The sequence below is a fragment of the Phyllobates terribilis genome, unplaced genomic scaffold, assembly GCF_046119375.1.
Source record: "Phyllobates terribilis strain yellow unplaced genomic scaffold, ASM4611937v1 Scaffold_11__3_contigs__length_659146591, whole genome shotgun sequence".
Classification (NCBI taxonomy): domain Eukaryota; kingdom Metazoa; phylum Chordata; class Amphibia; order Anura; family Dendrobatidae; genus Phyllobates; species Phyllobates terribilis.
In genome coordinates, this window is record NW_027362771.1 from 586243808 (window position 1) to 586365703 (window position 121896).

General features: G+C 47.3%; 4 protein-coding genes across 5 annotated transcripts; 3 read left to right on the forward strand and 1 right to left on the reverse strand.

Annotated features, from left to right (window-relative positions):
- Positions 1-29813: 29813 nt before the first annotated feature.
- On the forward strand, positions 29814-56334 carry LOC141167033 (surfeit locus protein 4-like). Its single transcript, XM_073654340.1, has 6 exons — positions 29814-29964; positions 52407-52593; positions 52670-52746; positions 54104-54147; positions 54397-54583; positions 55614-56334. Exons 1-6 carry the CDS (start codon positions 29917-29919, stop codon positions 55878-55880), a joined length of 810 nt encoding a protein of 269 aa, XP_073510441.1. The 5' UTR covers positions 29814-29916; the 3' UTR covers positions 55881-56334.
- Positions 56335-60175: 3841 nt separating this feature from the next.
- Positions 60176-64374, forward strand: YJU2B (YJU2 splicing factor homolog B). The gene is made up of 9 exons (XM_073650965.1): positions 60176-60363; positions 61037-61090; positions 61636-61718; positions 62014-62069; positions 62253-62313; positions 62644-62786; positions 62948-63120; positions 63323-63461; positions 63817-64374. Exons 1-9 carry the CDS (start codon positions 60361-60363, stop codon positions 64182-64184), a joined length of 1080 nt encoding a protein of 359 aa, XP_073507066.1. The 5' UTR covers positions 60176-60360; the 3' UTR covers positions 64185-64374.
- An 886-nt stretch (positions 64375-65260) lies between these two features.
- Positions 65261-74139, forward strand: GTF2F1 (general transcription factor IIF subunit 1). The gene is made up of 14 exons (XM_073654333.1): positions 65261-65335; positions 66744-66780; positions 66858-66919; positions 67600-67672; positions 68450-68643; positions 68719-68889; positions 69027-69229; positions 71979-72123; positions 72200-72258; positions 72499-72609; positions 72801-72874; positions 72969-73110; positions 73193-73316; positions 73713-74139. The coding sequence occupies exons 2-14, from the start codon at positions 66769-66771 to the stop codon at positions 73915-73917; spliced, it is 1575 nt and encodes a 524-aa protein (XP_073510434.1). The 5' UTR covers positions 65261-65335; positions 66744-66768; the 3' UTR covers positions 73918-74139.
- Positions 74140-87657: 13518 nt separating this feature from the next.
- ALKBH7 (alkB homolog 7) lies at positions 87658-121512 on the reverse strand. 2 transcript variants are annotated; one of them, XM_073654335.1, is made up of 5 exons: positions 121178-121512; positions 120335-120508; positions 120124-120248; positions 117710-117824; positions 87658-88656 (listed from the first exon to the last, which is right to left on the reverse strand). In XM_073654335.1, the coding sequence occupies exons 1-5, from the start codon at positions 121469-121471 to the stop codon at positions 88474-88476; spliced, it is 891 nt and encodes a 296-aa protein (XP_073510436.1). In that variant the 5' UTR covers positions 121472-121512; the 3' UTR covers positions 87658-88473. The 2 variants fall into 2 exon arrangements, with proteins under 2 accessions (XP_073510436.1, XP_073510437.1); XM_073654336.1 differs by lacking the exon at positions 87658-88656 and having other exon boundaries at positions 117294-117824.
- Positions 121513-121896: the final 384 nt, after the last annotated feature.

The window sequence follows — 121896 nt, forward strand, 5'->3', positions numbered from 1 at the left end:
CGTCGTCAGGGTAGCGGGTGATATCCGAGTCATTCCAGTACTGCTTGAAGAGCACGTACGGGATGGTGGTGACCTGTGACCCGGTGTCCAGTAGGGCACTCATAGGAATGCCATCCAGTACCACGGGTAAGACTGGACGTCCTCCCACATATTTGTCGCGCCAGTTCGATGGGCCTGGTGATCTTTTTCCTGGGGGTTGGCCCTCTACCCCAGGTTGTGCCAGTTTAAAGGACAGTACCTTGCCATATGTCCGGGTTGATTGCAGCGGCGGCAGATGGGTCGTCCGTCCTCGTTGTATCGGTCGCTGGGTCTTCCTCTGGCCGGTGGGGTCCTCCTTGGTCGACGCCACGGGATGTCCTCCGGTCCGGATGCCAGCTGGATCTTCCCTGGAGTGGAAACCTGTAAAGACTTCACAGTTCGGGTTAGCGCAGCAACGCTTTTAGCTAGCTCTTGGACCTGATGGTGCAGGTCTGGAGCCGGGTCATTGTTCAAAGCCTGCGCACCAGCTCCCACAGGCCCTGCCGACAAGGGCGCCGCCTCCTGGTGGTAAGTGGTAGTGGGGCGTCTGGGGGTCACAACGCCACCTGGTGCCGGTTCTCAAAGCACCCGGATGGCTCTGTCCTTGAACTGTGCAAATCCCAGATGAGGGTCCTGTAAGGCCATTGCCCGCAACTGGGTTCGGTGGGCATTGCAATATAAACCCTCTATAAATTGTTCAGTCAACAGCCTGTCCTCGTCTCCCACGCCGTCAGGGTCGGTCTGCTTAATGGCTCTCAGGGCCTCTTGTAGGTTCAGGGCATAGTCCCTTATACTCTCATGTGCCCGCTGTTTGCACCCGTAGAATCTAAGCTTGATCTCGGCTGAGGTGCGGGTATCAAAGGTGTCCCTCAGCCGGGTTAGTATCCCTGCGACAGTCCTCCCCCCAGGTGGCCAGGACTTTACCTCCCTTTGGGCTACCCCGGTTAATTGGGCCACCAGGATGCTCACTTTTTGCTCCTCTGTGAGGGAGTACACCTGGAAGAGGCTATCCAGCTTTTCTCTAAAGTCATGCAGGGTATGTGACTCCCCTGAGTACTGGGGTAGCCAGGCTGCCCCCGGGATATAGGGCATGGTGAAAGGCATGACCGCAACAGCGGTGGCGCTGGCGGGGGTTGAAGCGGTGAAGCTCTCCTCCGTATCCGACATCCTTCTCCCCCCTAGTGGACCGTGGCCTACCTTGCGATGATCCTCTTCCGTAGGCCGCGGCTCCGCAGTGGATCGTCAGGGTTGAGGACCTTCCGTCGCGCTCCTGTGACGTCGGCGTCTGCTGGGCTCCTTCCAGGACCTTACGCAACGTCCGGACGTGAGGCGGGGCTTCAGTTCTCGCGCGCTTTCGGAGTCCACGCCCCTCTTCTTCCCGCGCGGCGTCATCAAGATGGCGTCCAATGGCGGGAAAACTCCACGTATGGCGGGAAGAAGGCCGAAGATGGCGCCGGATGGCGGGAAAACTCCACCGATGGCGGGAAGGAAGCGGAAGATGGCGCCGGATGGCGGGAATCTTCACCACAGGTAAGTTTGAACAGTCTTTTTCAGGCACGCAGTACCCGGTGGTTGCGGGCACGAAATCCTGCCGACTACGCCAAAAGTTGACGCGCCCCTGGGCCTGTGTCGCGCTGCGTTGCGCACGCGGGAGCTTACCCGGAGCCGGATCTCTTGAGGGTTGTAGTCTCGTGGCGGTGATCCGGTCCGTGCCCAGGGAGTCAGACTAAGTGGCGCTGTATTAGCGGTAGATGTTGGACGACTACGCCACCCGTTGAGTACAGCTAAGGAGCTGCTGCTGCAGGGCAGACCGCTGAGGCCGGTGGTAGGATTGTGCAGCGTGATAGTATAACCCCCAACGGGAGGGGTATGACCTCAGGGCAGCCGACGTGGATGATGGGGGTAGCAGGAACCACTCGGAGACGGTACGGTGTAGTTCAGGGTCTTTACTGGTGACAAAGATAGACCCTCCCGGAGTACTGGCTAGCGATTTCGGGCCTGGTCAGTCCTTGAGCAGATGGGATCTCCCCTGGCCAGGCGGAGTTGTAGGCCTCCCAAACTAACGATACTCTTCCGGCTACCTTGCTAGAGGCGGGTATAAGTCGCCCACGTCCCTGAGTGTACCGTGTGGTGCTCACCCGTATGGCCGGTGACTCGGGGCCTTCTAGTAGCTTCCGCTCCACGACGGCGGTGCTGGTCCCACGCGTGTGACCGTGCCTTCGGGTTTCTGGGCCAGAGGACCTGCAATCCCCTGCCGGTCGGTTTCTGCTGCTGGATAGGAGTTAGTCCCCACAGCCTCGGACTCCGGGTCCGGTGATAACTTCTCAGTCAGGGCGAGCTCTGCAGCTGCCAGCCCCTGACTCCTTGTAGCACTGCTCCCACAGAGCTCCTGATGTTCTTTTCCTATATCTGCTTCTCTGTCTCTACTTCTTCTCTACTCACTAACCCTGCCTCAGCCCTAGGTTTATATAGGGGAAGTTCTTCACCTCCCAGGACTGGGCAGGAGGTGTGGCATGCATAGGATTCCTGACCAAGAGACCTCCCACCTGCTCTCAGACGTAATATCTCTATCACTGTGGCAACCAGACCCCTGGGGTGTCACACATGCCGTCCTCTCTTTTTAGACATATAATGCAATGACGGCTGATGGAGCAGGGGAAAGCTTCTTTTCTGTAGAAGGAGCTGATGGACTGGTCTTCGGGTCACCGGCTGCTCCATCAGCCGTCATTATATATCTAACAAGAGACGACTATTTAATAAAGAGAGGGCGCTGTGACTGACAAAAATAACAAGAATACACTATGTAAGGGGCAGCACTGTACATAACAGCAGAGGAAGCTATATAATAAGAGACAGCATCAGTGGGTGCGGAAAGTATTCAGACCCCTTTACATTTTTCACTCTTTGTTTCATTGCAGCCATTTGGTAAATTCTAAAAAGTTCATTTTTTTTTCATTAAAGTCCACTCTGCACCCCATCTTGACTGGAAAAAAACAGAAATGTAGAAATTTTTGCAAATTTATTAAAAAAGAAAAACTGAAATATCACATGGTCATAAGTATTCAGACCCTTTGCTCAGACACTCATATTTAAGTCACATGCTGTCCATTTCCTTGTGATCCTCCTTGAGATGGTTCTACTCCTTCATTGGAGTCCAGCTGTGTTTAAATAAACTGATAGGCCTTGATTTGGAAAGGCACACACCTGTCTATATAAGACCCCACAGCTCACAGTGCATGTCAGACCAAATGAGAATCATGAGCTCAAAGGAACTGCCCAAGGAGCTCAGAGACAGAATTGTGGCAAGGCACAGATCTGGCCAAGTTTACAAAAGAATTTCTGCATTACTCAAGGTTCCTAAGAGCACAGTGATCTCCATAATGCTTAAATGGAAGAAGTTTGGGACCACCAGAAGTGTTCCTAGACCTGGCTGTCCAGCCACACTGAGCAATCGTGGGAGAAGAGCCTTGGTGAGAGAGGTAAAAAAGAATCATAGAATGGTAGAGTTGGAGGGGACCTCCGGGGTCATCTGGTCCAACCCCCTGCTCAAAGCAGGATTCACTAAATCATCTCAGACAGATGTCTGTCCAGCCTCTGTTTGAAGACGTCCATTGAAGGAGAACTCACCACCTCTCGTGGCAGCCTGTTCCACTCATTGATCGCCCTCACTGTCAAAAAGTTTTTTCTAATATCCAATCTGTGTCTCCTCCCATTCAGTTTCATCCCATTGCTTCTAGTCTTTCCTTGTGCAAATGAGAATAAAGATGATCCTTCTACAATGTGACAGCCCTTGAGATATTTGTAGACAGCTATTAAGTCTCCTCTCAGTCTTCTTTTTTGCAAGCTAAACATTCCCAAATCCTGTAACCGTTCCTCATAGGACATGGTTTGCAGACCGGTCACCATTCTGGTCGCTCTTCTCTGAACTTGCTCCAGTTTGTCGAAGTCTTTTTTAAAATGTGGTGCCCAAAACTGGACACAGTATTCCAGATGAGGTCTGACCAAAGAGGAGTAAAGACCGATAATGACTTCACGTGATCTAGACTGTATGCTCCGTTAATACATCCCAGTATTGTATTTGGCTTTTTTGCTGCTGCATCACACTGTTGACTTATGTTCAGTCTATGATCTATTAGTATACCTAAGTCTCTTTCACATGTACTGTTGCTTAGCTCTATTCCTCCCATTTTGTATATGCTTTTTTCATTTTTATTGCCCAGATGTAGTACTTTGCATTTTCCCTGTTAAAAACCATTCTGTTGGTTACAGCCCACTGCCCAGTTTATTTAGGTCTTTTTGAAGCCTCGCTCTCTCTTCTCTAGTGTTAGCTATCCCTCCTAGCTTTGTGTCATCAGCAAATTTAATCAGTTTACCCTTAATTGCTTCATCTAAATCATTGATAAAGATGTTGAACAATACAGGTCCCAGGACAGAGCCCTGTGGTACCCCACTTGATACATTCATCCAACTGGATGTGAAGCCATTTACGACCACTCTTTGAGTCCGATCACTAAGCCAGTTATGAATCCACCTAACAGTTGCCTTGTCCATTCCATACTTGGTAATTTTTTCAATAAGGATGGTGTGAGATACTTTGTCAAATGCTTTGCTGAAGTCAAGATATACTATATCTACAGCATTTCCCTGATCCACCCAGTCAGTGATTCTTTCATAGAAGGAAATTAAGTTAGTCTGACATGACTTGTTAGTTACAAACCCATGCTGACTCTGGTTAATCACTTCATTCTTATCCATGTACTTACATACATGTTGTTTAATAATTTGTTCAAAGATCTTTCCTGGTATAGAAGTCAGACTCACCGGCCTATAGTTCCCTGGGTCCACCTTCTTCCCCTTTTTGAAGATAGGAACAACATTTGCTCTTCTCCAGTCTTCTGGGACTTCTCCTGTTCTCCAAGAATTTTCAAAGATTATGGAGAGTGGTTCTAAAATTTCTTCTACGATCTCCTTCAGTACTCTGTGGTGTAATTCATCTGGACCTGGAGACTTGAACTCATTTATGTTAGCTAAATATTCCCTCACAATCTCTCTGTTTACAGATAACTTGGATTTTTCTATTCCTTTAATAGGACAGTGAAGATCAGTTGATGTTACATTTTCTTTCTGAGAGAAAACAGATGCAAAATAAGAATTAAAAAGTTCGGCCTTCTCAACATCCTTTTTTACCATTTCACCATTTTCATCCTGTAAAAATCCTATAGCATCTTTGACTTTTCTTTTACTTTTGACCTACCCCCAAAATCCTTTTTTATTGCTTTTGACATCTCTTGCAAGCCTTAATTCATTGTCAGCTTTAGCTAACCTGATACGTGCCCTGCAGGTTCTGCAGACTGCATTATAATCTTCTTTAGATATGCCTCCCTCTTTCCATTTGATAAACATTTCTTTCTTTCTTTTTAGCATGTGTTTAAGTTCTGTGTTCATCCATCCTGGTTTCCTTAAATGCTTCCCATTCTTCCTACTTTTTGGGATTGTTAATGATTGTGCTTTGAGAATCTCATTTTTAAAAATTTCCCATCCTTCCTGGACATTTTTGTCCTTAAGGACATCCAGCCATTTGATCCCTCCTATTCTCTTTCTGAGTCGCTTAAAATCTGCCTTTCTGAAATCTAACCTTGAAGTTTGAGTATTCACATGTCTTCCTCCTCTAGTTATCCAAAATTCTATAATAGCATGATCGCTGCCTCCTAGAGTCCCAGCCACTTTTACCTCCTCAACCATTTCCTCCCTGTTTATAAGGATTAGATCCAAAGTAGCAGATCCCCTTGTTTTCTCCCCTACCTTTTGGAAGATAAAATTGTCAGCAAGAGAGGATAAGAATTTGCTTGACCTGTTAGTTTTACTTGAGAGAGATTCCCAACAAATGTCTTGATAGTTGAAATCTCCCATGACCACTACGTCATATTTTTTGGAGAACTTGGTCATTTGATACATAAAGAGTTCATCCATATCTTCAGCTTGCCCAGGTGGCCTGTAGTAAATGCCTACAATGGTGTCCTTTCCGTTGTTCTCTCCTTGTATTCTTACCCAAACAGTTTCCACAGAACTCCCAGTCTCTGAAGCTTCAATCTCTGTGCAGATATACGCTTTTCTAACATACAATGCAACACCTCCTCCTCGTTTATCAAGTCTGTTTCTTGCAAATAAGTTGTATCCTTTTAGCCTTTTATTCCAATCATGTGTATCGTCCCACCAAGTCTCAGTGATTCCAATGATATCATATTCCTTTTCCTGCGTTAGTAGTTCCAATTCTCCTTGTTTGTTGCCCATGCTTTGTGCATTTGTATAAAAACATTTTAGTTTGTGATTGGTTTCTCTTCTTCCCATATTTTTATTATTTAGATATTTTTGTCTTTGTTCTTCCTTTCCACTTCCAGTAGCAGAGATCTCAATAGTATTTGTCAGCTGTATGGCTTTTTCTGGCCTTTTGCTTCCCTTCCCACATTGTTCTAGTTTAAAGCTCTTCTGATGAGTGTAGCAAGGCGACTTCCAAATACATGTTTTCCAGTCTTCGTAAGGTGCACCCCATCTCTAGCAAGTAGTCCATCGTATAGGTAATTCATTCCGTGATCCAGAAATCCAAATCCTTGTTGACGGCACCATCGACGTAGCCAGTTGTTCACCTGTAGAATCTTATTCCACCTCATTGTTCCATGGCCATCCACTGGGAGGATGGATGAGAAGACCACCTGCGCTCCCAATTCTTTCACTTTCTAAGTCTTCAAAGTCACTGCAGATGGTTTCCAGGTCCTTTCTTGCGGTGTCATTTGTCCCCACATGTATTAGCAGGAATGGGTAGTGATTAGTGTTGAGCGAGCATGCTCGACACTGCTCGGTACTCGCCCGAGCATCACGCTACTCGGGATGTTCGGCGAGCACCGAGCATTTCCGGGTTACTCGGGCGGGAGCTCGGGTCTCCGCCCTGCATGTTTGGCGCTCTTTACAGAGCCAATGAACATGCAGGGATTGCCAGCCAGTCACTGTAATGCCGCAGCCATGTTTGTGGGCATTACAGTGATTGGCTGGCCGCACAGCGTCACCTCGAGTATTTAAAACCGGGCGCCGCCATCTTGGACACAGTCGCTCCGGATCAGACAGTGTAGGGACAGCGCTGCTGATTTAGGGAGAGATATATCCTGCAAAATAGTTAGTGTAGGGTCTGTAAAGGCTGCCAGATCAAACAAACAGTCCTTCTCAGGACTAATATCCATCCCAGGTATATCAGGCAGGCAGGCTGTATAGGAGACGCAGTGGTTATACCAGCAAACGCTGCATTACAGTCCTGTGTGCTGCTCCTGTTGCTGAAATTGCTGGACTTAGCTCCAGGTCCCGGGGGCCAGGAAAAATCCTTTTTTTTAATCTAAATCCTCTTTTTTTTTTCCTCCTTCACAATGTACAAATACCCATCTTATTAACCTTTTGGTGCCCCCCCCCCAAAAAAAAAAGTGTGCCTCTGATTTTTCCGACACAAATATATCTGTTGAAAATAGTCTGGTGTAGGCCAGAGAAATAGAAGTGTGGTTTTGCAGTTCTATGGGCCATTTGTATCTAAAAAAAACAGTTTGAGTGTGTCGCTCACTGTTCAGCCGCAAATATATATATATATTTTAAAAAGCCTGGTATACACCAGTAAATTATTATTGTGGTTTTGATGTTCCACGGTAAAACATCTCTATTATCCTGTTTTTGGCATTTTTTGCTGTATAAAAATAATAATAGTGTCTCCCTGATTTTTCAGACACAAATATATCTGTTGAAAATAGTCTGGTGTAGGCCAGAGAAATAGAAGTGTGGTTTTGCAGTTCTATGGGCCATTTGTATCTAAAAAAAACAGTTTGAGTGTGTCGCTCACTGTTCAGCCGCAAATATATATATATTTTAAAAAGCCTGGTATACACCAGTAAATTATTATTGTGGTTTTGATGTTCCACGGTAAAACATCTCTATTATCCTGTTTTTGGCATTTTTTGCTGTATAAAAATAATAATAGTGTCTCCCTGATTTTTCAGACACAAATATATCTGTTGAAAATAGTCTGGTGTAGGCCAGAGAGACAGAAGTGTGCTTTTGCTGTTCCACGGTAAAAAATCTCTATTATCCTGATTTTTGCATTTTTTGCTGTAAAAAAAAAATAAAAAATAGTGTCTCCCTGATTTTTCAGACACAAATATATCTGTTGAAAATAGTCTGGTGTAGGCCAGAGAGACAGAAGTGTGCTTTTGCTGTTCCACGGTAAAAAATCTCTATTATCCTGCTTTTTGCATTTTTTGCTGTAAAAAAAAAAAAAAAATAGTGTCTCCCTGATTTTTCAGACACAAATATATCTGTTGAAAATAGTCTGGTGTAGGCCCGAGAAATACAAGTGTGGTTTTGCAGTTCCACGGTACAAACCTCTGTATTATCAACTTTTGGGCCATTTGTATCTAAAAAAAAACAGTTTGAGTGTGTCGCTCACTGTTCAGCCGCAAATATATATATATTTTAAAAAGCCTGGTATACACCAGTAAATTATAACTGTGGTTTTGCTGTTCCACGGTAAAAAATCTCTATTATTCAGGTTTTGGTAGTTTTTTCCGTAAAGAAAAACAGTAGTGTCTCCTGACTGTTGTGACACAAAAATATATCTGTTGAAAATAGTCTTGTGTAGGCCCGACATCCCAGTGTGGTTTCGCAGTTCCATGGGTCAAATCGCTGTACTATCCAGTTTTGGGCCTTTGGTATCTAAAAAAAAAGCAGTTTGAGTGTGTCGCTCACTGTTCAGCCGCAAATATCTCTATTTAAAAAAGTGTGGTATACCCCAGTAAACAATAACTGTGGTTTTCCTCTTCCACGGTTCTAATCTACTCTTTATTACCCTTTTTCCATTGATAGTGCAAGTGTAAGCTATTTTACTTCATTTACAATGGGCAAGGCGCGTGGCAAGGGACGTGGAAGTGGACGTTCTGGTGATGGTGCGTGTAGAGGACGGGGCCGTGGCCAAGGTGAAAATGTGCCACAACCAACAGCCACATCTTCTCGCTCCCACTTCTTGACCGAATTACAAGGGAAGCACAGAACAACACCAGTATTGAGAACTGATCAGTGTGAACAGGTTATTAATTGGATAGCACACAATACTTCCAGTTACCTGGGCACCACCACCTCCGGTCTGTCTTCCACACGGTCAACTCTTAGTAGCCGTGAGTCTCGACCGCATACTCCTCCTCACCCTGATGCTCCTTCCTCCCACCATGCCGAGTGTCGTCAGACAGCAAGTGATCCCACACTTGGACACTCTGAAGAGCTGTTCACTGGTCCATTTCCATATTTGGGCCCCTCGCCTGATACGCTTGAAGTGGTGGAAGAGGAGATCCCATGTTGCGATGCCCAAATATTTGAACAGCCACGGCCACAGGAAGTCGACGTTGGCAATCTGTCACAAGAGGTGGACGATGACGAGACACAATTGCCAGGAAGTGAGGAGGAGGATCGTGGTGCGCAAGTGGAAGAGGAGGAGGTGGAGGATGATCTAGTAACTGACCCAACGTGGAAGGAGGACATGCAGAGTGAGGCCAGCAGCACACAGGGGGAGGGAGGCAGAGTACCCCAACAGGCAGGAAGAAGCAGTGTGGTGGCCGCAGACAGAAGGCAGGCAACCGTTCCCCGTAACACCAACACGAGGGACGTTGCCAGTACAAGCGGTAGGTCTTCCAGAGTCTGGAATTTTTTTAAAGACTCTGCTGATAACCCCGAAAAGGCCATATGTTCCACCTGCCATGCCAGCATCAGCAGGGGTGACAAAACTACCAGCCTGACCACCACCAGCATGATCAGGCACATGGCAGCAAAGCACCCGACTTTGTGGGGCGAAACCCAGGGTCCACGACCAGTGTCAGCGGGTGCCACCACTGCTTCTTCCACTGTTGTGCGTGCAATAGAACCCCCTGTTGTGTGTGCAAGGCAATCCCCTGTCCATACTGCATGTAAAGATGCCCCCTCCTCTCAGTCTTCACTTGTTATGGCAGTTTCTCAAGAAACAGCATCAAAGTCCACGTCCACGTCCCACCGCAGCGTTCAATTGTCCATATCCCAGACCTTTGAACGAAAGCGGAAATTCGCAGCTAACGCCCCACAGGCCACAGTCCTAAATTCGCACATTTCACGACTGCTTGCATTGGAAATGCTGCCTTTTAGGCTGGTGGAGACGGAATCCTTCCGCAATCTTATGGCGGTGGCCGTCCCTCGGTACTCGGTCCCGAGCCGACACTATTTTGCCCGGTGTGCCATCCCCGCACTACACGTGTCCCAAAGCATCTGCCGTGCCCTCAACAACGCAGTTACTGGGAGAGTCCACCTGACAACGGACACGTGGACAAGTGCTTGTGGCCAGGGACGGTACATCTCTCTGACGGCACACTGGGTAAGCATAGTGGAAGCCGGGACCCAGTCGGACCTTGGGACGGAACACATCCTCCCCACACCGAGGATTGCGGGCCCTATGTCAGTCAGAGTTGCCCCCACAGTGTACAGCTCCTGCGCATCCTCCTCCTCCTCATGTTCAGCCTCCATCTCAGATATCACCACATCAGTTACAAGCTGGAAGCATTGCAGTACTGCCTCCGTCAAGCGGCAACAGGCTGTGCTGAAACTCATAAGCTTAGGTGATAAACCTCACACTGCTTGTGAGTTGTGGACAGCTGTGAAAGAGCAGGCAGATCTGTGGCTGAGACCGCTGAACCTACATCCCGGCATGGTCGTGTGTGACAATGGCCGTAACCTGGTGGCGGCTCTGAGGCGAGGTGAGATCACACACGTACCATGCCTGGCTCATGTGCTTAACCTCGTGGTTCAGCGGTTTCTTAAATCGTACCCCGAGTTGCCAGATCTGCTCGTGAAAGTACGCTGCCTGTCAGCTCATTTTCGCAAGTTGGCTACAGCTTCCGCCGCCCTTGCTGTGTTGCAGCAGCGTTTGCAGCTTCCGGCACACCGACTGGTGTGTGATGTCCCCACACGTTGGAACTCTACCCTCCACATGTTGCAAAGGATTTGTGAGCAGAAGAGAGCAGTTGTGGAGTACCAGCTGCAACAAGGCTGTCGATATTCAGGTCAGACTCCACACATAAGACCTCAGGAGTGGACCTGGATGTCTGACATATGTACCATCCTGACAAACTTTGAGGAGGCCACCAAGATGGTGAGTGGCGATGACGCCATCATTAGTGTCAGCATCCCACTTGTCTGTCTTTTGCAACGCTCTCTGCAGAGAATTAAAGAGGAGGCATTGCAGCCAGAGTATGATGAGATGGATCAAGAAGCCGTAGCGGGCGATTACACACAGCCCAGCCTCATCTCATCCCAACGTGCATTGGGGGACAATGAGGGAGAGGAGGAGGAGGAGGAGGAAGAACAGGAGCTGCTATCATGCGTTGTAGACGGTAGTACCTGTACAAGTGTGATACCGTCGGTTCAGCGTGGGTGGCCTGAGGACAGGGGGGAGGAGGAAGAGGAGGAGGAGGAGGAGAGCATGGTCAGTCGTCATCTTGGTGAGGACACAGAAATCTTGCCCGTTACCAGTCTGGCACGCATGGCTGACTTTATGTTACGCTGCCTTAACCGTGACCCTCGCGTTGTCAAAATGTTGGGTGACAGTCATTACTGGTTGGTGACACTTGTAGACCCCCGCTACAAGGAGAACTTTCACTCTCTTATTCCTGAGGTGGAGAGGTCTACAAAAATGGGGCAATACCAGAAGGCCCTTGCTGCAGAACTCTTAAAAAAATTCCCATCTGAACACGCTAGCGGCAGAGGTCACAGTTCGTTGCCCAACCAAGGCGTACAGGCGAGAGAGGCAGGGGAACACTGTCAACGTTCTGGGACAGTTTTCTGACACCTGCCCAGCTTACAGGCCCTGAGGCGCGGGGTACTCTCACAAGGAGTGGAAAGTTTCAAAAGATGGTGAGGGAGTACCTTGCCGATCGTACCAGCGTCCTCCGTGATTCCTCTGTGCCTTTTAATTAATGGGTATCCAAGCTGGACACTTGGAATGAACTCGCTCTGTACGCCTTGGAGGTCCTGGCCTGCCCTGCCGCTAGCGTGTTATCGGAGCGTGTTTTTAGTGCCGCTGGGGGAATTATAACTGATAAGCGCACTCGCCTGTCAACTGACAAGCTGACCCTTATCAAAATGAACAAGGGCTGGATTGGGCCAGACTTCTCATCACCACCAAATGACAGCAGAGTAACAAAGTCAAATCCACTGTGTTATTTCGGGAGGTGTATTCACATGCACCGCTTCACACCCACACATGGGTATACGCTTCCTCGTTTCGGCTGTTTAATCTTCTTCTCCTTATCCTCAGCCTCCACCACCACTATACCACCAGGGTGCCAGCATTGCAAGTTCCTCCATCCTAATTTTTGGCAGCTTTTGCTGGGAAAGCATAAGCAAATACCATGGGACACCCACTCCCCAATAATGGGACTTATGTTTGTAATATGCTGTACTGCATGGCTCTTGTAAGGGGCATTGCAAGTTGCTCGGTCCTAATTTTTGGCAGCTTTTGCTTGCAAGGCATAAGCAAATACTATGGGAGACCCACTCCCCAATAATGGGACTTATGTTTGTAATATGCTGTACTGCATGGCTCTTGTAAGGGGCATTGCAAGTTGCTCCGTCTTAATTTTTGGCAGCTTTTGCTTGCAAGGCATAAGCAAATACTATGGGACACCCACTCCCCAATAATGGGACTTATGTTTGTAATATGCTGTACTGCATGGCTCTTGTAAGGGGCATTGCAAGTTGCTCCGTCCTAATTTTTGGCAGCTTTTGCTTGCAAGGCATAAGCAAATACTATGGGACACCCACTCCCCAATAATGGGACTTATGTTTGTAATATGCTGTACTGCATGTGACGCTCCCCCTGGGCCGTGTGTACACGTGTGTGGGATACCCGGTGCCGGGTCTCTGGGGTCTGTAGTCTCCGTGGCGGTGACCCGGTCCCGTGGCTCAGGCAGGTCAAACCAGTGGCAGTCTTTCTTAGGTTTTGAGGTTAATTGTCCGACTGCGCCACCCGTGGATTGCGGTCAGGGAGTACCACCGCTGCGAGGCAGACCGCTGAGGCTGGTGTTGTGTGCGCAGCATAGAATGGGATAACTCCCCTCGGGAGGAGTATAGCCTCAGGGCAGTGAGTGGGGATGATGGGGGTGATGGTGCACGAGCGCAGCAGGAATGACTCAGAGTCTTTGCAGTGCAGTTCAGGGTCTTTACTGATGATTATAAGGTAGACCCTCCCGGGAGTACTGGCTAGCATAAGAGGCCTGGTCAGTCTGTGAGCAAGCAGGAGTTCCCCTGGCCAGGTGGAGTTGTAGGCCTCCCCGTCTGTCTGCACTCTTCCTGGCTACCTTGCTGTAAGCGGGTAGAAGTAGCCCACGTCCCTGAGTGTACCGTGTAGTGCTCACCCGTATGGCTGGTGACTTGGGGCCTTCTGTTAGCCTCCGCTCCACGACGGCGGTGCTGGACCCTTGCTTGTGACTGAGCCTCCGGGCTTCTATGGCCAGAAGACCTGAAATCCCCTGCCGGCTGGTTTCTGCTGCTGGATATATAAGTCCTCACAGCTTCGGACTCCTGTGTCCGGTTCCTATTGTCTTCTGCCAGGGCGAGCTCTGCTCAGCTTCCAGCCCCTGGTCTTTAGCTCCTAGCTCCTACAGAGCTCCTTGCTGTTACTTTCCCTTGCTCTCACTCTGACTCTGACTGTTCTCTGACTCACTCAACCCCGCCCCAGATCCAGTTTATAAGGGCAGAATTCTCCCCTCCCAGGACTGGGGCAGGAGGATGTTGCATGTTTAAGGGATCCTGACCAGGAAACCTCCCACTTGCTCTCCGACGTAATATCTCTATTACTGTGGTGACCAGACCCCTGGGGTGCCACACATGGCTCTTGTAAGGGGCATTGCAGTTCCTCATAATTTTTGGAAAGCCTTCCATTCACTGCTTAGGCCAACAGTGCACGGGAGACCCAGTTGCTATAAATCGAAAAAAAGGTTTAGTTAACGCCCTCTGACCTCCATGTCATTTCCAAGGGGCATTGGAGTGGCTCGAAATTTTTGGTAGGCATTGCACTCACTGTATGCCCTATAACTGTGTAGCCAAACCGCTCCTTTTGTTACAGAAACATATCCTACAAGACATATCTGGTTGACTGGCCTGATATTGATGTGAATGGTCCCTGTTCCTCCTGCTCTTTCTCCTTTGCCACCACCTCATCCATCATTTATCACCTGAAGCTTTGTTTTAACGGGAGTCATAGAACTGGGATAGTAGCAGGAAAACATCCAGCAATCCTCGGAGGAGGTAGGATATGCGCCAAAACGCTGACCTCCTCAGGCCTAGCCGCTACTACATACATGCGCTTGCATTCCAAGAAAACAAAGCAGATGCTAACTTCTATCATCATCATCATGCTCCTCACCTAGGCACTCTCAACTCCCCTGATGGAGAAGCCAGGGCCCACCGGAGGAGTCTGGTTCTCTGGTGGGCTCGTCCAATGCTGCCCTAAAGCAGGCCAGGCTAAGAAAAGTGTGGGGGAAGGTGACAGGAGAAATCAGGGCGGCTGGGGACCGAGTATGGACACCTGGCCGCCACCTGGCGGCTGGGGACCGAGCGTGGACACCCGGCCGCCGGGCGGCTGGGGACAGAGTATGGATACCTCGCTGCCAAAGCGGCCATGAGGTAGTGGCCAGCTTCGGCCTCCTCCAAACTAAAAGGCCCCATTTCAAGTGAAAGCTATCAGTATGGTATTGCAGCCAGCGGGTGGGTGGGTGGTTGGCTGCATATTTTCGCTTGCATTGCAAGGAATGGGGGAGGTACAATTGAACACTGCCCTGGGACAAGGACTTGCACGGGGATAGTTGCAAGTCTGCATCTTCTGATGCGGCAAGGATCACTTCTGATGGGCACACTTTTAGACAGTGACCTGGGGGTCAGAGATGCTTCCAGGGGTCTTCCCCATGCTGATCCCTTGTCTTTTCAGCACTGTATGCATGTGTCACACAGCACATGGCCAGATAAGGTTGTAAAATGTTAAAATGACATTTCCCGGTGAACGCATTTGTCACGGTTGAAAGCAATACAAAAGTGCAAAAACGCATGAAAAATGCTACTTGTGAACATAGCCAAAGGTGTGGAGGAGTATTTTTGTTTTTGGTTATTTATTTTACCTTATACACAAGTTTTTACCCTGGAAAGGAAATTCCTTAACATATTTCACAGGAAAACCGTTTCAGTTTCAATTTTGAACGTTTTATTGTGAGCCCGCAAAAGTGGCTTAATACCTCTGACCACGTTGTTGACGACCTGGGGGTCAGAAATGCTTCCTAGGGCGATGCCCATGCTGTCCCCATGTCTTTTGAGCACTGTCACTATCGTTTTGGGCACTTTTTAGGCTTTCTACAGACTGCCGGGGGTGCAGCCGCAAAAATGCTCGGGTCTCTCATAGACTAACATTGGGCTTGTTGCTCGGGTCAAGCACCCGAGTATCACGGTAAGCTCGGCCCGAGTTTCGAGCACCCGAGCATTTTAGTGATCGCTCAACACTAGTAGTGATCTGTAGGTCTGAAGAGTCTTGATAACCTGTCAGACACATCTTTAATTTTTGCACCTGGAAGACAGCACATTTCTCTTGAGGTTATGTCTGGTCTGCAGATAGCGGCCTCTGTTCCTTTCAACAGGGAATCCCCCATGACCACCACTCTCCGTTTTTTCTTCACAACATTCTTCTTTCTCCATCCAGGAGGATTCTGAGGGCTTACAAGGTTCTTCATTGTGGGCAAAGTCTTATCTTGCTGTATTTCTTCGTGGTTCTCCTGCGTGAGAGCCTGGTACTGGTTCCTGAGCAGTATGGGTGCTGACTGCCTCTCGATCCTCCTGCTTCTGTGGGTCACATGCTTCCATTCCTCTGTTTCGTCAGGTGCAGTTTGAATTTCTTCTCTTTCTGTATCATGAAGAGATAATTCTGCTCTGTCTAAGAACTCTTCACCTTCCTTAATGATTTTCAAGGTAGTTAACTTCTCTTCTAGATTTTGCAACTTTTCCTCCAACAGGGACACAAGCTTGCATTTCTGGCATGTGAAGTTTGGCTTTTCCACTGGCAAGTCTGTGAACATGTAGCAGGATATGCAGGATATGCAGCTCACCAAATGGCTCCTGGACTCTTCCATGTTCTTATTGTTGATATGTTATGAAAACAGTGAAAAACGCTCCAAAATTCGCACGCCTATCGGCGCGCAGTTCACCCGTGTCCTCCTTTCAGCTCCAACGGCCAAAATCTTTGCATATTCTTCACTTATCCCAAAATGCAGTGAGAATATCCAAATTGTCTCCTCAGGACTCCTCCCATGGCTCACCGATGTCCTCCTTTCAGCTCCAACGGCCAAAATCCAGTGTTCTTTGAGCTCGCGGAGACTCTTCACTTATCCCAAAATGCAGTGAGAATATGTAAATTGTCTCCTCAGGACTCCTCCCCTGGTTCAGAACCCCAAGATCACTGTGGCTGAGCTCCAGAGATGCAGTAGGGAGATGGGAAAAAGTTCCACAAAGTCAACTATCACTGCAGCCCTCCACCAGTCGGGCCTTTATGGCAGAGTGGCCCGACGGAAGCCTCTCCTCAGTGCAAGACATATGAAAGCCCGCATAGAGTTTGCTCAAAAACACATGAAGGACTCCCAGACTATGAGAAATAAGAGTTTCTGGTCTGATGAGATGAAGATAGAACTTTTTGGTGATAATTCTAAGCAGTATGTTTGGAGAAAACCAGGCACTGCTCATCACCTGCCCAATACAATCCCAACAGTGAAACATGGTGGTGGCAGCATCATGCTATGGGGGTGTTTTTCAGCTGCAGGGACAGGACGACTGGTTGCAATTTAAGAAAACATGAATGCAGCCAATTTCAGAGATATCCTGGATGAAAACCTCTTCCAGAGTGCTCTGGACCTCAGACTTGGCCGAAGGTTCACCTTCCAACAAGACAATGACCCTAAGCACACAGCTAAAATAACAAAGTAGTGGCTTCAGAACAACTCTGTGACCATTCTTGACTGACCCAGACAGAGCCCTGACCTAAACCCAATTGAGCATCTCTGGAGAGACCTGAAAATGACTGTCCACCAACGTTCACCATCCAACCTGACGGAACTGGAGAGGATCTGCAAGGAAGAATGGCAGAGGATCCCCAAATCCAGGTGTGAAAAATTTGTTTCATCATTCCCAAGAAGACTCATGGCTGTACTAGCTCAAAAGGGGGCTTCTACTCAATACTGACCAAAGGGTCTGAATGCTTATGACCATGTGATATTTCAGTTTTTCTTTTTAATAAATTTGCAAAAATTTCTACTTTTCTGTTTTTTTCAGTCAAGATGGGGTGCAGAGTGTACTTTAATGAGAAAAAAAATGAACTTTTTAGAATTAACCAAATGGCTGCAAAGAAATAAAGAGTGAAAAATTTAAAGGGGCCTGAATATTTTCCTTACCCACTGTATAACTAGAGAGGATGGTATACAATAAAGGACGGTGTTGTACATAATAAAAGAGGAAACTATGTAATTAAGGATGGCGCTATACATAATAAGTGAGTACACTATATACTAAGGGACTGTGCTATACATAATAAGGCTACATTCCTGCATCTGTGTGCTTTTACAGATGCATTGAGCATGTCCTATTCTGATCCTCAAAATTGGATCAGAACTGGACATTCTCTGACCCACACGGATCTCATTCTCAGATCTGTGATTTTCATGGATGTGTGAATGGATCTATAAAACTCTACAAGTCCTTGTGCTGTCCAATAAAAAAATGTGGCATCACATACAGTACAGACCAAAAGTTTGGACACACCTTCTCATTTAAAGATTTTTCTGTATTTTCATGACTATGAAAATTGTACATTCACACTGAAGGCATCAAAACTATGAATTAACACATGTGGAATTATATACTTAACAAAAAAGTGTGAAACAACTGAAAATATGTCTTATATTCTAGGTTCTTCAAAGTAGCCACCTTTTGCTTTGATGACTGCTTTGCACACTCTTGGCATTCTCTTCATGAGCTTCAAGAGGTAGTCACCGGAAATGGTCTTCCAACAATCTTGAAGGAGTTCCCAGAGATGCTTAGCACTTGTTGGCCCTTTTGCCTTCACTCTGCGGTCCAGCTCACCCCAACCATCTCGATTGGGTTCAGGTCTGGTGACTGTGGAGGCCAGGTCATCTGGCGTAGCACCCCATCACTCTCCCTCTTGGTCAAATAGCCCTTACACAGCCTGGAGGTGTGTTTGGGGTCATTGTCCTGTTGAAAAATAAATGATTGTCCAACTAAAAGCAAACCGGATGGAATAGCATGCCGCTGCAAGATGCTGTGGTAGCCATGCTGGTTCAGTATGCCTTCAATTTTGAATAAATCCCCAGCAGTGTCACCAGCAAAGCCCCCCCACACCATCACACCTCCTCCTCCATGCTTCACGGTGGGAACCAGGCATGTAGAGTCCATCCGTTCACCTTTTCTGCGTCGCACTAAGACACGGTGGTTGGAACCAAAGATCTCAAATTTGGACTCATCAGACCAAAGCACAGATTTCCACTGGTCTAATGTCCATTCCTTGTGTTCTTTAGCCCAAACAAGTCTCTTCTGCTTGTTGCCTGTCCTTTGCAGTGGTTTCCTAGCAGCTATTTACCATGAAGGCCTGCTGCACAAAGTCTCCTCTTAACAGTTGTTGTAGAGATGTGTCTGCTGCTAGAACTCTGTGTGGCATTGACCTGGTCTCTAATCTGAGCTGCTGTTAACCTGCGATTTCTGAGGCTGGTGACTTGGATAAACTTATCCTCAGAAGCAGAGGTGACTCTTGGTCTTCCTTTCCTGGGGCGGTCTTCATGTGAGCCAGTTTCTTTGTAGCGCTTGATGGTTTTTGCAACTTCACTTGGGGACACTTTCAAAGTTTGCCCAATTTTTCAGACTGACTGACCTTCATTTCTTAAAGTAATGATGGCCACTCGTTTTTCTTTACTTAGCTGCTTTTTTCTTGCCATAATACAAATTCTAGCAGTCTATTCAGTAGGACTATCAACTGTGTATCCACCAGACTTCTGCACAACACAACTGATGGTCCCAACCCCATTTATAAGGCAAGAAATCCCACTTATTAAACCTGACAGGGGACACCTGTGAAGTGAAAACCATTTCCAGTAACTACCTCTTGAAGCTCATCAAGAGAATGCCAAGAGTGTGCAAAGCAGTCATCAAAGCAAAAGGTGGCTACTTTGATGAACCTAGAATATAAGACATATTTTCAGTTGTTTCACACTTTTTTGTTAACTATATAATTCCACATGTGTTAATTCATAGTTTTGATGCCTTCAGTGTGAATGTACAATTTTCATAGTCATGAAAATACAGAAAATCTTTAAATGAGAAGGTGTGTCCAAACTTTTGGTCTGTACTGTAGATATATCACACGAATATGAGAATGTGGCCTAAGGGATTTTACAGATAAAATTATCACTCCAAGTCATGCAGTGAAGACACAGAATAATATTTGCATCCAGGCACTTACCGCTGTCATCTGATTAGAGTCGTTTTCTGCTGTTTCTTCTTCCTCTGGTCAGACCTTCATGTCGACATCTCCCAGCCACGACTTGTCCATCTTCTCACGATGATCACCCCAGCCCTAAAAATAACATGGTCACATATATTGTATATATACACATGTGTTTCCCCCTACACTGCGCCCCTGAATACAGATATGTACCCCCACCATTAAAGAAGTTGTCCGGTACTTTTTTTAAATTGCCCAATGTGTGCATAAGTATATTTGTAAATACCTTGTCTTGCAGATAATGCCTGGGAACGGCGCTATCGGTGGCCGCTCACAGGCATCACGTGTCCCCGCGCTGATGTCATGACAATGAGGCGTGACTCAGCGCTGGGGTCCCCGTGGTGGCTGCTGGGTTGTGGGCGGGGTTATTCCACTGCGTCACACCCAGCATCCACCGCGCGCTTTCCCAATGAATGGGGAGAGGGAGAGCACGCGGTGGATGCCGGGTGTGACGCAGGGGAATAACCCCGCCCACAACCCAGCAGTCACTGGAACGCAGAAGAGGGACCCTCGATTGCAGCCTGGACTTGTTGTGACGTCAGCAATTGTCCGCACAGGCTGCAGCTGAGGGTCACGTGATGCCTGTGAGTGGCCAGTGATAGTGCCACTCACAGGCATTATCTGCAACACAGGGGATACTTATGCCCACATGCTGAATACATTGGGCAACTTAAAAAAAAGTACCAGACAACCCCTTTAATATACTATTAGCCTTGCACCAATCAAAATATAATGTGACAAGCAGCACTGTGCCCCCCATTAACTATAATCTCAGCCGCCCAATAATATAAATTATTCAGTCTTTATGACTCTCCCCAATTAACTGTAACGCTATGTGCTCATGGAAAATATACAAGGTTTTACAGTACAAGCAAAGTGAATGAGATCCCTGAAGTCTCATGCACACATTGCTTATTTCTTCCTTGAAGATTTGCAGCAGATTAAAATCTGCATAATGTAAATTCTTGCAGTGTATTTCACCCATACTAATGAGTGGGGGAAAATACGCAACAAAAGCATGTCAAAAACGTGGCAAAAAAATTATTTTACACAGCGTTCTTCCTGCCAACTGTTATGGATCCGGGTGGTGGAACCTCTGTGCTGTAGTGCAAAGGGGGACCAGAGGGGCGTAACTAGGTATCAACTCGGACCGACCAAGGTCGTACGGCGGCTCAATCGACTCCTGACCAGGGAAGGACCAAGCAGAGGGACCAGGTGCTACTCTGGGACCGACCTTGTATGAGAGCAGGTGACTCCCACAGGTCAGAAGGCAGGTACTGACCGGTACAGGAGATGAGCACAGCAGGCAGGCAAACGGGTGATCCGGGTAGACGGACTGGCAGACACGGCAGGTAACAAGCAGGAGCCTCCAGGTAGGCTGACAGGTCGGCACGGCAGGTGACAAGCAGGAGCCTCCAGGTAGGCTGGCTAGTAGGCAGCGCAGGTAACAGGCAGGTGCTTCCAGGTAAGCAGGCGGGTAGGGCCCCTAGACAGACTGGCGGACTGGACTGTAGACAGACTGTCGGGCTGGAGAGCAGAGAAGCTGGCGGACAGAACTGGTAGTCAGGCTGGCAGGCTGGACTGGTAGTCAGGCTGGCGGACAGGACTGGTAGTCAGGCTGGCAAGCTGGACTGGTAGTCAGGCTGGCAGGCTGGACAGGTAGTCAGGCTGGCAGGCTGGACTGGTAGTCAGGCTGGCGGACTGGACTGGTAGTCAGGCTGGCGGACTGGACAGGTAGTCAGGCTGGCGGACAGGACTGGTAGTCAGGCTGGCGGACAGGACTGGTAGTCAGGCGGGCGGACTGGACCTGAGGGCTGAAGCAGAGTTACACACAAAGCTACAACCTTGCACGGGCACCACCATTTTGGAGGAGGTGCCTTTTATAGGAGAGGTCCTCCGGCCATTGGCCGGGGACTCCTTAGGACGGCGCACGCGGCCCCTTTAAGAGCGAGGGAGCAGCAGCAACAGAGGCAGGAGTGCCGGAGGACGCCGGGCAGGGAGTGCGGCGGTAAGTGGGACGGCATCTCTGCCTGTCAGGGGGCAGAGACGCCGATACTACACCAACACATTAGGACATGCAGCAGAATTTTCTCCTACAAATCCTGAATGTGTGCACACAGCCTTAGTCCCTGTCCTGTGGTCTCCCACCCATTTATTATAAGTCCTTGATGGCATCATAATGAATTTGGGGGTTGGAGAAGACATTATCAGGTACTGAGCATCCTCCGCCACCTCCTAATTCATTACAATTCCCTGATAGCATCTTCTCCCACCTTTCAATTTATTATAAAGTGTCCTATGCACCTTACCCCCATCATTGCTCTCCCCCCATTTTTGTTCTCCCACACCGCACCTCAGTGTCCTCTCCTCCGCCCTCATCATTTTTCTCCCCACCACCTTCATCATTGTCCATCTCCCACCCCCATCATGGCTCTCCCACACCACCCCCATCATTGTTCTCCCCCACCACACCTCAGTGTCCTCTCCATCCCATCATTGCTCTCCCCCATCACCCTCACCATTTGTTCTCCCACACCACAACTTGTTGTCCTCTCCCCCACCTCCATCATTGCTCTCCTCCGCCACTCCCATCATTGCTCTCCTCCACCACCCCATCATTGTTCTCCTACACCTGCCTCATCATTGCTCTCCCACACCACCCCATCATTGTTCTCCTCCACCACCCCCATCATTGCTCTCCCACAGCACCCTCATCATTGCTCTCTCCCACCCCCATCATTGCTCTCTCCCACCACCCTCATCATTGCTCTCCCTCACCACTCCCATCATTGTTCTCCTACACCACCCTCATCACTGCTCTCCCACACCACCCTCATTGTTGCTCTCTCCCACCACCCTCATCATTGCTCTCCCACCCTCATTATCGCTCTCCCACACCATCCTCATCATTGCTCTCTCCCACACCCCTCTCATCATTGCTCTCCCACCACCCTCATCATTGCTGTCCCACACCACCCTCATAATTGCTCTCCCCCACCCTCGTCACTGCTCTCCCACACCCCCTCATCATTGCTCTCCCCCACCCTCATCATTGCTCTCTCCAACCCTCATCATTGCTCTCTCCCACACCACCCTCATCATTGCTCTCCCACCCTCATCATTGCTCTCTCCCACATCACCCTCATCATTGCTCTCCCACACCACCCTCATCATTGCTCTCCCCCACACTCATCATTGCTCTCCCACACCCCCCCTCATCATTGCTCTCCCCACCATCATTGCTCTCTCCCACCACCCCCATCATTGCTCTCTCCCACCCTCATCATTGCTCTCTCCCACCACCCCCATCACCCTCATCATTGCTCTCCCACACCACCCTCATCATTGCTCTCCTCCACCCTCATCTTTACTCTTTTACACCACCCCCATCATTGCTCTCTTACACCTGCCTCATGATTGGTCTTCCCCTATTATTGCTCTCTCCGACCACACCTCAGTGTCCTCTCCCCAGCGTATTGGATAAAAAAAATTAAAAAACCACTTACCTCTTTGCCCGTTCCCCTGCAGCATTGTTCTCACAAGTAACTTTCTCTCTGATACAGGCGCGCGCTTCATGATGATGTCATCAAGTTGCGCGTTTCTGTGTCAGACAGAAAGAGCCGGGCGAGCAGGAAGCAGAGGACGGATCCCTGCAGCTCCGCTGACATTTCCTCCTATAGGTAGCGGAGCTGCAGGGATCACTCCCTGCCCGTCGTGTATAATGAGGGCAAACTGGCCATGGGCCCCCTAGAGCCTGGGGGTCCAAGAATCTGGCCAGATTGCCCTCAGTATTAGCCACTCTGCAAGGAGCCCCCTGGACCTCCGGGCCCCGGTGCAGTTGCACCGGCGGTATGTCCGCCTCTGACAAAATACCAGGGGAACTGAATCTCTCCAAAACTGAACTTCTTGTGTTTCTCCCCTCTACTTAACCTACATATCCCCGATATTGCAATTGCCTTGGATGGTTCAACCATAACTCCCCAGCGGCATGCTTGCTGTCTTGGGGTCATATTTGACAAAGAACTTTCCTTTACTCCCTATATCCGATCACTCACCCGCTCTTGTCACCTGCACCTTAAAAACATCAACAGAATCTGACCTTTACTCAACTTTGAAACTGAATAAACTCTTACTGTCGCTCTAATTCATTCTTGTCTGGGCTACTGCAACTCTCTACTAATCGGTCTCTATCTTACCAAACTTTCTCCTCTCCAATAAGTCCTGAATACAGCAGCCAAGGTCATATTTCCAGCTGCCACGCCGATGACTCTACCCTGTGCCAGTCATTGCACTGGTTACCCATTAACTGCAGAATACAATACAAACTCATCTCTCTCACACACAAAGCTCTCCACAGTTCTGCACCGACCTACATCTCCTTCTCATCTCTGTCTATCACCCTACCCATACTGATCTAAGACTAGAGAGATCCGAAAACAAAAAAGTTAACCCTAAACACAAAAATTATAAATTTATAATAAATCCTTTATTGGTACGTATAGTCATTAAAAACATGCATAAAAATGAATGGGGTGAGGTAAGATAAAACCTTACACTATTATATGTTTAATAAATACAGTGTCCGTCTGATTAATTCAGAACAATGACGAAAAAAGATGTTAAATAATATTTATATAATACACCATCAAAAATAATAATCCGTTTTCAGATCTCTTTTGATGATTTTGTGACCCTTTAATTTTGATGTGGCCGCATTGGTCTAATGCTCTAAGACTCCATAATCCGACCTCCGTCTCTAAAACTTCTCTCATGCTGCGCCAGTGTTCTAGAATGCACTACCCTGGATGATCAGACTAATACCTTAATACTTAACCCCCACTTTTTTATGTTTGCTCTAAAAACATATCTCTTTAATAATTTAACCTGTAAGGCTGTGTGCCCACTATGCGTTTTCCAAGCGTTTATGCTGCCGAATTTTCGCAGCATAAACGCTTGGGAAACGCTTGGTAATCCGCCCCCCATGGTCCCCAATGACAAGCCGCAATGTCAATGCCCATGCTGCGGATTTTTCCGCAGCGTTTATGCTGCGCTCAAAAATCCGCAGCACGTCCATTAATTTTGCGGACACGCAGCGTAATCGCCGCCATTGACTTGCACTCTATGTGCGGATGGTACCCAAGTCTGGAGGAGAGAAGACTCTCATCCAGACCTGGGTACCATAGAAACTGTAAAAAAAAGAATTTAAAATTAAAAAGAAAGATTATACTCGCCTTCCGATGTCCTCCCGGTATTTTCTCCCCTACGTCTGGTTGGCTGTATGGGTCGCGTTGTTGTGAAGGACCTGCCATGACGTCACTGAGTCATGTGACCCATCACATGGCTCAATGACGTCACCGCAGGTCCTTCACACCACCGCGAGCATTGCAAGACACCGGAGGGAGCGGAGATAACACCGGGAGGACAACGGAAGGTGAGTATAAACTTTATTTTTTTATTTTTTACCATTCTTATTCTTTTTTTTTAACTAACTTGGTCACACTACTATAAATCCAGGCCGGTTGCATGGATTTATATAATTTGAACAAGTTGTTAAGCACTTTTCCAAGTGATGCTAAAATCGCTTGGAAAGCGCTTGTCAACCCGCATGCGGAAATGCAGGCAAAAACGCTTGACAAACGCTTCTACCTGGCAGGAAAAACGCATGTAAAAACCGCATGCGTTTTTCCTGGCAGGGAGAAGAGTAAAAAATATGCAGCATTTCTGCATCGTGGGCACATAGCCTTACTGCCATTTTTGTCCTCCCATGAAGCTTACTTAGCTTCATAGGCGACCTTGATTTTTACTATATGCTGCAATACTGTAGTATATTATAAGCAATCAAACTGAATGGCAACACAAATCAAACATTTTTTTTCTGTTACAAATTGTGGAATTTTTTTCTCATCACTTAAAAAATTCTGTACAAGTTTGCCATCGCCGTAATTTTACTGACCTGGAGAATAATTTTTCCATGTAATTTTTACCAGAAGGTGAATACTGTAAAGAAAAAAAAAAACAATGGAAGAATTGCATTTTTTTCCATCATTTCATCTCACTTGGAATTTTGTTTGCGGTTGTTCTATACATTATATGGTAAAATGAATGGTGTCATTCAAAACTAGAACTCTTCCCCTAGAAAACAAGCCCTCATATGTAGGGGGGCATAGCTTACAGGATTCTATAGGAATGTGTTTTTAGGCTGCACTATATTCTTACCTTGTGAGCACCGCCCAATTGTGTTTTCGATGTGTTTTTTTTTTGCTATGCTGTTTTTCTGCATGGTACATGTACATTTTCTGTTTGTTTTGATGTTTGTTTTACTACAGTTTTTGTGTGAGTTTTTGCCTTGGAAAATGTCAGGGTTTCACAGAGACGACACTTTGGAGATCACTCAATATTCCACCGCTAACACCAATTTGTTAGAGACGTCAGGGACTCGTGCACACACGACCCCGATTACTCACTACGTAGGTACTGGCAAGCGCCCAGTGAGCGTATGGCGTACACACCTCCGGATCCCAATGCATGGAATATGTGTATATGCCCTGTACGGTCACTGCCAGCTTCACGGTAACCCACTTATTATTATTCGCTGCCACCACCGACTGAGTTTGAAATATAATACAGGCCTGGTCGGGCGCCTGCGTTCTAGTAGCGTATATGGCTTTGGGGGAGGGAATGATTACAGGACAAAAGAAACAGGACTATTAAATTTTATATTTAATCCAAAAGTGGGGCAGTGTATGGAAAAATATACAAGGATTTTGCAAAGAGGACATTTACAGTACAGAATATACAGTTACACAAAATAAACAGGATTAAAGAAGACTTACTATAAAGATCGCTGAGACGATTCAGTATAGATGGAGGGGAGGCACTCCAATTGGACCGTTATCGAACGTGACCCCTTGCTATATGAAATATATACTCCCGGCAATGAGTACTGATCCATCCTCAGTGGGGTCTTTTATGCCGAAGGGGGAGGCCGACCCACACACCCCCTGTACTGACATCATGCGGGCTGTGCTCCAGTCTTCACATTTTTATTAAAATCACTAACTTCTGGGATAACTTATCGCTCGTTGATCACAGAAGCTTGTAAACTATGCCATAATTTCCATTATGAATTTGCCTTTCTTTAGAGACCACACATGAAATAGTTGCGGTCTGCTATTTTGTTACTTTTGCATTACTGCTCCCCGGAAGGGCTCACAGCTACGGAAAAATAAGTATATTGTTCCTTGGCTGACCCTGCCACTAAAAATATAGGTCCCATTATTATCGGACGTATGGGACTTGAGATATTTTATATTCCGTATCGGCGCTGGCCCGGCGGCACATTGCAGCTGGGAATTGTTCTGGTTATTGTGAGTGTGTTTGAAGCCTAAACGAGCTTTCCTCCTCACCCAGGTGTAAATTATCACAGGCTTGTGTCAGTGGAAACTACCCTTGCATTTTAATTGGGTTGGTAGCACCCTTTGTGCTAGCATTTGCTTATAAGGCACTTCTCATGTGTGTCTTAATTTGCATACAGACAGATGGTGGATTGTCAGCTCTTCTCATCTGACCAATACTATAAGGAGGGGGACGAAGAGGGGTTTCAGGGGGAGAAAGAATATTTTCAATATTTCTATGACAGAAAACCTCCAAAAACACAGAATATTACTACATCCAAAATAAAAAAAATGCATTGAAAGCCACATTGAGAAAAACTAATCAAAGTCAGACCATAACCACTTGTATATAGAAAAGGTTTTTAGGTATGGATTTTTCAGTCAGAAAAATGTATGCAAAAAAAAAAAACTTCAGAAAAAACGCTCCCAATTTGACAAAGTTCTGTTCACACATACAAAAACGCCTCAAAATTTGATGATGCTTCTTTTCCAATGTGGAAAAAAACTGCAGCATGTGCACTATGGCTACGTTTTTTCATTTTTCTCAAAATGAATCGTATTAAAAGCGCATTTAAAGGGATTTTTGATGTGGACATTGGAGTAGAATTTGTTTCAAAATCCACATTAAAAAATCTCTTTTAATATACCCTGAAGCTAATTTTTCATGGTGCGTATATGCTGTTTTTCTGTTTTGAATTTGTGGGTGGAAAAATGCCTCATATCATAGTTCCACCATCATTTACAGTGATTCTGACTAACTCATATAAAGTTTCTCTGTTCTAGGGGGATTTTCCTGACATTTTATTAGTTCCAGGAAAAACCCATGATCTGTAAACAGCTGACAACACAGCAAAGGGATCTCATAGGTGAATGTTATCAGTCAGGAGAAGGGTACAAGAATTTCTAAGACATTAGCTATACCATGGATACTGTGAAGACGTCAACAAGAAGTGGCTTAAATTTGACACAATAGTAACATTACCTAGAACTGGACGTCCCTCAAAAATCAATGAAAAGACAAGAAGAAAATTGGCCTGGGAGGCTGCAAGAGGCCGCCAGCAACATTAAATGAGCTGCAGTAATTTCTGGCCAGTAATGGTTGTGTCCTGCATATGACAAAAAGCTCCTATATTCTTCATATGTCCGGCCTGTGGGAGAGGGTGGCAAGGTGGAAGACTTTCCTTACAAAGGAAAACATTCAAGCTGGCTATGCTTGTCAAAACCTACATCAAGTCTCACAAAAGCATGTGGCTAAAATGTGTTATGGTCTAACGAGGCCAGGGTTGTTTGTATTTGCCATAATTCGAAAAGGTGCAAAGCCGACACTGGGCATCACCAAAAGATCACCATTCCCACAGTGAGGCATGGTAGAGGCAGCGTTGTGCTTTGGGGCTGTTTTTTGGCAGCTGGAACTGAGGCTTTAGTCAAGGTGGAGGGAATTCTGAATAGTCCCAAATATCAGTCAATTCTGCAGCAAAACCTGAATATGAAGACGAATTTCACCTTTCAGAACATCAACCCTAAGCGACCACCAAATTAACAAATGAACAACTTTACCTGAAGATCAGAGTTTTGGACTGGCCGAGCCCAGACCTGGACCCCAAGGACAATCTGTGGTGACCTGACGAGGGCGCTGCACACAGGAGATGCTTCCGCAGTCTGAAAAGGAGCTGCAACAAGGAGGAGCGGGCAGTTCTAGATGTGCCACGCTGAGAGACCCCGACCCCAAAACACTGAACGCTGCCAGAGATTCACAGGGGACTGCAACTAAGTATTAATATAGGGAGTGTATATTTTTGCAACCACATTATTTTACTTCTTTATTTTTCTTATTTCACCTGAAAAGATTTCAGTTTATTTTTCAATGGATTTGTACAGATTATGAGCAACATTAAAGGTGGGAAACGTGCAATGGAAAAAAAACTGCAAGTCACCTAAAACAGCTAATTAGTGCAGAAATGGTTCTGAAAGTCTGCAGCAACAAAACCGCAGCAGTTAAGCACAGTGTGAACTCAGCATAAAGTTGTCTTTTTTATATGGATATAAAGCTGATCCGCTCCAAAATCCACATTAATAACTGAAAAAAAAAACATTCTGAATTGTTTTTCTGATGAGGTTTTTAAACTGAAAGCCTCAGAGACCGACCACTGGTTTATGATGGGATTTACCATGATTCACCACCTCCATAAAGCTCAGTGTGAACAGCCCCCGAGGCGCCGTCACTGTTTTTTTTTTTTTGCAATGTTATTTTCTGACTTGTAATGAACCACCATGAATTTCACAACTTTTTAAACCATTTTTTATGCCTTTCTTCACTTTTTATGCATTTTTCTTTTCTATAGAGAAGCCTATGGGAAAAAAGAAAAAATAATGTCACAACGTCCCCCATTGTGCGAAATCAGAGCACCCCTATAAACAGGGATGGTATCAGCTGCCAAAGGGAGTGGGGGAAGGTAAGTGACAACTGGCACCACCACATAGCTGGCTCACATGAGTGGTTGTCAGGGTCAGCACCTCCCTCACCCCAGACTGGCGTTACAGCAGCACTGTGCGCGCCCTCATGTCAGCACTCGGCTGCTGTCTGCGCTACCCCAGGCTGTCTGTCCACGTTGACAGTAAGGGCACGTAGCCCTTACTTAATATGGCCGTCGCCCGATTTCCACTCATATTGCACAACATAGTGCTGCTGTGAGCTGGGGCGCTGCTATTGGTCAAAAATGAAACGTGATTCCATATGTCGCCAATTATTGACCAATAGCGAGTGGAGAAGTGACGCGCTACTGCGGGACGACGCCCTCTACAACCAGTGCCCGGGCTGACTGCTGGACGGACGGGCTCACTGACTGGCGGTAGGAGGAGATGGCGCCCTCGGATGTGATGGGAGCCGCGGAGGAGCTGGCAGAGCAGGTAACAGCGCCCCGCAATGACCCCCGTTCCGTCACCTCCGGGAAACTGCTGTATAATTACCCTGCAGTCACAAGATCCTCCTTATAAGTGGCATGGTACAGTCCATGTCTTCCTACCCTGCAGCATCTGTTGGTATGTTCCGCTTGGCATATGTGATGCTTGGAATGTACCATGTGATGGGGAGAGTAATTCATTAATTGGACAAGTCATTAACGCTTAATCATCCTGCTGGTCAATGACCCCTGTGAGGGAAATGACCGCCAGTTACAGGCAGTGATGCTGATGCATCGCTCTGCAGCAGTAATAAGCAACCTGTGGCTTCCTGAGGGAAAGTTACGGGACACTATGGGACTTGTAATCCTACATGGGCCATACACAAGGACAATACCAGTCACTCCGCCATTGTGACACATGTAGCATCCATTCACCATATTGTGGTGGCCAAGTCTGCCATGTAGGAGCTGAACCGCCATCATCTGCCATTCTTAAAGGGGTCCTCTCAGCTTCGACACCCCTTTAATTGTAATTCTCGCTGCCAATCAGTGGATCACTTGTGTTCGCCATCAAGGTGCTCGGAGGGTTAAAAGGGGTTTCCAAGTTTTGGGAAAAAAAAACTGTCCATCAGAGTCCCCATCTGCAAAGCTGCAGCCAATCGGTGAGTGCAGCTGCCCTGAGCAATTTGTGCTGGGTCTACCCGGGCAGAGCTGCTGGGCTGCAGCACTGTCACATGATAACGTCAGCACTGCAGACAGTGACAGACAGCAGTGGCAGAGACTCAGTGATGGACCTGGGGAGGGGGAGTAAAGAGCAGGGTTAAAAAAAGAACACAGGGAGAGGAGTTTTCCGAAACTGGAAAACCCCCTTAAAGAGGCCATTAGACCGTGTTCACACTAGTAAATGCGTTGGGTTGAGTTTTTTTCTGCAGCCGTCCGTAATATAATAGTCATCTACTTGAATTACGGCTTCTTTTTCTCCGCTTTTTTCTGTATTTTTGGTGACGATTTGAAGCTGCCTTTTTTATTTTTATTTCAGAAACGCTGGAATTCCTCCACACGTGAAAGCATCTATGGATTTTCTTGCGTCCTTTTTCAGTCCCCTAAAGGAAAAAAAAAAAAACGCTGTCCGGGTTGCAATAATATAATCTGATGTTATTTACCCTCCTGGATTCCAGTGCCCTCACTACATATTGCACATCACTGCAGCTAATCGCTCAGCTTAGCGGCTCATGCTGTTTACATGAGCAGAGCGGCTGCAGCGGTGATGTGCGCTGTAGTCATGGTATCACCACTGCAGCCTGTCAGCAAAGGAGGAGGGAGAATAACAGGTGATTTATAATATTCAAAACCAGACTGATACAGTCAGAAAATGGATAACACCTCTATACACAGTAGATAACACAGGATCCACCATTCACAATAGGTGATATCACAGCTCACCTCCTCCCCCTCCTGTATAATGACTGATGACACCTCTATATACAGTAGATAACAGGATCCACCATTGACAATGGGTGATATCACAGCTCACCTCCTCCTCCTGTACAGTGACCTTTGCACACGCTCATTAGCCACTTCATTGCACATGATAGGCTTCTGATCCGACTATTGCTGCTAATGTGCGTGTATTATGTACTGAAAGAACAGGAAGTAAGGGTATAAAAAAGCCCCAGAGACTGATGTGAAAATTACAAGATTTCTGAGTTGTTTTTTTAATAAAAATTGTGATATGGAAAATACATAGATAAAAGCTTTTAAATATAAGTTCAACACAAAAAAAATCAGGATTTAAAATAACAGATCATTTTCTGATAACACGTTCCCTTTCAGGAGTTAAAAATACATAAAAAAAACTGTGGATGGGTGAGGTCAGTGATGACGGACGCAATTAGTTTCTCCTGATATATGGATCATGTAGCTGCTGACGAGGGGTGAAATGTGCACCATCCCTTTTATCATATCAGCAAATGGCGCCCACTGTAAATGGGTTCTGTGGAAATGTACCTTTAATGGTATAGAGGGAAGACCCTAGTCTGGACCCCAATTTATCAGCCAGAGGAGGACCTGGCTCGTCCATAAAGACAAACTGTAATGTGTAAGTTCTCCTACGTGGGTGCTGTAGAAAAATTAAACCTCTGGTTCTTCTGTAGCTCCCTCATTTGTTACTTGCCGACCTTCTGTGGTTCTGAAGCGATCACATGTAACGAGACGTGGCAGCCACGGAAGTGTCAAGGGATGGGGAATATACTGATTTTTATGGACGTTCCTGCGATTCCACTTGTGTGAACATTCCCGAAGGGTAAATGCACACAATGCAGATTTGATGCCGGTTTTCTTTACAGTAAATCTCACGTATCACATTTGTATTTTGTCACAGATTTCACCTTTTGCTTTGCAGGTATTATACTCCAGAGCTGCACTCACTATTCTCCTGGTGCAGTCACTGTGTACATACATTACATTACTGATCCTGAGTTACCTCCTGTATTATACTCCAGAGCTGTACTCACTATTCTGATGATGCAGTCACTGTGTACATACATTACATTACTGATCCTGAGTTACATCCTGTATTATACTCCAGAGCTGCACTCACTATTCTGCTGATGCAGTCACTGTGTACATACATTACATTACTGATCCTGAGTTACCTCCTGTCTTATACTCCAGAGCTGCACTCACTATTCTGCTGGTGCAGTCACTGTGTACATACATTACATTACTGATCCTGAGTTACCTCCTGTATTACACTCCAGAGCTGCACTCACTATTCTGCTGGTGCAGTCACTGTGTACATACATTACATTACTGATCCTGAGTTACATCCTGTATTATACTCCAGAGCTGCACTCACTATTCTGCTGGTGCAGTCACTGTGTACATACATTACATTACTGATCCTGAGTTACATCCTGTATTATACTGCAGAGCTGCACTCACTATTCTGCTGGTGCAGTCACTGTGTACATACATTACATTACTGATCCTGAGTTACATCCTGTGTTATGCTCCAGAGCTGCACTCACTATTCTGCTGGTGCAGTCACTGTGTACATACATTACATTACTGATCCTGTACTGATCCTGAGTTATATCCTGTATTATACTCCAGAGCTGCACTCACTATTCTGCTGGTGCAGTCACTGTGTACATACATTACATTACTGATCCTGTACTGATCCTGAGTTATATCCTGTATTATACTCCAGAGCTGCACTCACTATTCTGCTGGTGCAGTCACTGTGTACATACATTACATTACTGATCCTGAGTTACATCCTGTATTATACTCCAGAGCTGCACTCACTATTCTGCTGGTGCAGTCACTGTGTACATACATTACATTACTGATCCTGAGTTACATCCTGTATTATACTCCAGAGCTGCACTCACTATTCTGCTGGTGCAGTCACTGTGTACATACATTACATTACTGATCCTGAGTTACATCCTGTATTATACTCCAGAGCTGCACTCACTATTCTGCTGGTGCAGTCACTGTGTACATACATTACATTACTGATCCTGAGTTACATCCTGTGTTATGCTCCAGAGCTGCACTCACTATTCTGCTGGTGCAGTCACTGTGTACATACATTACATTACTGATCCTGTACTGATCCTGAGTTATATCCTGTATTATACTCCAGAGCTGCACTCACTATTCTGCTGGTGCAGTCACTGTGTACATACATTACATTACTGATCCTGTACTGATCCTGAGTTATATCCTGTATTATACTCCAGAGCTGCACTCACTATTCTGCTGGTACAGTCACTGTGTACATACATTACATTACTGATCCTGAGTTACATCCTGTATTATACTCCAGAGCTGCACTCACTATTCTGCTGGTGCAGTCACTGTGTACATACATTACATTACTGATCCTGAGTTACATCCTGTATTATACTCCAGAGCTGCACTCACTATTCTGCTGCTGCAGTCACTGTGTACATACATTACATTACTGATCCTGAGTTACCTCCTGTATTATACTCCAGAGCTGCGCTCACTATTCTGCTGGTGCAGTCACTGTGTACATACATTACATTACTGATCCTGAGTTACATCCTGTATTATACTCCAGAGCTGCACTCACTATTCTGCTGCTGCAGTCACTGTGTACATACATTACTGATCCTGAGTTACATCCTGTATTATACTGCAGAGCTGCACTCACTATTCTGCTGGTGCAGTCACTGTGTACATACATTACATTACTGATCCTGAGTTACATCCTGTGTTATGCTCCAGAGCTGCACTCACTATTCTGCTGGTGCAGTCACTGTGTACATACATTACATTACTGATCCTGTACTGATCCTGAGTTATATCCTGTATTATACTCCAGAGCTGCACTCACTATTCTGCTGGTGCAGTCACTGTGTACATACATTACATTACTGATCCTGTACTGATCCTGAGTTATATCCTGTATTATTCTCCAGAGCTGCACTCACTATTCTGCTGGTGCAGTCACTGTGTACATACATTACATTACTGATCCTGAGTTACCTCCTGTATTACACTCCAGAGCTGCACTCACTATTCTGCTGGTGCAGTCACTGTGTACATACATTACATTACTGATCCTGAGTTACATCCTGTATTACACTCCAGAGCTGCACTCACTATTCTGCTGGTGCAGTCACTGTGTACATACATTACATTACTGATCCTGAGTTACATCCTGTATTATACTCCAGAGCTGCACTCACTATTCTGCTGGTGCAGTCACTGTGTACATACATTACATTACTGATCCTGAGTTACATCCTGTATTATACTGCAGAGCTGCACTCACTATTCTGCTGGTGCAGTCACTGTGTACATACATTACATTACTGATCCTGAGTTACATCCTGTGTTATGCTCCAGAGCTGCACTCACTATTCTGCTGGTGCAGTCACTGTGTACATACATTACATTACTGATCCTGTACTGATCCTGAGTTATATCCTGTATTATACTCCAGAGCTGCACTCACTATTCTGCTGGTGCAGTCACTGTGTACATACATTACATTACTGATCCTGTACTGATCCTGAGTTATATCCTGTATTATACTCCAGAGCTGCACTCACTATTCTGCTGGTGCAGTCACTGTGTACATACATTACATTACTGATCCTGAGTTACATCCTGTATTATACTCCAGAGCTGCACTCACTATTCTGCTGGTGCAGTCACTGTGTACATACATTACATTACTGATCCTGAGTTACATCCTGTAGATCTTTTTATTTTAAAAATGAAAAACATAACAATAATAATAACAGAAACATAAAATGAATAACCATAAAATAAACAATGTAATGAACTGGTCCAGCCGCTCCCTCTCCCCTCACACACATATTATACATATATACACAATAATAACTACCTACACCATGACATCTGGTCCGGTTACCAAACAAATAATAATATAATAAGTAAAATAAACAATAGCCGACAAAATTATATACAAACTAATATATAAAAAAAATAAATACTAACTATACAAATATATACAAGACTAAACTAAACCCCCCACACTCAAGCCCACCAGTCCCTCCCCGGCACTGACCTGAGAGCTGGTCCTGCGCCTCATGCCTCAGTCCAACGTCCATAGGCCAGATCAGGCAGTGCCAGTTTTTCACCCAAATAATCAGTGTCCCTCAAGATGAACCCACCTCCCCCCTTTTCCCACCACCCAACCAAACACCTACACCCAAATTCATATATACAATATATACAGAAACAAACAATAGAATAACACACAATACAATAACCACAACTGACAAAGCCCAAGTTCGGTGCCTGCAGCCCTACATCACTGTCTACTGATCAAAGCAAAAATCTATGGTGTCAGCAGCAGCCCACCACCAGGAGAGGAGATGACCAGACTAGGGCACACTAAAAGAAAAGCCCCTCCAGAGGAGAGCGGCCCTTCGTGTACCCAGTCTCTCATACTCCAGAGAACGCACCTTCACCAGGTCACCGAGTATGGTCCTAAACACATCGTCCACTGGGAGGATTTTCCGTTGCGTCGATACTAAGCACCGTGCGTTCCACGTGTGATACCTAACCACTGCGCTAACTAGAAATGAGGTGCAGCGGTCCTGACCACCCAGGTCTCCTAATGCTCCATAGGCCCATTCCGCATAAGACAGACGGGCCAGCCAATGGAGGCGCCCACCCTGTTGTACACCTCTGTGTTAAAGAGACAACGAAGCAGGAAGTGGTCCATGCTTTCAAGCATGGTACCACAATGCTCCCGAGGACAGTTCCTGTCCTCAGAGCTCCTACACTTCAGATTGTCCCTCACACACAGTTTCCCATGGAAGCAGCGCCAAGCCAAGTCCCAAACCTTCGAGGGGATCCTGATAGAATTCAAAAGATGCAGACCCACCCCAAGATCCCGACTTGGGCAATCCCTGAGTGCCAGAGGCCTCTGAAAATGGGTCAACAGAACCCTTTAGTCAAGGAGCTTCCTCGGCAGAGTCCTGACCTCCCACATTCCCAGACGTCACCGGCGAATTACCTTCAGAACCAGGGTAGCGTAAGCCAGGAGATGTCCATGCGGTGTGCGTAGATCCTTCACTTGCCCTCCTGTCTCCCATTCCTGGAAGAAAGGCTGAAACCATCCCCTACAGGAGAATACCCACGGAGGAGCCCTCTCTTTCCAGAGGTTTGCAATATTCATCTTAATGAAGGTATTCACAAGGAATACCACAGGGTTGACCATACCCAACCCTCCTAGTCTCCTCTTACGGTAAGTAACCTCCCTCTTGACCAGGTTCAGTCTATTCCCCCATAACACTTGGAAGAACAAACTGTAGACCCGAGTCCAGAGAGGCTCCGGCAAGATGCACACACTGCCCAGATAGATCAGCAAAGGGAGCGGGTAAGTTTTGATCAGGTTTATCCTTTCCCTTAGGGTCAAAGACCAACCCTTCCATTGGTTCACCTTTGAGTGGCGATCTCTAGCCTGCTGTCCCGGTTTTGTTTGGGGTAATCCCCCTGGCCAAATTCGATGCCGAGAACTTTTGCAGAGACTTTGGGTCCTGGAAGGGTGTCCGGGAGATCAAAACCAGGATCTCCTCCTCCCAGCCAGAGACTCTCACACTTATCCCGGTTGATCTTAGACCCGGATGCCTCAGAGTAGCGATTTACCTCTGACATCAGCCATTCTGCCTCCCCATCAGAGAAAACAAAAACGGGGACGTCATCGGCATACGCCACCACTCTGAGTGGCTTCCGGTGCTGCCCGGTCCATCCCGATCCCAGCCAACGGTCCACGCTCCACCCTCCTAAGAAGTGGGTCAATCGCAAACACGTACAGCAGCTGGCTCAAGGGACAACCCTGGCGAACACCGCATACAACCTCAAAAGAGCTGCCAATCCAACCGTTCACAAGCGGGAAACTCTCTGCCCCAGCGTACAAGGTCTTAAGCCAATCAACAAACTCCCCCGGCAGGCCATACCTCAAAAGGACAGACCAGAGGTACTCGTTTAACCCAAACAAACGTTTTTGCTTGGTCCAATGACAGCATGTACCCCTTCCATTGGCCAGCCCTACCCTGCTCCACCGCCTCTCGGACACAGAGTACAGCACTAATTGTACTGCGGCCTGGAACAGAGCAATGCTGGGCTCCCGAAAGGAGTCGGGGCACAAATTTCACCAGCCGATTAAACAGCACCTTTGCCAAAACCTTCCTGTCTGCATTGAGAAGCGCTATGGGACGCCAATTCTCAATGCAAGATGGGTCCTTACCCTTTGACAAGATGATCAGGGCAGACCTCCTCATTGACTTTGGCAGAGTGCCTGAGGAAAGACACTCATTGAATACCTCAGTCAAGAGGGGAACCAAGGCGTCCTTAAAGGTCTTATAGAATTCAGATGTTAAGCCATCTGGACCGGGAGATTTCTTTAGGGCAAGCCCTTCAATCGCCAACTTAACTTCCTCTTCCCTGATCATCTCTGTCAAAACGCCAAGAGAGGGGTCTACCCGAGACGGCTGCAGCCAGAAAAGCCGACATCTCATCCCAATCCAGATCCCTCTTCCCCAAGAGGTGCGAGTAGAAGGATCTGACGACCTCCAGGATCCCTGATCTGGATCTTTTCAGAGATTCCACAGTGTCAACCAGTCCTGTAACAACTTTACTATTCACTGACATCTTGCAGTTTCTGTAAGGGTCGGGCGAGCGGTGCTTCCCATAATCCCTCTCAAAAACCAAAGATGCGCGTCTATCATACTGACACCTCATTAGCAAAGATTTTACTCTGGAGATCTCCTCGCGGCTACCTCTAGTTGAGACAAGATGCTCGAGTTTCCTCCTCAGGCCCTGATACAGGCGATACCTGTCCAGGCTCCTGAGGCTCGAGAGTTGGCGGAAGAATCTCGCCACCCTTTTCTTGAACATCTCCCACCACTCTGACTTACTACTACAAAGATCCAGTAAGGGTACCTGGCTCTGAAGAAAATCCTCAAAGGACTGTCTTATCTCCTCTTCTTCCAAGAGAGACGAATTGAGCCTCCAAAAGCCTCTTCCCATCCGGGGGGTCTCTGTAACATTCAGGGAAAACAAAATCAAACAGTGATCGGAGAACTCCACCTCAACAACAGATACTGCTGAAGAGACGGCTTCCTCCTTTAAATAAAACCTGTCTATCCTGGACCTACAGTTACCTCTATGATAGGTGAACCCCTGGTGGCCTGGGGTGTGCCGGATGTGGACATCCACCAGGCGAGCCTCACTCGCTATACTATTAAGGGCGACGCTATCATAAGTCAGCTTGTCTCTGGAACCGTCTCTATCCCGGGGCCTCGTGACAGTGTTAAAGTCCCCTCCAAAGACGACCTGCCGACTTGTAAAAAAGGTAGGGCTTGATCCTCATAAAGAGACACTTCCGGTCCCACTTAGATTGGGAACCATAGATGTTAATGAGCCGAAGCTCCTGTCCCTTCATGAGGACATCTAATATCAGGCACCTCCCCATTTCTAACTCAATAACCCGTCTGTATTCTATCAGTGCGGTAAAAAGGACCGCCACTCCGCTATACGGCTCGGCCGCAAGACACCAATAGGAGGGCCCGAGTCTCCACTCCCTCTTAGTGATAAACACCTCTGCCATATTTGGCAGCCTGGTCTCTTGCAAAAAGAAGTCAGCTTCAACCCGGCTGAGAAAATCAAAGGCCGCAAATCTAGCCATATTTGACTTAATGCTGGCAACATTAATGGACGCCAGCGTCAACGGAGTGGGTACCGCCATCATTGGTGATTGAGTTAGATGGCTTTCTTCTTCCCACTCCCCTTATCCTCTGCCTCAGACGAGGAATCCTTCCCCCTCTTTAACGATACAGAGGTGTCCATTCCCACATTTTTCCTTCTTTTTTTCATCCTCGTCTCCAAACTCTGGTCCAGTCCCTCCACCCAAGGACCTTGCATCCCCAGGAGAAGTAGACTCCGTGCCCCCTGTAAGCTCCGCCGAAGCCAGAACCCCACCCTCAGCCTCCTCTTCAGAGGAAGAGATGTTATCAAGGGCTTGGAGCCGGTTAGAAAGACCAATTAGAGGGGAGTCAGTTTTACCTTCCTTAGGTACCTTGGTCAGAGCAGGAGAAGATGTTTTATCTCCCTTCTTTTTGGTGCCAAGCTTACTCTTGTCCTCTAGCCACCGCTTATTATCCTCATCCATACTTTCATAATGGGAGGATTCTGAGGCAGAGGCGTTTTCCTCCCTGTGGATCCTCCTGACCTCCTCATCCAACTCATCATCCCTCGGGGCCTCAGCAGCAACACTGGCATCCAGGACAGGGGATGTCCCGGTAGTCTGGGGCTCGCCCCGCTCCCTCTCCTGTCTGCGCTTGTCTAGATGCCTCAGCTGGGCAGGCGTCTTTTTATTGCTTTTCTTCCCTGGCCCCTCAGCTCTCCCACCCCTGCTAGTCCCTTCCCCGCAGCAGAATCGGCCTCACAGCTTTCTCCCACCGGAGTCTCGACTGCATTAGCGAAGGAGCGAGGACAACGGCTGAATGGGTGACCTAACTCACCACACAGGTGGCACCTAATCTCCACACAAGAGGCAGCAAGATGGCCGACACCCCACCACAACGCACATTTCTGCACAGTGCAGTTTGCACTGAAGTGTGTGGGGTCGCCGCACCTGTGACAGAGCTTTGGTTGTCCCTGGTAGAAGACCAGGATATGATCCCTACCCAGGAAGGCAGATGGAATGTGGGCAACCGTACCACCTGAACGCTTAAGTTTTACCATAAACGTCCAGGCCCCTGACCAGATACCAAACTCGTTGCGGTTTTTCTTTGGCATCTCCACCACCTCTCCATACCGACCAAGCCACATCATGATGTCATAACAAGAAAGTGACTCGTTATGAGTTATCACGGTCACTTTTTTGATCCTGGTTTTGGCGAGACACTGCCTGAACAGCAAAGTCTCGCCAGCCGGGCTCATTTTTTGCCAGCTCATAATTCGTCCAGAAGAGCTCAAGCCCCTCCGACCGAACAAAGCTGACATCAAACTCAGGCGTGGAATAGGGATGTATCAAGGCGTAGATGTCAATCGCCTTGAAGCCCATCCTCAGCAGGAGCTCCACAACTTTAGACCTTGGAGGACATGCATCATAGCCCCTCCACCGAAGACGGACCACATTCCTACGCACACTGCCTGGTCCGGCTGTTGGGAGGGACCACACTGTATCCCCCTCTTTTTGCTCTCGGAAGGCCCCGAGGCCATGCCTCTCTATCCAGAAGAATAGATCAACCTCTCGGCCCTCTACCATTAGTGATCTCTCCCCCTTCTGTAGAGCCTCCAGAAGGCGCCGTTGCAACATGCCATCCCCAACGCCCGGAGAGGAGGAGGATGCCCTATTTGCCCCGGAGGTGACACTGGCATAACTCTGGACTGGTGTTGCCACCACCGGAGGGGCAACCGGACCAGTGACTATATCAGCCCCAACAGCATCACCATTACCCACCTCCATCTCGCCCTCCACCAAACCAGCAACCACACCACTAGACAATGAATTGGCCTCATTCACACCCACCACCACATTCATTCCTGCTGGACCAGTAACAATGGTGGATGACATTTTGACCTTAGCATCATCAGGCACAAGGGGCTCAGTCACCTCCATAGAACTGGAGGCGACCTCACCCCTGGTCTTGTGCGTGCCCTCCACATCATCAGTCATTAATTTCTGCTGTTTTGCATTTGTAGCAATGCACCGCTGATCTTTAGCATCAGGATCTTCCTGAAAGCAGCGCCAACACAAAATAACACTTTCATGGGAGGACTGGAACGCTCAGCCCCAGCAGCCCCCTCACACTGCCGCCGCTCCTCAACTAAGTGATCAGCGGCAACAGCATTCAGAGGCGCCGAGGCTACCGGAGCTGCCCCCGATACCGGGTTGCTCCCACTGAGAAGCACACCACAGCATCGTGGCCTGACCGAACGCCCGCCGCCGTGCTGCCCTCACTGTCCAGCCTCTCGGCTGATGTAGCTCCTGCTGCGTCCCCGCTACTACGGAGCTCTGCGCCTCACTACCACGCTGTGTAATCTCCCCGCGCCTTTGCACCGGATCCACAGCAGAACCCGGGCTGGGCTGGGCAACGGAGCTTATACAGCGAGCTGAGCCTGCCGCCGACTCAGGGGGTACAGGGAGGGGGGCATAGACATAGCTTACCGCTTCCTGCAGCTTTGGCGTGGTCTTCTTAGCCTTTTTGTGGCCCCCAGGTGCCTCTTCTGGTAGATCGACATCAAGATGAAAGTTTTGGAGGCACACTGGGGACTCCAGGAGCTTTATCTCGGCCATTAGCGCCCCTCCCTGGCCGCTGCTGTCACTGTCCTCCCCAGAGGCGGCAGAACTGCGACCGGATGTCATTGTTGCCTGTCCTGCAGAGAGCTCGCTGCACATGGCCTGCGGGTGACTTTGCAGGCTGCCAGGTGGGGCTTCCTGCTGGTCATCATCACTCTCATCATCCACCTGGCTCTCAGGCTGCAGCCCCATCTGCCTTTGCTCTCTGTTATCAGCCATTTCTCTGAAGCGGTCTTCATTTATCATTTTTTCCTTAAACGGACAACTCTGCTCTACGATGACAGCTTTCCTAAGTTCAAGCACATTAATCTCACTGGTCAGCCTCTTTACCTCCGCCTGGAGTTTAGCCTTCCTCGATTTGGAGGCACCTGCAGCTTTTGAGCTTGTGCAGCGCAGCTCCTCCCGAAGTCTCCTGACCAGCTTACTTGCATCTTCATACTCACGGAGGTGGATCATGACCCGGGAGGCATAGGTGGACTCAGAATCGCCCAACCTTCCTCAGTGAGGTCGGCCTCACCTCCGCGAGCACTCGGCTTTCCTCCGGAAGGAGCGCCATCATGCACGCAGTCAGGCTTACCCTCCATGCTGGAAGCCTTGTGGCTTCTAGGAGTCTCCACAGTCCCGGGGGGAGTAGGAACCACATTGCTGCGACTCCTGGTGGAGCATCTCACCCCCGAGTCCTCCGATGTACAGGCCGGTTGCTGGTTTCTCCTGCCCCCCCGCCGGCCTGGTTCGGGAAGCAGAAGCCTGGGACTTGGCTCCATCGCTCATCCCAGGAAACCCGCTCCCTCCCTGGGTAAGAGAGAGAGCAGGTCCCCAGGTGTTGGTTTCTCAGAGAGATCAGGAGCTCACAGCAGGATCTGCAGCCACCACACCCGTAATCAGCACACTGACCAGCAGCTGATCCAGAGCTGCACACACTATTCTGCTGGTGCAGTCACTGTGTACATACATTACAGTACTGATCCTGAGTTATATCCTGTATTATACTCCAGAGCTGCACTCACTATTCTGCTGGTGCAGTCACTGTGTACATACATTACATTACTGATCCTATACTGATCCTGAGTTATATCCTGTATTATACTGCAGAGCTGCACTCACTATTCTGCTGGTGGAGTCACTGTGTACATACATTACTGATCCTGAGTTATATCCTGTATTATACTCCAGAGCTGCACTCACTATTCTGCTGGTGCAGTCACTGTGTACATACATTACATTACTGATCCTGAGTTATATCCTGTATTATACTCCAGAGCTGCGCTCACTATTCTGCTGGTGCAGTCACTGTGTACATACATTACATTGCTGATCCTGTACTGATCCTGAGTTACATCCTGTATTATACTCCAGAGCTGCACTCACTATTCTGCTGGTGCAGTCACTGTGTACATACATTACATTGCTGATCCTGTACTGATCCTGAGTTACATCCTGTATTATACTGTAGAGCTGCACTCACTATTCTGCTGGTGCAGTCACTGTGTACATACATTACATTACTGATCCTGAGTTATATCCTGTATTATACTCCAGAGCTGCACTCACTATTCTTCTGGTGCAGTCACTGTGTACATACATTACATTACTGATCCTGAGTTACATCCTGTATTATACTGCAGAGCTGCACTCACTATTCTTCTGGTGCAGTCACTGTGTACATAGATTACATTACTGATCCTGAGTTACATCCTGTATTATACTCCAGAGCTGCACTCACTATTCTGCTGGTGTAGTCACTGTGTATATACATTACATTACTGATCCTGAGTTACATCCTGTATTATACCCTAGAGCTGCACTCCCTATTCTGCTGGTGCAGTCACTGTGTACATACATTACATTACTGATCCTGTACTGATCCTGAGTTACATCCTGTATTATACTCCAGAGCTGCACTCCCTATTCTGCTGGTGGAGACACTGTGTACATACATTACATTACTGATCCTGAGTTACATCCTGTAGATCTTTTATTATAAAAATGAAAAACATAACAATAATAATAACAGAAACATAACAAAATTAATAACCAGAAAATAAACAATGTAATGAACTGGTCCAGCCGCTCCCTCTCCCCTCACACACATATTATACATATATACACAATAATAACTACCTACACCATGACATCTGGTCCGGTTACCAAACAAATAATAACAATATTATAAACAATAACCGACAAATTATATACATACTAATATATACATTCTTTATTTATTTAAAAAAATAAAAATAAATAAATAAAATAAATACTAACTATACAAATATATACAAGACAAAACAAAACCCCCCACACTCAAGCCCACCAGTCCCTCCCCGGCACTGACCTGAGAGCTGCTCCTGCGCCTCATGCCTCAGTCCATGTCCAACGTCCATAGGCCAGATCAGGCAGTGCCAGTTTTTCACCCAAATAACCAGTGTCCCACAAGATGAACCCACCTCCCCCCTTTTCCCTCCACCCAACCTAACACCTACACCCAATCCCATATATACAATATATACAGAAACAAACAATACAATAACCACAACTGACAAAGCCCAAGTTCGGCGCCTGCAGCCCTACATCATTGTCTACTGATCAATAAAACAAAAATCTATGGTGTCAGCAGCAGCCCACCACCAGGAGAGGAGATGACCAGACTAGGGCACACTAAAAGAAAAGCCCCTCCAGAGGAGAGCGGCCCTCCGTGTACCCAGTCTCTCATACTCCAGAGAACGCACCTTCACCAGGTCACCGAGTATGGTCCTAAACACATCGTCCACTGGGAGGATTTTCCGCTGCGTCGATACTAAGCACCGTGCGTTCCACGTGTGATACCTAACCACTGCGCTAACTAGAAATAAGGTGCAGCGGTCCCGACCACCCAGGTCCCCGAATGCTCCATAGGCCCATTCCGCATAAGAGAGACCGGCCAGCCGGGGCCAGCCAGTGGAGGCGCCCACCCTGTTGTACACCTCTGTGTTAAAGGGACAACGAAGCAGGAAGTGGTCCATGCTTTCAAGCATGGTACCACAATGCTCCCGAGGACAGTTCCTGTCCTCAGAGCTCCTACACTTCAGATTGTCCCTCACACAGTTTCCCATGGAAGCAGCGCCAAGCCAAGTCCCAAACCTTCGAGGGGATCCTGACAGAATTCAAAAGATGCAGACCCACCCCAAGATCCCGACTTGGGCAATCCCTGAGCGCCAGAGGCCTCTGAAAATGGGTCAACAGAACCCTTTTGTCAAGGAGCTTCCTTGGCAGAGTCCTGACCTCCCACATTCCCAGACCCCACCGGCGAATTACCTTCAGAACCACGGTAGCGTAAGCCGGGAGATGTCCATGCGGTGTGCGGAGATCCTTCACTTGCCCTCCTGTCTCCCATTCCTGGAAGAAAGGCTGAAACCATCCCTTACAGGAGAATACCCACGGAGGAGCCCTCTCTTTCCAGAGGTTTGCAATATTGATCTTAATGAAGGTATTCACAAGGAATACCACAGGGTTGACCATACCCAACCCTCCTAGTCTCCTCGTACGGTAAGTAACCTCCCTCTTGACCAGGTTCAGTCTATTCCCCCATAACAGTTGAAAGAACAAACTATAGACCCGAGTCCAGAGAGGCTCTGGCAAGATGCACACACTGCCCAGATAGATCAGCAAAGGGAGCAGGTAAGTTTTGATCAGGTTTACCCTTTCCCTTAGGGTCAAAGACCAACCCTTCCATTGGTTCACCTTCTGAGTGGCGATCTCTAGCCTGCTGTCCCAATTTTGTTTGGGGTAATCCCCCTGGCCAAATTCGATGCCAAGAACTTTTGCAGAGACTTTGGGTTCTGGAAGGGTGTCCGGGAGATCAAAACCAGGATCTCCTCCTCCCAGCCAGAGACTCTCACACTTATCCCGGTTGATCTTAGACCCGGATGCCTCCGAGTAGCGATTTACCTCTGACATCAGCCATTCTGCCTCCCCATCAGAGGAAACAAAAACGGTGACGTCATCGGCATACGCCACCACTCTCAGAGTGGCTTCCGATGCTGCCCGGTCCATCCCGATCCCAGCCAACGGTCCACGCTCCACCCTCCTAAGAAGTGGGTCAATCGCAAACACGTACAGTAGCGGGCTCAAGGGAGAACCCTGGCGAACACCACACCCAACCTCAAAAGAGCTGTCAATCCAACCGTTCACAAGCGGGAAACTCTCTGCCCCAGCGTACAAGGTCTTAAGCCAATCAACAAACCCCCCCGGCAGGCCATACCTCAGAAGGACAGACCAGAGGTACTCATGATTAACCCGATCAAACGCTTTTGCCTGGTCCAATGACAGCATGTACCCCTTCCAGTGGCCAGCCCACCCCTGCTCCACCGCCTCTCGGACACAGAGTACAGCACTAATTGTACTGCGGCCCGGAACAGAGCAATGCTGGGCCCCCGAAAGGAGCTGGGGTGCAAATTTCACCAGCCGATTAAACAGCACCTTTGCCAAAACCTTCCTGTCTGCATTGAGAAGCGCTATGGGACGCCAATTCTCAATGCAAGATGGGTCCTTACCCTTTGACAAGATGATCAGGGCAGATCTCCTCATTGACTTTGGCAGAGTGCCCGAGGAAAGACACTCATTGAATACCTCAGTCAAGAGGGGAACCAAGGCGTCCTTAAAGGTCTTATAGAATTCAGATGTTAAGCCATCCGGACCGGGAGATTTCTTCAGGGCAAGCCCTTCAATCGCCAACTTAACTTCCTCTTCCCTGATCATCTCTGTCAAAACGCCAAGAGAGGGGTCTACCCCTGGTTCGGGGACGGCTTCAGCCAGAAAAGCCGATATCTCATCCCAATCCAGATCCCTCTTCCCCAAGAGGTGCGAGTAGAAGGATCTGACGACCTCCAGGATCCCTGATCTGGATCTTTTCAGGGACCCCGCAGTGTCAACCAGTCCTGTAACAACTTTACTATTCACTGACATCTTGCAGTTTCTATAAGGGTCGGGCGAGCGGTACTTCCCGTAATCCCTCTCAAAAACCAAAGATGCGTGTCTATCATACTGACACCTCATTAGCAAAGATTTCACTCTGGAGATCTCCTCGCGGCTACCTCCAGTTGAGACAAGATGCTCGAGTTTCCTCCTCAGGCCCTGATACAGGCGGTACCTGTCCAGGCTCCTGAGGCTCGAGAGCTGGCGGAAGAATCTCGCCACGCTTTTCTTAAACATCTCCCACCACTCTGACTTACTACTACAAAGATCCAGTAAGGGTACCTGGCTCTGAAGAAAATCCTCAAAGGACTGTCTTATCTCCGCTTCTTCCAAGAGAGACGAATTGAGCCTCCAAAAGCCTCTTCCCATCCGGGGGGTCTCTGTAACATTCAGGGAAAACAAAATCAAACAGTGATCGGAGAACTCCACCTCAACAACAGATACTGCTGAAGAGACTGCTTCCTCCTTTAAATAAAACCTGTCTATCCTGGACCTACAGTTACCTCTATGATAGGTGAACCCCTCGTGGCCTGCGGTGTGCCGGATGTGGACATCCACCAGGCGAGCCTCACTAGCTATACTATTAAGGGCGACGCTATCATAAGTCAGCTTGTCTCTCTAACCTCCTCTATCCCGGGGCCTCGTGACAGTGTTGAAGTCCCCTCCAAAGACGACCTGCCGACTCGTAAAAAGGTAGGGCTTGATCCTCATAAAGAGACACTTCCGGTCCCATTTAGATTGGGGACCATAGATATTAATGAGCCGAAGCTCTTGTCCCTTCATGAGGACATCTAATATCAGGCACCTCCCCATTTCTAACTCAATAACCCGTCGGCATTCCACCGGTGCGGTAAAAAGGACCGCCACTCCGCTATACGGCTCGGCCGCAAGAGACCAATAGGAGGGCCCGAGTCTCCACTCCCTCTTAGCTATAAACACCTCTGCCATATTTGGCAGCCTGGTCTCTTGCAAAAAGAAAATGTCAGCTTCAACCCGGCTGAGAAAATCAAAGGCCGCAAATCTAGCCATGTTTGACTTAATGCTGGCGACATTAATGGACGCCAACGTCAACGGAGTGGGTACCGCCATCATTGGTGATTGAGTTAGATGGCTTTCTTCTTCCCACTCCCCTTATCCTCTGCCTCAGAGGAGGAATCCTTCTCCCTCTTTAATGACACAGAGGTGTCCATTCCCACATTTTTCCTTCTTTTTTCGTCCTCGTCTCCGGACTCTGGGCCAGTCCCTCCCCCCAAGGACCTTGCATCCCCAGGAGAAGGAGACTCGGCGCCCCCTGTAAGCTCCGCTGAAGCCGGAACCTCACCCTCAGCCTCCTCCTCAGAGGAAGAGATGATATCAAGGGCTTGGAACCGGTTAGAAAGACCAACTAGAGGGGAGTCGGTTTTACCTTCCTTAGGTACCTTGGTCAGAGCGGGAGAAGATGTTTTATCTCCCTTCTTTCTCTTCTTTTTGGTGCCGAGCTTACGCTTGTGCTCTAGCCACCGCTTATTATCCTCATCCATACTTTCATAATGGGAGGATTCTGAAGCAGAGGCAGTTTCCTCCCTGTGGATCCTCCTGACCTCCTCATCCTACTCATCATCCCTCGGGCTGTGGATCCTCCAGACCTCCTCATCCTACTCATCATCCCTCGGGGCCTCAGCAGCAACACTGGCATCCAGGACAGGGGCTGCCCCGGTAGTCTGGGGCTCGCCCCGCTCCCTCTCCTGTCTGCGCTTGTCTAGACGCCTCAGCTGGGCAGGCGTCTTTTTATTGCTTTTCTTCCCTGGCCCCTCAGCTCCCCCACCCCTGCTAGTCCCCTCTCCAGCAGAATCGGCCTCACGGCTTACTCCCACCGGGGTCTCGACTGCATTAGTAAAGGAGCGAGGACAACGGCTGAATGGGTGGCCTAACTCACCACACAGGTGGCACCTAATCTCCACACAAGAGGCGGCAAGATGGCCGACACCCCCACACAACGCGCATTTCTGCACGGTGCAGTTTGTACTGAAGTGTGTGGGGTCGCCGCACCTGTGACAGAGCTTCGGTTGCCCCTGGTAGAAGACCAGGATACGATCCCTACCCAGGAAGGCAGACGATGGAATGTGGGCAACCGTACCACCTGAACGCTTAAGTTTTACCATAAACGTCCAGGCCCCTGACCAGATACCAAACTGGTCGAGGTTTTTCTTTGGCATCTCCACCACCTCTCCATACCGACCAAGCCACGTCATGATGTCATAGCAAGAAAGCGACTCGTTACGAGTCATCACGGTCACTTTCTTGATCTGGTTTTGGCGAGACACTGCCTGAACGGCAAAGTCTCGCCAGCCGGGCTCATTTTTTGCCAACTCATAATTCGCCCAGAAGAGCTCAAGCCCCTCCGGCCAAACAAAGCTGACATCAAACTCAGGCGTGGAATAGGGATGTATCAAGGCGTAGATGTCAATCGCCTTGAAGCCCATCCTCAGCAGGAGCTCCACAACTTTAGACCTTGGCGGACATGCATCACTGCCCCTCCACCGAAGACTGACCACATTCCTATGCACACTGCCTGGCCCGGCTGTTGGGAGGGACCACACTGTATCTCCCCCTTTTTGCTCTCGGAAGGCCCCGAGGCCATGCCTCTCTATCCAGAAGGATAGATCAACCTCTCGACCCTCTACCATTAGTGATCTCTCCCCCTTCTTTAGAGCCTCCAGAAGGCGCCGTTGCAACATGCCGTCCCCAAAGCCCGGAGACGAGGAGGATGCCCTATTTGCCCCGGAGGTGACACTGGCATAACTCTGGACAGGTGTTGCCACCCCCGGGGGGGCAACCGGACTAGTGACCACATCAGCCCCAACAGTATCACCATTACTCACCTCCATCTCACCCTCCACCAAACCAGCAACCACACCACTAGACAATGAATTATCCTCATTTACCTCCACCACCACATTCATTCCTGCTGGACCAGTAACAATAGTGGATGACCTTTTGACCTCCGCATCAGGCACAAGGGGCTCAGTCACCTCCATAGAACTGGAGGCGACCTCACCCCCGGTCCTATGTGTGCCCTCCACATCATCGGTCGGTAATTTCCGCTGTTTGGCATTTGGTATAATGTGCCGCTGATCTCTAGCTGCAGTTAGGCGCCGCTGATCTTTAGCATCAGGATCTTCCGGACCAGCGACGCCAACACAAAATAGCACTTTCGTGGGAGGACCGGAACGCTCAGCCCCAACTGCCCCCTCACACTGCCGCCGCTTCTCAACTAAGTGATCAGCGGCAACAGCATTCAGAGGCGCCGAGGCTACCGGAGCTGCCCCCGACACCGGGCTGCTCCCCCCCCTCCCACTGAGAAGCACACCACAGCATCGTGGCCTGATGGAACGCCCGCCGCCGGGCCGCCCTCACTGTCCAGCCTCTCGGCTGATGCACCTCCTGCTGCGTCACCGCTACTACAAGCAGAGACGGAGCTCTGCGCCTCACTACCGCGCTCTGTAATCTCCCCGCGCCTTTGCACCGGATCCACAGCAGAACCCGGACTGGGCTGGGCAACGGGGCTTATACAGCGAGCTGAGCCTGCCGCCGACTCAGGGGGTACAGGGAGGGGGGCATAGACATAGCTTACCGCTTCCTGCAGCTTTGGCGTGGTCTTCTTAGCCTTTTTGTGGCCCCCAGGTGCCTCTTCTGGTAGATCGACATCAAGATGAAAGTTTTGGAGGCACACTGGGGACTCCAGGAGCTTTATCTCGGCCATTAGCGCCCCTCCCTGGCCGCTGCTGTCACTGTCCTCCCCAGAGCCGGCAGAACTGCAACCGGATGTCATTGTTGCCTGTCCTGCAGAGAGCTCGCTGCACATGGCCTGCGGGTGACTTTGCAGGCTGCCAGGTGGGGCTTCCTGCTGGTCATCATCACTCTCATCATCCACCTGGCTCTCAGGCTGCAGCCCCATCTGCCTTTGCTCTCTGTTATCAGCCATTTCTCTGAAGCGGTCTTCATTTATCATTTTTTCCTTAAACGGACAACTCTGCTCTACGATGACAGCTTTCCTAAGTTCAAGCACATTAATCTCACTGGTCAGCCTCTTTACCTCCGCCTGGAGTTTAGCCTTCCTCGATTTGGAGGCACCTGCAGCTTTTGCGCTTGTGCAGCGCAGCTCCTCCCGAAGTCTCCTGACCAGCTTACTAGCATCTTCATACTCACGGAGGTGGATCATGACCCGGGAGGCATAGGTGGACTCAGAATCGCCCAACCTTCCTCAGTGAGGTCGGCCTCACCTCCGCGAGCACTCGGCTTTCCTCCGGAAGGAGCGCCATCATGCACGCAGTCAGGCTTACCCTCCATGCTGGAAGCCTTGCGGCTTCTAGGAGTCTCCACAGTCCCGGGGGGAGTAGGAACCACATTGCTGCGACTCTTGGTGGAACATCTCACCCCCGAGTCCTCCGATGTACAGGCCGGTTGCTGGTTTCTCCTGCCCCCCGCCGGCCTGGTTCGGGAAGCAGAAGCCTGGGACTTGGCTCCATCGCTCATCCCAGGAAACCCGCTCCCTCCCTGGGTAAGAGAGAGAGCAGGTGCCCAGGTGGAGAGGTGTTGGTTTCTCAGAGAGATCAGGAGCTCACAGCAGGATCTGCAGCCACCACACCTGTAATCAGCACACTGACCAGCAGCTGATCCAGAGCTGCACACACTATTCTGCTGGTGCAGTCACTGTGTACATACATTACATTACTGATCCAGAGTTATATCCTGTATTATACTCCAGAGCTGCACTCACTATTCTGCTGGTGGAGTCACTGTGTACATACATTACTGATCCTGAGTTATATCCTGTATTATACTCCAGAGCTGCACTCACTATTCTGCTGGTGCAGTCACTGTGTACATACATTACATTACTGATCCTGAGTTATATCCTGTATTATACTCCAGAGCTGCACTCACTATTCTGCTGGTGGAGTCACTGTGTACATACATTACATTGCTGATCCTGTACTGATCCTGAGTTACATCCTGTATTATACCCCAGAGCTGCACTCACTATTCTGCTGGTGCAGTCACTGTGTACATACATTACATTACTGATCCTGCACTGATCCTTAGTTACATCCTGTATTATACTCCAGAGCTGCACTCACTATTCAGCTGGTGCAGTCACTGTGTACATACATTACATTGCTGATCCTGAGTTACATCCTGTATTATACCCCAGAGCTGCACTCACTGTTCTGCTGGTGCAGTCCCTGTGTACATACATTACAGGTTGGTCCTGGCTTCCCTCTCCTGTTTATTTGCCTGGTGCCGCTGTGTTTCCGGCAGATGAGGGCGCTCTGGCTCTGGTTCTGGTTCTGGCTCCGGCTCTGTGTAAGTTGATGCCCAGTAGATTATGATTAATCTTGATATTTGCACATGGTGGCAGCGTACTCGGGAGCGTCCTGTGTAATGTCAGTCACACGTGTAGATGTAAATGTTCTCCTCTCTGCCTGAATGACTGATAACAGGGAACAATAGACTGTGTCATGTACAGTGCTCATGGCTGTGGCCTCTCTGCTGCCCTCTTGTGGTCATACTTTGGAACTACAGGGCGATATGCTCAGAACCCCCGGGATTAGTTGCTGTTCCTTTAGGCAATGTGTGATGACTGGTTGGGCTTGCTGTGCTGCCGTTGAGCTGACACTCTACCTGTCTTCCTACAGTTTCTGCGGCTCACAAAGCGCTATTTACCGCACGTGGCTCATCTGTGTCTGATCAGCACCTTCATGGAGGACGGCCTGCGGATGTGGCTGCAGTGGGACGAGCAGCGGGATTACATCACCATGTCCTGGGGCTGCGGGATGTTCCTGGCTACTGTGTTTGTTCTTATTAATATGCTGGGACAACTGGGTGAGACCCCGAGACGGCTCCCTGTGCCCCCCACAAGCCCTCCTCTGGGGTGATAACGCTGTGTGTCTGTGTTTAGCTGGCTGCGTCCTTGTGCTGATGAGGAAGCTGGTCCCGTACGCCTGCCTTGGCCTCTTCGTCATCATCGTTCTGCAGGTGAGCGGGTACGGGGCCGAGCTTTGGGGCCCATGTTGTAGCAGCACGGACTGCAGTGTGTTAATGTGATGCATCCATGCTGGGGTGGACCCCCCAGCCCCCATTCTGTGGCATATCACGCTCCTATTACCCTATGGTAACGTGGCATGATTGCCGCTGGGCATCTTGCGGGTCAGCGTGCCAGTGACTGTTCACGACGATGCGATGGCTCAGTCCCTCCCACTGCAGTAGAAGAACTGTGCTAAGACATAAATAGTCTGTGACCGGGACCACAGTGCCACCCAGTGGTGAAGACGAGGGACTGCAGTCCCATACACCGGACTGCAAAGTACTCTACAGCATGAGCCATGGAGACCCCTCAGACATGTTGCACCCCCACTCCTACATTACATCTGTAATAGTGACATCTGATGCTTCCTGTCATCCCCAAATATTTATCTGAATGGTGACTGTACACTGATCATCTGGTGACAATGGCGCCTCTTAGGGGTGGGATATATGAGGCAGCAAGTAATCAGTCAGTCCTTGAAGATTGTGGGTTGGCCCCAGCACCAATGCTGACCCCTGTCCACCAGGGAAAGTGCTTACAATGGGCACGCGATCATCAGTACTGGCCTATGTAAGATGGTGCCTGCTCTGATGAAAGAAGAATTATACCCTGTGGGCGACCGAGTGATCGATCATCTGTAGAATGTGCTGGAAAATAAAGTCCTTTAAGGAGGACTTGTCACTTGCTGTATATATGGTTTTTCCTAGCTGGTGTAAATGCCGCTGTTCCCCTGAATCCGGTGATGTTTTTCTTTTCTTCCTGCGCCTCTCCGTTCCTGAGATATGACCTTCTCTTTCTTGTATGTAAATCTAGTCTTGTGAGCTAAGTGGGCGTGGTGTGAACACTTTTCTGGGTGTGACTACGCCTACTTGGTAACAAGACTAGATTTACATACAAAGAAAGAGAAGGCCATATCTCCGGAACGGAGAGGCGCAGGAAGAAAAGAAAAACGGCGCTGGATTCAGGAGAACAGCGGCATTTACACCAAGGGGGAAATCAATATTTATAGCAAGTGACAGATCGTCCTTAAAGCATCTGCTGCTAATGTCTTGGCCCATGTCTTGAGGGGTCAGAGAAGGGCACCCTCACTGTGTTAGACGGGTGGTCTCCATGTTGTGGCTGATCAGTGTCTGCTCCCCCAGTCCACGGCTTGTTACTACAGGTCGGTACGTTGGTGGATGTTACAGACTTAGTAATTGGTTGACAGCAAGTGGAGGAGTCTAAACACGAGGAATATCAGAAAGTTGCTGACTTATAGGGTGAATATTGGAGCGGACGAGCCTTTTGAACTGTTTTCTTCTTTTTCAGACCATCGTGTATAATATCCTGTGGGACGTAAAGTTCCTGATGAGGTCAGTACGCGGCTCCTGTCAGCAGGTCTTACATGAAAGGGGAGGTTCACTTGCGTCCACCTACTACTGCTGTAGACTGCAAACAGGATCGCCATCTAGTGCTGGAGCGTAGTTAGTGCAGTGTCCCAAAGTGAATGACCCCTTTAAGTTCCCCTGATAATATTTCTTTTGATATAAGATGTCAGTAGTCACCGGTCCGAGAGAAGCTTCATCATCTTGTCTCATCTCACCGCCTTATTTTCTCACCAGGAACATGGCTCTGGGTGGAGGTCTCCTGCTGCTCCTGGCCGAATCCCGTTCAGAAGGCAAGACCATGTTTGCCGGGGTGCCCAGCGTAGGGGGCACGTCACCACGTCAGTACATGCAGCTGGGGGGCCGCGTGCTGCTCATCCTCATGTTCATGACGCTGCTTCGCTTCAATGCCAGCGCCTTTACCGTGAGTAATGGGTGTGTGGGCGGAAGGGGTCGCCGGGGTGTGTGGGCGGGAAGGGGTCGCCGGGATGTGTGGGCGGGAAGGGGTCGCCGGGGTGTGTGGGCGGGAAGGGGTCGCCGGGATGTGTGGGCGGGAAGGGGTCGCCGGGATGTGTGGGGGGGGGAAGGGGTCGCCGGGATGTGTGGGGGGGAAGGGGTCGCCGGGATGTGTGGGGGGGAAGGGGTCGCCGGGATGTGTGGGGGGAAAGGGGTCGCCGGGATGTGTTGGGGGGAAGGGGTTACCGGGATGTGTGGGCGGAAGGGGTCGCCGGGATGTGTGGGTGGCAGATACTTCCCCTGCGGGTGGAGACTGGACAGGTTTGTGGTATCTGGGGGAGCAGTAGGTGCAGCTTAATGCAATGGTGGTGGTACTATAACTGTGTGAACTGACCTTTATTGGCAGCTGATAAAGCTGGAGGTGGCGAGGTGGGTGCTGTATGTACAATGTACTGGCACGACATGGGCAATGAAAAGATAATACACCCGGGAATGAGGCGGTGATGGATGCACAGTGCACTGGTGGTGGCAGCAGTGGGCACTGGAGTGATGGTGAAGGCTGTATGAGGGGTATATTGTGTGGGGGTAATGGGTAAGGGATGCACAGTGCATGGTAGGAGGATGGGGAGCTGTATACAGTGTGTGCTGATGGGCGTATATTGCTGCTGGCAATGGGTGCTAGATGCACAGTGTGCTGGCGGTAACGGAAACTATAGTCAATATATCAATGGTAGGTGTATTGGTGGCGGGTACTGTGATATATCGGAGGTAGGTGATGGGCACTGGAGGAGCGGCACTGTCATAGTATATATTGGCGTCGGCTACTGTTTACTGGAGGTAGATGATGGGCACTGGTGGAGGAGCTGCACAGATTGCAGGATGCATTTGTGGTGGGTACTGTATATCGGTGGCAGGTGATGGGCACTGGCTACAGTGTGCTGCTGGGCACATTCATTACATGCCACCCTATATAATCCTAGTCTTTCTCTCTTCCTCAGATTTTCCAGGATATCTTCGGCCTGTCCCTCATCATCTTGGTGACGGTCGGCTATAAAACTAAGCTGGCGGCTCTGACCCTGGTCCTGTGGCTGCTGATCATCAATGTGCTGCAGAACGCCTTCTGGACCATCCCCTCCTATCGGCCCATGCACGACTTCCTCAAGTACGACTTCTTCCAGACGCTGTCCGTCATGGGAGGGCTGCTGCTGGTGGTGGCGCTGGGCCCTGGCGGAGTCTCGATGGACGAGCACAAGAAGAAGTGGTGACCGGCCCCCAGATGGACGCCATCATACGATGCCCCCACATTACAGCCTGTAGCTTTCTGCCATCTAACAGGAACGTTCCCTTCAGCCGGGGAGTTTGGCGAACTGAGTGAGCTTAGGATATGGCCGGGGGCGGTGGCAGGGATGGGCACCGAATCCTTAGGTTACCAAGCTTTGCCCGTACTGTTGTATCTTTCACCGTACCATGGTCCTTTGCGGGAGATACAGTGCCCGCTACCGTCCCCGCCCCGCCCACCATTATGCCTCCAGTAAACACTACCTGCATGAGTCGCTGGCTGCAGTCAGGCATCTCGTGCCCCTCGCGCCATCACTGGAAAACATATCCAAACTCGGCTGCCATAATAACGAGTCCGAACGACGGAAACGACAAACATTTTATTGTATCAGAGGATTTGTATCAACATTTTATAATAAATGACTATTTTCAGAGCGATAAGACGAGATTTCTCTGTGACCGACATCCGTAATCTGCACACAAAGCCCCAGAATTACATCCATTCCTCTAGAAATCTCACAATGTGGGGGGCTAAACCCACCGTGCCTATATACTCCTACAGCAGCCAGCTCAGATTAGTGTCAACAGCAAGAAAATAAACTATAACCTGTAGAACCAGCACGACTTGAACCCGGGCTAGAGAAAAATACCCAAAGGCAACAAGAACTGACCCCAAAAAGAAAAACCCTAAGAATAAGGTGGGATCTGTGTCCCACCAATGTATTTAGCAAGGAAGGCATTTTACGGTAAGTGGCAATGGGGGACACCGCAGCGTAGGACATCAATACCAAAAATATAGGGACTGCCAACATGGGATGGTTCACAGCACAAGCTAACGTGACCAGCAGCCCGGATGGGCATCTCGCAGAACTCTATAAAGGTGCAAACTGAGCCTTGGGACGGCCCTGCCAACCTGGGGACTGAAAGCTGGATGCTTTCTGCATTGGCAGCTGAAAAATGGAGAAGAGTATCCTCCCCAATGAATGACCGGCGCGTGTGTCCAGGGACCTGGGGCATAAGCCGGGGCCTTGTGATGGAGATGATGCAAATAGATGTGCAAAAGAAATCCTCCACTGATGAACAAATGGTTGATCCCCAGAATAATTGACCCCTGCGTTGTAACTCCAGTTTGTTGCATGAAACAAGATGTGGCTGAGTTGTCCGGCCTGGGGACGAGGACTGCAGAACCACTGGACTTGCAGGGAAGGAGAACTATGGCAGCTACTGACATGACAGAGAAGTTCCTAATGAGCCTTCCATCTTGTCCCCGCTTCCCGATGAGTAAATTACCACTATTGATTAAGCGGTCTGGACCTGAGCTGGATAACCTTAAGGTAGGAGGGAACGAGATGTGGACAAGTAGGAAAAAAAGGGCTCCAAGTATCAGGAAAACAATCTTCAGGTGAGACTGTTAATGCAACCTGTTAAAGTCTCACCTGGTGAGGTGCCGTAGGTCAGGGTGAGCCGCACAGACCTGGAGGCGGTGGAGCTGCCAAGCAGGTCTTGATAGGTGTCACGTGGATCAGAACAGTGGGATATGCAAGACTGCAGACAGACAAGCAGAGCAGGAAGCACTGGATGTATCAGAGCCAGGTGTGAGGATACACACTCTAACAACAGACGTATAGACAATCTGGAAGTAGCAGCAGATAAATGGTTAATAGCAGGATACAAGTGATGTAATGGCAGCTAGTTCTTTTTTGCAGAAATGTGGTTAGACACAAGTAATAGATGAGTAGGCAATATGGCAATTTGGGTGCAGTTACTGTTATAGCAAAGATGTATGCAAACAAACTTGTAGCAAGGACATGGTTAAACACAGGATAGTGCTGAGGTATTAGCAAACTGGAAACTAGCATGCAGTGATGTGTTAACCTTGATTGCAGAGACAAAGGTGTGAACAGGGCCGATAACAAGTAGGAGAAGTTGGTAATCTGGAAACTTTAATTGCAGAAACAGGTTTGGACTAATTCTTGGTAAGATGGACATGGAAATAAACCCGGGTAGTTGGATTGAAGCAGGAGATCAATGGAAGGTGAAGCAAATTCCTGACATGTATATGGCTACTAAGAGCAATGCGATCTCCATCCTCAGACAGCACACGGTTGCCCCAGCTGGCCTTTTGATGATGTCACAGGTGTATTCTGGCTTACTGTGGTAACCCGGTATTGACTAGCACAAGGGGAGCCGACCATAAGAACACTTCTGAGTGGATTTTGGAGAGATAGAATGACCTTCAGCACTTGGGGTGAGTGTTTTTTAAGAAGATCCTTACGAGTGGGAAAAGTTACTCTCTCTGGATGTGGCCTTCACCTGTAAGTCATGCAGAGAAGGGGTGAACATCTCCCCTTCGGTACAGAGAAGTGACATAAGCGGGCAAAGATCATTGTAAGGACCCTGGAGCTGTTGCAAGCCCAAGTGAGTAGGGATGGGGGCAAATCTGAAGTAAAGGGGATCGATGATGTGACAATACACATCACAGCTGTACAGCGGGGAGATGAGATCACAGTGCCAGTGACGTGACTACCGCTGCCGGCTTTCTCTATGGAATCTCCTCGGGATCAGAGTGGGTTTCACCATCGTCACTGTTCGGAGACGGTGATGAGGTTGGGTCGTTTCCTCAGAATTGATCTCAGACCAGAACAGTAGCAGAAGCCCAGATGGTGAGAATGGCTTCGAAGAAAGATAAGACTGCCTGGTTGAGTCCTAGGAGGAGCAGAGAGAATCTGCCTTCTTGGAGTGTAACTTCCCTGACCTGGGCATCGTCCACATAGACAAACCAACTCTCTGAAGGACACAAGGAGCCTCCTTTTCCCAAGGAAGTATTGAGGGGAGTAAAAACCCGATGCTGAGGATGTGCTGGAGTGGGAGGGCTTAGCGGTCTTGTGCAGACGTGTCATGGAGGTCCACAGGATAAGAGGAATGGACGTGTCCTTTTTGTCATCCTCGAGAGAAATCAGTGAAAAAACTGAGAACACCTGGATGACTGAGCGCCCGCGGTCCTGTGGAAAAGAGCACTTCTCATCTGTGACATCCAGGGAAGGGCGCAAGGTCCAAGAGCCGCAATCCATCCCGGCCTCTCCTGGCTGTAAGCTGTGGAGACTGTAGAGGGATATGGAGGCAAGCCATCACTGAGTGCAGTGGTCCCGACAGTCCTAGGCAGAGGCCGCACATTAGACCATGGTGATTAGACTGGGCCGTAGAGATCTCGATGGCCAAAGTGGCAACGGAAATGGATGCAAAGTGGGATCCACATTGTCCAGGGGGTGACTAGGAGATTGCATCAGATCACGACATGGTGGCTACTCCAGAGCCCCAATGACGCCCTCGCCCCCTTTAGAGTAGGAGATGCTGCCATTACTTGTACCTACAATTAGGGAGAAATACCCCTGATACTGTCTGGGATGCTGGGACATTTCCTCCTTAGAGGCGCTCTCCTCCTCCTCCTCTCGCCAATATTTTCTTTATTCCCTGAATCTGTGTGAATGTTATTATGGTGTCAGGGCGATAATATAATAGTATATAATCTACTCCTATCCCCGTCCTCTTCTGGGTCACAGGATGGTGATTCAGACTCTCCGGATTAGGCTATGGTCACACGTTCAGTATTTGGTCAGTATTTTACATCAGTATTTGTAGCCACAATCAGGAGTGGGTGATAAATACAGAAGTGGTGACGAGTTTCTATTATACTTTTTCTCTGATTGTTCTTCTCCTGATTTTGGGTTACAAATACTGAACGTGTGAACATGGCCTTACTCTGTGTTCTGGGTGTGACCCGGAAGTCGCTTTTGCAGCGCTGGAGCCTCGTTCTTACACGAATTTAAGGGGTTGTCCGAAACCCTGAACAGATTGTGCAGAAAAGCCTATACCTCTGCGCTGTACAGAGATCACAGGTCATATAAGTACTACTACTCCTATCATGATGAGAATATAGTCACCTGACCTCCTCCATCCTTGCACCCCTCCCCCTTCATTTACATTAAACACTGAGAAAATGTTATGGCAGCGCCCTCTAGTGGTCAGAAGTGAAATTAACTCTCGAGATCAGATCCAAACCACCTGGAACCTCTTCTAGAAGGAAGTGAGCAGCAGCGTGTCAGGTCCCGCGTAATATCAATCCTCCTCTGTATAAGAAACGTATTAGACTATAACGATAGGTAGGATGAACTTTGTCCCTTAAGAGCTACCGTTAGCGTTAGGTCACATGACTTTCCCGAAAGAAAAACCTGGTACCACGTGGTACAGGAAGCACCTCCCGCTCTAGTGTTTTGCGTTCCAGAGCGGCCGCCATTTTGTCGTAGACCGCAGCTATGGAGAGACGCATATCCGGCTCCTGAGCGAGGACACATATAGTGAAACAATTTCCTCTGGCGCTTATTTGTCGCATTATAACCATAACATAGACTGGAAGGAGCGGAGAGAAGCTCTCATCTCAAGAGGCTCTGGGGCTGACACTACAGGACAATGGTAAGGTATAGCTTATGGTGGCACTACAAGTCCCAGCTGCGAGGATTGGCTGCGGCGCTACAAGTCCCAGCTGTGTGGAATGGCTGCAGCACTACAAGTCCCGGCTGCGGGGACTGGCTGCGGCACTACAAGCCCCGGCTGCGGGGACTGGCGGCGGCACTACAAGCCCCGGCTGCGGGGACTGGCGGCGGCACTACAAGCCCCGGCTGTGATGTTGAGTGCTGTCGTCCACCAGTACATAGAGCGGGAAGGCTTCCTGGGTCTTGTAGTGCTGTAGTTATTTAAAAAGGTTGTAGTTTCTGGGACTTGTGACGTAGGCTGTTGGCAGTTGCTGAGAATTGTAGTCCTATGGGTGATGGGAGGAGTAGTTCTGCTACAGGCACACATTACAGATTGCTGGGGCTTGTAGTTCCACAGTAAAGCATGGGCTCCTGCACATCATGTCTTATCATAGGTTCTGGGGTTTGTTACTGAGGGTCGGACGCTGATTGCTGGAATTTCTAGTGCCACAAAGCACAGGGGTTCAGGCCATAGGACATTGCATGTAGCTGGGACTTGTAGTTCTTCAGACAAGCCGCAGTTGTACTATTGAGAGACTGGGAGCAGGTGAAGGGGTATTAGGTGTCTACCTTCATGGCACGTAATAATAATCAAGGAAATGTTTTGTCTTTAGGGCGAGAGAAAAGGAACCAACAAGTATTATCCTCCTGACTTCGACCCGGCCAAGGTGAGTGCGGCTGCTGTGTGCCAGAGTGTCGTCCTGCCCCAAACCAATTGCTTAAAGGGTTAACACCCCATCTATATGAATAGCCATTGTCCAATAGTTCCAGTAAACAATTTTGCAATTTGCTGCTTATTAAAATGTTCAGCCGTTCTTGAGATGTTCCCACTTTTCTTTTGGTTACAGCTCATTGCCTTGGAGACCAGCTACCGCTGCTAGACAGCAGAACATGAGCCTTTTTCTGTTGAGCTTGTAAGCACTTGTATGAAGATGCTCAGGATCGCTGGAGTGCGCTGTTACCTCCCAATCCTGGCCAGCTTCAGTGCAGTGCTTACAAAGCTAGACAGCAGCGGTGGTCGGTCTCCTAGGCAACAATCTATAAACAAGTGTTAATATCTCAAGCATGGCTGCAAATTTTAATGAGTAGTAAATTGCAAAAGTGCTTGTGTTTACTAGAACTTTCCGACAATATCCGCCATTCTCTGCTTCCTATAGCAGCTTCCTTATTTCGCTGTATTATCTGACGTGACACATGTTCTTCTCTTCCCCAGCATGGCTCCCTCAACCGCTACAGGAACAGCCACCCTCTGCGGGAGCGGGCTAGGAAGCTGTCGCAGGGCATCCTCATCATCAGGTGAGAGGCTAGTGACTGAGGCCAGCCTCCTTCCACCACAGTAAATAATGGCCATTACTTGCTGTGACCCCACTAGAATAAAGAGGCTGCAGTGACCCCTGTGGGTCCGGGCAGGTACTGCACACAGCAGTGCAGTGTGGAGAAAATACACAGTTGAGGCTTTTTGTTCATGGGATCAGTGTGGTTCCCTATTGATCAGCAATGTCTGGCTTCTCCTGCCATCACTTGTTCTGATGAGGACGCTGCACATGTTGTGCTTTGTCAGTCGTGTCCATTCACAAGCTTCTCTCCACAGATTTGAGATGCCATATAACATCTGGTGCGACGGCTGCAAGAATCACATAGGAATGGGTATGAGCCGCCATCTCTGTCTTGTAATGTCCTCCTCCCCATCCTGACTGTGACCCAGCACAGCGGGACCTCAATCCGGCCCTGGGATACACCGCCATTCTCTGGGGGAAGGGGGTGTATATATAATATACAAAGATTTTTTTTTTTTTTCAATAATCCTGATGGTTTATCTGTCTATTTCAGGCGTCCGTTATAACGCGGAGAAGAAGAAGGTCGGCAATTATTACACAACTCCTATATACAGGTAATAAGCCTCATTATACTAGGATTGTGCTCCCCCCACTGAGCTGGATGGACCCTCTAGTGTATAAATAATTAATCTATTATGGAATTGCCTTGCGAGCAATTGCCTAATCCACTGCAGTTTGGTAAAGGCAGGTGGAGCTGCCAGGTCACAGAATATGGACTGTTCTGTTATAGTGGTCTGTAGGGGTTAGGGGTCACACTAACCTTCCTGTCCTCTGTTTGGGGTAGTGTGAAAATGCAGAGTAAGATAATAATCTGATGAATATTAATGAGCGGTGATAATCAGTGACTGATAATAATCGGTGACTGCCTCTACCCACCCTCCTAGGTTCAGGATGAAGTGTCACTTATGTGTGAATTACATTGAGATGCAGACGGACCCAGCATCATGTGACTACGTGATTGTGAGCGGAGCGCAGAGGAAAGAGGAGCGCTGGGACATGGCGGAGAATGAGCAAGTCCTCACAACAGGTCAGGATCTTTGCTCCAACATCTGCAGGGTGATAATGATCGGGGGGGCTCTGCCGGATGTTGGGGTGTGTGATTGTGTTGCTATCTTTGGAGGACAGGGACGCAGGGTCACTGAACAATCATTGTTTTCTAATATGTTGATTACCCATTGTCACCCGCAGAACATGAAGCAAAACAGAAGCTGGAGACGGATTCTATGTATCGTCTCGAGCACGGAGTCAAGGATAAAGAAAAGCTCCAGAGGGCGGTGCCATCGCTGTCCGAGCTGCAGAAGGCTCAGAGCACATGGAAGGACGACTTCGCCCTCAACAGCCTCTTGCGCAGCAAGTTCAGGGTGAGCCGCAGCTGTGCACACACAGGGCTGCATGCAGGGGGTTGGGTGCCCGTCATCAGGACATGGTGCTGACCCATAACGGCTGGCACCCTGGCTCTGCCCATGTCGTTACCATACTCGCGCAGGCAGCTCGCCCAGCACGGCATATCATATGCAGGCAGTGGGACTCTGCATAATTCGGGTGCCTCTTGTCTCATACCAGGAGGAGAAGAAGCTTATCCGGGAGGAGGAGGAGCGGGATCAGGCGCTGCTGAAGAAGACGTCTCTGGACCTGAAGCTTCTCCCGGAGCTTGAGGAGGATAAGAAGATGGCGGCTCTGCTCAAGTATCACAGCCTGGAGTGTAAGAAAGGGAAGGGAGAGCAGAGGTTAATGTGGGGGGCTGACACCTATGGACTGTCTACTTACTTCTCCAGGGGGCAGTCTATGGCCCCCCGGAGGGAGACTGACTCCGAGCAGAGGGTTGTACCTTTCCTCTGCTAGGACAGAGCTGCGGTTCTGACTACCGCTCAGGCCTCTGGGAAAATCTCTCCAGTCCGGCACTGATACCTCACTGCTCCTAGTATGACTGGGCCGATTTGCCTTTCTGGAGTCGGGATGTGACCCCTTTGCAGGTGACATTTGACGACCATATTCATTGTCGCCAGCTTTATCCCGGCCATTGCTCCTGCCCCCATTTATCACTTCTTCTATTACAGCGTACGACCAGAAGCAGCAGAAGAAGCGCTCGGAGATCAGCAGTCGCTCCTGGTTCTCCCCCGCAGGGGACAGTAAGCTCCAGACAGCGGAGAACTCAATCAAAAAGTTAATGATCCGACCCAAAGCCCCTCTGAGCACCGGGGCGTCTGCCATAACGCTTGGGGTAGTACGGCGAACCTCGAAAGATGGAAGTCAGACTGATGACAAGAGACTGACGGCGGAGGAGGCACCAGCCGTCCACAGCAACAGGGGCCAGGGGGACAATGTAACACAGACTGCTAATAGTAATGGTGCCCCCAGAGCCATCACCACTGCATCCTGTTTAGTCGCTGACTACTCGGACTCTGGATCAGAGGTGGAGGCCTAGCCCGGACTAGGAGGGGTTACATGTAATAAGTCGCCATATGCTGTATATAGTGTGTATATACTGTGTGTAAATATAATGTACAGTGATCAGTATGCGGTTCCTCATTGTTGTATATGGACACCACAAATACGGCCCTAACCTGCAGCCCATATTATTATGACCAGTAAATGCACTCTATTGTTCACTGTTATCAGCCATTTCTGACTCTAGTGTTCTTCGATGTGAAACATGAAGCACAATTTCCTAGTTTATACCCCAGAGCAAGCGGAAACCCTCAGGATGGCCGTGGCCACAACCTTTCCTAACAGCAGAGTATTTGTTTTTTATTCCTGTTAGGCCTTGTGCACACCACAGATTTTCACAGACGAGTGCTTTCCGTGGTTTTCTCAGAATATTATAGGAACGAGGGCTATGGGGCTGTGCACATGTCCAATTTTTTTCCTGGGACAGAGTGATCTGCTGATAAAATCAGAGATAGGTCCGATTTTGATTCGAGGGTCGGATCAGCGTGGACCATGCAAGTCTGAGTGTGATGGTCCGATCTGAGCCGCCATGCTTTGTGTACAGAGCGGGGCCGCGCCAATGAGGGACACCACGTCGTCCTGCAGTGTTATCCGTATAGGGGGCCGTGTATAAGACCACCTGACACCTCAGGGCCCACAGTCTGCAGTGCATACGTGGGGCCCCGTGTATCCACAGGTCACGTTACTAGGCTCGGGCAGGTTACTGCCTATAGTACTGGTCCCATTCAATGACCATTTATATATAGGAAGCCCCCGTCATGGTCAGCTAGATGGGGGGCTCCCTACAGTCATCTGATTGCAGGGAAGCTGTCCCAGCACTGGAGCAGATGAGCCCACAGCCGCCTGCTGACTCTCCAAATAACAGGAAAAACTGAAGCGAAAAGGGCAATGAGCAGAGACTTTATAGGAAACGGTAATAGATTCAGCTCAGAGCCGCTGCAGAGCTGTGAGGGAATATTATCTGGCACCGGAGCTGGAAACGCCCACAACAAATATGTCCGCTCACTGGCGTATGTGCCCCAAACAAAGATGGCGCCGGGGTGACGTCCGCCCACACAGCAGGTGACGTTATCTGTAACCCGGAAGTAGTTGACTGAGGCTCGGCAGACGAGGAGCAGCAGTGAGCCGGTGAGAAATCCTGACTGTGGAGTGTCTGTGCTCCCAGTGCATGAACTACCACCCCCAACATCCTCCGGACCCCGGCTCAGAATGCCCACCAGCCCTCTGTACCCCCATGTGTGACCCTTCATCTATGTATGCCCCCACAGCGCTTTACCCAGAATCATTCTTGTAGGACCCTATTAGTGACCTGCGCCCAAGATCCTTTTGGTATGATGCCCCCCCGGGTCCTGACTGTATGAACCTTCACCCTGTATGACTCCTGCAGACCCCCAATAACTGCATTGTGAGACCCACAATAACTGCATTGAGACCCCCAATAGCTGCCCTGTGAGACCCCTAATACACTCCTTGTGAGACCCTCTCATTGCTCCTCTATTCCCAGTATATTTGTAGGACGCCGTTGCTTTATGATGGGACCCCTGATCCTGAGGGTGCAGGGGCTGCAGCACTGGTAGCTGTGCGGCCCCTTCTTAGGACAGGAATATACAGTAGTGGGGTCCGCAGCATCACCCAGTGCTCGGGGCTTCTGTGGGCCGTTGGGAGACGAGTCCTTGCGGCCCCTCTCCCCCTCCTGATAGCGGTAACCCGTCTCCTTTCGGCTGTATCAGTGGCCGCTGTTTCCGGCTCGGTTTTGCGGCAGGAGCTGCAGCTTCCATACAATTTTTTCCCAATCTTTCGGATTAAAAAACGGGATTCTGCCATTTCCATTTTCATTTTCCCCTGTGTTGACACCAATTATGTTAATTTTTGTAAGTTATATACATTGTGGGATAATGGGGGTGATGTGACCTTTTATGATTTTTGTGTTTCCTAAAGAAAGATTGTAAAATTCCTGTTTATACAGGAGATTGGTACAAACCTGGCAGGTGCGCGCGTGTGTGTGTGGTGGGGGGGAGGGGTCATGGGGGTCAGAAGTGAGCCCATTTCCAACCTCTTAAATGTCACTTACAATTGACAGCAGCGTCTAAGAGGTTAAACTGCTCAGTTTACATCAGATGGACTCAGATGCTTGCAGTATAACACAGCCGACGCCCTCGCTGTACTGATCAGGCTCAGCTCTTGACCTCGCTCCATATATGCAGTACATACGGGATGTCGCCTGGCCCGGGTGGGCCGGCAGCTGCCGTGGTCTGTGGCACTTGTTTACCAGTGTCCTTGAGGGGATCCCTGAGATGATGGACCATGGTATAAGATGGGGATGCGTCTCAGTGTGACCGGCTTATATTTTGGACCATCGCCAGTCTTTGCCTTCATGTCTGTGTTTATGGAGCTGCTTATGTCTTGGGGCAGGAGGATTTCTATCTGACTGACCCCTCCCTCCCCCCATACATATCATGTCATCAGCCGCCATCTGCCCTGTGTGTGCTATCACCGCTTCTCTCCATGTTCTTCACTGTTCAGCACTGTCTTTCAGGTATTCCTCTCGCCCTCCTCCGACCATGACGTCTCTAGTAAGTGCCCGCTTGGTGTTCAGGGTGCTTTGATTTATTTTCTATGTGGTGACCTCCTGCTTCATGTTCTGTTACAGGGGGGCAGCAGTCAGTCTGTTGGCGGCCAGTCTGTCACTGAATATGTCGTTCGTGTTCCTAGGTGAGTAGTGAAGCTTTATGGGGTATTAAACATTCTGATAATCACTGAGGACCCCACTAACAATTTTTTTCTGAAAATTATATCTAAATCTCGGCAGTGCTCGCCTTGTCCACTAGGTGGCAGCAGCATTGTAATAATATTGCCCAGGCTGGGTCTGTACAGCACAGGTAACATATATGACCCCCGATTGTGATCTGGTCAGATGAGTTTGTGCTATAATATTTTTGGATTTTCCCATTTAAACTATGGGTGAAAAGATACTATTATATGTCAGCAGTGCTTAAAAAAAAAAAAAAAAAAGGCTAGCGCTTTTTCTTTGTTTAATGAAATTTTAAAAAATGAAAAAGTTCCAGAAAACTACTGTAAAAGATAGCAGAAAAGATACTCAGGAATCGACTAAAAGCAGGAAAAAAAAAAAAAAAAAGGATTTGTCACATTTGCAAAACTCCAGAGAAATGGAGCGATTCCTGAAGCGCTTTCTGCCGAATAAGACGCCGTGTGAACGTTCCCCTAACAGTGTGGTGAAAGCGGTTTTTCTGTATAACGAGGCGGATGTTGCAGAGATGCGGTGAGCGCAGATGGCAGCCGGTCTGCGGGCGCCTCCTCGCTGTGTGATATACAGATGTAATCTATAATATATTTATTATATATAACTGTATGTTTTGTGTTTTCTGCTGCAGGAACCCCAGTAAAAGATATAATCTTATGGGATTTAATGCGGCAGATAAAGTGGATTTCTCTACATGGAACCAGGTACTAAAGGAAGTGTAATGCTGCTTCCTAAGCAGTGTGATGGGCGCCCACACTTTCCACACTCTTAGCTGGATAGGGATGACGTCTGGGTCACGAACCCTGCGGCAGCTCTAAGTTCAGGTTCAGGGTTTCCAACAAGAAACCCCATCGTGTAACAATCACTCACTGTGCAGCTTTCAGGACCAGAGTCTCAGGATTGCTTACTGTGTCTGGCATCCAACTGAAACGGACCTTGGGAGAAGCAGAGAGTCATCGAGGCTCAGGATTGTTTAGTATGTCTGGCATTCAACCAACCCGGACCTTGGGAGAAGCGTCGTACAGAGAGTCCTATAACAATGCTGGCGGCCAGAGCTCATCCATGTTGGCTGTAGGGTGTTAATAAGACAGGGCAGCCCTTTGAATGCTTCCTTTTCAGCTGGATGCCAGGCACAGTGTACAGCCCCCAGTCTCAGGTTCTGTATAGGTAGTATGGGTACAAGTCTTGGGGGCACCCACCGATGGGTGAGAAGGGCACGATGCACCGATCGTGTATAATGATTATTTACAGATGGCGCAGGAGCGTCGTACATGTGTGACTTATGGGAAAGTGGTTTACTGTAGGGTCTGTGATTTATCGGGTACTTCTCGGTAAGCAGCCAGCTGTTCGGCAGACCCTCTCTGATCTATATAAAATATGGTGAGGAATCATTTTCTCAGCCTTACTACTGGCAGTGGTGCCAGCCTGCAGAGCCGACACGGGGGGCATCCCACTGATTGTAATGGATCCTTTCCTGACAGGCTCGTATGGAGCGTGATCTGAGCGCCAAGAAGATGTATCAGGAAGAGGAGATGCCAGACTCTGGCGCGGGGAGCGAATACAATCGCAAGCAGAAAGAGGAGTCCCGGCGGAGGAAGTACGGCATTATTCTGAAGGAGTTCAAGATAGAAGACCAACCCTGGCTGCTAAGGGTTAATGGCAAAGCCGGGCGCAAGTGAGTGGCACGAAGCTGACCCCGGGAGCGGAGCCTGAAGGCGGGAGCCATGTTTATATCTGTATTCTGTAACAGGTTCAAAGGTGTGAAGAAGGGCGGAGTGACGGAGAACGCGTCCTACTTCATCTTCACCCAGTGTCCGGATGGAGCGTTCGAAGCATTTCCAGTTTCCAACTGGTACAACTTCACTCCACTGGCCAAGCACCGCACGCTGACCGCCGAGGAGGCCGAGCAGGAATGGGACCGGTGAGAGGCACCGAGGCCGGGCACCCCGCCGCCTCATCTATCGTCTGCTGTTATCAGGCAGGAGGGGGGTGACTATAGTGATGTCGCTCCCACTGCTGGGACGTTTACATCCTTATTTTCCATTGATTTGTTTACAGACGGAACAAAATCCTCAACCACTTCACCATCATGCAGCAGCGTCGACTGAAGGATCTGGACGACGATGACGAGGAAGGCGGCCTCAAGCTGGACAAGGGTGCAAAGAGTAAGAAAAAGAAGAAAAAAAGCGACCTCAAGATTCACGACCTGGAGGACGACCTGGAGCTGAGTTCCAGCGACAGTGAGGAGAGCGGAGAAGACGGTGAGAGGCTGGGAGGGATGGGTGGTCCATCCTGTGCGGGGGTCACGTCAGATGTTGACGAGGAGCAGGATTTCTGTGAAGTCATGTCAGATCCGGGTCACGGTATTGTTTTGCTTTTTTTCCCAACCTCCCAGGACGAAGCACTGAGCCATATCCATTGTGTGGCTATTTGCTTTCGTCTGGGTTCTTGTAAAATCCAGCCCCATAAAATCTCCAATAAAATGTGACGCCATGTGGAGCTGAGGAGACTTATTACAGCGCTCACACTCCAGCACAATGTAATCTGTCTTTGCCTTTTTAATCACTTTCCACATATTGACGCACAGTTGTGGCTCTGGGATACATACAGCGGGTGAAATAAGTATTGAACACGTTTACTGAAATTTAATTAATACTTCATACAAAAGCCTTTGTTGGTGATGAAGCTTCAAGACGCCTCCTGCACGGAGAAACTAGTCGCAGGCATTGCTCAGGTGTAATTTTGTCCCATTCTTCCACATAAACTCTTTACAACCTGACGTTCACGTGGGCTCCTTCTATGAACTCTGAGCTTTGGTTCCTTCCATACATTTTCTATTGGAGTCAGGTCCGGTGATTGGCTGGGTCGTTCTAGCAGCTTTATATTCTTTCTCTGAAACCAACTGCTTTTCCTTGGCTGTGTGTTTGGGATCATTGTGTTGCTGAAATGTCCACTCTCGTTTCATCTTCTTCATCCTGATAGATGGCAGCAGACTTTTATCTAGACTGTCTCAGTACATTTGTCCATTCATCCTACCTTGAATCATATGAAGTTTGGCAGTGCCGTATGCTGAAAAACAGCCCCACACCATGGTGGTTCCCACCTCCAAACTTCACTGTTGGTCTGGTGTTTTTGGGGTGATATGCAGCTCCTTTTGGCCTCCAAACATCGTGTGTATTATGGCATCCAAAGAGTTCAATTTTGGTCTCCTCTGACCAGACTATATGAATATTTCACAGACTTGTCTAAATGTTGTTGAGCAAACTGTAAATGCTCTTGATCATGCTTTTTGCTCAGCAATGGAGTCTTGTGTGATGAGCGTGCACACAGGCCATGGAGGTTGCGTGGAGAGCGTGCACACAGGCCATGGAGGTTGCGTGGAGAGCGTGCACACAGGCCATGGAGGTTGCGTGGAGAGCGTGCACACAGGCCATGGAGGTTGCGTGGAGAGCGTGCACACAGGCCATGGAGGTTGCGTGGAGAGCGTGCACACAGGCCATGGAGGTTGCGTGGTGAGCGTGCACACAGGCCATGGAGGTTGCGTGGAGAGCGTGCACACAGGCCATGGAGGTTGCGTGGAGAGCGTGCACACAGGCCATGGAGGTTGCGTGGAGAGCGTGCACACAGGCCATGGAGGTTGCGTGGAGAGCGTGCACACAGGCCATGGAGGTTGCGTGGTGAGCGTGCACACAGGCCATGGAGGTTGCGTGGAGAGCGTGCACACAGGCCATGGAGGTTGCGTGGAGAGCGTGCACACAGGCCATGGAGGTTGCGTGGAGAGCGTGCACACAGGCCATGGAGGTTGCGTGGAGAGCGTGCACACAGGCCATGGAGGCTGCGTGGAGAGCGTGCACACAGGCCATGGAGGCTGCGTGGAGAGCGTGCACACAGGCCATGGAGGCTGCGTGGAGAGCGTGCACACAGGCCATGGAGGCTGCGTGGAGAGCGTGCACACAGGCCATGGAGGCTGCGTGGAGAGCGTGCACACAGGCCATGGAGGTTGAGTGCATTACTTCTAGTTTTCTTTGAAACAATTGCACCTGCTGATTCCAGGTTTCTGTAGCTCTCCACAGCTGCTCCTTGGCTCTTTGACAACTCTTCTGATAATTATTTTCACTCCTCTGTCTGAAATCTTGCGGAGAGCACCTTGTTCGCGACCGGTTTATGGTGAAATGATGTTCTTTCCACATCTGCATTATGGCCCCAACAGTGCTCACTGGAACCTTCAGTAGTTTAAAAATTCCTCTGTAACCAACGGCATCAGGATGTTTTGCAACAATAAGGTTGTGAAGGTTTTGAGACAGCTCACTGGTTTTACCAATCATGAGATGTTTCTTGTATGGCACCTTGGTAATGAGACACCTTTTTATAGGCCATCAGTTGAACCAGCTATTATTTGTCACTAACTGGCAGGATTGCTTTTTAATTACTGATAGATTTCCGCTGGTGTCAGGACTTTCCATGACTTTTTGCACCTTTCTTCATGTGTTCAATACTTTTTCCCTGTGTCATTTTTAATTAATACACATAACGTAATTTATGCACATCTATGGTTTGACAGCTTTGACTGTGTGGATTTAATTTGTTGTTACCGATATCCGGTGAGAATTTCATGTCAATAGCACCTTTAGAAACAGATTTACTTAGAAAATTGGTGACATATTCAATGCTTATTTCACCCACTGTATCTTGTTCATGGAAGAACCCCTTTAAAGAGGACCTCTTTTAACCTAACAGTGCCCCTGCGGACAGTCATGGCGGCCCCTGAGCCGGGTCTACCAGAGCCATCTCTGATCTCGGCTGTTCGTCAGCATTTAGATGCTTCTTTAGAGTTCACGTTTGGCTCCCAGGGCTCGATCCTGTGAAGTGACAAGATTGAGTTGGTTTATTGCAGTATAAGCCATCAAATGTGATCGCAGGTTCAATCCACTAGGGAAATGTTTGTCACCCCCATCCCTCTCCTTTTCCCAATTTAAGCTTTTAATCATTTCTGTTATGTTTCAATTTAAGGAGAGCGACGGCCTAAAGCCCCAAAGAAAACTGCTGCGAGCAAGAAGAAGAAGAAGAAATCTCGTTCTGACGACGAGGCCATCGAGGACAGCGACGATGGAGACTACGAGGGGCAGGAGGTGGACTATATGTCTGATGAGAGCAGGTAACGTAGCTCCGTGCGGGAGACGCTGCCGGTCTGATGGTGACACCACCGCTCAGCTCATGTCCTCTCCTTGCAGCTCAGAAGATGAAGTTCCTGGGAAACCAGTTCCCTTGAAGGAGGACGAGCATCCTAAAGGTAACCACAACCTGTCCGTCGTCCCCTGTGGAGCATCAGATGAGACGTCGTACTTTACTTTCTGCCCAAACAGAAAGTTACTCATCTGTCCCAGTATTCTGGTGTCATTCACACCAAGCAGAGCAGTAACCGATGGTGCTGGCGACGTGCACATTGTGCCAACCATGTTGGATTGATTGCTGATCTTTGATGTTGCGGGCTTTTATAGCACGTCTCCAAGATTTATGTTGTATCTTGTAGGCATTGATGAAGGAAGCGAGAGCAGCGAGGAGAGTGAAGAGGAGAAGGTAGAAGAAGAGGAGGAGGAAGAGAAGAAAGTACCTACACCCCAGGAAAAGAAGAAGAAGAGAGGTGAGGCCAAAGTCTGGCTTGGACAGTCCGTCTCATATTGTCTTCCTCTGTAATGGATGGGCCTCCATGTTTTCCCTGGGGGCCAATAGTTGGTTCTGATTGGCGTTATCACAGTCCTCACCATTTATAAATGATAACCCCGAAAATCACAAGAGATAGAAAGGCCATTACTCTGTATTCTCTCCCCGTAGACAGCAGTGACGAGTCTGAGACGTCTGAGGACAGTGATATAGACGGAGAGGCCTCCTCCGCTCTCTTCATGCAGGTAATGGGGGGATATAAGTGTCTTCTCGGGCTCGTAATATAGCCGAGCTGCTAATTATGTAACGGACACTTGAGCTGTATTTGTTTCTTTATAGAAAAAGAAGACTCCTCCGAAGAAGGATAAGAAAGGTGGCTCCAACAACAGCTCCCGCGCCAACAGCCGGCCGGGCACCCCGTCCCCTGATTCGGGGAACACGTCTAACACGCTGAGGGCTGCAGCCAGTAAACTGGAGCAAGGTGCGGTGGTCGGATGACGGGCGCTCTGTCTATACATCCTCCCCACTTATCACTAACATTTGTTTTTGGCCATTTCCTCCAGGTAAACGTGGCGCTGCCAATCACACTCCAGCAGCAAAGCGTCTAAAGATGGATTCTGGACCTCAGAACACGTCAGGAAAATCAACCCCTCAGCCCCAGTCTGGAAAGTCTACACCCAGCAGCGGGTAAGTGGCTCTACGTGTAGGTCAGATTCATAGAGGGGTCCGCCGTCCATGTCTCCCCACTGTGAATCAAAGTGTCCTTCCCTTTCTAGTGAATGCACTGGGGAAGGGGACAGATGGCTATAAATGCACCAGGGTAGGTTTTGCAGGCTTCCCTCTTGACACGAACCATTTTATGTTTCATTTCCACCCAACATTTCTCGGACTGTTTGCTGGCTGTGTCATCGGTCGTTGTGCCTTCCTGTAGAAATCCTTTTAATTGCTTGTAAATGGAGACTTTGAGAATCTTCCAGAAACCAGTGCACCTCCTCTGGGTGTCATAAGGTCCTATGAAAAATACTATATAAGGGCTTGTTCACACGCACGTATTTGAATCCAGCTTCCTCTTCCTTCTCACAGGGACATTCAGTTGACGGAAGAAGCGGTTAGAAGGTATCTGACCCGCAAACCCATGACGACCAAGGACTTACTGAAAAAATTCCAAACCAAGAAGACCGGTCTGAGCAGCGAGCAGACGGTGAACGTGCTCGCCCAGATTCTGAAGAGGCTCAACCCCGACCGCAAGACAATTCATGAAAAAATGCACTTCTACCTGAAGGAATGACCGCGGGGCTCCGGTACCAGCAGGACCGGCAAACGCGGCCCCTTGGACTCCATCTTTATAAATGACCCAGTCGATGCGCAGAGGAGGTGCGAGCGGCTTAGATGGGGAATGTGTGATTGTATATTTTTCCATCCGATTTGTAATAAGGATGATTAAGTATCTGTGGTTATTGTTTTTTATTACTTTGTGGAATGACTAGTATTAAAATGAGACTTTTATGTATTTCCTGTGTTCTGTGTTGCTGGCTGATCGCAGCGTGGTCCTCGGCGCCAGCATCTCCGTCATCCTCGACAGCTGTGCAGTGTGGGCAGTGCCCGGATGGGACTGTCTGAATACTTCACATATCTGAACAATAGCCCAATTCCTTCTGTCTCTGGATTTCATCGGCTTGGAACGTCCTATTGATTTTAACTCCAGATTAAGAGTTTGGAGAAGATTCCCCCACCCACCTTTAAGGGTTCACAGGTACGAGGCAAAGCGATGCTCATTTAATGGCTGAACTTTGTAGCGAGCAAATGAAAGCAGAGTATAATTATTGCACAATAATTCCAGATCAAGGAGGCAAAATATGGAAATGACCACAAAAAAAATCCCAAATGACATTTTGTTCCTCGAGCTTTTGTCGGTCTGGATCGTATCACTCACTAATGATGATGGAGACTTGACATGAACCATTTTTTGTTTCATTTCACTACATTTCTTGGACTGGTTGCTGGCCGTGTCATCGATCGTTGTACTTTCCTGTAGAAATCCTTTTAACTTTCTTGCTATTTTCCATCTATGAAATGAGGTGACCAAAATTTCTACGTTGAGGTAATGACCGCCATCTCCTTGTCCTTTTCTCTTACATCCATGTGATAAAAACATGGGAAATGTAGAAAGAGGTTCCCGCAGGCAGTCATCATCCTAATATTTCATTACAATGGCCCCGCACATACCCCATGACCTTTTCTACATTTTTACTCCCACAAACTTAAATGTATTTTATTGGGATACCAACACAAAGTAGCAAGTACAGTTATATGAAAAAGTTTGGGCACCCCTATTAATCTTAAGCTTATTGTTTTATAAAAATTGGTGTTTTTGCAACAGCTATTTCAGTTTGATATATGTAATAACTGTTGGACACAGTAATGTTTCGGCCTTGAAATGAGGTTTATTGTACTAACAGAAAATGTGCAATCTACATTCAAACAAAATTTGACAGGTGCATAAGTATGGGCACCCTTATCATTTTCTTGTTTTAAATACTCCTACCTACTTTTTACTGACTTACTAAAGCGCTTTTTTTGGTTTTGTAACCTCATTGAGCTTTGAACTTCATAGCCAGGTGTATGCAATCATGAGAAAAGCTACTTAAAGTGGCCACTTGCAAGTTGTTCTCCTGTTTGAATCTCCTCTGAAGAGTGGCATCATGGGCTCCTCAAAACAACTGTCAAATGATCTGAAAACAAAGATTATTCAACATAGTTGTTCAGGGGAAGGATACAAAAAGCTGTCTCAGAGATTTAACCTGTCAGTTTCCACTGTGAGGAACATAGTAAGGAAATGGAAGAACACAGGGACAGTTCTTGTTAAGGCCAGAAGTGGCAGGCCAAGAAAAACATCAGAAAGGCAGAGAAGAAGAATGGTGAGATCAGTCAAGGACAATCCTCAGACCACCTCCAGAGAGCTGCAGCATCAACTTGCTGCAGATGGTGTCACTGTGCATCGGTCAACTATACAACGCACTTTGCACAAGGAGAAGCTGAATGGGAGAGTGATGCAAAAGAAGCCGTTTCTGCAAGCACGCCACAAGCAGAGTCGGCTGAGGTATGCAAAAGCACATTTGGAGAAGCCAATTTCTTTTTGGAAGAAGGTCCTGTGGACTGATGAAACCAAGATTGAGTTGTTTGGTCATACAAAAAGGCGTTATGCATGGCGGCAAAAAAACACAGCATTCCAAGAAAAACACTTGCTACCCACAGTAAAATTTGGTGGAGGTTCCATCATGCTTTGGGGCTGTGTGGCCAATGCCGGCACCGGGAATCTTGTTAAAGTTGAGGGACGCATGGATTCCACTCAGTATCAGCAGATTCTTGACAATAATGTTCAAGAATCAGTGATAAAGTTGAAGTTACGCAGGGGATGGATCTTTCAGCAAGACATTGATCCAAAACACCGCTCCAAATCTACTCAGGCATTCATGCAGAGGAACAATTACAATGTTCTGGAATGGCCATCCCAGTCCCCAGACCTGAATATCATTGAACATCTGTGGGATCATTTGAAGAGGGCTGTCCATGCTCGGCGACCATCAAACTTAACTGAACTGGAATTGTTTTGTAAAGAGGAATGGTCAAAAATACCTTCATCCAGGATCCAGGAACTCATTAAAAGCTACAGGATGCGACTAGATGCTGTTATTTTTGCAAAAGGAGGATCTACTAAATATTAATGTCACTTTTCTGGTGAGGTGCCCAAACTTATGCACCTGTCAAATTTTGTTTGAATGCAGATTGCACATTTTCTGTTAGTACAATAAACCTCATTTCAAGGCAGAAACATTACTGTGTCCAACAGTTATTACATATATCAAACTGAAATAGCTGTTGCAAAAACACCAATTTTTATAAAACATTAAGCTTAAGATTAATAGGGGTGCCCAAACTTTTTCATATAACTGTATTTGTGAAGTGTAAAGAAAATGATACATGGTTTAATTATTTTAAAATTATAAATCTGATAATTGTGACGTGCATTTGTATTCAGCCCCCTGTGGTCTGATAGCCCTAAATAAAATCCTGAATGACCAATTGCCTCCAGACATCACATAATTAGTACATTGAGTCTACCTGTGTGTAATTTCTTCTCAGTATAACTACAGCTGATCTGTGAAGGCCTCAGAGGTTTGTGTGAGATCATTAGGGATCAAACAGCATCATGAAAACCAAGGAGCACACCAGACAGGTCAGGGATAAAGTTGTGAAGAGTAAAGCAGGGTTAGGTTATAAAAAAAAAATATATATATATCCCAAGCTCTGAACATCTCACAGAGCACTGTACAATCTATCATTCAAAATGGAAGGAGTACTGCAAACCTACCGAGACATGGCCATCCACCTACACTGACATCCCATGCAAGGAATACACTAATTAGAGAAGCCGCCAAGAGGCTCATGGGTCACTGGAAGAGCTGCAGAGATCCACAGCTCAGGTGGGAGAATCTCAGGACAACTATTAGTCATATACTCCACAAATCTGACCTTTATGGAAGAGAAGAAAGCCATTTTTTTTAAGAAGTCCTGTTTGCAGTCTGCAAAAAGCCAAGTATGGGGACACAGTGAGCATGTGGAAGAAGGTGCTTCGGTCAGATGATGGCAAAGTAGAACTTTTTGGGCTAAATGCAACACTGGACATCACCCTGAAAACACCATCCCCACCGTCACACGTGGTGGCAGCATGCTGCTGTAGGGAGACTTTTCTTCAGCAGGGACGGAAGCTGGTATGAGTTGCTGGGCAGATGGATGGAGCTAAATACAGGGCAATCCTGAAGGAAAACCTGTTAGAGGCTGAGACTGGGGCGTATGTTCACCTTCCAGCAGGCCTACGGTCCTAAACATCCTGCCAGAGCTACAATGGAGGGTTTTGAGCAAAGCATATTCCTGTGTAAACAGCGCAGTACAGTCCTGACTTTAATCTCATTGAGAATTTGTGACAATTGCTGATCACAGACGTCTCCATCCAATCTCACTGAGCGAGAGCGAGTGTGCAAAGAAGAAGGTGCAAAAATGTCACCTCTACGTGTGCAAAGCTGGTAGAGACAGACCCCAAAAGACTGCAGAGAAAGCTGGAGAGACAGACCCCAAAAGACTGCAGCTGTAACTGCAGAGAAAGGTGGTCTTACAAAGTATTGACTAAGGGGGCTGGATACAAATGCACAACACAATTTTCAGATTTATATTTAAGAATTAAATACCCATGTATCATTTCCTTTCCACTTCACAGATACTTGCTACTTTGTGTTGGTATCACATAAAATCCCAATAAAATACATTTAAGTTTGTGGGTGTAAAGTGGAAAAGTTCACAGGGTATGAATACTTTTTCAAGGCATTGTAAATCCCATTTCATTTCTCACGGATCCGTCGTAAAAGCTGCCTCCTGCTTCCTCCCATTTGTTTTCAGTTGTTTGATGTGGATTGTTTTTTTTGTTTTTTTATTTCCACGGCGTGTTTACTATGCGTTTTCGAGCCTGGCCCTTTTTTAGTCTTCCTTCGTGACAGCTCAACAGGAGAGTAACTTACTAATTACTGGGACTCCTAAGAAATGAGCTTCTTGAATGGAGCAGGTGTGCATGCCCGACCTCCGCTCCATACATTGGACCGGCAGAGAAAGCCGAGCACAGAGCTCCGCTACTTCCACCATTACCATACACGATGAATGGAGCATGTGCCCCTCTGCTCCACTCTTGGAGGTTCCTGCGGCCGGACCCAGAGTGATCAGTAAGCTACCAGCTTTCAATTCTGGGAACGGCAGAATACTTTTCATCTTTAGAAATTACACTTTGATTCCACATTTTTTTTTTTACACTTCTTCCTCTGGAAAAAACATTAAGTAAAAAAATGTTTTACGTTATTTCAGTTATATTTCATGAAGCCAGGATGTTTCGCTATTGAGCAAGGCTTCTACACCAACATAGACAGATTTTTTTTTTACTGTAAGAGCAGTGAGATTACAGGATTTTGTCAGAAGAAGTTATCATGGTGAGATTTCAACATGGATCTGGATGCACGGGTGGCAGAATAGGTGAAAAAGAAAAGAAAGTAATGGTTCTTAATTGTAGGTGAATCAACTCTGCACCAAAAGCATATAGAACAATAGCTAAAGAAAAGGCTTACCAGTGAGGTAAAGCGATAACTAGGAGAATTCTATTTCCACAGGTATAGATCAAAAATACTCAAAAATAAAAGGTATTACTTAATCATTTCCGGATCGCCCATAGACTTTAAAACGGACGGTCCACACTTTACTCTGCACTGACATCAGTGCAAAGTAGAGTAAGGGCTTGCCTGAGATACTGCGAGAGATGGGAGTCGGCTGTCAGGCAGAGCCGGACTCCTCATAGAGAACACAGACATGGTTTATTACCATCTCTGCCTTCCTAATCCCCAATAGACCAGCCCCGGTTACAGGGAAAATCAGCAATAAAATGAGTATATTAATATGTTAAAGTGTCCCCCACCCAAAGTATTCTATGACCTTATGGGTGGCACAATGTATAAACTAGATGAGGGGAAAAAAAAAAAAAAAAACACGGCCAGCTGTTTCTAGCCAGGCCCCCTTCGAAAAAAGTCTAATTCCTACAGAAAGGGGAGCGCAATTTAAAATCATTTTAGCCGTTGTTTGTGGCCGCAAAAAAAAAAGTTAAAAAGTGTCCCTTTTTCTCCGATAGCTAAAAAAATAAATATTAAAAAAAAGTGAAAATTATTTCAAAATGGCCCAGTCCTGAACTGGTTAAACCATTCCTGCAGAAGTTCATTAACGTTACGGGGAGGTTTTCCCATTTTCTATTTGCTCTGGGACTTCTCGGCATATCCCTGCACTTCAATCCGAGCTGCAGAGTCCTCCACATGTAATTTCCTCCCCGTCCGTCTTCCAGTACACGGGGTCTGTCTACTATTCCTTTGTGACCGTTTTTCGGGTTCTTCATTCTTTCCTATTGTCGATCTCTGTTCTGACCATTCTTCCATGGCTCGCTACATCCATTCGTCTCTCCGTGTCCCAGGTGCATCTCTGGCTCTGAGCAGATATTAATTCCTTTGTCTGTCTCTCGACACCACAAGAAGATTTATTGCTTCTTCTGGAATTACAAGATCGCGGCATTTCTATGAAATTTGCCTTTTTTTTTTGTAATGTCCTGGACTACAGTAAACTTCTCCATTCCAGTCTTCAGCCAAAACGTCCCATATTTTATATGTTCTCTGCTGATAGTACCACTGTTCGTTATCTTTTCCATAAAAGGGCAATATAAATGTCCATATTTTCCTGCCCTTTCAGGTACGTGTTCTGATCCATAAAGAGGAGGCAGCAGTACTATACCAGGTACTGTTCTCCTGGCATGTGTGTAGGCAAAAAGTCTGGTCTAGCAGATTGTAACCCAACAAAATGGAAACTGTACAGGCGAATATAAGAAACTTTCTAATATATCTTATCAGAGAGATTGGCTTCCTCCCCCACTTATAAGACACTTCTTCCTTTCCCTCATGTCATCGACTCTGAAAAAAAAAGCTCATCTCAATCATGCTTGGACAAGACGGACTGGTAGCTCACTGTGTCAGGTTTTGCTGTCCATTATACTCTATGGAAAGGGGAGTGGGGAGGAGGCACAGGGAGACACAGGGGGGTCGTGTTGAGCTTACTAACAAGTCTTTCACCTCACCACATAGCTGGATTTACATCTACACAGCTGAGCTCTGCTGTATACTGTTCTCCATGATGCTGCTTCTGTCTGTGCTAAAAGAGCAGGAATCCCTCAGGTTTTGCTGCCCATTATACCCTATGGAAAGGTGGGCGGGGAGGAGACACAGGAAGATCATGCTGAGCTTACTAACAAGTCTTTTACCTCATGGCAGAGCTGGATTTACATCTACACTGCTCAGCCCTGCTGTATACTGTTCTCCATGCTGCTGCTTCTGTCTGTGTGTGCTAAAAGAGCATGAATCACCCTATGTGTGTGCTATGCAAGAGAAACATCATAGCAGCTCCTCTCCTCCCAGCAGCTCAGCTAATCAAATGAGCCACTTATCTCGTACCCACTGATAACATGCTGACAAAGGGAGCAGATATCTGAATATCGGGGCACCTGTGGTTATAGAAGTATATCAGTAAATTGTATAACTTTACTTTGTGTATAAAGCACAATGTGTGGGAGAAAAGCAAACAAGTCAGCACTAAACCACAGACATCTGTAAGACATCCACCACACACTCTGCAGGTACTTCAGACTGAGAAACTATATGGAGAAGAATATTGGGACGCCTCCAGGAGTTTTTCTGACCTCCCATCCTACATCCATAGACTTTAATATGAAGTTGGCCCCTCTGCAGATATAACGGCTCCCGCTCTTCTGGGAAGGATTTCTACAAGATTTTGGAGGCGTCTGTGTGAATTTTTGCCCCTTTATCCAGAGCAGGATTTGTGAGGTCAGACACTGATGCTGGAGGAGAGGGACAATCTCCATTCTAGTTGTTAGATGGGGATGAGGTCCAGGCTCTGGGTCATGTTCTTCCACCAAACTTTCCCAACCATGTCTGTATTGACCTTGTGCACTGGGCACAGTCATGGGGAACAGAAAAGGGTCTTCCCCCCAAACTAATCGCACAAAGATGGAAGCTGCAATTGTGCACAATGTCTTGTGTATTAAAATTTCCCTACCATGGAACTAAGGCCAACCCCTGCAAGCCTATAGTATTATTCCTCTCCCACCAAACTGTACAGCGGCACAATGCAGTCAGGGGGTAACGTTCTCCCGGAATCACCAAATCCAGACTCCTCCATCAGACAGAGATAGAGAATGTTTTTGTGTTTGTGCTGATACCAGAGGAGGTCTGGACTCTGCAATTATGGAGTCAGCAGAGCGTTGGTGACTTTTCTGCCGTCTGCTCCTCAGCACTCGGCTCCCGGCTCTGTAATGTTATGGGGCCTCCACTCCATGGCTGAGTTGCGACGGATCCTTCTACTTCTCAATAATATCACTCACAGGTGATGGGGGAAGATTTAGGAGAAAGAAATGTCATCAATGAACTTGTTACCCCGGTGGCTCCTATTACAGGACCGCGCTGGTGTCAGGGAGCTCTTCACCACCAGCCATTCTGTCACATGGTAGTAAAGGCAGACAACATGGCAATGGGGCCAAATATTATACACCTGGGGCAGTGAAGCTGAATAAGAAACGTGAATTCAGTCATGAAGAAGTAACTCCCAATGGTGGATTTAAATCCCCACATCCAAGAAAATAGTTCATCATCAAGGTCCAGGTTGGCCTTTTTCATCTTATTAGAAATATCGTCCTGCTCTCTTTAATCTCAGCCTACAGGAGGTTTACGTTAGAGACAGAGCGGTGTTTCAGAAGAAGCAAATAGTCAGTTTGTGGCGCCGGAGTCGGAGCAGTAGAAAGACAGGAGGTGGCAGATTGAAAGTGGTCCTAGTGACGGGGCAGCCAGCCTCCTAGTCTACACTTTGCTGAAGAAGACGCTTACAGCATCTCCAAAACAGCCAGAGTCCTGTATTGTACTCTAAAGTCCAGCAAAAGCATGGAACAGCTGTCATCGAGAGGGCACCCGGGGTACAGACAGCACGACTGCTAAGAATGTAAGACAGACTTTATTGTTCTAAAACTCAAAGACATGCGAGTAATTCCATTCTCAGACGTTCCCGCTAGTTTCATTCATGGTCTGTTATTTCCTGCTCTATGGCTGATATTGATTTGCTGGACTGTGTTTTCTGCAAATGGTCAATTGTGAGTTTGTCATTTGCACCCCACTAGTCCTCCCTCGCGTTACACCGTTCACCAGGTATGGTCAGGTCTTCACCACTTGGTCTCCCTGTACGTCATCATGGTAATCATGACACCATTCGAGTCAAGGGATCTTCCTTCAACCTTTCCTACTGATCAGGTTTAGGACGTTAGGATCACGTAGGTAGATTACTCTCGAGCTTATACCATATTGTCCTCATTGCCAAATAGTTTTCCTACTTTCTCCTTAGCTACAAAGACCGTAAATATGGTCATAAAAAGGGATCACCGAATGGTGCGTAAACATCCTAATAAACTATCATCCAATACTAATAAAAATCTTGAACAATTCACACTTTACATTATTGGTGACTCTTCGCTGAATTCTTAGAAGCAGCTGTAGAGATAAAGGGAGGTAAAGGTTTGACTTTCCAAACATTTTGACATGCTTAATACAAAGCTTTGTGTCTTTTCTTTGTAGTCTCCGTGTTTCCCCGCAGACACAGATGCTACGGATGCTGCATCCTGATTTACGGGAATTCCTCTTGCATGCCGAGCGTGCCTGGCAATTTTTTAAGCAGGTTTCACTGGTTAGACTGGAATGCGTTGGGAGAGATGGAAATTAGCTTTCCAGATGCTGCTAAAAATAGTGATGGACCAGAGAAGGGAGTACTGTCACCCCAAGGGGGATGCCGATTGACGTGCAGACGGAGCAAGAAGCACATGATAAACACACACCTGGCTATAATATTAACGCTATCGCACATACAATATCTTGGCACCAAGTGATAACCCATATGATTACACAGAACTAAGAGATTCCTACTTTTCAGACTTCTGTTGATGCTTTTACTTAGTTGGTATAACTGCACCTAACAGTATAAGTGTAATAGAATTTCCATCGCCCAAATTGCTAAAAATGTGAATTATTAGTCTTGTATCTCAAGGATAACAAATAACCAGACCAGGTGTAGCCAGATCATGCAATCCCTCTCACTTTCATCTGTCCCCATTACATTTATTAGATTGCCAAGAAGTAGGACATTGATGGAAAAAAGGAATGACATCATGATCAGACTACACAGGGTTTGTTTGTTGTCTGTTACCATGGAGAAACAGAAGACTGAATAGGAAGTGTTCATACATAACAATGGGGGGGTACTATGCAAAACTAGAAACGTGCAATGGATAACATTGGTGCTCTTTCTGGAGTTAAAAAAAACAGATCTTCTTTACTGTAAGAGCAGCAAGACTAGAGGACATCATGTTGGGATGGTTGATTTAATGAAAAAGCTCAAAAAGAGCCTGGATGCCCTTCTTAAAAAATATTTTATATTTATATATGGTTGGTCCATGAAGCCTCTGCTTCCGATGAGCAGGTTTGAACAGCATGGAAAGCTGGTGCTGGTGTAGCAGGGAGGATGCGTTAGTAACACAGCAGTATCAAAGATGTAAGCCATAATGGTTGTAGAGAAGATGATCTGATGGAGCGAAACTGGAGTAGTGGCGACATGGATGTAGAAGAGTTAAGCAGCAGATTTAGTGTAGTGGAGACTTAGATGTCTCAAAGCTGAGCCACGGAGTTGGAGTGGTGGAGACGTGGATGTCACAAAGCTGAGCCACGGAGTTGGAGTGGTGGAGACGTGGATGTCACAAAGCTGAGCCACGGAGTTGGAGTGGTGGAGACTTGGATGTCACAAAGCTGAGCCACGGAGTTGGAGTGGTGGAGACGTGGATGTCACAAAGCTGAGCCACGGAGTTGGAGTGGTGGAGACGTGGATGTCACAAAGCTGAGCCACGGAGTTGGAGTGGTGGAGACTTGGATGTCACAAAGCTGAGCCACGGAGTTGGAGTGGTGGAGACTTGGATGTCACAAAGCTGAGCCATGGAGTTGGAGTGGTGGAGACTTGGATGTCGCAAAGCTGAGCCACGGAGTTGGAGTGGTGGAGACTTGGATGTCACAAAGCTGAGCCACGGAGTTGGAGTGGTGGAGACTTGGATGTCACAAAGCTGAGCCACGGAGTTGGAGGGGTGGAGACTTGGATGTCACAAAGCTGAGCCATTGAGTTGGAGTGGTGGAGACTTGGATGTCACAAAGCTGAGCCACTGAGTTGGAGTGGTGGAGACTTGGATGTCAGGAAGGTAAGCCTCGAAGTTGGAGTGGTGGAGACTTGGATGTCACAAAGCTGAGCCATGGAGTTGGAGTAGTGGAAACTTGAATGTCAGAAAGCTGAGCCACGGAGTTAGAATGGTGGAGACTGACATAGCATAGTGGAGATGAATTATTGGGCAGGAACTACAACTATCTGAATACTAAGGCTGAGCCTAGTTACCTGAAACCGTTTTATGACCTCATCGGAAGGCATCAGGTTGCTGCAGAAATCCAACACCTGCAGAAAAGAAATGGAATCAGCTGAGAGAGGAAGGCAACGCAGCACTTGGCAATGGAACCAGGGCAGTGGAGAACCAGTAGCTGCCTTTTAGGCCTTCTCACAGAAGAGAGAGGAGTTTGGCATGGAACTTCTTGAGCAAATTTAAAGCATTAATGTCCTCTTTAGGTACTCAATTTCTCTCTTCAGGAACATATAACTTTCAGTCGCTCAGAGAAAATAGCCTCCCGTGACCCACTTGCAGTCCAGGTTTTCGTTAACGTCATGTTTCCTGCTGGAATCTTGGAGGGAAACATGGAAGGTTTAAAACTCAGTAGAGAGGACAAAGCAGAGAGACATGAAAGCTGTGGGAAACTTAAGAGTAGGAGGCAATTTCAGTGAAAAGGTGACTGCATTGATTTGAATGGGTCAGTTTATCTAGGAGAAAACTTCATGCAGGAGACCTTGAGGTCGATGTTCCCAGTAGAGAGCTCAACCTCATCCCCACGAGAAATATCTAGTGCAGGATGTCTCGAATTATCTGCATTCTTCTTAGCCTTGGTCACAGATACAGTTGTGTGAAAAAGCGTTTGTCCCCTTCCTGATTTCTTATTCTTTTGCATGTTTGTCACACTTAAATGTTTCAGATCACAAAACAAATTTAAATATTAGACAAAGATAAATAAACAAAAAATGCAGGTATTAAATGAAGGTCTTTATTATTAAAGGGAACCTATCAGCGGGCTTTTGCTAAGTAAACTACAAGCATTGTCATGTTGGGGCTGTTGCACTGATTAAAATGATACTGAGGTGAAGAAATCCATCTTGTGGTTCTTGTCTAATCAGTGTTTGCAGTTTTGAGTTAATGAGATTCTCGTGATCTGGGGAGGGACTGTGGGCAGAGTCTTATCCTGGTGCTCTAGGCCAGAGGTCCCCAACCGCCGGTCCGCGGACCAGGACCGGGCCATTGGGGTTTTTCAGCCGGTCCGCGGGGAGAGGGGGCCCCTCCAGCCTCCAGCAGGGCCGCCATCAGGGCATGACTGCCCTGACTCCAGTATGGGGCCCGGCCGGTAGGAGCCCCCTCGGAGCCCCCCTCTTGTGCGTCTCTCTCCTCATGGGGCCCCCGGCCGCATGCTAAGCGCCGGGTCCGGGACATCTTAGCGCTGCGCTGCTGCGGCAGCACCTTCATGATTCCCCTGACTTCCGGTCATGTGACGGCGCCGTCACATGGCCGGAAGTCAGGAGAACCTGGTGTCAGCGATTTGGACGAGCGCCAGGATTCTGCAGGGATCGCATGGGGGTAAGTATAACAAGTTTTATTTTTTTTTAAATACAATTAACTAGGAGTGGGGGGAATGGGAGATGCACATGGGGGGAGGGGAGAGATGAGAGATGCACATGGGGGAGGGGAGAGATGAGAGATCCACATGGGGGGGAGGGGAGAGATGAGAGATGCACATGGGGGAGGGGAGAGATGAGAGATCCACATGGGGGGGAAGGGAGAGATGAGAGATGCACATGGGGGAGGGGAGAGATGAGAGATCCACATGGGGGGGAGGGGAGAGATGAGAGATGCACATGGGGGGAGGGGAGAGATGAGAGATGCACATGGGGGGGAGGGGAGAGATGAGAGATGCACATGGGGGGGAGGGGAGAGATGAGAGATGCACATGGGGGGGAGGGGAGAGATGAGAGATGCACATGGGGGGAGGGGAGAGATGAGAGATCCACATGGGGGGGAGGGGAGAGATGAGAGATGCACATGGGGGGAGGGGAGAGATGAGAGATGCACATGGGGGGGAGGGGAGAGATGAGAGATGCACATGGGGGGAGGGGAGAGATGAGAGATGCACGGGGGGGTGAGAGATGCACGGGGGGGGGTGAGAGATGCACGGAGGGGGATGAGAGATGCACGGAGGGGGATGAGAGATGCACGGAGGGGATGAGAGATGCACGGAGGGGGATGAGAGATGCACGGGGGTGAGCTGCACATGGGGGGGTGAGAGATGCACATGGGGGGGTTATGTTTACATAACTTTGTTGCCTTATGAAGGGCGGGGGGGGGGCCCCCAAAAATTTCTTGCACAGGGGCCCACTACAGTCTGTGTCCGCCCCTGGGATGAAGTAAATGCAGCTGAACAGCAGCTGTCAGGACAGCTGCCCTGTCCTGCTGCAGGGCGTGATGGGGCCTCAGTGATGCGGCTCCTGGCACAGCACATTATGTGGGGCTCCTGGCATAGCTCCTGGCGGGGACCTGGTCTACACTATATGATAAGTATGCACTAAACTCCAAATCCCTCCATTACCCCGCCCCCATATGACCAAAGCCCCGCCCACCCCACCCCCTCCTTGCTGGGCCATGGAAAAATGATCTTGCTTCAAGCCGGTCCCTGGTGCAAAAAAGGTTGGGGACCACTGCTCTAGGCCAGATCAGCAAGAAAAGACCTGTCCACAGGCCAGTCCTAAAGCACAAGTATGGTCCTCATCATAGAGACTGACAGACAGAGAGACAGCCAGAGGCGGATAGACAGCAAGACTCTTGCTGACTGTGTATCTCTCTCTGGCTGTCTATCTATCTCTGTCAGTCTCTATGATGAGGAACACACTTGTGCTTCAGGGCGGCCCGTGGACAGGTCTTTTCTTGCTGATCTGGCCTAGAGCACCAGGATAAGACTCTGCCTATAGTCCCTCCCCGGATCACGAGAATCTCATTAACTTAAAACTGCAAACACTGATTAGACAAGAACCACAAGATGGATTTCTTAACCTCAGGTATCATTTTAATCAGTGCAACAGCGCCAACATGAAAATGCTTGCAGTTTACTTAGCAGAATCCTGCTGATAGGTTCCCTTTAAGGGAAAAAGAAATCCAAACCTACAGAGCCCTGTGTGAAAAAGTGATTCCCCCCTTAAAACATAAATTCATTGTGGTTTATCACATTTTTGGGAAGCTGAGTTCAACTTCTCTAGTCACATACAGGCCTGATTACTGCGACACCTGCTCTCAATCAAGAAATCACTTAAATAGGACCTGCCTAACAAAGTGAAGTAGACCAAAAGATCCTCAAAAGCTAGACATCATGCTGCAATCCAAAGAAATTAAGGAACAAATGAGAAACACAATAGATCCAGATCAGTCTGGAAAAGGTTATAAAGCCATTTCTAAAGCTTTGGGACTCCAGCGAACCACAGTGAGAGCCAGGAGGGGCTGGCTCTGAGGGAGTATAGGCAAGAGTCCAGTCGAATTGTCTGGTCTCCATAACCAGATTGTTAAGGGCAAATTCAGCTTAAAGAGATTGTCCATTACTAGGACTACCCCTTCTCACTCCCCATATTTGGCACCGATAAAATAAAAACATCTATACTCACCTCCCGTGCTGGCGCCATCTCAGTCGTGCCGGCACTCGCATTCCCGGGGCTCTCATGCAGTTGTTATGACATGTTAGCTGCATCCAATGAGCGCCAGACTCACTGTCCTCGCCTTCGGACAAATCGAACATGAAGAGGAAGTCAGGGCTGCGGCTGCTCTCCCTTCCTCTTCTGCTGAAATGGCGCTGGCACGGGAGGTGAGTATAAGTGTTTGGTTTTTTTTATCGGGGCCAAACATGGGGAGTGAGAAGGGGTTGTAGTAGTAGTGGACAACCCCTTTAAAGAAGATTACGCAAATTGTCTTGATGGGCATTTGAAAATATCACAAGATATTGCTCCATGAACTGATTAGTTCTCTCAGTCTGAATATTGCTCTGAGAATGGTACACAGAAGAGAAGTCCAAGGAAATTCTAAGCACCACCATCTTGGAGGATTGGTCCACCAATAAGCTTCGTCATGGATCTTGCTGCTCTCTGAGTCAGTAGACAATTCAGACCAGGGTTCCTGAGGGATGGAAAGAGGTTGTAAGATTCTTAAAGGTGCCAGTTCAAAAGGTTTTAACTAGTAAAATTTGGTACATGAAGCAACAAATACCTTCACATCTTGTCTTCACTTGGGACACTAGTAAAAAAAAAAGAGTAATGAATTCTGCAGTCCATATGATTCAAGGATACCCGGAAAGGAATGAGCCCAAGACAAAATTTCCCAGTGAAGGTTTTTTAAAACAGAGGATTATCACTTTGAATGAATATTGGGAAACATATTGATCGGTGCTAGAATGCCTTTGGGTTCAATGATGTGGATAGGAGTCTTCTCAGAGATGAAGGATTGTCAGATCTAGAAAATGCATCAGTTCAGTATATTTTTTCCAGTAGAACGATAAGCAACAATAAAGTTAAAACTGAGAGAAGAGTGCCCAACGTATATGGCGAAGATTCAATCTACCGGCTGATTGAAGATAAGTACGATATTAATGGCCAGTATAGATAGTTACTTCAAACTTATCTCCCTCCAGGAGAAGCCGACATTCCAAGCTAATATATGAACAAGAAGTTCACAGTCATAGATGAAACAGTTCTTCTAAACATGTTGGAGAAACAGCAGCGAGGGTGGTTCTTCCTCTCATTGGATTACTGCGAAAATTTGGCTCATACTCTTTTGGAGGTAGCAAGTACAAAAAAAAATTGGCTAGTTAATGTCAAGGTGATGCAGAATCGGTGCAGAGGGGAAGTGAGACTTGAGGACACTAAAGATTTGTATTGTGGAATCTGATTAATTTGGGAAATTTACCTTTATGACCAGGGGTGGATTAAGGATAGCCAGGGCCCTTGAGACTGCGTGGGCCCCCCTGCCCCACGTGACAGGTCAGGGTTCACCATATACCTGAAACATTATTTCTGAAAAAAATAGCTGCGGAGTGAAACTATAACATAAAAAACATCCATTAATCTAAAATTTACCTTCACTTAAAAAAATACTTTAAGCCATAGTATTGAACAGACCAACTTTAATATGTAAACAAGTCTCTACGAGTGGTGACAGTTTCCACACGTACCGGAGACACTGACACACAGACCCATTCAAATCTAAGGGTCTGCGCAAATGTCAGTGTGTTTCAATGGACCGTGTGTTCATGTGCTCCACACGGAGATATTTCCGTTTTTTTGCGGATACATGGTCCACAAAACAGTCTCACACTGAACACACACGGATGACATCCGTGTGTCATCAGTGTGACATGTACCGGCGCCTGGGAATCAGCCGGGGGCTGAACACTGCCCTCATCATGGATCCCTGCCGGTGCTCCGATCAGCACAAGCAGGGACAATAGCGAGAGTAGTATCTGCGCCTGCAAAAATAAGATTAAAATAATAAAATCCATGTACTCACCTCTCCTAGGTTTCCCCCGCTGTAATCCATGCGACCGCTACTGCTGAGGAGCCAGAGAGAATGAGCCGCTCCGTAGCTGCGCTCTGTGAGTGACAGGACACTGCTCCTAAGTGCAGCTCTGGAGCCGCTCACTGTAGCTGCTCATTTTCCCCGGCTCCTCTGTCAGCAGTCAGAGGATTACAGTGTGGGACACTTAGGAAAGGTGAGTATATGGATTTTATTACTTTAATCTTATTTATACACAGGGACACTGCGGGAGCAGACACTACTACCCTCATCATTGTCCCTTGCTCGCACTAATCACAGCGCTGGCAGGGAATCGTGATCACCAGCTCCTCCTCACTATGCTCCGCTCTATAGGCCTCAAGGACACTGTTCTCTCCTGGTTCTCCTCCTATCTCACTGACCGCTCCTTCTCTGTGTCTTTTGCCGGCTCCTCCTCCTCTCTCCTTCCCCTTACTGTCGGGGTTCCTAAAGTATCAGTCCTAGGCCCCCTTCTTTTCTCCTTATACACTGCTCCTATTGGACAAACAATCAGTAGATTTGGTTTTCAGTACCATCTCTAATTATACACCTCTGCTCCGGACATCACCCCTGCATTATTACAAAAGACCAGTGATTGTCTTTCTGCTGTGTCTAACATTATGTCCTCCCTCTGTCTAAAACTGAATCTGTCAAAAACTGAACTACTCGTCTTTCCTCCCTCCACTAACCTACCTGTGCCCGATATTGACATTCCCGTTTGTGGCTCAACCATTACTCCCCAGCAACAAGCCCGCTGTCTTGGGGTCATTTTTGATTCAGATCTTTCCTTCACTCCTCACATCAAATCACTCGCTCGTTCATGTCATCTACAGCTGAAAAACATCTCAAGAATCAGGACTTTTCTCACCTTTGACTTGGCAAAAACTCTTACTGTAGCTCTTATTCATTCTCGTCTCGATTATTGCAACTCTCTACTAATTGGTCTTCCTCTTAGTAAACTCTCCCCTCTCCAATCCGTCCTTAACGCAGCAGCCAGGATCATATTCCTCTCCAACCGCTACACCGATGCCTCTTCCCTGTGCCAGTCATTGCATTGGTTACCCATCCAATATAGAGTTCAATATAAACTCATCACCCTCACCCACAAAGCGCTCCATGCTTCATCACCGCCATACATCTCCTCCCTCATCTCAGTCTACCACCCTTTCGGTGCCCTCCGTTCTGCCAATGACTTAAAACTAAAATCCTCCATAATCCGAACTTCCCACTCCCGTCTCCAAGATTTCTCGCGTGCTGCGCCAATTCTTTGGAATGCACTACCCAGGACAGTCCGATTAATTACCAATACCCCCAGTTTCAAGCGGACCCTAAAAACCCATTTCTTTAGACTGGCGTATCACCTCAACACACTATCTATCCCAGTTTTGGCCCATATTAAAATCTTCTTCAATTTCAGGTTCATACCATCCATGTACTTAATAGCCTCAGTCAGGACTGTACACATACTGGCTGGTGACCAGTCCATGTATTATTTATCCTATATAGTATATCAAGGCTGCATTATACAGTATATGTACTTTTTACCTTTTGTGTCTCCCCTATTTCCTCATAGACTGTAAGCTTGCGAGCAGGGCCCTCACTCCTTTCGATATGTGATTTGCTTATTCTGTATTGTCTGTATAAGTCCCCCCCTAAAATTGTAAAGTGCTGCGGAATATGTTGGCAGTATGAAAATAAAAACTATTATTATTATGAAGGCAGTGTTCGGCACCCGCGCTTGGGAACAGCGCTAACTATACCGCTAATCCTTGGCGCCGGTCCTGATGCAGCAAATGGTTGCCACACGGGACACGGATATATCCGGTACCGGTTTTTCCAGTACCGGAAATAGTCGGACGTGTGAAACCAGCCTAATGCTATGTAATCTCACCCGGGTGAGGTGAGTTTATGCGGGTTTACAAGACGCAGCATGGCTGCATGTGAATTTCTGTAGCGAAGACCAGGGTCTTCAGTGTATGACCAATAGCATGTCATTAGATGCGGTAAATCTGCATGTAACTAAACACAAGTGCGGTAATTACAATGCAGCGTTTTGGATGCAGGGAAAATACGCTGCATTCAAAACGCTACCATTCCTGATTGTGGGCATGTACAAGCAGAATTTGCAGTGGCGCTCTGTATCTAAGGGCAAGGAGCCTTTTATTGTGTAAAAAATGTGGGGGATAGTAGTGCACTGAAACTACATGGGACAAATGCCCCGGCACACTATGTGCCCCTCCACCTTGGACATTTTGCTTGCATTGCATCATGTATTTATACAAATAATGAAATACATGATGCAAGCAAAAATTCTAAGATGATGGGGGGAGAGAGTACACAGTGTGCAGGGGCATTTGTCTTTATGTAGTTTCAGTCCACTCCTCTCCCATCCCCAACTCCCATTCCACTGCCACAGACACTGTCTGAGACACACGATGATTTAAGCTAATGTTTGTCTGTGGCAAGTGGCAGTGGAACACTTGAAGGCAGCCAGCAAGTACTCTGTATAAAATGGCAGGGGACCATTATTGATTGATATACACAAAAAAACATACTTTTTAGACAGAATACACACTTTGAGACTGGAGCTGCAGGGCTCAGCAAGAGACCAGGCAGCAGGCAAGCTCTGGGTCACGGTGCGTGGGGTGGGAGCAGGCGGCTCCTCTTCATGTTAGACATTTCATCTTTTAAATAAACCCGCGCTGTGGATGCTGGGCCCTCCCTAACGTCATGTGGCAGGGCGGTCCCAGCATCATTTAAACTGACCGCGCTAGTGAATATACAGCTGCGGCGGCCGGATGGGAGCGGCTGCGTGATGCAGCGTGCCTGTGAGTGGCTGCCGTGCCTGACGTCATGTGGCACTGGCAGGGCGGGCACAGCATGATTCAATCCGCCTGAGGCAGCTGGCCCGCAGCTGTGTTGATCTGAACCTTCGGCCAGCGCGGCGGTGCCAAAAAAAAAGATTGCGCATTATAATGGGAGCAATTCATGGGGCCCCCCCCCGGAGCCTTGGGCCCCGGGCGGTAGCCCAGATTGCCCTCATTATAATCCGCCTATGTTTATGACTAATGGCTATCAGAGAAGAAATATTTGGAAATAATTCTTAATGAACTGCGATGATAATTGAATACAAACCTTTGAAGAGCTTGAAAGTCCAATTTCTGAATTGCCAAGATCTTTTCAGGAGCCATTCATAGGATATAATGAATCCAAAGAATGGTAGCTAATAATATTTAAACAGGCAATCCTCTAGTTTGGCGAAAAAGCAACTGAAGAATTGAATAAAGATGAAGTCGGTCGAAGACGAAAATATCAGTATATCGTCCAGGTACAGTGGGGAAAAACAGTATTTAGTCAGCCACCAATTGTGCAAGTTCTCCCACTTAAAAAGATGAGAGAGGCCTGTAATTGACATCATAGGTAGACCTCAACTATGAGAAACAAAATGAGAAAACAAATCCTGAAAATCACATTGTCTGATTTGGAAAGAATTTTTTTTCAAATTTTGGTGGAAAATAAGTATTTGGTCAATTACAAACAAGCAAGATTTCTGGCTCTCACAGACCTGCAACTTCTTCTTTAAGAGGCTCCTCTGTCCTCCACTCATTACCTGTAGTACTGGCACATATTTGAACTTGTTATCAGTATAAAAGACACCTGTCCACAACCTCAAACAGTCACACTCCAAACTCCACTATGGTGAAGACCAAAGAGCTGTCGAAGGACACCAGAAACAAAATTGTAGCCCTGCACCAGGCTGGGAAGACTGAATCTGCAAAAGGCAAGCAGCTTGGAGTGAAGAAATCAACTGTGGGTGCAATAATTAGAAAATGGAAGACATACAAGACCACTGATAATCTCCCTCGATCTGGGGCTACACACAAGATCTCTCCCTGTGGAGTCAAAATGATCTCATGAATGGTGAGCAAAAATCCCAGAACCACACGGGGGGACCTAGTGGATGACCTGCAGAGTGCTGGGACCAATGTTACACAGGCTACCATCAGTAACACACTATGCCACCAGGGACTCAGATCCTGCAGTGCCAGATGTGTCCCCCTGCTTAAGCCATTACATGTCCGGGCCTGTCTGAAGTTTGCTAGAGAGCATTTGGATGATTCAGAAGAGTATTGGGAGAATTTCATATGGTCAGATGAAACCAAAGTAGAACTGTTTGGTAGAAACAACTAGTCATGTTTGGAGGAGAAAGAATACCGAGTTGCATCCAAAGAACACCATACCTACTGTGAAGTATGGGGGTGGAAACATCATGCTTTGGGGCTGTTTCTCTACCAAGGGACCACAACGACTGATCCGTGTGCATAAAATAATTAATGAGGTCATGTATCGTGAGATTTTGAGTGCAAACCTCCTTCCATCAGCAAGGGCATTAAAGATGAAACGTGGCTGGGTCTTTCAGCATGACAAGGATCCCAAGCACTCCGACAGGGCAACGAAGGAGTGACTTCGTAAGAAGGTCCTGGAGTGGCCTAGCCAGTCTCCAGATCTAAACCCTATAGAAAATCTTTGGAGGGAGTTGAAAGTCCGTGTTGCTCAGTGACAGCCCCAAAACATCACTGCTCTAGAGGAGATCTGCATGGAGGAATGGGCCAACATACCAGCAACAGTGTGGGCCAACCTTGTGAAGACTTACAGAAAACGTTTGACCTTTGTCATTGCCAACAAAGGATATATAACAAAGTATTGAGATGAACTTTTGTAATTGACCAAATACTTATTTTCCACCGAAATTTGAAAAAAATTTCTTTCCAAATCAGACAATGTGATTTTCAGGATTTGTTTTCTCATTTTGTCTCTCGTAGTTGAGGTCTACCTATGATGTCAATTACAGGCCTCTCATCTTTTTAAGTGGGAGAACTTGCACAATTGGTGGCTGACTACATTCTTTTTTCCCCCACTGTACAAGAGTAAGTACCGATTCTGGACATCTCAAGATTTTGTTCATGAAGTGCTGAAACAGATAGGATGCATAGGCCGAAGGGCATGACCAGATACCCTTGGTGACCATCTCAAGTGTTGAATACTCTCCCATTCACCACCCTCTTGAAACTTGGCCCAGAGGAGATTAGTAAAAAAAAAATGGGATCCCTTGATCTGATCTAAGAGTTCACAAATAATTGCCAAAAGGCAGCAAATCTTTTATTGTGGTCTTGTTTAAAATTCTGTAGTCAATACTGAATACTTCAATGGTCTAAGAGATAAAAAACCTGGATGTGGATTTCTGAATGAAGCCCCTCTACAAGTTGTCTTTTATAGATCCAGAAATCATCTCCATTTCTGGAGGAGACTAAGGAAACACTCTACCTTTTAGAGGTTCTATATCTGGGAAGAAATGAATTTTTCGAATGAAAGCTGACATTGTAGACTCATGGGGTTTTGTGGAGAGAATATGTCTGCAAAATCCTGATAAAGAGGTGAAAACTTGAGTAAAGACTTTTATGTCATATTGTAAACAGGAGTGTGGAATGGAAAAAGAAGTGTCTTCAAAATGAAACTGGTCGGAGAAGAATCAATCGCATTTTCAGCAGCGTCACAATCCACAGATGCTTGGCCAGATAACTTACCATACCTTGAAGAAGCGACCCCACATTGGTGTTGAGACGCGTGCACGATTGGCAGGTATAGTGCCACATGCACGATGCCAACCGATCATTTCTAGGCAGGTATACACGTGGACAGAATCGTTGGTACCTTCCGTTAAAGTAAGAAAAATCCACAATGGTAACTGAAATAACGTTGAACTGACAAAAGAAATTTTCTATTTAAATTTACTGAATATCAAGTAATGAATATCAGACATTGCTTCTGAATTGTGGGTCAACAGAAAAATTAAAAAAGCTAATGAAAATGGCCTGGACAAAACTGATGTACGTGTGACATGGTATACTAAGGCGTGCCCCGTAATCAGCATCACAGGTGTCTCCAAACTTGTAATCAAAGAGTCGCCTATTTAGAAGGTGAAAAGTAGTCATTGTGCTGTTTAGTATCATGGTGTGTTCCACTTGTAATCAAAGAATTGCCTATTTAGAAGGTGAAAAGTAGTCATTGTGCTGTTTAGTATCATGGTGTGTTCCACACTGAACATGGAGCAATGAAAGCTAAGAAGAGAGTGGTCTCAGAAGATTAGAAATAAAGTTATAGACAAACATGTTAAAGGTAAAGGCTGTAAGATCATCTCCAAACATCTTGATGCTCCTGTTACTACAGTAGCACATATTAATCAGTTTAGCGTCTGGAGCCGGCCTCCTTGGACGTGGCCGCAAAACGAAAATTGATGACATATTGAAGAGGCAGATAATACAAATGGGAGCCAAAGAGCCCAGAACAACCAGAGAGATTAGAGGTGAACTCCAAGGTCAAGGTCCATCAGTGTCAGATTGCACCATCCATCGCTATCTTGGCCAAAGTGGACTTCATGGAAGACGACCGAGGAGGAAACCACTGTTTAAAGAAAATCATAAAAAAGTGAGACTGGAATTGTCAACATGCATACTGACCAGTCACAAAGCTTCTGGGAGAATGTGCTTTGGACAGATCAGACAAAACTGGAGCTTTTTGGCAAGTAACATGAGACGCAAAAATGAAGCCTACATAGAAAAGAAGATTGTACCTACTATGAAACATGGAGGAGGCTTGGGGATGTTTAGGGGCTGCTTTGCTGCATCTGGCACAAGGGGTCTTCTTTGAATCTGTGTAGGATACAGTGAAATCTCAAGACTATCAAGGCATTGTGGAGCCAAATATGCTGCCGAGTGCCAGAAAGCATGGTCTGAGTCGCAGGTCATGGGTCCTCCAACAGGATAATGACCCAAAACACACAGATAAAAACATCCAAGAATGGCTGAGAGCAAAGCATTGGGCTAGTCTGCAGTGGCTTCTATGAGCCCTGATCTAAAGCCTATTGAGCATCTGTGGAAGGAGCTGAGATCCGCAGTCTGGAGAAGGCTCCATCACACCTGAGACACAAGGAACCGTCTGCTCACGAGAAGCGGCCAAAATACCTGTGGACGGGGGCAGAAGTCTCAATGAGAGTTACAGAAATCGTGTGTTTTTAGTGATTGCCTCAAAGTTTGTGCCACACAATATTAAGTTAGGAGAACCATTTTTGCCCACGCCAGTGTCAGTTTTGGGGTTTATTTTTCTGTAGATCATAATTCAGAAGCAATGTTTTACTTTCATTATTGATATTCAGTAAATTTGAAGTGAAAATAGTTTTTTCCAGTTTCACATCATTTCAGTGACCATTGTGGGGATTTCTTACTTCAACAGAAGGGCACGAATTTTGTCTACGTGTGTACGTGAAGTCGTGGAAGTTGGGGTACAGCGCTCGGCCATCTCTGGCAGTCCAAGTGAATGCGTGGCCCAGAGATGTGCCGGCTCAATGTCCGCTCCTATCAGACGGAGCTCTGCCCCGTTCTTGGGATCGTTGAGCGTTCCAGTGGTCGGACCCTGGGCGATCAGTAAAGTGTAAACATGGTACAAACCCTTTAAGCAGAAAAGTACAAAATAAACAAAATTTAAAAAGATCGGACAAGCCGATCTGGGTTCAGATACTTATTTTTACAAGCACTTTTCTAATAAATAATATACTAAATGAAAAGTTCACACATTATACAGGGCTCCTCAGGGGTGTCAAACTCAAATACACAGAGGGACAAAATTAAAAACTTGGAAAAAGTCACCGGCCAATCTTGATATCTTAAAAAAAAAATTCTACTTTTGTGATCATGAAATAGAACGATGAACCTGTTCATATGGAAAGAAACAAAGGGGTGGTCCCACGAACAAAGTACATTTTAATTAATAGATCTTAGTATATTGGAATAATATAATAGGTTATGTTACAGCAGTAAAAATCATAGGGCCCAATGGCCTAATTTAAATATGTAATCACAAAGGATAAAAAACCTTGAATAATGCAGATAATAAAGTATGATGCCAACAAAAGTGCGCCCAAATATAGTTTGATACCCCCACAGTGAATTCCTCCACACGCACGGTATGATGACCCTACTGTACCCCCCTCCCTCCATCCCCCCGACAAAGAATGGTGACTCCATCATAGTATGATTATCCAACTGTAATCCCCACACAGTCCTCCACACAGAATAATGTGCCCCACATGGTCCTCCACACAGCGTAATGGGCCCCACATGGTCCTCCACACAGCGTAATGGGCCCCACATGGTCCTCCACACAGAATAATGTGCCCCACACAGTCCTCCATAAAGTGTAATGGACCCCACACAGTCCTCCATACAGCATAATGGGCCCCACACAGACCTCCATACAGCATAATGGGCCCCACACAGTCCTCCACAGCGTAATGGGCCCCACACAGTCCTCCATACAGCATAATGGGCCCCACATAGTGCTCCATACAGCGTAATGGGCCCCACATAGTCCTCCATACAGCGTAATGGGCCCCACATAGTCCTCCATACAGAGTAATGGGCCCCACATAGTGCTTCATACAGCGTAATGGGCCCCACATAGTGCTCCATACAGCGTAATGGGCCCCACATAGTCCTCCACACAGCGTAATGGGCCCCACATAGTCCTCCACACAGTGTAATGGGCCCCACATAGTCCTCCACACAGCGTAATGGGCCCCACATAGTCCTCCACACAGTGTAATGGGCCCCACATAGTCCTCCACACAGCGTAATGGGCCCCACATAGTCCTCCATGCAGTGTAATGAGCCCCACATAGTCCTCCATAGAGCGTAATGGGCCCCACATAGTCCTCCATACAGCGTAATGGGCCCCACATAGTCCTCCATACAGCGTAATGGGCCCCACATAGTCCTCCATACAGCGTAATTGGCCCCACATAGTCCTCCATACAGCGTAATGGGCCCCACATAGTCCTCCATACAGAGTAATGGGCCCCACATAGTCCTCCATACAGAATAATGGGCCCCACAGAGTCCTTCATACAGAATAATGGGCTCCTCATAGTCCTCCATACAGAATAATGCCCCACATAGTCCTTCATACAGAATAATGGGCTCTTCATAGTCCTCCATTTTTGAATAATGGGCCCCACATAGTCCTCCATATAGAATAATGGGCCCCACACAGTCCTCCATACAGCATAATGGGCCCCACATAGTGCTCCATACAGCGTAATGGGCCCATATAGTCCTCCATACAGCATAATGGGCCCCACATAGTGCTCCATACAGCGTAATGGGCCCCACATGGTCCTCCACACAGCGTAATGGGCCCCACATGGTCCTCCACACAGCGTAATGGGCCCCACATGGTCCTCCACACAGAATAATGTGCCCCACACAGTCCTCCATAAAGTGTAATGGACCCCACACAGTCCTCCATACAGCATAATGGGCCCCACACAGACCTCCATACAGCATAATGGGCCCCACACAGTCCTCCACAGCGTAATGGGCCCCACACAGTCCTCCATACAGCATAATGGGCCCCACATAGTGCTCCATACAGCGTAATGGGCCCCACATAGTCCTCCATACAGCGTAATGGGCCCCACATAGTCCTCCATACAGAGTAATGGGCCCCACATAGTGCTTCATACAGCGTAATGGGCCCCACATAGTGCTCCATACAGCGTAATGGGCCCCACATAGTCCTCTACACAGCGTAATGGGCCCCACATAGTCCTCCACACAGTGTAATGGGCCCCACATAGTCCTCCACACAGCGTAATGGGCCCCACATAGTCCTCCACACAGTGTAATGGGCCCCACATAGTCCTCCACACAGCGTAATGGGCCCCACATAGTCCTCCATGCAGTGTAATGAGCCCCACATAGTCCTCCATAGAGCGTAATGGGCCCCACATAGTCCTCCATACAGCGTAATGGGCCCCACATAGTCCTCCATACAGCGTAATGGGCCCCACATAGTCCTCCATACAGCGTAATTGGCCCCACATAGTCCTCCATACAGCGTAATGGGCCCCACATAGTCCTCCATACAGAGTAATGGGCCCCACATAGTCCTCCATACAGAATAATGGGCCCCACATAGTCCTTCATACAGAATAATGGGCTCCTCATAGTCCTCCATACAGAATAATGCCCCACATAGTCCTTCATACAGAATAATGGGCTCTTCATAGTCCTCCATTTTTGAATAATGGGCCCCACATAGTCCTCCATATAGAATAATGGGCCCCACACAGTCCTCCATACAGCATAATGGGCCCCACATAGTGCTCCATACAGCGTAATGGGCCCATATAGTCCTCCATACAGCATAATGGGCCCCACATAGTGCTCCATACAGCGTAATGGGCCCCACATAGTCCTCCATACAGCGTAATGGGCCCCACATAGTCCTCCATACAGAGTAATGGGCCCCACATAGTGCTTCATACAGCGTAATGGGCCCCACATAGTGCTCCATACAGCGTAATGGGCCCCACATAGTGCTCCACACAGCGTAATGGGCCCCACATAGTCCTCCACACAGTGTAATGGGCCCCACATAGTCCTCCACACAGAGTAATGGGCCCCACATAGTCCTCCACACAGTGTAATGGGCCCCACATAGTCCTCCACACAGCGTAATGGGCCCCACATAGTCCTCCATGCAGTGTAATGAGCCCCACATAGTCCTCCATAGAGCGTAATGGGCCCCACATAGTCCTCCATACAGCGTAATGGGCCCCACATAGTCCTCCATACAGCGTAATGGGCCCCACATAGTCCTCCATACAGCGTAATGGGCCCCACATAGTCCTCCATACAGCGTAATGGGCCCCACATAGTCCTCCATACAGAGTAATGGGCCCCACATAGTCCTCCATACAGAATAATGGGCCCCACATAGTCCTTCATACAGAATAATGGGCTCCTCATAGTCCTCCATTTTTGAATAATGGGCCTCACATAGTCCTCCATACAGAATAATGGGCCCCACATAGTCCTCCTCCATATAGAATAATGGACCCCACATAGACCTCCATACAAAATAATGGGCTCCACATAGTCCTCCATACAGAATAATGGGCCCACATAGTCCTCCATACAGAATAATGGGCCCACATAGTGCTCCATACAGAATAATGGGCCCACATAGTCCTCCATACAGAATAATGGGCCCACATAGTGCTCCATACAGAATAATGGGCTCCACATAGACCTCCTTACAAAATAATGGGCTCCACATAGTCCTCCATACAGAATAATGGGCCCCACATAGACCCCCATACAGAATAATGGGCCCCACATAGACCCCCATACAGAATAATGGGCCCCACATAGTCCTCCATACAGAATAATGGGCCCCACATAGACCTCCATACAGAATAATGGGCCCCACATAGTCCTCCATACAGTATAATGGCCCCACATAGTCCTCCATACAGTATAATGGGCTCACATAGTCCTCCATACAGAATAATGGGCCCCACATAGTCCTCCATACAGTGTAATGGCCCAACATCATTCTCCATACAGTATAATGGGCCCACATAGTCCTCCATACAGAATAATGGGCCCCACATAGTAATCCATACAGAATAATGTCCCCACATAGCCCTCCATACAGAATAAAGGCCCCACATAGTCCTCCATACAGTGTAATGGCCCCACATAGTCCTCCATACAGAATAATGGGCCCCACATAGTCCTCCATACAGTGTAATAGCCCCACATCGTTCTCCATACAGTGTAATAGCCCCACATCGTTCTCCATACAGTATAATGGGCTCCACATAGTCCTCCATACAGTGTAATGGCCCAACATCATTCTCCATACAGAATAATAGGCTCCACATAGACCTCCTTACAAAATAATGGGCTCCACATAGTCCTCCATACAGAATAATGGGCCCCACATAGAACCCCATACAGAATAATAGGCCCCACATAGTCCTCCATACAGAATAATGGGCCCCACATAGACCTCCATACAGAATAATGGGCCCAACATAGTCCTCCATACAGTATAATGGCCCCACATAGTCCTCCATACAGTATAATGGGCTCACATAGTCCTCCATACAGAATAATGGGCCCCACATAGTCCTCCATACAGTGCAATGGCCCAACATCATTCTCCATACATTATAATGGGCCCACATAGTCCTCCTCCATAGAGAATAATGGGCCCCACATAGTAATCCATACAGAATAATGACCCCACATAGCCCTCCATATAGAATAATGGCCCCACATAGTGCTCCATACAGAATAATGGGCCCCACATAGTCCTCCATACAGTGTAATAGCCCCACATCATTCTCCATACAGTACAATGGGCTCCACATAGTGCTCCATACAGAATAATGACCCCACATAGTAATCCATACAGAATAATGGCCCCACATAGTAATCCATACAGAATAATGACCCCACATAGTCCTCTATACAGAATAAAGGCCCCACATAGTCCTCCATACAGTATAATGGGCCCACATAGTGCTCCATACAGTATAATGGGCCCACATAGTGTTCCATACAGAATAATGGCTCCACATAATCCTCCATACAGAATAAAGGCCCCACATAGTCCTCCATACAGTATAATGGGCCCACATAGTCCTCCATACAGAATAATGACCCCACATAGTCCTCCATACAGAATAATGGCTCCACATAGTCCTCTATACAGAATAAAGGCCCCACATAGTGCTCCATACAGTATAATGGCCCCACATAGTCCTCCATACAGAATAATGGCCCCACATAGTCCTCCATACAGAATAATGGCTCCACATAGTCCTCTATACAGAATAAAGGCCCCACATAGTTCTATATACAGTATAATGACCCCACATAGTCCTCCATACGGTATAATGGCCCCACATAGTCCTCCATACAGAATAATGGCCCCACATAGTCCTCCATACAGAATAATGACCCCACATAGTCCTCCATACAGAATAATGGTCCCCACATGGTCCTCCACACAGCGTAATGGGCCCCACATGGTCCTCCACACAGCGTAATGGGCCCCACATGGTCCTCCACACAGAATAATGTGCCCCACACAGTCCTCCATAAAGTGTAATGGACCCCACACAGTCCTCCATACAGCATAATGGGCCCCACACAGACCTCCATACAGCATAATGGGCCCCACACAGTCCTCCACAGCGTAATGGGCCCCACACAGTCCTCCATACAGCATAATGGGCCCCACATAGTGCTCCATACAGCGTAATGGGCCCCACATAGTCCTCCATACAGCGTAATGGGCCCCACATAGTCCTCCATACAGAGTAATGGGCCCCACATAGTGCTTCATACAGCGTAATGGGCCCCACATAGTGCTCCATACAGCGTAATGGGCCCCACATAGTCCTCCACACAGCGTAATGGGCCCCACATAGTCCTCCACACAGTGTAATGGGCCCCACATAGTCCTCCACACAGCGTAATGGGCCCCACATAGTCCTCCACACAGTGTAATGGGCCCCACATAGTCCTCCACACAGCGTAATGGGCCCCACATAGTCCTCCATGCAGTGTAATGAGCCCCACATAGTCCTCCATAGAGCGTAATGGGCCCCACATAGTCCTCCATACAGCGTAATGGGCCCCACATAGTCCTCCATACAGCGTAATGGGCCCCACATAGTCCTCCATACAGCGTAATGGGCCCCACATAGTCCTCCATACAGCGTAATGGGCCCCACATAGTCCTCCATACAGAGTAATGGGCCCCACATAGTCCTCCATACAGAGTAATGGGCCCCACATAGTCCTTCATACAGAATAATGGACTCCTCATAGTCCTCCATACAGAATAATGCCCCACATAGTCCTTCATACAGAATAATGGGCTCTTCATAGTCCTCCATTTTTGAATAATGGGCCCCACATAGTCCTCCATATAGAATAATGGGCCCCACACAGTCCTCCATACAGCATAATGGGCCCCACATAGTGCTCCATACAGCGTAATGGGCCCATATAGTCCTCCATACAGCATAATGGGCCCCACATAGTGCTCCATACAGCGTAATGGGCCCCACATAGTCCTCCATACAGCGTAATGGGCCCCACATAGTCCTCCATACAGAGTAATGGGCCCCACATAGTGCTTCATACAGCGTAATGGGCCCCACATAGTGCTCCATACAGCGTAATGGGCCCCACATAGTGCTCCACACAGCGTAATGGGCCCCACATAGTCCTCCACACAGTGTAATGGGCCCCGCATAGTCCTCCACACAGCGTAATGGGCCCCACATAGTCCTCCACACAGTGTAATGGGCCACACATAGTCCTCCACACAGCGTAATGGGCCCCACATAGTCCTCCATGCAGTGTAATGAGCCCCACATAGTCCTCCATAGAGCGTAATGGGCCCCACATAGTCCTCCATACAGCGTAATGGGCCCCACATAGTCCTCCATACAGCGTAATGGGCCCCACATAGTCCTCCATACAGCGTAATGGGCCCCACATAGTCCTCCATACAGAGTAATGGGCCCCACATAGTCCTCCATACAGAATAATGGGCCCCACATAGTCCTTCATACAGAATAATGGGCTCCTCATAGTCCTCCATTTTTGAATAATGGGCCTCACATAGTCCTCCATACAGAATAATGGGCCCCACATAGTCCTCCTCCATATAGAATAATGGACCCCACATAGACCTCCATACAAAATAATGGGCTCCACATAGTCCTCCATACAGAATAATGGGCCCACATAGTCCTCCATACAGAATAATGGGCCCACATAGTGCTCCATACAGAATAATGGGCTCCACATAGACCTCCTTACAAAATAATGGGCTCCACATAGTCCTCCATACAGAATAATGGGCCCCACATAGACCCCCATACAGAATAATGGGCCCCACATAGACCCCCATACAGAATAATGGGCCCCACATAGTCCTCCATACAGAATAATGGGCCCCACATAGACCTCCATACAGAATAATGGGCCCCACATAGTCCTCCATACAGTATAATGGCCCCACATAGTCCTCCATACAGTATAATGGGCTCACATAGTCCTCCATACAGAATAATGGGCCCCACATAGTCCTCCATACAGTGTAATGGCCCAACATCATTCTCCATACAGTATAATGGGCCCACATAGTCCTCCATACAGAATAATGGGCCCCACATAGTAATCCATACAGAATAATGTCCCCACATAGCCCTCCATACAGAATAAAGGCCCCACATAGTCCTCCATACAGTGTAATGGCCCCACATAGTCCTCCATACAGAATAATGGGCCCCACATAGTCCTCCATACAGTGTAATAGCCCCACATCGTTCTCCATACATTGTAATAGCCCCACATCGTTCTCCATACAGTATAATGGGCTCCACATAGTCCTCCATACAGTGTAATGGCCCAACATCATTCTCCATACAGAATAATGGGCTCCACGTAGACCTCCTTACAAAATAATGGGCTCCACATAGTCCTCCATACAGAATAATGGGCCCCACATAGAACCCCATACAGAATAATGGGCCCCACATAGTCCTCCATACAGAATAATGGGCCCCACATAGACCTCCATACAGAATAATGGGCCCAACATAGTCCTCCATACAGTATAATGGCCCCACATAGTCCTCCATACAGTATAATGGGCTCACATAGTCCTCCATACAGAATAATGGGCCCCACATAGTCCTCCATACAGTGCAATGGCCCAACATCATTCTCCATACATTATAATGGGCCCACATAGTCCTCCTCCATAGAGAATAATGGGCCCCACATAGTAATCCATACAGAATAATGACCCCACATAGCCCTCCATATAGAATAATGGCCCCACATAGTGCTCCATACAGAATAATGGGCCCCACATAGTCCTCCATACAGTGTAATAGCCCCACATCATTCTCCATACAGTATAATGGGCTCCACATAGTGCTCCATACAGAATAATGACCCCACATAGTAATCCATACAGAATAATGGCCCCACATAGTAATCCATACAGAATAATGACCCCACATAGTCCTCTATACAGAATAAAGGCCCCACATAGTCCTCCATACAGTATAATGGGCCCACATAGTGCTCCATACAGTATAATGGGCCCACATAGTGCTCCATACAGAATAATGGCTCCACATAATCCTCCATACAGAATAAAGGCCCCACATAGTCCTCCATACAGTATAATGGGCCCACATAGTCCTCCATACAGAATAATGACCCCACATAGTCCTCCATACAGAATAATGGCTCCACATAGTCCTCTATACAGAATAAAGGCCCCACATAGTGCTCCATACAGTATAATGGCCCCACATAGTCCTCCATACAGAATAATGGCCCCACATAGTCCTCCATACAGAATAATGGCTCCACATAGTCCTCTATACAGAATAAAGGCCCCACATAGTTCTATATACAGTATAATGACCCCACATAGTCCTCCATACGGTATAATGGCCCCACATAGTCCTCCATACAGAATAATGGCCCCACATAGTCCTCCATACAGAATAATGACCCCACATAGTCCTCCATACAGAATAATGGTCCCACATAGTCCTCCATACAGTATAATGGGCCCCAAATAGTCCTCCATACAGAATAATGGCTCCACATAGACCTCCGTACAGTATAATGACCCCACATAGTCCTCCATACGGTATAATGGCCCCACATAGTCCTCCATACAGAATAATGGCCCCACATAGTCCTCCATACAGAATAATGACCCCACATAGTCCTCCATACAGAATAATGGTCCCACATAGTCCTCCATACAGTATAATGGGCCCCAAATAGTCCTCCATACAGAATAATGGCCCCACATAGTCCTCCATACAGAATAATGACCCCACATAGTCCTCCATACAGAATAATGGCTCCACATAGTCCTCTATACAGTATAATGGCCCCACATAGTCCTCTATACAGAATAAAGGCCCCACATAGTAATCCATACAGAATAAAGGCCCCACATAGGCCTCCATACAGTATAATGGCCCCATATCATTCTCCATACTGTATAATAGGCACTGCATAATAATGCAAAATAAAAATACTCACCTCTGCCTGTTCTCCCACTGCTCCGGCGTCTTCAGATCCTCTGGACATCTTGGTACAGCGGACGCGTTGTAATGACATCATCACGTCCGCTACGCTGAAACATCAGACGCAAAGGGGGAATGATGGGAGAGGGAGCGTCAGCTGGGTGAGGTGAGATGCCCAGTGAAAGAGTGATGCCAGGCGGGCTAAATATACTCACCCAGCAGGCAAAATTTGTCCCGCAGGCCAGAGTTTGACATATGTGCTTTACATTTATGACCTACAAGAGATCTGATTTCATATTTGATTAAATATTAGTAAAAGTACAGAAACATTTTCAAGGGTTCACTTACTTTTTATAGCACCTCTGCATTTACATCTACATTGCTCTATTGTACTGAATGGATCAAGCTGCGCTACGTAACCTGTCGGCGATACAGCCTGTCCCTCTGAGGATATGGGAGCTACAATAGGAAGATGGTTGCCCTATCGCCCAGATATATGATGACAGGTGAAGTGCAGGGGAGGAAGACTCTGTCTGATCTTTCTACCAGACGTATGGAGGGAGGCGGAGGGGAAAGCTGCGCTATGATTTCGTTACTGTCATGAACACCTAATCCTATATATTTCATTAGGTAAAAGGTATTCATCTGTCTGTAATCAGCGCAGGAATTCAGTTCCGATCCTTAAAACACCACCACCCCCATTTGCGTTCACATATTTAACCCTTTGCTGCTCTGAGTAACGCTAAAAAGCAATATGATGGTTTTTAAGTAAAATTCCTGCACAATTTTTTTTAAGATATCCATATATTTTATTATTTATATTTTTTTTGTATGAAGGAATTATATTCATATTTCACACACATATATATATATATATATATATATATATATATATATATATATATATACGCATACATGTGACATATGAATATAATTCCCTCATAACAAAATATAAATAAATTAGAAAGCCATTAATAATAATATATATTTATTATTATCATTATTAATGGCTTTCTAATTTATTTATTTTTATGAAGGAATTATATTCATATTTCACACACATATATTATATATATATATATATATATATATATATATATATATATATATAGATAGACATACATGTGACATATGAATATAATTCCCTCATAACAAAATATAAATAAATTAGAAAGCCATTAATAATAATAAATATATATATTTATTATTATCATTATTAATGGCTTTCTATATTTTTTTTTTTATGAAGGAATTATACTCCTATTTCACACACATATATTATATATATATATATATATATATATATATATATAAAAGCATACATGTGACATATGAATATAATTCCCTCATAACAAAATATAAATAAATTAGAAAGCCATTAATAATAATATATATATTTATTATTATCATTATTAATGGCTTTCTAATTTATTTATTTTTATGAAGGAATTATATTCATATTTCACACACGTATATTATATATATATATATATATATATATATATATAGATAGACATACATGTGACATATGAATATAATTCCCTCATAACAAAATATAAATAAATTAGAAAGCCATTAATAATAATAAATATATATATTTATTATTATCATTATTAATGGCTTTCTATATTTTTTTTTTTATGAAGGAATTATACTCCTATTTCACACACATATATTATATATATATATATATATATATATATATATATATATATATATATATATATATATATATATATATAAAAGCATACATGTGACATATGAATATAATTCCCTCATAACAAAATATAAATAAATTAGAAAGCCATTAATAATAATAAATATATATTTATTATTATCATTATTATTGGCTTTCTATATTTTTTTTTTTATGAAGGAATTATACTCCTATTTCACACACATATCTTATATATATATATATATATATATATATACGCATACATGTGACATATGAATATAATTCCCTCATAACAAAATATAAATAAATTAGAAAGCCATTAAAAATAATAAATATATATATTTATTATTATCATTATTAATGGCTTTCTAATTTATTTATTTTTTTTACGAAGGAATTATACTCCTATTTCACACACATATATTATATATATATATATATATATTATATATGTGTGTGTGTGTGTGTGTGTGTGAAATAGGAGTATAATTCCTTCGTAAAAAAATGTTAATAAATTAGAAAGCCATTAATAATGATAATAATAAATATATATATATATTACGTACATGCATATCTCTTGAGTAAACATTGATATAGGCCCACACAAAAAAGTAGATAATTCTATACATACATGAACGAGACTGATAGTTATATATAAATGACAAGAGGGTATATATTGGAGTGCTTTTTGAAAAATTGGGGATAGATATGATTAGACAGACGGACAGACAGACGGACAGACAGACACGATTGCATTAACAAATGCCCCAATCCTCATGTGTATGGTTTTTTCCAGCATATTACACCCCAGCTTTCATAATTTGATGGATTCTGGGCCATAAAATGTTCTATATTCCGATGATTTTTCTTCTACTGTGTCAATAATAGGAGACTGAAGCATATAATGCTGCATTAAAAATGAATCTTTCATGCAATCAGCCATATAAGTCCGGAGGTGTATAGATAGAGATGAGATAGCAGATGACAGGATACATAGATATAGATAAAAGATAGATGATAGACTGATAGATTACAGATAGATAATGATCTATCAACAAATCAGATAAGACAGACACACAATTATGAGACAGATATACAGATAAAGTTTATTCGGTGTATACAAAGTTACCATAAGTCTTCCTATGACAGTATATACATATATACAGTGCTATTATAGGTTTATTGAAGTGAGGTTTAAATATCGTTTATTTTCTTTCCACATATTCTAGAACACATACACACATATAGCACGCTACTACATAAAGCACATTCTTTGGTGTGGGTGGGTGACGCAGGTTTGAGAAATCAAAGAAATCCTGCTTTAATTTTTCAGGCACTCCCCCCCTGTAAGCACCATGTGCTTTATATGGAAAGATCCGGTACATGACAGGTTAAACCATCCCCAGACGCCGCGTATAAATTTTAGGGGGACTGGAGTTTTATCTGGCAGAGACGGTCTGATACGGTGTAGAAGATGAGGTGCGGGGAACCCCTCTGGGTCACCCTCCTGGTTGGACTGCTTGGATCTGTGGCCCCCGCAGCTTTGGACTCTACTGGGGGGATACAAGGTAGAGGACCAGCTCAGAAAGGTACATTCATTTATCATGTGTAGGGCATAATGCCCCCTAGTGGCAGACTTATCATAAAAAAAGACTGACATACCTTAAAATGATGAGGGTAAGAATGTAATACAACTGTGCAAACCACTGGCCCAGGTATGGGCTGTCCTCCGGGCTCAGGAAAGTTTCCACTTCTAGAGGAAATGTGCAATTTATTTGTCTGGTGTGTATACAGTGAAGGAAATAAGTATTCGATCCCTTGCTGTTTTTGTACGTTTGCGCACTGACAAAGACATGAACAGTCTATAATTTTAAGGGTAGGTTAATTTTAACATTGAGAGATAGAATATCCCCCAAAAAATCAAGAAAATCACATTGTATAAATTAGATAAATTTATTTGGATTTTGCAGTGAGAAATAAGTATTTGATCCCTTACAAACCATTATGAGTTCTGGCTCCTACAGACCAGTTAGACGCTCCTAATAAACTCATTACCTGCATTAAAGACAGCTGTCTTACATAGTGTAAAAGACTCCTGTCCACAGACTCAATTAATCAGTCAGACTCTAACCTCTACAACATGGGCAAGACCAAAGAGCTTTGTAAGGATGTCAGGGACAAGATCATAGACCTGCACAAAGCTGGAATGGGCTACAAAACCATAAGTAAGACGCTGGGCGAGAAGGAGACAACTGTCGGTGCAATAGTAAGAAAATGGAAGAAATGCAAAATGACTGTCAATCGATCTGGGGCACCATGCAAAATCTCACCTCGTGGATATTCTATCTCTCAATGTTAAAATTATAGACTGTTCATGTCTTTGTCAGTGGGCAAGCTTACAAAAACAGCAAGGGATCAAATACTTATTTACTCCACTGTAGATACATAATATATAATAATTTATATAATTGCATTAGTAATTCAGGAATTTCTCTCAATTTTGTACCTGAACAAGTAATATTTTTTTTCTATTTATTCAAACACAAAAACTAATACATATATTTTTTTTTAATAAATAGAAAAAAATATATATTACCGGTACTTGTTCAGGTACAAAATTAGGAGAAATTTCAGTTCTAATAATATAAATAAAATATATTTGATAACGTCTCTTATGTGCAGTATTATATTGGCTTTCATGATGTGATGCTACGTCATGTTTTATAGTCTCTGTGCTACATATTTTATTACATAGGATATATGTTATATATTAGATTTTGTTACATTGTGACAATTGTCCTCCCTTGTGATCTAGCTATACATTATGTCATATCGTCTGAGATAATAAATATTATATATATATATTTATTATTATTATTTTTATTTTTTTATTTGTAAATGAATAATCAATCACACCAACGAGTTACCCAAATCACCCCATTCTTGATCCTAAGACGAGCTTTTATCATGCTCCTTCTGCACTGGTTATTTTCCAGGTCAGGATTATATTATAGTTATAAAAAATGATATAATATATATACACTGCTCAAAAAAATAAAGGGAACACTCAAATAACACATCCTAGATCTGAATGAATGAAATATTCTCATTGAATACTTTGTTCTGTACAAAGTTGAATGTGCTGACACCAAATCACACAAAAATCATCAATGGAAATCAAATTTATTAACCAATGGAGGCCTGGATTTGGAGCCACCCCCAAAATTAAAGTGGAAAAACACACTACAAGCTGATCCAACTTTGATGTAATGTCCTTAAAACAAGTCAAAATGAGGCTCAGTATTGTGTGTGGCCTCCACGTGCCTGTATGACCTCCCTACAACGCCTGGGCATGCTCCTGATGAGGCTGAGTATTGTGTGTGGCCTCCACATGCCTGTATGGCCTCCCTACAACACCTGGGCATGCTCCTGATGAGGCTCAGTATTGTGTGTGACCTCCACATGCCTGTATGACCTCCCTACGCCTGGGCATGCTCCTGATGAGGCTGAGTATTGTGTGTGACCTCCACGTGCCTGTATGACCTCCCTACAACGCCTGGGCATGCTCCTGATGAGGCTGAGTATTGTGTGTGACCTCCACGTGCCTGTATGGCCTCCCTACAACGCCTGGGCATGCTCCTGATGAGGCTGAGTATTGTGTGTGGCCTCCACGTGCCTGTATGACCTCCCTACAACGCCTGGGCATGCTCCTGATGAGGCTCAGTATTGTGTGTGGCCTCCACGTGCCTGTATGACCTCCCTACAACGCCTGGGCATGCTCCTGATGAGGCTCAGTATTGTGTGTGGCCTCCACGTGCCTGTATGACCTCTCTACAACGCCTGGGCATGCTCCTGATGAGGCTGAGTATTGTGTGTGACCTCCACGTGCCTGTATGACCTCCCTACAACGCCTGGGCATGCTCCTGATGAGGCTGAGTATTGTGTGTGACCTACACGTGCCTGTATGACCTCCCTACAACGCCTGGGCATGCTCCTGATGAGGCTGAGTATTGTGTGTGACCTCCACGTGCCTGTATGACCTCCCTACAACGCCTGGGCATGCTCCTGATGAGGCTGAGTATTGTGTGTGACCTCCACGTGCCTGTATGACCTCCCTACAACGCCTGGGCATGCTCCTGATGAGGCTGAGTATTGTGTGTGACCTCCACGTGCCTGTATGGCCTCCCTACAACGCCTGGGCATGCTCCTGATGAGGCTGAGTATTGTGTGTGGCCTCCACGTGCCTGTATGACCTCCCTACAACGCCTGGGCATGCTCCTGATGAGGCTCAGTATTGTGTGTGGCCTCCACGTGCCTGTATGACCTCCCTACAACGCCTGGGCATGCTCCTGATGAGGCTCAGTATTGTGTGTGGCCTCCACGTGCCTGTATGACCTCTCTACAACGCCTGGGCATGCTCCTGATGAGGCTGAGTATTGTGTGTGGCCTCCACGTGCCTGTATAACCTCCCTACAATGCCTGGGCATGCTCCTGATGAGGCTGAGTATTGTGTGTGGCCTCCACGTGCCTGTATGACCTCCCTACAACGCCTGGACATGCTCCTGATGAGGCTCAGTATTGTGTATGGCCTCCACGTGCCTGTATGACCTCCCTACAACACCTGGACATGCTCCTGATGAGGCTCAGTATTGTGTGTGGCCTCCACGTGCCTGTATGACCTCCCTACAACACCTGGGCATGCTCCTGATGAGGCTGAGTATTGTGTGTGGCCTCCACGTGCCTGTATGACCTCCCTACAACACCTGGGCATGCTCCTGATGAGGTTGCGGATGGTCTCCTGTGGGATCTCCTCCCAGACCTGGACTAAAGCATCCGCCAACTCCTGGACAGTCTGTGGTGCAATGTGACGTTGGTGGATGGAGCGAGACATGATCTCCCAGATGTGCTCAATCGGATTCAGGTCTGGGGAACGGGCGGGCCAGTCCATAGCTTCAATGCCTTCATCTTGCAGGAACTGCTGACACACTCCAGCCACATGAGGTCTGGCATTGTCCTGCATTAGGAGGAACCCAGGGCCAACCACACCAGCATATGGTCTCACAAGGGGTCTGAGGATCTCATCTAGGTACCTAATGGCAGTCAGGCTACCTCTGGCGAGCACATGGAGGGCTGTGCGGCCCTCCAAAGAAATGCCACCCCACACCATTACTGACCCACTGCCAAACCGGTCATGCTGAAGGATGTTGCAGGCAGCAGATCGCTCTCCACGGCGTCTCCAGACTCTGTCACGTCTGTCACATGTGCTCAGTGTGAACCTGCTTTCATCTGTGAAGAGCACAGGGCGCCAGTGGCGACTTTGCCAATCCTGGTGTTCTGTGGCAAATGCCAAGCGTTCTGCACGGTGTTGGGCTGTGAGTACAACCCCCATCTGTGGACGTCGGGCCCTCATACCACCCTCATGGAGTCGGTTTCTAACCGTTTGTACAGACACATGCACATTTGTGGCCTGCTGGAGGTCATTTTGCAGGGCTCTGGCAGTGCTCCTCCTGTTCCTCCTTGCACAAAAGGAAAGGTAGCCGGCCCCCTCCATGTCTCCTGGTGTACTGGCCTGTCTCCTGATAGCGCCTCCAGCCTCTGGACACTACCTGACAGACGCAGCAAACCTTCTTGCCACAGCTCGCATTGATGTGCCATCCTGGATGAGCTGCACTACCTGAGCAACTTCTGTGGGTTGTAGAGTCCGTCTCATGCTACCACGAGTGTGAAAGCACAACTATCATTCAAAAGTGACCAAAACATCAGCCAGAAAGCATTGGTACTGAGATGTTGTCTGTGGTCCCCACCTGCAGAACCACTCCTTTATTGAGTATGTCTTGATAATTGCCAATAATTTCCATCTATTGTCTATTCCATTAGCACAACAGCGTGTGAAATTGATTGTCAATCAATTATATTCTGTTATTTACGTGTTCCATTTATTTTTTTGAGCAGTATATATATATATATATATATATATATATATATATATATATATATATATATATATATATATAATCTTTTTTTATTTTTTTTTTTCGGCTGCCACTTGGTAAATTTGACCCGTGGTGTGCACAAAGCTCACAGTGGCAGATTGTGCAGGACTCTTGCGATGGGGCCGATGTCTGTGCAGATATAAGGCTACATGTGTCGCCTGACACTGAAATTGCTGCAATATTAGATGTATTGATTTAGTATGGCGTTTCGCTATGACCTCCTGTGACGTCGAGTGGCAAATGTTTGCAAATATGTTGGATTTTCTGCTGCTGGTTGCAAGTCACATGCGACTTTATCTGCAGCGTGGCTCATTTATTTACAGCAAAATCACAAAACAGTCGCATAACAGCGAGTTGCAGCCATTTTTGTCCTGTGACTTTTCAGAAAACTGCTGTTGCACAACACATGTCGCAGTGTAGTGAGAACTAATACCTACATCCCCCTGTTGTCTCTTCACAGATGCCGGCGGTTTCTCGCTGTTATCAGGTGGTGCCCCCCGCCCACGAGTTAGGAGAAGACTGCAGTCAGGACGACCTCGTATGGAGGATCGGGAATGCCGTCTGAAAACACTGCTGCTGAGAGTCGGAGACCTTGGACTCGGCTATGACTCTGAAGAGACCGTCCTATTCAAGTACTGCGGTGGCGGATGTGCCCGATCACGTACAAACCACGACCTGACTCTTACACGGCTGCTGCAGAAGAGCGACCTCCCTTCTCTTCTGGAGGAGAAAATATACGGCGGGCCCTGCTGCCGCCCCACGCACTATGAAGATGTCGCCTTCCTGGATGACAGCCACCGGTGGCACACAGTGGAAAAACTGTCAGCAGCAGCGTGCGGCTGTGTGGGGTAACAAGCCACCGACATAAAATAGAGCCGCTCAGTAGTGAACTTATTTATGAATGTAATCTATTCGGCCAGGCCAAGATGGCGACCAAGCGGTTACCAAGTAAAAAAGGCAAACCCGACTACAGAAAAAAAATCAGAGCATAAGGTCACAGCGCCACAGCAACATGGCCCCGAAAGATGGCATCTGGTTTGCTGAAAACTTTGCCCCCTTCTTGTTTATATCCAGAAGGTAAAAATTTGTCCTGATCATATCCAGCTGACACTGCAGAAGGCGCTGATAGCTGGACAGCTTGTCACACGGCATCAGGGCTCTCACTGGCATGGCACGGCGACCGGGCCCTCACTGGCACGGCACGGCGTCAGGGCTCTCACTGGCACGGCACGGCGTCAGGGCTCTCACTGGCACGGCACGGCGTCAGGGCTCTCACTGGCACGGCACGGCGTCAGGGCTCTCACTGGCACGGCACGGCGTCAGGGCTCTCACTGGCACGGCACGGCGTCCGGGCTCTCACTGGCACGGCACGGCGTCAGGGCTCTCACTGGCACGGCACGGCGTCAGGGCTCTCACTGGCACGGCACGGCGTCAGGGCTCTCACTGGCACGGCACGGTGTCAGGGCTCTCACTGGCATGGCACCGAGCAGGCTTTTAAGTTGGATATGATCAGAACTAGAGTTGGTGGGGATCGATTCGCAGGATCTGGCTCAGCGAACACCTAAGTATTCTGTGGCTGCCGGACGGGAGTCCTGAGAACTGCCTCCTGCCTGGCGCGACGTCACATGCTCATCAAACTGCAAAGATGACGTCACACCAGATGGGCTAAGCCAAGGAGTGGATATCGTCAGGTCAGAGATGGCAGTTCTCACGGCACACATCCAGTGATTACAGTTCATCCACATGGCCGCTGGAGCAGCTCCTGCAAACTGATTCGCACTCTCTCTAATTAGGACAGAAGTGTACAAGTGTTTCAGCACAGTGACAACAAGCAGATCAGGTTTTGGACTCCCGCCATGACAAATCCCATAGACATGTCACCAATATTATATGCCCAGATGACCCCTTTATATGTATTTTTCAAAATTTCTTCTGATAATGAGGTTGTTTTTTTCCCCAAGTTTTCCATATGATGATGCCTAGAAAAAAAAAAGAAATCTTGCAATTTTCACACTGGTCACCAAGCCTAATAGTAGACTCATACTTACTGCTCTGCTTGCCACACTTTTCAGCAGTTTCATTACCATCACAGACGGGATAACAATGACAAATAATTCCTCTATATGCAGAAGATAGCACAGGATCCACCAATCACAGGTCACATTCCCTTCACTATTGAAAATTTCCTGTATAGGTCAATCAGTCAGTGCCAATCTATTGCAGCCAGTGTCCATGTGGCTGCCGAAAAGAACAGCAAGTATGAGTCTAAAATTAACCTTCATTGCAAGATTTCCCTTTTTGTTTTTTTATATACTATATTTATTGTGATATGAAAAACTGTTAACAAAAAAAAAAATAATAATAATCCTTTTTTACACAATAAGTCATTTTCTAATAACATTCCCTTTATGTGACATATGGCTCTGAACACCTCACCTTCCAGCAGACCTGTGAAGATGATGCGTGGGGTGAGGACTTTGCCACATACCTCCCTCATGTTTGTTTTTTTTATATATATATAAGTAATCTTGCTTTTAGCAGCCAGTAAGATACAGAAAAAAAACTATTTAATGTAAAAATAACTTATTTATTTATTCCATTGTAGATCCAAGACAAATAAAATGCCATTGATAAAAAAAAATAGCACAGATCTTCAGTGTTCTTTTTTTTGCAACCAAAAATGGCCATCATTTAGGAGGAGAATTTTTATGATCACCATGTACTGATGGTGAAGGCGCTGTGGTGGTGTAGTAATAGTCCTACAAGAGCCGAATGTAACTCCTGTATTACGTCTCCACTAGATATACAGAATTATATACAGAATATCATCACCATAAATTAAAGCTTAAATTGCCTTTATAATTGTATCAACAAGAGGAAAAAACATTTCTCTCCACTGGATTCATCTGATAATAAGTTAGGAAAGGGGGTAAAAGTCGCAACAAACCGTCAGCACCGATAGACGAGACATCATCAGCTCACCGGAAGATTTCTGCAGATAATTGAGATACGGCGATCTCGGGGCACTGGCACGCCATTGAAGAAGGACTCCTCTCCACGTAGGATTTCATGGGTAAACTTGAAGCGAGCGACACCGCTGAGATGAAAAGTGACAAAGTGTGAGTGACGTCCAGATAAAAACATACAATGTAATATAATAGAAGAGAGGTGAGGGTGGGGTGATGTTCCCCATTGTGGACAATCTGTACAATAAGCAGATCACACAGTCTTCCCCCACCTGGCACTATTACAAAAGTAGAGATAAGCAAAACGATTGTCACTACCCTGATCTGGCGTCCACTTTAGCAAAACACGGGAGCAGGGCGAACTATCCCGGCTGGCACGCGAATGCCTGTATGCAGAATTACCGGGCTCCCACAAAGTAATGGTGTCGTTCAAGGCCTCGGCACTATGAAGTTTGCACTGAAGTGGACATCGGACTAGGGAAGCACGATCTTATATCTCATCTCTAATTGTAATCAATGGGAGATCAAAGAGGAGAGAGGGGAAAAGAATAGAGAGGAGAGAGGGGAAAAGAATAGAGAGGAGAGAGGGGAAAAGAATAGAGAGGAGAGAGGGGAACAGAATAGAGAGGAGAGAGGGGAACAGAATAGAGAGGAGAGAGGTTAACAGAATAGAGAGGAGAGAGGTTAACAGAATAGAGAGGAGAGAGGGGAACAGAATAGAGAGGAGAGAGGGGAACAGAATAGAGAGGAGAGAGGGGCACAGAATAGAGAGGAGAGAGGGGCACAGAATAGAGAGGAGAGAGGGGAACAGAATAGAGAGGAGAGAGGGGAACAGAATAGAGAGGAGAGAGGGGCAAAGAATAGAGAGGAGAGAGGGGAAAAGAATAGAGAGGACAGAGGGGAACAGAATAGAGAGGAGAGAGGGGAGAGGGGCACAGAATAGAGAGGAGAGAGGGGAACAGAATAGAGAGGAGAGAGGGGCACAGAATAGAGAGGAGAGAGGGGCACAGAATAGAGAGGAGAGAGGGGCACAGAATAGAGAGGAGAGAGGGGCACAGAATAGAGAGGAGAGAGGGGCACAGAATAGAGAGGAGAGGGGCACAGAATAGAGAGGAGAGAGGGGCACAGAATAGAGAGGAGAGAGGGGCACAGAATAGAGAGGAGAGAGGGGCACAGAATAGAGAGGAGAGAGGGGAAAAGAATAGAGAGGACAGAGGGGAACAGAATAGAGAGGAGAGAGGGGAGAGGGGCACAGAATAGAGAGGAGAGAGGGGAGAGGGGCACAGAATAGAGAGGAGAGAGGGGCACAGAATAGAGAGGAGAGAGGGGCACAGAATAGAGAGGAGAGAGGGGCACAGAATAGAGAGGAGAGAGGGGCACAGAATAGAGAGGAGAGAGGGGCACAGAATAGAGAGGAGAGAGGGGAAAAGAATAGAGAGGAGAGAGGGGAAAAGAATAGAGAGGAGAGAGGGGAAAAGAATAGAGAGGAGAGAGGGGAAAAGAATAGAGAGGAGAGAGGGGAAAAGAATAGAGAGGGGAGAGGGGCACAGAATAGAGAGGAGAGAGGGGCACAGAATAGAGAGGAGAGAGGGGCACAGAATAGAGAGAGAGGGGCACAGAATAGAGAGGAGAGAGGGGCACAGAATAGAGAGGAGAGAGGGGCACAGAATAGAGAGGAGAGAGGGGCACAGAATAGAGAGGAGAGAGGGGCACAGAATAGAGAGGAGAGAGGGGCACAGAATAGAGAGGAGAGAGGGGAACAGAATAGAAAGGGGTATAGAATAGAGAGGAGAGAGGGGCACAGAATAGAGAGGAGAGAGGGGCACAGAATAGAGAGGAGAGAGGGGCACAGAATAGAGAGGAGAGAGGGGCACAGAATAGAGAGGAGAGAGGGGCACAGAATAGAGAGGAGAGAGGGGCACAGAATAGAGAGGAGAGAGGGCAACACAATAGAGAGGGCAACACAATAGAGAGGGCAACACAATAGAGAGGGCAACAGAATAGAGGAGAGAGAAAAAAAAGTGAGATCGAGATCCTATAAGCTGGCTACAGACATCAGATATTAGATTCCGACAGATCCTGATCTTCTGTTTAGTAATCTGCTGTGAATCCTACAAGTGTGACCAGCACTGCTATCGGACCTTACGGGAAGGTGATCGCACAATAGAGTGGATTCACTGGACCCGGTCCATCGGCCATGTCAGTAGTCTGTGACTGTTGCAGCCTTCAGAACCACCTGTTGCCCAACAGCATCTGTGGCTCTTCTCTTGATTAGCCAGCCACCCCATACACTTTGGATAGACGGCTGGGTTCAGTCAACAGTAGTGCAATGGGTGCGGCCATTTTTACCAGGAGTGGCTAACAATCTGTGAGGTCTTTCTCTAAGACACGGGTAAAGTAATGGCGCACACAGGCATGAAGACTACTGACCTCATTATATACAGGCAGCGTCTGGGCAGCAATAGATCCACTCGCTCCTCTCCATTTTCCACAGACACCAGTCGCATGACGCTGCTGGATAGCAGGCAGATCCCGGCAATGGTGCTGCCACAGAACTGGTAAAGGAGAGGCGGCATGAGCTGAGTGCTAGTGTCCTCCGCACACAGTGTCAGGACCCGACCCACCAACCACACAGCCTCACCTTCACGCTGTCCACGTGCGGTTTGATGTATCCATCTTTCTGGAGGTCTAAGACATGGACGAGTGACAGCTGGTTCTCTCCGGGGGGGAAGGCCTTGTCTCTCACCCTCTGGATGACAGCGGAGGAGTCTGGGGACCAGTGCAGGCGCTCGACCTCCCGGAAGCCATGGATCGCCTGCAGGGAGAGAAGATGTACAGAGCTATGGTAAAGTAATGGCAGCTCAGCCAGTTCACCAACTGCTGGATATGGGGGGGGGCATGATGCTGGGGGGGGAATGTTTTAGAGCAGTACTGAGGAGTGCAGCTGTGAATCCAGCACTAGGGAGGAGGAAGAAAACACTTACTAGAAAGGCAGCTGCAATCTGATCCCTCAGTGACCTGTCAGTCCATCTTCAGAAAGTAGTATCGTCAGATAAATTTGAGCAATTTTGCAATTTGCTGCTTGTTAAAATTTTCAGCCGTTCTTGAGATAAACACTTTTTTTCTTCTTTTCTTCGCAGCTCATTGCCATGGAGACCGACCACCGTGGTCTACACATTTGCCGTGCTTACAAGCTGTGAACTAGCGATGGTCGGTCTCCATGGCAACAAGCCACGAACAAAAGGAAAAAGTGTTATTATCTCAAGAACGGCTGAACGTTTTAACGAGTAGTAAACTGAAGACGAGCTGGTATTTACAGGAAAAATCCGACAATGTCCATCTGTGACGCTGGATTTTAGCAGAATAATGATAAATGGCCTAAACATATAACAGGGGATATGACACTATTCAGACGTCTGCAGTACAGAGGCGACATTTTGAGGAATAAGTCGCACACAGCAGTAAGGACGGTCCCCGCACTCACGTCATCCCAATGGCCGCTCTCGTAGCGCTTCTTCCTCAGTACAGGCTCCAGCTCCCGGCACAGTGCGGCCTCCTCCTCGGCAGTAATGAAGTCCGGCTGCAGGGTGAGGCCGGGGGACAGCTGGGACAGCACGGCTGCTGAGGACGGAGACACCTGCTTATCCGGCAGCGGAACCGCATGGTGGAACCGGGACCAGATTCCCGATTTTACCGCAGCAAGACCGCGCGGCCTATTCACAGCGCAGACCCACCGCCGCGAGTTACCAAGGCAACAGCGACCACTGGACGCCGCCATCTTGTGACTGCGCACTGCATTCTGGGAGGGCAGGGAGCGCTACTCAGGGACGTGCCCAAAGTAACCAATCACATCTCAGCTCTCATTGCAGCAAGGCACATTGAAAAATGAAAGGCGTTACCCGATTGGTTGCCGTTTTTATCAGCTTCCCCAGCTACACTGTAATCTATTCCTAGTTTATGGGACTTGTAGTCCTCAAGACTCTGCTTTTCTAATCCTCCCAGTTTCTCATGTAGAAATAATGCTCAGTGCACATATACTCTTAATTATGTTTTATTGATAGGGCTATACAGTGATAGTCTTGTCCACCAATCGCAAATTATTAGTGTAAATAAACAAAAACCCATCACCCAAACATCAATCTGTAATAATATGAAATATAACATGACCCTGGTGCTCCCACAACATGGTAAAGGTATTTATAT

What these genes read in the sequence shown, in the direction of transcription:
- LOC141167033 (XM_073654340.1), top strand. Translation starts at nt 29,917, where the DNA reads ATGGCGCCCTCGGATGTGATGGGAGCCGCGGAGGAGCTGGCAGAGCAG. An exon ending in CGGAGGAGCTGGCAGAGCAG is followed by an intron (nt 29,965 to 52,406) that starts GTAACAGCGCCC and finishes GTCTTCCTACAG; the next exon opens with TTTCTGCGGCTCACAAAGCG. An exon ending in TCGTCATCATCGTTCTGCAG is followed by an intron (nt 52,747 to 54,103) that starts GTGAGCGGGTAC and finishes CTTCTTTTTCAG; the next exon opens with ACCATCGTGTATAATATCCT.
- ALKBH7 (XM_073654335.1), bottom strand. Translation starts at nt 121,471, where the DNA reads ATGGCGGCGTCCAGTGGTCGCTGTTGCCTTGGTAACTCGCGGCGGTGG. An exon ending in AGAGCGGCCATTGGGATGAC is followed by an intron (nt 120,509 to 121,177) that starts GTGAGTGCGGGG and finishes CTCTCCCTGCAG; the next exon opens with GCGATCCATGGCTTCCGGGA. An exon ending in TTATCTGCAGAAATCTTCCG is followed by an intron (nt 88,657 to 117,709) that starts GTGAGCTGATGA and finishes TCCATCCCTCAG; the next exon opens with GAACCCTGGTCTGAATTGTC.
- YJU2B (XM_073650965.1), top strand. An exon ending in CAGGGCATCCTCATCATCAG is followed by an intron (nt 61,719 to 62,013) that starts GTGAGAGGCTAG and finishes TTCTCTCCACAG; the next exon opens with ATTTGAGATGCCATATAACA. An exon ending in TGAGCAAGTCCTCACAACAG is followed by an intron (nt 62,787 to 62,947) that starts GTCAGGATCTTT and finishes TGTCACCCGCAG; the next exon opens with AACATGAAGCAAAACAGAAG.
- GTF2F1 (XM_073654333.1), top strand. An exon ending in TATATGTCTGATGAGAGCAG is followed by an intron (nt 72,124 to 72,199) that starts GTAACGTAGCTC and finishes CTCTCCTTGCAG; the next exon opens with CTCAGAAGATGAAGTTCCTG. An exon ending in AGCCAGTAAACTGGAGCAAG is followed by an intron (nt 73,111 to 73,192) that starts GTGCGGTGGTCG and finishes CATTTCCTCCAG; the next exon opens with GTAAACGTGGCGCTGCCAAT.